The sequence below is a fragment of the Opisthocomus hoazin genome, chromosome 7 (genome assembly GCF_030867145.1).
Source record: "Opisthocomus hoazin isolate bOpiHoa1 chromosome 7, bOpiHoa1.hap1, whole genome shotgun sequence".
Lineage (NCBI taxonomy): Eukaryota > Metazoa > Chordata > Aves > Opisthocomiformes > Opisthocomidae > Opisthocomus > Opisthocomus hoazin.
The window spans coordinates 30,778,685-30,918,532 of NC_134420.1; the positions used below are offsets into that span (position 1 = coordinate 30,778,685).

Sequence of the window (139,848 nt, forward strand, 5' to 3'; positions counted from 1 at the left end):
TTCTTGGGCTGTGTTGGAGGAGTACATATGTCCAGTCTTGTCTTAGACCTATGTTGTATCTTTGTCTTTAGTCTCGTCTCTGCCTTTAGCTTCTGGATGTGATTCAATGCCTTGCTGCTCCCCCCTGGCCATTTGTCTTGGTTCTCTTTCAAGGCAAAGCAGGGAATGGGGCAGTGACCTATGTCATGAAGTCAAAGTGGAGCTAGTGCAGAGACAGAAGAGTAATTGGCTCTGGAGTATAAGCTTTCCAAAAGCTTTTAGGAGGACTCATCAATAAAGTAAATAGTAAGATTTAAAAATCTTTTAAGGAAAAAGGTGCAGGTAAATGGCTTGTTTTCCTCATGAGTCGTCAGAGAACCTCAGAAATTTATTGTGGCATCTGTATGTATAACCTAAAAGTATCTGGAGAAGGTGAATAGTGAAGTAATAAGCTGCAGCTGCTAAAACAAAGTTTTGAGGTGGTTCAGGCTAAAACTCATGCATCACTTCTCAGCACAGACTACAGGACAGACTATTCATGCGTGCAAGCATGTTCTGCAGGAAGCAATTACTGCTCGATACTGTGCAGATGGGGGTCAAAGGAGTAAAAAGGCTGTGAGTGGTGATGGGGAGTTCCTGACTGTTTCTGGAAACGTGTCCCACTTGCACAAATGGCAAACCACTAGAGAGCAGCATTAGATCAGGACTTCTGTTATGTGCCTGAACAACTTGCGAATAAAACAAAGCATTAAGGTGATGTTTGCAGTTGGACACTGGTTTCAGGTCAGATTTTATCAGAACCAGAAAAGCTATAGACCAGCCAGTCCCATCTGGCTCAGCCCTTGGGTACTTAGATACTCAAATACGGAAACCAACCTTTGTAGCTTGTCTCCAGGAACCCAGCTTTCCTCGTGCATCAAGTTCAAAAACTATACTGACGTTCTCCTCAGCCTACAGCTACTGCAAACCAGACAAAACCAAGTTAGCTGCTAAAGTTTCAGCTGGTTCTTGTCTCTAGCCATCATCTCAGATTAAGGCTCACTGGCACCTGCAGTTATCTCCAGTGCAGAGTCTTTGGACTTGCACCAATCCTTTCTAACATTATGGCATCATTCTGACACTGGAAAGGTAAAAGATAAATGGTGGTAAAACAGCAGAGATCACACTGCTGCAGGAGTGGTTTAGGAGGAACAGAGTCCAAACACTCACTGGTTTCAAACTAATTTCAATGCATTTCAGTATTTACAGTGGAGATTTTTTCTTTTAAAGAATAAATGTTTCATTTAAATACAAACGTACTTAAAATGTGGAAATATGTCAATACATGCTATGGCATAAGATACTCTAACCTACACAAAAATCGACTAATTATATTAAAAGTATCATTCAAGTGTTTCTGTATCAAGCATATAAGCTCGATAGTAATCTTTTCTACGAAAGGCTTGCTTTTGCTGTCTGCTAACTGGGACAAAGGACTAGACATCAAGGACCAGATTTCCAAAATCTTATTTTTGTCATTTTGACCTTTTCTGCAAAAGCCAAAACATTTTTATTGCACTTGATCAAGGTCAATGATTTAATTATTCTAAACTCATTAACTAACTGGCAAATGAAAAGTGGGAAAGCTCATTGTCTTCTCCCAGTCGGTAAATAATGAGGCATGAATGCATGCTTTCACTAATCCTAGCATCTTGAAGGACACAATATCTGTAAACAGCTGACTGTTTAATAACATCATTTTAAACACAAAGGAAGTTTTGTGCATGTTTTTATTATTTAACTGTTTTCATCTTGTTATAGTATAATGGTTTCATTTAATGAATGCAAAGTTATTTTAAAATGCTCTTCAGCAGAATCTGATTTCTGTCCAAGTGCAGCATCACAAAAAACAAGTTTAAAAAGAATTGTCAACTTTTAATGGCAATACTTTCTATGATTGTGACTTAAATAAAAAATTAGGACTCTTAATGTAGTACAGACAATTGATCTGTTTAAACATCTAGAGATGCCGTGAAGCCTCCTGAAAAGTAATAAGCTTCTTAAGGAGAACATGTAGCTTAGTTAAGCCAGCTTGTTCACCAGCAATTGTCGGCATAACCTTTGGTGTGAACAGCTGAGAAACAGAGCATTAGAGTGATATTTCACTGGGTCCTTAGACAACCACATGGCCTTTCGCTCTCCTGAATTTTGTTTCCCTTGAGGTTCATGCACTGTAGTGCTTTAGCCAGGGGAAGAGCCCTCTGTGCTTTCTCGTTATGGAAAGATCACTGGACTTACTGTTCCTGTTGCTTCTGATGATAACTGTTACTGATACAGAGCTAGGTAAAAACCTACACTTAAACACCAATAAGTGTTTGGTTTTTCTAACTTTGTCATTTAATATTATGCCAAGAGGGTCTTGTATTACATGGTGAAAGAAGTGCTCATTCCCTGCCATGGAATGAAGGTGAAACTAAGTAACCATCACTAAGAATGCAGTAAACATCATATTAAAATTACTAACAAACAGGAATGAGATAATATCTGGCAGATCAAGGACAGTGTGGCTAAGAATGAAAAATGTCAAAAGACAGCGTAAGAAAAGGCGTACAGGAGAAAGAATGAAGTTACAGCTGTGTAATCAAATTATTTGGATAGCTAATGAGACCAAGACCTGAACATTATTCTGCTAGGATATCAAAGCAGACAATGTAGAGAAGCAGCATCAAAAAGGAAATTTGCATCTACGAGACAACATCCGATAACGTGTTTATCAGGTGATATAAGACTTTGATCTATTAATTACCCTTGAAAAATACCCAATTCTTTCTGCCAGTCAGTAAAATGAATTAAACCATGGGATAAATCTCCTGACTCAAGGGTTACTCTGATCTGTGGTCTGCAACTGGAGTCAGTAAAGTATTACATCCTTCCACTGAATGGATATGCAAATCTGCATGGCAGAACTTCAAAGGGCTCTTGCATCCCTCCTTTTCTGCACACCTGGAGTGACCCAGCTCCAAGCTATGCACCGTGATCTTGTCTTGTTCTCTTGCTTTTATTGTCTAATAACTTCTGCTCTCCCCTGTCATTTTGTGATGTGTAGCAGCAAAAATGTGCTCCTGTGACTCCCTCTGTCTCTCTTTTGCATCTCATCTTGAACAGGCACGGAGGTTGCTCAGAACTGTATGGGAGGACCTCTGGTTATTGGTGTAACAAACTAATGAGGACTTCTGAACTTCATCCTCTTATCAGCCAAAGCGAACAGGGCCCTTTATGTCTGCACCTTGTTACTGCAGTATAATCTACATGGAAATTATGACTGTAGGCAAATTGTGGAAGTCACAGAAATGTAGAATATTTTAGAACATTTAAGAACAAAATATTAGTAGGGTAAAATATTAGTAGTAAAGCTTTACATAATATCAGCTAAAATTTTCCTAGCAAAGTACTCCTTAAAAACAAAAGAACAGCCCATACATCTATCTGGAAAGGCACCCTCTGCCATTTCGATCTGCTGTGAATAACACAGACTCCTCTGAATGTTGCTAAAGATTTTCTTGCTTGCTTCTTAAAGAGCTGATGCAGCAATTCCTTAGGATTTTCTAGAGCACCTAGGTATTTGTGCAGGCACTGAAGCTGGGAGGAGAAAGCAACATCTGCCTGCCTATGGTGGTGCTCATGTGGCTGCAACATGAATATTCCCATTACGTAGCTTACTCTTACAGTGTGGGTTTTCTAGGATTCAGCCTGCATTTCTAGGCTTATTTCTATTATTGCACATCAAAGGAAGGAGGGCTTCCCAGAAGGTGGGAAGCCAAGACTCTGGGAGGTGGTGGTTTTATTTATTTGCAGACTCCAGAAAGACACACAATCACTGCCAGTGATGGTTCTGTTGCAAGATATGGAATTGGAAGAACAATTTCAACCAATAATCAAATTTATCTCTGGCTCCAACAGATTTCCAGTGCTCCAGGCCAGCAATGCTGGCTGAGAGCTGTGCACAGAGCAGGCAGGCTGACAGATGGGCTCTGCAGAGCGGGGTTGCTCCTGGCAGCAAGGTAAGGGGTTTCTAGAACAGGTAGCCAGTGTGGAGGGATCAAAGGGTTCCTTGACATTGAGTTTTGCTGTAAACAGACTGCTACAGGATATCCTGTCCCTTGGTCAGCAGTGAGGGGACCTGCAGCAGCTGGTGGGTTCTTCTTAGAATTAAAGATGAGTCACTTTAAAGTTGCTGGATTTTCTTTCCTATTGCTCCACTTCCTCTGTTTTCTGAAGATAAATAAGAAATGAGAGCTTGGAAATTCTCTTGAGAGGTCCTGCAGCTTGTTTGTTTTGTGAAAATACTTCTTGTTATCTAATTTTGTTACACTTGTTAACAACAGCAGCAGCTTTCCCATAAAACTTGCCTCAAGTAAACTAACCACAACTTTGAGAACTGAGCTGCAGAGCAAAGAAGATCATCTCAGAAACTGAAGATGAAGTACTTCCTTCTGCCAACGCATTTAGCATTTCTCTATAGCTTTTCACTAACTAAACCTGTCCAGGTGTGTCCGTGCTCTCAGATACTGAGTATTGACATTGCTGCTGCTGAGTTGCTCTGATCATGTTAAAATTAGTTACAAACTTTTACTGTGGCGATTCTACATGACAGAAGTTTTCTGCTATGGAGATAAGCGTGTATTAAAAGATATGCTTTTTTTTTTTTTTCAGATAGCTACAAGAAGCAATGACTTAGGTGAGTTTGATTGTAATTATTATATAAATAACTGTAGGTTTTGGTGGGGCTGCTTCTCTATACCTCATTCTCATTATTCAGTATATGTTTCTCTTTGAAAATATTTTCCAGCATCAGTGGAATACAATTCACAGAATTCAGATGTGTTTTGAAGTTGCATTCAGTGTGATTATTTATGCTGTCGTGATAAAGAAATTAAGAAGATGTATTGAGCAATTGCTCTATGGAATGTTCTTTTCCATATGTAGTCTCAGCAAATCAGAATACTTTTCACTTTGATTTCTTTCATATGTAATATAAGGCACTTCCCTGTCTGCTGTACCCAAGGCTATTGTACATTTTTGGCATAATAACCAATAGCTCTTGTCAGTGAGAAATGTATTTCAAGTATTTTGGAGTCAGAACTGAGGAGCATGTCACAACGTCTTATGTCAAATTAACAGTTAACCTGGAAATTAACAGCTTGCATGCATTCAATATGCATGATAAAAATAGTAATTTCTTTTGTATGATTCATCCCATTTTTACAGAGGTCAGTTGTTATTTTTCTTTAATTCCACAAGTTCTAATGAAGAGAAAAATGGCTTATAATACTTAGCCTTCCAATCTGAAGGCTCTCAAACTTCATAAGCTAAAATATATTTACTCACAACTTTGATTATAGCTGCACTATGACATCTATATTAATATTAATCTTTTCTATCCAGGAAGCAAGGCAGACCTAAACAGTGTTAGCATATTGTGAGTGCTAGATTCACTCAGTCTTAATTTACTAATCCTTTTTCACATTACTGGGAAATGAACTTCAGTGAAACGAGTTTCCAAAGGTACAAAAACTTGGTTACTGTATACCTCTCATCTCCCTTTTGCACATCTATTTGCTTTCTCAGTGCCTTGTGTGCTCTTTATTTTCTTCATCTGCCAGGTAGTGAAATAGCTGTGTATGAAGGAGACATCCTCTTGAGAAGAGGACGACGCAGTGCAATTAACTGTGAGAGCTGTTTATGGCCCAAGTCACAAGATGGGCTAGTCAAGGTTCCAATTAACATCTCTTCTGATTTCTGTGAGTGCATGCAAATGGATGCTATAAAGTTAGCATTGATCTTCCAGTCCTAATACTCTCTATTATTTTCTGTTTCTGTGGTATGCAACAAAAGCAATCGTTGTCCAAATGATACTTTTTCCCTTACTATTTCCCTCTAGTCAGACAGTAGCTCTGTCCCATGCAAAAAGCTGCAGGACTGATGCCTTAATCTAGAAAATTTTGTTCCAGAAGACTTCATATGGGCTGTGCAGGTCATCCGTCTGTCCCCTGCTGAGGCTTCTCTGGTCTGAGGCTTCCATACAGACCCTTCCTAAAAGATCTTACCTTGAGAGAAAATGGCATGGAAGTGAAGTACAGCCTGTGCCTGATTCGTGTTCCTGTGGAAGAGGAATCTGCGTTATCATTTGAGCTGAGGAGAGCCCAGTCTTTGCGTTATCTAGGCTGCTCCTCTGCCCATGTGCTTCCAGAACTGCAGCACATACTTTTGTAGTTAGGTGAGGGTTATTCCATCTACCTCCTTCTCTCTAAACTTTAAAGATGAGGAAATTGAGATACAAATCAGTTGTAGAAGATTCATAACTGAGGAAGCCAAATTAGGCCAAAATGTTCAGAAGTAAACACTCCAACCTTTATTTGGTACCTGAATAGAAACACTATGATCTTCAAAGCCTCTGAATGCTGGCTGTCTAAAGTGCTTCCAAGAGGTGTGTGGCAGTCATTTGTTATCTCTGATAAACAAAATAGCTTTCTGGTTCTTAGCTACGGTCAAATGGCTCGTTTGGGATACTTTAATCCAATTATTTGTATCTGAAAAGGTTTCATTTTTTTCCATTCTATCTAACGGAAGAAACAATGCCAGTCTTGCTTTCCATCAGCTGTCTCCTATAGAAGATGCATAAGGGCCAGCTGTAATTCTTACATCTCCTCTGAAAAATCCAATCAACTTGAAGATCTCTGAAGGCTTTGTGCCCTTTTTTTATTATACTTGTACGATAAAAAGCTAATAAGTGCTGTGAAGTTTTAAAGGAATGCACCCCATCAGTGCACCTTGGTTTTTGTTAACCAAGGAAGATTTCTCCTGCCCCCTTTCTCTTTCTAGCAGTGACAGAGAGGTCTTGGATTGCTGATGCTCTGCAAGAGATCTCCACGCTGACCTGTGTGCAGTTTGTAAATCGCACTACAGAAACAGACTACGTGTATGTTGAACGTGGGCAGAGGTAAGCTCCCTGTCTCCTGGGAGTGGAAGAACCCAAAAAGTCTTTCAGCTTCTTTTCTGTTTTGATCTGGAGTTAAGTAATTGCCCTTTTTTATCCTAGGATTTAAGATTCAGAGAGCAGGTGCAATTTTTCATTTTTCTTTACATTTATTGGTAGTTACATCAGTTAGTAGGCTGCAGGAATAAATGTGTGTGTGGACTTAATGGGGTACAATTCAAAATGAGATATTTTCCTTAACTGTAAAAATTTAAAGAAGTAGAATTGTTTCAGGTTCTTTGCTTAACTACTTAAACTGCTTCATCTTCATTTGATATAGCCATTTTACTTCTTCAGATTTGCCATACTCATCACAAAGGCTTTATTTCTTTCCCTTGCACAGTCTGGCAGCTCTTGGAAGCCTAGATATCTCATGCCAGTGACTACTTGCATGTCCCCTACTGTGGCTCCACATCTGGAGGCCCTTGGTGGCATAATCAGTGCATATATTTCTTTGTATTTGCTGAATGTGATCATTTTGGTTATTGATTGCCTATTCTTAGCTGCTGGTCTTACTTTGGAAAAATTGGAGGACGTCAAGCAGTAGGCCTGGTGAAAAATGGTTGCATGGATAAAGGAGCAATTCAGCATGAAATGAACCATGCGCTGGGTTTCATCCATGAACAGGCCCGGAGTGATCGGGACAGGTTTGTCAAGATTATGTGGGAACACATTGTGGCAGGTATGTCCACTAAATCTTAAGAGAAAACATATATTTTCAGATAAAGGAGAATGTTTCTTCTGTGAACAGCAATGCAAATAAGAATCATGATTAATGCTGGCTGAATTGCAGCAGCAGCGCATTCAGTGCAATGGAATTTCTCATTCAGTGTTTGTACTAGGGGAATTTCTGTGGCTACACCTACATTAGTGTGGTCCTCCAACGCCTTTTAGGCAGATGCAGCCTAAAAGTAGCTCTACATTCTTATTTTGATTGCGGTCTTGAGCCCAGACTCACCTTATATCCAAACTACCTACATCATGAGGAACACAAAATGTTGTAGCACAGACTTGGCCAGGAGGCAAGACAATGGGACTTTTAGCTGAGGTGGGGAGAAACAGGATATTCAGAGATCATGGTGGGCAATCACACAGCAACTCTATTTTGGGGAAAGCCATGGAAATACGGAAGGCAACAGGTAGGCATCCTGTCACTGGCAGTGACTGAAATGCTCATAGCCTAAATTGTAGATGAACAAGGGAGTCAATGTGAAGAGAATGGAAGCACATGCAGCCACTAGCATGCACAAAATTCTGGGTCCTGGCATGACGTGAGAGGAAGGACTGCAATTATTTCCTCCCTGAGGAGACTATGATATACACTGCCATGAAAAGAAGGAGCAATGGGGAGCAATCAGGACTGGCAAATCTGTAGGGGGAAACCAAGTGAATGTTATTTAGGGAAAGGAATGCAGGATGAATAGTTCAGGCATGTGCCCTTGATCTGTGTGCTGGGAACATGGGAGCATATACAGAGCTCCAGACTCTGGGGAAAGGAGGGTACAGAGAATGGTAGGAGGTCCCAGGGAAAGCAAGAAAGTGGTGCATAGAAGCAAAGTAGGGGAAGAAAGGATGCACAGAATAATTTGTCTGACAGCTATGAGATAGCTAGACAAACTACAACAATTGTAAAAAGATAATAGTGTACTTAGTTCATGATAGAAAATAATAGTAAATGAGGTGGGACAATTGAATACCAAATTCTAGTAAGTCTCTTCAACAAATAAGATATTCAACTCTTCAGTGTCATGCACAGCTGAAAATATATCTGTCTTTTTCTCCAGATGGAGCTTGATTGTTTTTACTGCAAATTCCTAACACGCTGTTCTCCAGACTTTTTTTAGCTAATCCCATGAGTAAATTCCATTTGTTCTGTTCTTTATTGAGCTTTCAGCTCTAGTGCTAAGGTGTAATTTTGCTGTGAATTGTTTGCCACTGTACAACAAGGGTGTGCCACATTTGAAACGCTAGCAAAGGATGTGCTAGGAAAGGAGTTGAAAACATGTAGTTCTACCAAAGATACTAGACACACATAACATCTTAGGCTAGTTTTGCAGGGGGAAGTCCACAGTTTCAGATGTCATTGTTTCTAAAGTATACAGAGGTAACCAAGCTCTGATTCCGGCACAGTATCGTGAAAGGATAAAAGAGGGGGAAGAAGTGAAGAACACAAAACTATGCAAAAGGAGATGGGGTTCAACAAGGGCAAGTGCAGGGTCCTGCACCTGGGGAGGAACAACCCCATGCACCAGTACAGGCTTGGGGAAGACCTGCTGGAGAGCAGCTCTGCGGAGAGGGACCTGGGTGTCCTGGTGGACGACAGGTTAACCATGAACCAGCAGTGTGCCCTGGCTGCCAAGAAAGCCAATGGGATCCTGGGGTGCATCAAGAAGAGTGTGGCCAGCAGGACGAGGGAGGTTCTCCTTCCCCTCTACACTGCCCTGGTGAGGCCTCATCTGGAGTCCTGTGTCCAGTTCTGGGCTCCCCACTTCAAGAAAGATGAGGAGCTATTGGAGAGAGTCCAGCGGAGGGCTACGAGGATGGTGAGGGGACTGGAGCATCTCTCCTATGAGGAAAGGCTGAGGGAGCTGGGCTTGTTCAGCCTGAAGAAGAGAAGGCTGAGAGGGGACCTTATGAATGCTTATAAATATCTGAAGGGTGGGTGTCAGGAGGATGGGGCCAGACTCTTTTCAGTGGTGCCCAGCGACAGGACAAGGGGCAACGGGCACAAACTGAGGCACAGGAAGTTCTGTCTGAACATGAGGAAGAATTTCTTCCCTCTGAGGGTGACTGAGCACTGGAACAGGCTGCCCAGGGAGGTTGTGGATTCTCCTTCTCCGGAGATATTCAAAACCCGCCTGAATGCTGTCCTGTGCAGCCTGCTGTAGGTGACCCTGCTTCGGCGGGGGGGGTTGGACTAAATGACCCACAGAGGTCCCTTCCAACCCCTACCATTCTGTGATTCTGTGTATCTTCAATATTAACAGCATTCACCAGGAGTGGAAGCTGAGAAGATTGGCGTGACAAGGGAGTTTGAATGCAGAGTGTGTGCAGCACAAGCACTGTAGGGAAAAAATGCAAAGATACGCAGGGAAAAGGAAATTAAGAAACACAGCTATGTTCATGAGGACTGCTAGTACACATCTCCTCTAAAAACACACTGTTGTTAACAGTGCTGATGGCAGAGCTCCCCCTGACCTCAGTGGTGCAGAACTAGACCTCAAGACCTTTTGCAGCTTCCCAGCTCTCCGACACAAGCTGTTTTTCTCTTGCCCGGACTGCAGTGCTGTGGATGTTTGCTGGGTTTTAATTCACCTTGGAAGCCATCCTGCTTCTTTGTTTTGACAAAATGCAGCCTGACTGGTTGCTTTCCACTTAGCTACTTGAAACTCAGCTTGTTTTTCCCAAACTTTTGGGGAAAGAAACTGTATTCAGAGTCCTCAGCCAAAGCTTCCTTTTCGGCTCTTCTGAGTCATTACAGATAGATTCTGGGCAGAGGTGGATATTTATTAGAGTGGAAAAGATGGGTTAAGTCCCCACACATGTGCAGGTCTAGACAGCCAAATCTCTCTGGCACGTGATGAGGCAGATACTAGTTTTCTGGCTGTTCCTCTGTCCAGCCAGGCTGCTGTTACTTTTTCATTTTTAGCAAACCAATTCAGCAAAGCATTTATGTGCCAAACAGTAGCCATATGCTTAAATGTTTCACTGCATTTGAATTGTGTTCTCTGTTCATCACCTCAAAAGAAGCTATGTGCCTGCTGATAATTCTTTCTGAAGTCAGTACAGCAGATAAGAGGAAGTGAGATAAAACCATAACAGAGTCAGGAAAGCCAATGCTGTTGAGAACCAGTTCGAGCCTTAACTGAGTTTTCGAGCTATGAAAAGCTCCAGAGTCATGTTTATCCCCAAATTTTCTATAATTCAGGATTTTGAAGCTTCTCTTTACATTTCCTAGCCCTCATTGGGACCAGTGCTGAAGGACATTACTGGAAGAGACTGGCTCTGATTACAAGCCTGCCAGCCAAGTTGTGCACACTCCAGAGATTTTTCTGACAAGTGTCCAACGCTGAACTCTTGTCCAGATGGTTTGTGGTTTACAAACCACTAGTTACAATAATGAAGGTACAGATGTTGAACTGGAAAGGAGCGCTTAGTGGTTAGGGCATTAGCCTCAAGGCCGGACTGACTGCATTCAGTTCCTTACTCTGACATTTCTTGCTTGCCTGTTTTACTGTGGACAAGAGACGCAGGGTGCAGTTCGTATTCATGTTCTCCAGTCAATGCAGCGAAATAGGTGCCGTCACATGAAACTCCCTCCAACTGCGTGTCTCTTTCTCTCCCTTTCCTCTGACTATCCTGGGAGCCCTGATGAATAGCTTCAGTGCCTAACTGAGAGAAATAACGGTAGGTGACATGAATTGCAGTCTGTGTCTCTGGGCCCCAGTCCTATGTCTGTGTAACACTTTCTTACTTCATATGGGCTTTTTGAGCCTAAGCAGATGAAAAGTGATGAGATGCTCAGCAGCTATATTCAGACAGAATGTTTCTAGCTGATCTTACAGAGTGCCCTTGCTTCATGCATATCACTTGACTGTAGTCACCACTGATGAGTCTGACCACAGACAAGGCCAGAACATGGCTGATAACATGTCCTTTAGTGCAAGTAACAGGCAAACTGTATCCCTTTCTTTTGTAGTCTTATAACCCTTTGGTGGAGGGACTCAGCGAGATAGGTTGGTGGTCACTCACACATATCTCTGAATTTTCTGATCTAGGTGGTCAGCCTTATTTCCCTCTCAAGGTATGGATGCAGCTTTGGGGACACAGGCTGAATGCTTATAATGTTCAAGATAATGCACTGAAATATATTTGGAGACATCCTAATGAAGATGGACAGATGAATACCTGTACTTGAAGAGAGGAATGGATTCACTGATTGTATCAAAACTTTGACTTATTTGATTCAGTTTACACTCTGAAACCTACTAGACTGAGTGAAAATGGGTTCCCATGGGCTTCAGAAGGCTCTGGTGGTTTTGATAGATTGAAGATCTCACAAGAACATGTATTTGTATCCGAAGCTACTCTTAGGATTATGACAGTGGGGAGTGTACTATTAGAGCAGTCATAATTGTTCTGACTGAAATGTTGCCTTCCTACCTTACAGGGGAACAAGGGAACTTTGGAAAAGTGAATTCAAAAAATCTGGGCCTTCCCTATGACTACTCTTCAGTGATGCACTATGGCGCGTAAGTTGTTTTCTGAGATGCCTTTTCAAAGGAGCAAACAGCATTCAGATCTTCTGCTCAGATCCAGGAAGAAGGAATTGCTCTGTGCAGGGAATGACTTTCGCTGTTCACTTAAAATTGAATAAATGGACATAATTAAGGGTGAGCATACTTCCTTTGTCAGCAGGATTCCTGGAAAACAGAGTCGATATGGATAGAAATAAAAATCAGGACAATGTTTTCTTTCACTGTACTCCTGCCTCTTGCTAGAGGCCTTTGACATTGCTATGGTCCAAAGTCTAACTCTGCTGAGTCACTGATCAAAAACAGTTCTGAAGTCTAAATGATTTCATTAACGGAGTAACAGCTGACCATAGACAACGACATTTTGGTGCAGAGAGAAGAAAGATGGAAATTTTTGGATCCTTAAGATGTTGTGTGCTGTCGCATACTCAGCTGTGAACACTGTCTAAGGTTGCATTTTAGTCCACAATGTATAAGCTTGTATCGTATATCATTCTCCTTTATTTCCACTAGCAAGTAACAACTTCTGAACAAAACCACGGAATAGAAATTGTCTAGCAGGAGGCAGGAAATTGCAGATAGCAAATGAACAATTAGTAACTGAGACAGAACTACTCCTGCTCCTCTGCCTCTGGAACCATGAAGGTGGGATTCAGTTAATTTTGCCAGGACATGGGCAAAGGCCCTCCTCACTCAGGACAGTGCAGCATTTTCTTGTTTCTTGCTTTCCACTGCTGCACACAAAATGACTGCCATGCTGGTCCTTCCTCTTCGGGGAAGACTGACTGGTCTCTGAGAAGCTTCTTGCCCTTTTCTGTTGAAATGCTATGCATGTGGTACATGAATATGATTATGAAGTTAGAGAACTTCACTGTTTCAGAGAAGTAATCTAGAAATGTGATTTCCGTATTTCTACAGGTATGATTTCTCCAGCACTCCAGGGAAACCAACTATTGTACCAGTTCCTGACCCCTCGATACCCATTGGGCAGAGAGAAGGGCTGAGTAACTTGGATGTAGCTAAAATCAACAAGCTCTACAAGTGCAGTAAGTGCTATAGTTAGAAGGCATGCGAATCATTACACAGCTGATGTCTGTAGGCACTGTCAGACATCCTCCAAAGGAACTCAGCCCACAGTCCTTTCAATAAGTCTTTCCCTTGCCCTAAAAGAAGGCTGGTATGCATGTGGAAACATGTTCCTGTGCCAAGCTGCTGCCTTCTTGGGAAGGACAATTTACTCCTAATAATTCACTGTCATTCTGAATCATCCTCACCTAGCCCCTGCTCTTTGACATAAGCAAAACCATCAGACAAATCATGGTCTGTCAGCTTCTCATCTCAGGAATGCTCTGCAGGGTGCAAAGCATGTAAGCTATCCTCAGCCATGATGATAGCTCAGAGTCATGTGCATCAGTAGTGCCAGCAGGTTTGTGATTTCTTTCAGTTAGAAAATGACTGCAGGGCTGTAAGTACGGGTACCATTCAGGGTGATCAGAACATCTCTTTGAGGGGAATTCCCCAGGCTTTTTGTATAGTTATCTACTTCCTTGCCCCATGCATTTCTTAACTCATCACTGTGGTATCTTAAGGTCTAGAAATACCTGGCATTCCTCTGTAGCAGGAACTCTTCAGAGTTGTGCATCTCTTCATTCTTTGAGATGCGCAGAACACCAGACATGCTCCTGCAATGCACATTTTTTGCCTTGACTCCCAGTACATAGGCTAATTGATTTATATGGTATTTGACTTTTCTGAGATGTTATTCCAGTAGTTTCCACCAAAACAGCAAGAAATATTAATATGGCCTAAATATTAGCATACCAAATTCTGCTCTGAATTGTGTTAGAATTTAGTTAAGTAAACGTAAGTAATTAGTGCGAATCAGCATTCCTTCAGGTGGATAGTTTGGTAATCAGTGCTGAGAGTGGCTCTTCCCAAACTGTTAATTTCAGATAAGACAAGTTTACAACTTGAGTGTCTATCATGGTCTCAAAGATAGTGATAACAAGTATTTAATGATACTTATTCTTGATAGTGGGGCTGGGAATGAATCACACTTCAATACCATGATTAAGTAATTTCATAATTAGATCTGTATGTTTTGGAAGAAAAGGGCTAAATTTTAAAAAAAGGAGGAAAAACTCAGGAGCTAAAAAAAAGGACAAAAAGTCTGGTTGTCTCAGGGAAAGTAGGGAGCAAGAGAAAAATGTCACAAATTCATATGTTCAGATATATTCATATTTTGTAATTTGGGGAGTTATACAGTGCAATAAAAGAACACTACATGTGGAAAGACAAGACAGATGAGATTACACTTTGTATACCAACCACTAGGTCTGTAGCTTGACTTCAGTGTCTCTGTTATTGTTTTATCCCAGTGACCACCCCTCTTTGCTTTGATAAAATCTAGTTTTCAAGCTTGATTTTTGCACACAGTTATGAATACACACACATTTGCTGATGGGAATTGATGTACTAATGTCATTGAGACTACTACTGTGATTGAGGTTAAAGAAGTTCATGAAAGATCCAGGCCTTTTTTAGTAAACTAAAATATGAGTGAAGCCCTACTATCTTTAAAAAAACATTAGCAGCTGAAGCAGATAAGTACCTTAACTAGCTTTATTTCACTTGCAGGTTTTGTGTAACTTTTTTACACGAGGAACATCAACACAATTGTAAGCATTATAATTCATTTCTCTTTTACAAGCTTGACTGATGCAAATGGTTGGAGAAACTTTTCAGGCGTATCTGGAAGATTTTTGTGCAATTTCCATTCTGTTCAACACTGTTTGGTTTTTCCCTTCAGACTGCTGTAGCTCTGTGTTGCCTAAATCCAAAGGCTCGTTCTCCTCTGTCAATTACCCATCCCCATACCCGAACAATAGCAACTGCCTGTGGTTGATCCGCATCCGTCGAAGTAAGGTAATTTTAACTAGGAGAAAAAAGGTTTGAACCACAGTGTCAAGGCTACAAGCATTATTTCATTATTATGACTGCCCTCTGGGAGTCATTTCCATGGACGAAGACATTTACTTTGCTACACAGTGAATGAAAAGACAGTCTCAACAATTTTCGTAAGACTTATTAAGACTATCAGATGCATTATTTAACTTGATTTCTATCCAGTTAAGATTGGATGGCTTTTCAAAGACAAGCAATAGTCAAACATCAATCACTGGGCTCAGTAAGAGGGTAGCTAGGTGAAATTCTGTGCTCTTTTTATACAGAAAGTAAAATTTCAGTGATACACAGACAGTAAAATGAATACGAAGTCCTAGTTCACTTCATAACAGTTAGATGGTTTGAATCTTTCCCCATGTACAGCATTAAACCCAACATCTGTTTTCTTGTTTCTCAAGATTTTCCTGCAGTTTGAGGCTTTTGATCTCCAACCCTCCTCAGACTGTTCTTCTGACTATATAAAAATTTACAATGGAAACAGCAAGAATTCCCCTGTCTTGCTGGACAAATACTGTGGGAAGGGGCCACTGCCCTCCTTAGTGGCATCTGGATCGACAATGCTGATGGAGTTTGCAAGTGATGAGAGCATTACAGCCACAGGATTCAAAGCCTCCTACAACAGCGGTATGAACACTCCTTTACAGAGCTTGGAGAACAGCATTGATAGTATTTGTATGGAAGAACTGAAAATTTTGAACATGTACTCAAGAGTAGGTTTTTTCTGTGTTTTTCTTCACAATTCCGTAGCAATTGCTAATGCAGAAGGTTAGGCCATGATGGGGCCGAAGGTTAGCAGGAAACGGAAAATGGGGTGTTGCATGAGTCTCATGTTAGTAATCCTAAGAACCCACTCACATTCTTCTGAGACCCTCTTCTAGGCCTCTTCACATCTTTAGAACAATTTCCTTGAATAAAACTGATGCAATGACTGTAATGAATAGCAGCAGTGCAGCCAAAGAGCACAAAGATTGCAGAACTCGACAAGGAATTTCAACCAATGAGAAGTACAGCCAGTATCTGGGCAATACATTATTCGAGGTTTTGTGGCATTTTATGCAACAGGAGAGGTTCTAACCTTGGGTAACTTCCACTTTCTGAATTAAAGGCTTTTGTTATGTTACATGAAACACAGTGCTTACTGTAGTCATTTGAGGGGCATCTGTTTTATGAACATGCAAATGCTTTATGGACTGCTGGATAAAACTCTGTTGTGCTGCAACATGCTTTCAGTTAGAAGGCAGTAACCCAAGTAACTTGTTACTTCCTTATTTCAACTCAAAGCTCAAACTTTTTTAAAGCATAAATTGAAGAATTCTTAGAAATGTGTCATTTTTACTCTTTCTGCATTAGTCTTGATGGATTAATTTCTAGAGAGCATTAGATCTAGCTTGATAATGCAATCTTGAATACTTGAGCTAATTCTTTTCTGAAAGTGCAGTAAGTTAGTACCATTAGAATGCTATGCTAATATGGTAACACTCAATTTTAAAGACAGATATAGCTTTAGATGCAGCTGTTTCGTGTCCTCCAAAGGTTATTTAGCTGCCATGTTTTAGTTCCTTCAGTACAGCTGCTGATACAAATACTAAGCAAAGACATAAGATATTTCAGCAGTAGATTTTCATGGTAGCACATTTTTCTTGGCTTGAAGAATACAATATAGTACAAGGAAGCTCACTTCTACTGCCAAAATGCTCTTGTTAATGTGCCTTTCTCTGTTTTTCTTCTTTACTCCTCAGTGAATTGCGGAGATACTTTCACAGACTCAAATGGAGTCATCACCTCTCCAAACTACCCCAATAAATACCCCAAAAACCAAGCATGCTTCTGGGTCATCAGTTCTCCAGTAGGATACAAGGTAAGGCACAGATTAATTCATTTGTGGATTTCACCAGTGTTCTCTAATGGAGTCTCTTTTTGCCTTGGAGAGTAACAGCTGTAATGTCACGTTTTGAGCAGGCATTCTCAGAGTAAAAATCTAAACGGAAAAGTCCAGTTTAAGAACTTATGCTGGATCTTGGTATCTGAGGTGTTCAGCAAGCACACGCATGTGAACTCATTAATTTAGCTTGTACCAGCAAGCTTTGTTCAGCATAATCCCTAGGTAAGACTTCCCACTAGAAAACTGAAACATTGCACAGGTGCTGTTTTTATATTTCTCTACAGAAAAGAATTTAAAGTGTAGAAGATCAATCCTGTCCCTTCCAAATGCTGACGAACTAAGCAAATAATTTGCTACTAATTTGCATTACAATAATGGATGAGGATGCAGTGCAAATGCAGAATAAAAACCGCTGCCTGCACACAAGGAATTTAGACTATTTGTGCTCGCTGCATATAAAGGGTAAGAGAAAAGGATATAACCTGGAAGCAAAGTGCTTTGCTTGTATTTTCTCCAGATATCTCTCAAAATGTTATCCTTTGAGCTGGAAGATAGTGACAGATGCATCTATGACTACTTGCTCATACATGATGGAAGCCGACCTACATCACCTTCAGTTGGCCCTTACTGTGGGACAGAGAAGGTTGCAGACTTTACTTCCACTGGGAGCTTCGTGCTGGTTGAATTTCACAGTGACATAGTTTGGGAGTTACCTGGATTCGTGATGACTTATACATTTGGTAGGTAGTACGATACAGATTGGAGTTGAAAAACAAAGAATGAAAGTTAGAGACCAGCTAGCCATAGGTAAAAGTCAAGATGCTACAAATTTCAGCAAAATATATAGCTCCCTGATACCTTTAACAAGCTTGAAGCTTGATCTCTTAGTCTTATGTCTACAGTGGTTTAATTCTCATGGTGAATTACAGACAAAAATGTTCTTGCCCATGGGATGCTTCTGTCTGAGACTGTAAGCTTTTTGTTATAGTATTCCCACTGCTGGTGTTGCATGGCAAAATACAACAGCAGAACTAAATCTATGTAAGCAGATTTTCAAGAACTTTTAGTGTTACAAACTGCCCATAAAAATTTCAGAAATGGCTATGTAGCAACTTTAACCTGTGTTCTGACAAATGTTATTACCCAACCCAAATGTGCATTCCAGTATGCACACAGAAAAACTTTCAGACGCATGTTTGTTTATGTTTTGAAGCCAGGCTCACTTATACAGTCCATATAGGTACCTTAGCTTTGCCTGGAAATCACCACTTTACACTGAAGTTGCAAACTAGGATGTTTGTATGGCATCTCAACCCAAAGAATTGCACTACTCCTCTCGGAGATGAACCATGCCAGGGAACAGATTTAACTAAAGAAACAATTAAGAGTGGCAGGAACAAGCAGTGAGGGAGAGGGAACGGAGGAAAAAACTTATTGTTTGCTGTGGCCTGAGTCAGGTATTGAAATTGTCCATGGGGTATTACCAAAATATATTTAAAAATGAGACCTGAAAACGTAATGCAAAGTCCACAGAATGTAAACGGAGCCAATAACTTTGGAGAACACACTAAGTGTGAAGTACCTTGTCTATAAAGAGAAATCTTCCACCTCTGAGGAGATATCTGAAGAGGAGAAAGATATCACCACTGTAGGCAGCTAACACTTTGCTTTGACTTGATGTATTCAGAACTAAATGCCAATGCCAAACTGGAAGATGTCAAAATGTAATAAATAATAAAAGTTCGTGCTGCAATTATGCCTTTGTGAAGAAGAGCATGTAGAAAATGCCAGTTTGCTTTCCTGGTGCTAGGAAGGTAGCCAAGAAAACTTTGAATTATGCTGACTTTTGGTTTGGTTTTTTTTAAGGATCTGTAATGTTTTCCTTTTTAAGCATTGGTTAATTTTCACCCTCAAAAGAATGATAATTAAGTTGTGGACATCAGGGTCTAGAGCTTGCTTGCATCAATGGTGGGAAAGTACATGCATAGCACGCAACAAATACTTGCAGTTTTTACAAGCTCCTGCCTTCTGGCTATAAAGAGTATTCCTTCACTTAATTTGGTTCACTATTTAGATTTGCACCTTTTTGGAGACTCTAACAATTTCAGCAGGATGAGAGAAAATTAAACTCTATTTTCAACCTCATCTTCAGACTGTACAAATGCTAATTTTTCTCCCTGAGTCTGAGGACTTTCATGGAGGTGCAGAATAGCCTCATGACAACTATTATTGTATACGAAGCTGAATGGGTTCCTATTTCAAATATACAGTGCTGAGCAGCTTTGTAACTTGAGTATTACTTTAGATTCCCTTCCCATGGCCTGATGTGGGGCTCAGCATGGGTCCAGTGTTTTAGATGTTCACCCATATTTGGTAAAGGACCACAAACAACATGTTGAAACAGCCATGTACTACATATATACCACATATAGGAATATTAGTCTTGCAACTGGTCCCTAGAAATATGGTTTTAAGTAGGAGTCTGAGACGTGGTAATGTGACTTCATCAGTGTGCTTTATTTGTAAGCAAGCCCTTCCTGCAGGCAAGCTGTTAGCCCGAAGGGCACACAGGCTGGGTAAAGACTCCAATCCCATTTGTTTTGAAAACATGAATTCAACAGTAATGATGTAGAAATGCATTCCTGAATGTACAGACAGGCTGAAATATAATGTGAAGAATAGGTTCTCTCTTTCCTAGGAAAGGCTTTTCAGTCTGAGTTCTAAAGGTTCTGCTTTTCATGAGTTCTGTTAGGGGTCTTTGTTAACTGCTTTCCTTAAGGGGTATGCATGTTAGCTGGAGCTTCCACACGTGCTCCAAACCACCTCCTGACCCTCTGCAGATATCAAAACCTTCAGCTTTCCTCTAATTATTGCTAAAATCTCTGGGTTCCTGCCAGCAGTCTCCACATTAGTTATACATTACTCATCCATAAATCTGTGGCCCACCAAACAGGAAAATGAAAGATACAAAACACCCTGATCAATGGCATCCTTCTTATAACGACTGCTGTTCATTTTTACCCACAGTTAGTTGCAAATCTTAAATGGAGAAGCTGTAGAATTCACAAACCCTGCTAAAAGCTTAGGTGTATCCAACTCCACAGTGTAAGGGGACTTACCTCTAATAGAGAATAATCCTCCCACAACAGGCATTGCCCATGTATAAAAAATTATTTATAAGCTTGCTATTAACATTCATATTCTGAGATATATGAATTAAGAGTGACCAGACAGTAGACACGATGGACAGTATAGGTCAAAGTTTAGGATTGAAATACCACCTTAGGAGGATTTTGAGAGGTTCTAGTGAAAGTTCAGCATTCACTTAACACACGTTTGAAATTCAACATGTAAGGATTTAACCTTGAAAAACAGAGGTATCTAGCAGTGATGACTGTATAGATGTATTCTCACATATGTACATAACTCATGACACAAACAGGTATTTACCTTAACTGTGTACAAAACCAGATCTGTGCTAAGAGAGACCCAGTTCCAAAGGCCTGTGCATGTGGAAGAGACAAGTGTGTTTGTGTCCAAGTGTTCCAATCTTACCTGGTTTGGGACTGTCCAGATTCCTGTCTGGGAGACAAATCAGGGCCTTCAAGCGAAATGCTTTTGTAATCTGTAAGAACCAGAACAGAGACCTGTAAATTACTGCTGCAGGAGAAAAACAAACCGCCTGGAATAAAGCACCACAGAAACAGACAAAAAATCATAGACTCATAGGTTGGAAAAGACCTCTAAGATCATCAAGTCCAACCGTCAACCCAACACCACCATGCCTGCTAAACCAGATCCCGAACTCATAGGGCTTTTTTGTGTTTAATTAAAAAAAAAACATTTCACTTGCATGAGCAAATAACTGTGGTTGAGACGATGCTTGCTTGCACGGCTAGAACCCCAATGCCTGACAGAAACTAAGGGCAGGTTTTGGCATGCTGATAGTACAGTTGGTTACTCAACCAGAAGAAGAAACAGCAAGAGTAGTGAAACTCAAGTTTTCGATTTTACCGTGGTGATGATCCGTCCTGTTTATCACACTGAACTGCAAGGAGAAACATTACAGCTTGGGAGACGTTGTAGGCAGATGGCCACGTTTTTAATTAATTCGAGCTTTTTCAGATCAGAAGTTTTACTTCTAGATGCGTTCCATTACAGTAATCAAATCGCAAGATTATCAAGGCCAAGTCTAATACACTGGGGCAGAGTTTCACAGCAAGTCAGAGGAGAACACAGCATTTGCAGCTCTAACTATGTTGGACAGAGAATGTACAGCTTTGGCAAGGAGAAGACACAGGAACCAAAGCCCACTTCATCTCTCCTGCACTTCAAGCAGGAATCGATAACCTCACGGGCCGAGTCGTCGCGTAGGATTTCGGTAATCGGAAGTCCCCTTTATCACGGGAAACATCTGCAGGCAAGGGGAGAAATAACAGAACAGGTGGTGCTGGTGGCGGTGCTCGCACTGCTCGGCTGCCGCGCGGCCTCCGGGGCGGGAAGACCTGCGGGGGCCGGGCGCCCCCTGGCGGCGCCGCCCGGCCCCGGCTCTCCGGGCAGGAAGGTTCCGCGGGCCGCAGCGCGCGTTCCGTGTCCTGCTAATGTTCTTTACCATTAAAAAAAAACAAGCACGAAATCTTGGGAGGGGAAACGCCATTACTTTTCCTTTGAGTTCAGCTTTTTGTTCGGCTAGTGATGAGTCTCACTTCCTGAACAGATCCATCACTTTCCTCATCTGATTGCGTAGGTCGCCACAGCGTGGGCCTGCCTACGGGACTGGGAAGAACGCCAAACGTCACTGTGCCCGGGTGCCCCCCGCCCCCGGCGAGGAGGGGCGCTGGGTGGAGGCGCTGCCGGGCCCCCCGGCCCACCGCACGGGGCCAGCTACTCCCCGGCCACGGCCCGAAGCTGGCCGTCACCTCAGCCCCGCCGCCGCCGGGCTCCCCGCGCGGCCTGCCGGGAAATGGAGTCCTCCCGCGCGCCAGGGGGACAGAGGCGCCGGACTACAGGTACCACAATGCATCGCGCGGCAGAACAGGATGTGCCCTGGTCCCGAGCGGCGCCGAGTGGCTCCCGGCAGGCCCTGCGCCGGACCCCTGGGCAGTGTAGTTTATCCGCGGGGCGCCGCCCGGCGGCTGGAGGTGGGGAGGGCGGCTCCAGGGACTACAACTTCCATCGCGCCTTGCGCCGGGTGGGGCTGTGCGGCCCCGGCTCGGTGTGTGAGGAGCGGGAGGGCGATGCCTGGGTCTCCCCGTTACCTGTGGCCCCGGCTCGTTGCCGCGCTTTGTGGTTAACGAAAGATCCGGGGGCGAGAGTGGGGGGGGGAACCGTGGAGTTTGGCGTCGCGGGGGCGCAGCGCCATGGACAGCCGGTGCTGCGGGTGTGCCTCCAAGTTCTCTGTCTTCAAGAAGGAGGCGAGTGGGGCGGCGGGGAGCGGCTGCGGGGCGGGGGCCGGGGGGCCAGCGCTATTTTGGGTGGACCGTGGCATGGGCGTTGTTCCTGCGTGCGGCCAGCCGGAGCAGCGGGGGGTGGAGGGGAAGGTGTGGGAGGTGGTGCCCAGGTGATGGTGGAGCCCCGTCCTTCTCCTCTCTTCCATCTCCGCAGTGCGGGTGCAAGAACTGCGGGCGGTTGTTCTGCTCAGGCTGCCTTCGCTTCCGCGCTGCCGTTCCCCGCTGTGGAAACACTCAGCAGAAGGTGTGCAGGCAGTGCCACGGAAAGCTAACCGGGTAAGACGGGAGTATTTCATCCCCCAGAGGCAGTGTCCTGCTTTGGTTCTTCGCTGTGCATCCCAGTGTTGCCTGGCAGATTTCTGTGTGAGAGCTGTGCCTGGCGCTTGTGCGTGCACGCTGCCTCTGCCCTGGAGTTTCAAGCCAGGCCACTGTGGAACTGCTGTTATGTGAGCTGTGCTGTCCAAAGACAGGAATCAGGATTTATAAGGCTGTGCTTTATGGTGACAGAGTAGTCTGAAAGACCCAGGTTTAAATCTTCATGGATGGACACTGAATGCCTGTGGATATCTCAGCTAGACAAGACCAGGTTAAGGCCCACCGTGTTATTGCCCAGAAATCGACACCCCTGTGAAAGTGCTGGCAGTCTTTTCAGATGTGTAGTAGTTGAACGGCCTGACAATAAGGTGTTCAAAGTGCTGTTACTGCTGTGGGTACAAATCCTCATTGCTGAGGAGTCTCTCTATGTATGTATATATGTACATATGACGTAGCCTTGAAGACTTAAAATTTTGTAGCATAAGATTGATTTGCTTTTAAAAGAAAAAAAATATTTGCAAACATAACCTGTAGATTGCCTGTTCAAAAGAATAAAAATGTAAGTCAGTAGAAGTACGGATTATACACGTGAACGAGTAACTCGAACACAAGTGTACAGCAGAACCCCTCTCTCGACCAATTCTTCTGTGTCCTTTTTCTTCTCTTGCTTTTCTTTTACCCCTCTTCCTCACGTCTCTCCTATAGCAAGGAATTTGTACCAGCAAGTGGGAAATTTTCTGGCTCTGTGGGTATCTAAAGGAGGATAGCCTCTCATTAGCAGAGGTCGTTATTTCAGAAGCACTGGCTCATGAAAACCGGGCTATTGGTGGTGAAAATACAGTATTCATTCTTTCAGTTTTGAAATTTTCTGATTTCCCTTTACAACTCCAAAGCCATTAAGAAAACAGGGCAGCCTGTCTCCATGTTTCTTTTTCTTACCTGTTTAATACCGGTGTGATAGAGTTACAGCAGAAAAAAGTCCTCTCTGACCGGATAGCAGGTAGATAATACACATAGGCTGCAGCTCTGTAAGCTGCATGCATTATTGTTCTTTGCACAAATAGCCCTCAGAAGTGAAACTGTGGCGCTGGAAAGCTGTCTAACAATGTTGCATTCATTCGTTACTAAATAGGCCTTCGCACAGTGCAGATGTGTTTGTAGCTGTGACTTCTAAGAATGAATAAAATATGCTAGCTACCTTATGTAAGCGTGTACTTTAGCAGCTCAACCCAAATACGGCAAAGTAGAAGATAGTTACACAAGATGCGTTTGTGGTGTGCAGTGTTCAAGTGTGCTAGAAGATGTCGTTATGGTACTGGTGGTTATATAATAATCTTTGTAACACACTGTTTAGCATGTGCGTCATATAATGCTATGTTTGTTGCATGCCACCGCTCCTTTCAGTGTTCTGCTGCATGGATGGTAATTACACTGGGAGTCTTATCTAATTACTCTCTATCTTTTCTCTGAACTGGGAGATGCAGGCTGTGGGAGGCAAGGGTATTTCAACCCCTCCTCCTTTGAATCACTGGTGACCATATTAAATCACATTTTGTCTGGATGCAAAACAACTAGACTAAAGGACTAGAAATGAAGTTCCCTGCTGTCCCAGGCAGCTGTATTATCTTTATCTCTTCCATAAACTGATTATCTCCATATTAATAAGATCATGAAAGGGGCTGTACCAGGCGGTTGAGAAATGTAGACTGATTCCTTTTGAGTTGTGGAGACTCGATGACCGAAGCATTGCCAGTATCTTGAGTTCAGAGAAATTCTTGGTTTTGTCTTCCAGAGAGGGATCTCAAAGCAGTTCAGCAAAATGGTCACCACCAGAAAACTACAAAAAGTGAGTTGCGCTTGCCAACCAGACGGTTGTTTCTGCCGCAGAGTAGCCTTTCCAGCCTTTGCTCCTCTTCCCCTATAGAGATCAGCAAAAGTGGGGGCTGTGATGTTGGTATTTGATTGTTCAGAATTAGATTAAGGATGGGGCTTTTGTTTTGTTGTTTGGGTTTTTCGTTTGTTTATTTGGAGAGCTATGGTGTGTGCTCTTTTGAATAGACTCCAGAATAGCCACCTGCCTAGGTTTGTCTGTGAGTGATGGAGATTGGCTTGGAAGCGGGAACCTGGTGGTGAAATGTTCCTGTCTCCTTGGAAATGGTGGCAGGTGTGCTGCTTCTGTGAGCTAAGGTCATCCTTACTCTTGGGAATGCCTCATTGTGCCGATATGAGAGAGCCTGTCGGGTTCACAGAGGGTGTTTTCATATCTCAGGGTTTAAACCCCTGTTCTCAATTGTCATGTCTTTTTTCCGTCCTTGTCACAGGCGTGTAGCAGCTTTTGAGGCTAAGCAAAAGCAGCTGAAAGAACAACAGAAGGCAGCATCAAAACCCCCAGCTCAAGCAGGCTCCCGATACCAGGGGCTCTCAAAAGAAGATAGAGCTATTGCAGAGAGACTGGAGAGGCTCAGGGAGGAAAGGAAACCGAGTGAGTTTTGGAGGCTACCGGAGATACCTTGTGTGGGAACACTGCGACTTGGGAAACATGGAACCTGGAGGGAGAGGGAAGCGCTGGGCTTTTGGAGCTTGCCCTTTTAGGGAACTGAAGGGTTAAAATTGAACAGAGCATCCACGTCCTGCTGCCACAATGTCCAGATTATGCAATGATTTTAATATTCCAGTCTCTTTTAGCTTCTTGGGATTTCCCTTGAAAATGCTTCTCAGTTTTGAGACAGTATCTTACTTGTAAAATCACTTCCTCATTTGCCATCGTTTGGGGTAAAAGCCTGTGTCAAGTCCAATAGGAGCAGAATGAAATGAGGGTCTTTGGCCAAGCTATTTTGGAGGAGGTTTCCTGCGGGTCATTGTCCTGGGCAACAGCAGTGCCAGTCTCTGTGGGATTATGTTCTGGCCAGCCTTGCCTCACAGAGGAGAAAAAGGACTCTCATCCCAGTCCACAGCTGTCAGATTCTGGGACAGCCTTGTGGCGCTTGTGGGAGGATAAACTATTTTAAAAATGGTATGTGATCTCTAAAAGGGAAAGAACACACTGCAAAGTGGTTGCCTGATTATCGTAGAATCATTTAGGTTGGAAAAGGCCTTTCAGATCATCAAGTCCAACTGTAAATCTAATACTGCCAAGTCCACCACTAAACCATGTCCCTAAGTACAACATCTACACGTCTTAAATACCTCCAAGGGTGCTGACTCAGCATGCCCCTGGGCAGCCTGTTCCAGTGCTTGATAACCCTTTCAGTGAATAAATTTTTCCTAATATCTAATCTAAACCTCCCCTGGCACAACTTGAGGCCATTGCCTCTCATCCTGTTATGTGGCAGGGGAGGGTTTTGGTCTGATGTGCCTGGGATAACATTAAGAGATATGGGAGCAATGGACTGTGCTTTCTAAATGACATTTATTTCTCTGCCTGTCCCTAGTATCCAAAGTCAGCTGATTGCCAAATGACTTTACCCTAATACTCACCTTATAGCTAGGAGATAAACTGTGAAGGAGGCAAGGACTCGGAAGAAAAGTATAGCAGTTAGCATGAGGGTAGTCTCGAAGTCACTGCAGTACGACCCCTCATTCACATCAGGGGCTGAGGGAGGTTTTTCTTGGGTGTTCAGAGTCTGATTCCAGAAAGAAATACAATTTTAAGAAAAAAAATATTTGAAGCCTTTCGTTTTCAATAACAGAGTAATCTCCTCCCTTGGATTATTCCGAATTGCAGAGTCCATCCCTACTCAGGCTGAGATCGAAGCTAGGCTGGCTGCCCTGAAGGAGGACTGCCGGGGACCTGTTCCATCCACACAGGAAATGGAGGACCGGTTGGCTGTCCTGCAGGGGAGAGATCCTCCTTCCCAGGCTCCCAGACCTGTAAGCTCTCTCAGCTCTTCAGCCAGCAGCGTATTCTGAGCTGACACGTAACCGGTGTCCCAGCATGTTAGCCGGTCTTCCTGCTTCAGCTTTTTCGTGTCCAGGCGGCTCCCTTCTGAAATCTCCATTTCCTGTTTGTGTCATTGCTCCAGAAGCAAATGGCCAGGCCTTTACCAGTTCACTGCTTCAGTTCGAATGCAGTATGGTCCTTTATGTCAAATGTAGTTCATGGGTTTATTTTTAACAATAGATACCAAGTTTTTTCCTCTCAACCGATCTGTGTACCGAAGTGGTCTGATATTTTTTCAGAGCTGTTTGTCTGTGTTTGGGGCTTATCAGCCCTACTTTCTTATTGTATCTTGTAGTTGTTACTGCATCTCAGCTGGGCAAAATCCTGTTAATTATTCTAGAAATGGAAGCACAGAGTGGTTAGTCTGAGATCGCAGAGGAATTAATTGGATATGTGTCTTCAAAGCCTGTATGAATGATCTTGTCCCTGAGAAATCGTTTCCTCATACTCCTTTTTTAGCAGTGCTGCACACCCAGCTGTTACCACAGGCTTCAGCGGGGATGCTGGCTGGCACTGTTGAGAATGGCACTTTATGTGCATTGGAGGTAGTGGCAGAGTTGGTGTTGGGACCCAGCAGCATGTACTCCTGTACATTCAGCACTGCTTTGCCTTGTCTGGGTGACTGCTTTTAGAGTTGTGCACAGTCAGCACCTCTGAGAATGAAGCCCTGAAAGTCTTATACCAGATGACCGTGATCTGAGACTCTCAAGATCAGTGGATGCATCTCTTTATGCTGCTCCCACCTAGGGTGATCTTGGTTACTAAACTTTTCCTTTGATTATGCCACTTTCCTCTCATGTGCCTTTTTCCATGCCCTCCTTGTTTATTAGGTACACCGACCTCCTGATACCAGAAGTCTGGTCCAGCAGACAGATGACCTGTTAACTCAGCTGTCTGAGGAAGTTGCCATTGATGAGCGCTACAGACCAAGAGTCCAGCCTCAAGGTATCTATTTTGGCTTCCAAAGACCTGTTTCTGTCTAATAATGTATGTGGTATAGTGAGAAGGAAATAGGTGGCTCCCTATCTAGCTTATAGGTGAGCTCGGTGTCCAGTTTGTCGTTATCTCTCCCATATGACTCCCAAATTGACCAAGAGCAGCCGTCTGGCTCCATACTAGGTCTCATTGTCTTTGCTTGGAGATGATTCCTTCTTCTCGGGGTTGTATTGTTCAGATTGCTCCTCTCTGTTTCTCTAAGGTGACCCTTCCCTGGGGAGGAGCTGTTGCTACTACTAACACACCTGTGCTCTGTTAGAAAACATTGGAATCTGGAATACTATTGTCTTCCTAGCTGCAGTGCTTTCTCTGTAATCTCACTGTAGAACACAGATTAGCTCACTTTGTGGACTCCACTGTGGCATGCCTTCTCCCATTATTACCCAGATTAACAGAGAGCAGCAAACTGCTATCACACCGTTGCTTTAGTCGTGTTGTCTGTGCCCAAGGAACATTGCTGCTGAGTCACCAGCACATTCTGTGTGTCTGTCTGCAGCTGTTAGCAGCCAAAGTTTGAATGATCTCAGTCGGGAAAGTGAAGATTGTGTTTGCCCTGCACATCTGGACACGAAACAGCTAGAAGAAGAGAAGAATAAACTTCTGGCAGAAGCTGCTGCTGAGCTGCGGGAAGAGAACACTAGGCAGGAAAAGATCCTACAAGTTGCCAAGAGACTGGCAGCACTCAGAGGCGAGGACCCAGAGAAAGGTAGGTAGCAGATGAGAATACAGTGCCAAGAGAGCAATCAAGTGCCTGTGACAGAGTAGTTTCTTTTCTGAGAGGCGTTTATCCATTTAATTCCTCTGTTCTGCAAGAAACAGACTGAGATTTCATTCTGTCTGTAAAGCTGTACAGGTTGGTTCATCGTGAAATCAGTATGAAGGGTCTTAGTTGAGGGTAAAGGCTGGAGCTGTAAGGTCAGACTGCTTTGTCTTGCACCCTTCTTTGAGATAGTTCTAGCATGCCCTGTTGAGGTTAACAAAGCATTTAAAAGCAAAGCTCTGGTTTTGGTGGGGATTTTTTCCTTCCTTCTTCCAGTATTAAAAAAACAAACAGTAACGCCCTTTTTGAGGAGTCCCCATCTGAAGAGGATCTGTCTGTGCCAGAGCCAGAATACCAAAACCAGCTCACACCACAAAGGATTGTCTCTGGCACGTAAGTGGGCACCAGGTTTGAGGGAGATGTGGCTTACAGTCTCCTGTCTCTTACTCCTGCAGCTACACTGGAAGCCTATAAACTCCCTGACAGTGATGAGGAAGTGGCTGAGGAGGAAGCCATTTGCAGAGTGCTAAAACAGGTCAGAAGTGGCAGCTGTGGCCTTGTTTATCTTCCTGTCAATTATTCCCAGTGTGTGTGTTAACCTGGTGAGTGTGCAAAGGCTGCGTTTCTGTTCCTGGGCAGAGTTTCATTCCGTCCCCTCCTAGTGTTTCTCCGATACTAGCTCCCACAGGACATTCAGCTACAGGCGATTGTATATAGATAGTATATAGATAGAAGATACAGGCATTACTTCTAGCCTGTCACATTGTCTTTCTCATTCATGCATAACGTGTCTTGTGATTTGTCTCCTTTCCAACCCCACTCTGCTGGTGCTTCCTTCTTATTTCACCTTTTCCCCTGACCAGCTAGAACATGGATGATATGTGTGCTGTTTAGCACAGCTTATGCCTAGATTTCTCTCCAAAATGTCTATGAACTGTCTTGCAGGCAGACACGAGCTTTCTGTGCTTAAGCTTCTGCCTGATCACAGACCACACATGCATGATTAGCATGATACTGAGGTTCTGCTGATAGCTGCACTGCAAGCTGAAGGCCCCTGCTGCTACACTGAGTGTTCACAATGTACTCACAGTGTTCAGAGTGCAGACAGAGCAAGCTCACATCTGTGTGGATAACACCAGATGTATTCAGACTTGTCATCTCCGCTTATAGCATGAGAGCAAGGAGAAAGGCAGGAGGTTTAGAGCCTAGAATGAGGCTCCCAGCTGTGTTTGAAACAAGAGGCTTCTTGCTTTCTGTTGTTACCAGCTCACAGAGGAAGCAGCGCTAGATGAAGCAAGTGGATTCAACATTCCTCCAGATCAGACCACCCAACCAGGGCCCTCACAACAGAATCTGCATAAGAAAGCAAAGCAAAAGGTCAGTGAGCTGGTTGGGATCTCTTGAAATGACATGTTCCAGGATCTCAGGAGAGTACAGTTCTGCAACAAAAGTTTGCTGCATGCTAGGCTTGATGCAGGAAAAACAAACAAACAAACAAGGCAACCAGTTTCTCCAGAGCAGACAAGCTGAGTGGCTTCTGCAAGGCTGACTAGCACTGAGCAGAGATGTGAGTCGTCCTTGTACTTTTGAAAGGAATTGCTCTCTGGAATACAATTCCTTTCACGCTGGCTTTTTGCACTGAATGGGATGGTGTCCTCTAAACCCAGAGAAGTTAGCACAGACCTCTCAAGATGGATATTAGAGAAAAGATTTTTAATTCACCAGTATAATTAGGCCAAGGAGGCCACAGTCTAGTACCATGCAGCCTGAACCTGGGTAAGTGGGAGGTTTGCCAGTGCTTTCAGCATGTGCTGAATGGAACCTCTAGATAGTAATCAGCTGTCTGTGTTCTTATATAACGTCAGAGGAAGGAATTAGTAACAAGATATCCTATGCTCAGAATGGATTCCAGCCTATTATGGAAATACATACACCTTCTGTAATGTATATTACAAGAATTAAATGGACGTGTGACTCACAGACACCCGACAGGCCTGTTCCTGGTGGAAGAAATTATTTAATTGTAAGCATTTTTGAAAACATCCATTTCATAGGTATGCCACCTTGTGCTTCTGGGATTACTGATGTAAAAGATAGTACCATCTTATTGCTGTTGTGTTAGGAAGCTGCCTTTGCCAGTGTCCAGGCACTGTGTCCCAGTGTGTATATGGCTGTTCAGTTCCACAAGAGTTCTCTGTAAAGCAGAATGAGAGAATAGGTGGCCTTATGGATAGATTTTTAGATGATGATTTCAGAAGATCTTTGTGGCCCAGCCTCAGGTGCAAATCAGTAGTAGGGGCCTTTTGGCAAATCACTTCCTTTGTCCCCCAGTGCTCTTTCTATAAGAGAGAGAAAACAATCCCCGCACCCCCCCACTGCTTTCCCTTCCCACATAGCTGCTTTCAGCAAAGCTGCTTGATTGCTTGCTTTTGCAGCAGGGATTGTCTATCATTTGGTATTGCTGTGGTGCCTACCAGAAGATCTGGGCTTCATGCCCTTAGCACAGTATGGGCAATGTTGGTGTATACTGCTGTAGACACTAAATGAGGGTGAATATCTGTTTACCTTCCGAGCAACATAGATTCGTGAGCAAATGATAGGGAGTACCTTGTTTTTTTATTTAACAATCTAGATATATATGGAGCCTATCCTTGGGCTCTGGGCAAATTCATCTCACAGATTTAATCTATGTGATCCTCATACTAGGAGAGTGAACTGTGGACCACGTGACATGTCATTGTGGCCATCGTGCATCACAATGAAAGTCCTGTATTGTCTCTGCTGGGGTTTGAATTCTGTATCTCTGTTTTCTTTGTGAATTAGAGCCAGACTCCAGCCACCACAGCTCTTGCCAGGTCAGATGACAGTGATGAGGATGAGTTACCCTGGTGCTGTATCTGCAACGAAGATGCCACTTTACGCTGCCATGGCTGCGATGGAGACCTCTACTGCCAGCGCTGTTTTCGGTAAGTCTTGCAGTTCCTCTTGGTCTGAGAGGCAGGTCACAGGTGAATGTGGCCACTGTTGTTTGTTCTTCCCTTTGGGCAGAAAAGCAGGCAGTAGGAGGGAAGATTTGAGGAACCCAGATCTCAGCTGAATGCTAGTCGTTGTGGAAATACTTTGTGCAATCAGTAATTACCCCAGGCTTCAGGGACTAAGCTGGTCCTAGGCAGAAATGTTCAGTCTGTACTGCTCCAGTGCGTGTTTGGGCACATTGTCTGAGTGTTCTCTGGAGCAGCTGATGTGCTGCACTGCGTGGGATGGGATAAGCGAGACCATTGTTCAGGACTTCTATGGCTTGTTAATGACATTGATGGATAATCTGGGCTGGATTCCCATAAGAGGGGGTATCAGATAGCATAAACTGCTGAGGCTCGTCTTAGATTGAGACTCTGCAGTCTTAAACCATATAAATAAATCTTTGTTGAAATATGTATGGACAAACCTTTTTTCCTCAGTCAGGCCTTGCAGCAGGTATAGTCTTGGTTCTTAATCATCTGTAGCTTGATTTTTGACCAAAAAAAAGTTGCATGTCTCATATTTGGAGGGTTAATTCCTTTGAATACAAAGCTATTCCTTGCAGCTTGTGTGGCTTCTCTTTTTCATGCCTCAAAGTATTATGCAGTTGTCTGGGTTCTCAGATTAGCGCTGAAGGACATTTAGACAGCAGGATGCTAAGACTGGTTGGGATAGTAAGAGATACTTTTGTGTATATTCTCTCATTTCCTGCAAATGTTTTTGTAGAGAGGTGGAAATGGAGTGGGGGAGAACATACGAAAATGGTAAGAAAATATATGACTGGCAATGTTAGATGATTAAACACAAAACAAACAAACAGAAGTATCAGATAGCAAACATGAGTAAAAGCAGAATCAGCAGTCTAGCAGGTGAGCGAGTGTATCAGTTGCGTGCTGCAGATGCAAACTTGTGCTTCACTCAACACCGCCTGCTTCTGAGCATGGTTAAAACAGCTGCCAATACACTGCTTTTTAGCCACAACAGTTATTTTTCAGAGTTGCGTGGAGCAGATTATCATTTTGACTGTTGTCACAGGAGTTGCTAATGTGCCTGGGAATCACCGACGTGGTGCTGAAACTGAGCCACCGGTTACACAATTCTCTCTCAAAGAGGGGGAAAGAAACAGAGGGACCTATTGTCATTTCCCATTCCAGCAGGCAAGGATGAGCAGACTTTTCCACAAAGCACCTCGGAGGTTTCTGTTACAAGCAAATATCTTAAGTAGTCAATCCACATGGCTGCCAGTCAGGTCCTCACAGCTAACCCTTGGGATAGGTTTTTAGTTAAGGGCTGCTGGGAGATGTCTTGTGCAGTGGCTAAGGGTGAGTTCACTGCCTGGCTATTTACTTCTGACTGCACTTTGTGTTTGCTTCTCAGGGAAGGCCATGGTGAGTTTGACCTGAAGGACCACCACACCTCCCGCTATCATCTTCCTTGCAAGTAGAAGTGATCACACTCTTCATGGGCAGAAAAGCAGATAGAGAATGGGAGAAGAGAGGAGCTGGCCAGATGGGAAGAGTCCAGTTGGATTTGCAGCCAAAACGGGTGATGTTTTGGACAGTTAAAGCATGTGCTGTATTCTGAGAGAGGCTTGAAGGGCGTGTGACTTTGTCCTCACAAATACAACCAGAGAAGTGCAGGGTTTGCTGTGCATGCCTGGGGATAAATGAGGACTTGATATGAAGAGATGGATATAAGTCTGTAAATACAGACGGTAAGGCACTGTGAGTAGCAGTAAAGATGTGTGTTTAAGGTAGTACTGACTGGTTGATAAGTAACCTCCTGCTTTTGCTAACAGCAAAACACACTGGTTCAACAGGCAGCAAAGCACTTTGCACTAAGAAAACTGTCTACCGCGTGATCACGTGTGTGATGAGAACTTCCAAAGCATAATAAAAGCTATTTACGAAGGCCTGTGGTTAAAGTCTCTCCTGCAAAAGCCCGATAACCCTTTATGAAATATTGTCCTCTTGTAATGGTATCTTAGTCCTAGTGTCAAGTGGCATAGGGAAGGAAATGAAGGATCGTAAAGTCATCAAAAATGTTTCTGTATGGCTGGAAAAGGTGCAGGGACTGCTCTGCCTTGATGAGCAGTGTTGCTCACAGATGTGAAATAAAGGATGCTTTGTAAAGGTAATCTGCTGCTGATGCACAACGTTGTGATCTGCAGTGACTGTGCCGAGGTTCCATATGGACTGTAAGAGCAGTATGGTAGTCTGAATGTGGGGTATGGCTTTATTATTGGGTCCCCTGGTAGGATAAAGATGTTACCTGTGTGGTGATCTTTACCTGGCTATGAAAGAAGCTCAGTTTAGTATGCTCATATCCCTCCCTGGAGACAGTCCAGATGCAAGTGGCACTAACCAGTGACCAAAGCACCCAGAGTTGCTTCAAATACCTGGCTAAACTTGCCCTAAATTGCCTTTGATATCCTGTCAGGATGAGCTCTTCCCAGGACTATAATGTGAATTCTGAGACAGCTCTCTAAGGCTGACAGATTCCAAAGACAAAAAAATCAAGGATTTGCCTTTGACCAGGAATTTCCAATGAATCTGGCCTGTCTGGTTTGACACTGCCACTCCCAGCTGTCTGCCCTGCCCCTTTGCTAAGTCATCTCCTCTGCAGGGGAGCTGACAAAACAGTGTTTGCCTGCACCCCAGCCACCCCTCATCAGAGCACAGCAAATAAATTAAGCTACTGCTGAAGATGGGTTTGTGCTAATGTGCTGGACTGGATCAGGCCCTTCAACAGAAACCTCTATCAGACAATACAGAATAGTAATACTGCAGGTTAATACACTAAAAATTGCAAGTGTATCCGGCAGTGCCATGAAAAGGCTTTGTTAGGAAGGGGTGCCAAAGCCTGACTCTTGTGGAGGAACTTTTTTCTCCTGGCAGTCCTTGCTTCACCAGTGCCTGTCTCTTTGGGACAGGTAGATAGGAAAACTACTGGAGTTGTTCCGATGCAAGAGCTCACAATGAGCCCTGTGTTACACAGAATTTAAGTAAAGAGTTACTGCTCCAAGGAGCTTGCAGTCTTAAAAATTCAAACAAAATGCTTTTCTGGCTTTGTGTTATTGTAGGAATGACACTTATTCATTGCTATTTGACTGGATAATTAGTCTGATAGCAAGACAGCCTAATTCTGTCTTAGGTTAAATCCTTTGTGTTTTCCATGTACAGGAGAAGATGCAAATGCCTGTTCTTATATCTCTTCTTACACTGATCCCCAGCCTGTGTCCTTTCCAAGCCAAGCAGTTAGCAGACGTTTTATTTCTTGCTTTACAGACACTTTTTTTTTTAATATCTTAGTATGAGCTGGTGTGCTACTGGCAACATTTTGAAAGCTTCATTAGCCACAAACAAACTTTGAGCTCCTTGTGCAGTTTGGCAGCCTGTGTCTGGTCAGCCCTGCCCTATTCACATCAGTGGAAAAGGAGCAGGTTAGAGCCGGAAACAGTTTGTTGAGTTTCCCAGTTTGGCTTCCTACTAGGATCATCCCAAGCAATCCAGAAATGCACCAGCCCAGTACCTGAAATAGAACTTAGTCATGCATGGAAGAGTCTCTTCAGTCATGCACACACATGCTGATGCTTTCCCTGTACCACTAATGGGCATTTTTGTGGCTGCTGACCTTTCTGCATGTAATTGGTCATTTTAGTGGCAGCTCAGTCACTTTCCCCTGAAAAGCCATTCCCGCTGTAGCTGTTGCCTCAGTGATCTCCATGTAGGAGGGGTAGAAGGGGTATCTACATCAGCTGTCTGCAGGAAGCAAACCTAGCTGAATCTGTCATTGTGAAAGAGGAATGCTGCATGACCTTTAAGTGGGCAGTGCACTTCTACCTGTGTTGCTTACTCCCTGTCCTTGTCTTTGAAAAGGTGCTGGTAAATGAGTAATGATACTGGTAAACAACGAGCTCCTGACAGGCCAGATCAACTTCAGTCATAGCTATTCAAGGACTGAAGAGAGCTTGGTATCTTCAAGAAGGAGAATCAGCTTCTTTGCTTCTGTCTTTGTGGCATGCCACAAGGGCACAGGGAGATCTTCTTTCCCTCTCAAAATGTTTTGTATATGAACTGTCAAATGTAGGCTCCACCCCAACAAGAATTCAGAATAATGATAACACAAGATTGAACTCAGATGAGCTGACAGAGAGGTCTCATCTTAGTTAAACTGCATTAACTTGTATTTGCTGTGGTTCACATGCACGCATGTTGTGTGAAGTGAGGTAAAATGGCTATGTCTCCAAATGTAGCAGCCAGAATATTTTTCAAGGCAATATGAGTGTTGATCATAACTAAGGAAAATTTGTATTAAAGGTAATTTTATGCATCTTCATAAACCTTCAATTAAAAAAGCACATGAACTTTCATACATTCTGGGTTATCTTGGTATAATCAAGAGGGCAAAGTTCCTTTAAAGAAACATTCTTACACACTATCTGCATACCAAACATTACAGCCTTAGTGATGGCGCTGAGAAACAGCAAAGTTCAGTGGAAGCTGTTTGTGGGAAAAACAAAAAAAGTCTGTCTTCATGATGTATCACTTTTAAGAGATAAACAAAAAGTTGCTCCGATTGCCTTATGTTGCTTTTACTTTTGCACCAGTAAGCAGAGAAATCATCTAGCACTGGCCACATCTTGCTTTATTCCCCATAATCACACTGTACTTATTTGAAGCACTCTCAGGTGGTAGTGATGTCCTTGTGTATCAGAAGCAACTGATCATCATAGGGGCTGCAGCTTACTCTTTTTCTGCTATTCTTGCAGAATAAGCACAAAGACAACTTCTGTCAAGCAGAGCTTCAAGAACCTGCTTTCTCCGGGGTTCTAACAATGTCTGCCTTAAAGCACAGGCAAAAATGCTCTTTGTATCACTCCATATTGAGAACAATGCCTGGGGTGGAGGTAATTTGTCTCTTGGGCCAGATGAGAGGCATCTCAGGTCTTTGTGCTGTTGCAGCTCAGCAGAAAAAAACAAAGCCTCCTGGTATGGTACATGATTAGTCTCAACTCCTCTGCTGCAGCTAATTACAGCCCTAGTTTAGGACACTCAGCTCATGGCCTGTCCACCTAGATCTTCCACCTGAACGTCTGTTTGAACCTAGTCTGTGTTTTTAACAGCGCTTGGAGCTTTTTGTCAGTGTGCTGCTCTCCTTTCTCAAGGGGCGTGATACACAAGTCTTAGCAGGTGTCAATCTATGAGCAATGCCAGATCTACCACCAGTGCAGCTCTGGATTTAATTCTGTTACTATTTTACTTACAGAGTTGAGATTTCAGGAGGGTGGGCATGTCCTGTTAGCCCCTTACAAAGCCAAAAATGGCATGTCCCTAGGGCTACCATAGATATATATGGACCTGATAAAGAAAGACCATTTCTCCAACCTCGAGCAGCCTTAGGACAAGGTATGAGCTGCATGGCTTGCTAACTTCCAGGACGCTGCCACATGCAAGAACGGTATGTGAGGGGAAACAAGCCCTTACATCACAGTTGCTAGAGCAGCTTGTATTTTGTCCTCTTAAGAGGTGTGCACAGCCCACAGCTTGTTCACTGATACTTCTGCTGGAAAATAGGAGGGAAGCAAAAGGCAATAGTCATCATCCTGTTACTGATATAGATGAAAAGACTGATGTATTTAAGATATTACTGGTCCAGCCCAAGAGTTCTCATTGTCGTTCTTAGCTAACCTGCATGTCCCTTTTTTTCCAGAATTGGCCCCTTCTGTCCCTGTCTGACAAAACACGTACTGAAAAGCTAGCCTTGAGCATACTGGTGCATAAGAGTCCCTCTGGATGTGACTCAGCAACTCATCTCTCGTTTGAATGGTAGGCATGAGCGCGTAGGGGCAGGACATAATGTGAGAGTCTTGCTCTGCCTAAGCAACCAGCCTCCATTTGCTGTCTTATTTCCTAGCCTTATGTGTCAAGTTACTGATTTGCTGAGGGGCTGGATGTGGTTTCCTCTGTATTTTTCCAGCCGCACGTTAGTTGTAGCCAGAAGAGTTTGTGCGGCAAGACAACGTGTCCTACTTCACTTCTCATTTGTGAGGCTTACCTATTTGTGAAAGACGCACTCTCAGATGCTCTCTGTGGGGAAATTGGGAGCAGGTAGTTTTTTTGCTTCAGTTTAGTGTCTAAAAAGACAGCAAAAGCAAGCAGTGTATGGCTGGTTTTCTCTGTTTTAATATACAAAATAAGCATTTTTCCAACATCTTTTTAAATTATGAGAAAAATCATTCCCAGACCTTGCTCCTTCAGAAGACGCTTCTAAATCATGAAGTCCTAAATTCCACAAAAAGGAAAAACAATCTCTCTTCCATTAGCCTCAGCAGCTGTTTCACTAACTTCCCCTTAAGTAAACCAGGTGCACTCAAACATTTTGGTTTCGTCCTACTGTATATGTTCTGTCCAACCTTAATGAATAACAGAGGCTTAATAAGACTTACAAAGTACATGCAATGCTGTAGTCACGTACAGCAGTAACAGGCAGGGGATCACAGCTGGGTGCCAGCCAGACTGAAACAGGGTGCAGCTTAACAGTAACTGATTTTCCATGTTGATGAATGAGTGATAACCAATGCCTTGTTTTCCTTGCAGCGGACGGAAAGAAAGAAGTCTTGATGAGCTTCAGAGAATTGTATTCAGTGCTCCTCAGCCAGCATGGAAATTCCTAGAAGAAACTAAAGGGAGGACATCTTGTCCTGTTCCCCATGTTAACACGCCCTTTAAGAATCAGGAAAATGCACAACCTAGCTCCCTGCTGTGTGCGTAGATCTGGAAGCAGTGGAAACTTCAAACCACTGGTACAAAGTTCACAGACTTACTGAGAAACATCACCAACAGTAAGTCCTAAATATGCTCTGAAGTGATGTTGCTCATCCTGTTTTTTGTGGGGAAGATACAGGTTTCCTTGTGACCCACCCTGCGTGTTCCATGTGGTCAAGGTCATTTCTTCTGAGGATTGATGACTCTCCGGAGACCTTTCAATCGACTAAGCAATTCCGTAATGAAGTCCTACAATGAGAATTGGTTGAAGCAGGATGTCATGTTAATTCCAGTGCTCACCAGCCCAAAATGTACTATGGCGCTTGCACTATTCCCACATTTGCCTTCATTTTGAACAGAAACCAGAATTTTGACATGTATTGAGCAAACCTATCTTTCAGCTTAGGAAAGGAGACCTTTTGATGGATGAGAAAAGTCTAAAAGCCCTGCTACTTCCCTTCCCCTGTCTCCCTCTGAAGCAGCCATGTTTACTTTCTCCCCGAGAGCCAGCCTGCCCCTCTTCATCCCAGATACCTGCTTTTTCCAGAGCCAGCCTACCCCTCTTCATCCAAGATACCTGCTTTTTCCACCTTGAGATGACCTGAGGGTGCTGTTGTCCTCTGTTGGGTTCCGCTGCTTCCTGTCGCCAACATAACCTCCTGCCCGTTTCTGCTGCCCTCCCAATCTAGGGCAAAGCAAGCTGTCCCTCTTGTTGAGCCTGAAAAGCTCCAAGTTGTGGACTGCAAACCATCTCGGAGCTGTGCCAGTTCTACAAGGAAGTGGCTGGCAGAGAAGAGGTGGAGCAAAACACATGTAGGACTAATGATAACCTGGAGCAGGGGTTGAGGACAGGCAGAGCAACTAGATGAGCAGTTAATGGAGATAAACCTCCACCACTTTGCTGACACAGTCAAGGACTATGTACTAAACTGGACCATCTGGTTATTCCAGGCAGAAGTCAATGTGACTGGTGCAAACTTTACCCTCTGCATGACAAGTAACATCAACAAAAAGGAGCATGCAGCCTTTCTTCACCCAAGGAGATAGCTACATGTCCTTGTAATTAGGCAAGGTCACTGGAAGTATTGCAGCTTGTTACCGTTTGTGCTGTGTGGAAGCCCAGCTTCCTTACTTGGGTGATATGAGGTTGCCTGCCACAGCATGCTCTGGAAGTGATGCCTAGGATCATACATACCTTTTTGGTCAGTCCCTTCAGAGGAAACCAGTTTGTTTCCTCTGTCTTCTTTCTGCCAATAGGCTGCTGTGATCTTTCAAGGGAACTGTATTCAAGATCACCACGGTGAAAGTACGTGGTGTTGCCAATGGGGCAGCAGTATCTCTTTGTAGTTAGCAAGTACCATGCTGTCCACAAGACGCTTTCACAGCTCATGAATCAGTAGAGCAAACTATTTTCAGTTATCTCTCTGGGAATGTGGGGTTTTTGCCTAAAAGATCTGAAATTCAGACACTGAAAACTATTTCCCTATTGCCAGCCTTGTCTGCTGAACCCCTGCTAGGAGACTGTCTGTAATGATTGCTACAGCCGAGTTCAATTTCAGTGATAGTCATGCACCCACCTCAGTTTCTGTATGATCATCACTGTACAGCTACAATTATCAGCCCAGTCCAATCTGAGGGCCATCCTATATTCTTATCACTCATAACGCTAGAGTGGTTTAAGCTAAGTATGTATTTAGTTAACAGCGTGCAAGACGGTTATGTGGGCTGTATCACTGTCCATGGCTTTTCTACACTGAGGACCAAATAGCAACTCAGCCTAGTCAGCTTAGCATGTCCAAAACATGCAATGAACTTTGTTTGGTTATAAAGCATAATTCCATATTTGCTCCACTGCTCTGCCGTCAACTCACCTCTGTAGATTTACATGTATTTTTTCTAACACAGCAGAATAAAGTGGCAAACACCTTGCACTGGGAATTAAACAAATCTGCAGTGCCATGTTAGGCACAGTAATATCTTAGCTATTCAGCCAAGCAGTAACAAAGACACATTCTGACAGTACAGTATAGCATATATATGTTGCTGGTGCTTCACTCACCTCTGTCGGGCTGGAGCACTCATGGAGGATTTCCTAAAACCCAAGGAAGAGTCATTTTAGTATTTTATGAGTTGACCTATTCTCCCCTTCCTACAAAAAGGGTATATACTCTTACTACATTTGACAAGCTAAGACACAGGGAAGCATCATACAGCACTACATACACATATTCTGTACCCCACACACCACTACTTCTCTCTAGGAAGGAGGTCCCTAACTTAAAGTCACCAAGTTTCTCTATCATCTGACCTGTAGTTTTAACTTCTGTTCTTCATTAGGGACCTCCAGGAGATCTTCAAGATCAATTTGTGGTTCAGGAGCTGCTGCCTCTGTTTCCTCTCTTAGCTAAAAACAAAATAAACCAAAACACAGTTAAATTAACCGTCAAACTTCTAAGAACTCTAGAGGTCATCTTTGAAGAACTGAGCAGCTGAGAAGGAACTAGCTACAATAAAACTATGCTGCAAAGTTGAGGTCAAAATATGAATCGCCTCAAAATAAGGAGGTTCTTACGAAGAGGGCACAGTTTGCAGCCCCTCTGTGGTGTCTGCTACAGCCACACATCCTGATGTACACATTCATTTCCCACCTCAACACTGGATACCACTGCTCAGGGATCATCATCCATCATAGGAAGACCCTTTCAAGAATATCCAAATGCAATTGCCAAGTGCAATGCAATGCAAGCCAGCGTGGGATGACAACTATCTATGAAAAGTGTGAACAAGCATTCACTAAACAGAAATCCAGCGGGCTTAATCTTAGAGGCATAACTAATACAAGAAGATTTTAGGCTTTCAGGCTAAATACATTTACATAGTTGGTATTTATACAAAGGCTTGTTGCAGTAATGGAGAGAAAACGAATTATGCTTTTGAAAAGCCTAACAGTATTTTGCCAGCTTTCTCTAACAGACATGAGAAGGATATAACAGTTTCCTTTAATCTAAGAGCTGTGGTGATTGGAGTAATAATCTCATTATGCATGGGGGTGTTAGTTGGAAACATTTGTAAACTTGATCACAGATACATTTTAGCCCCACATGTCCCTATAAGACTGTAAGGAAAGCAGGCTGTGGTTTCCAATGTATTTGCAAAATGAATCTTTGACAGCACAGCACTAGTGATATTTTAACATAGTAATCAGCAGAGTAAGGATACTGAGTAAACAGTGCAGTACCTGATTGCTGGGTAGCCTTTATGGATGTATATGTAAAACATTAAACAGCAAAGGCAATACTTACGGGAAAAAAAAGACACTTTTTCTGAGAAGTCTCTGATACCAAGCCAGAGAGGAAGTAGAAAAAACTTTGTTCATCTTTGTTACACAGCTGACGACAATAAGTAATAAAGCACAGTGAAATACATTGTACTGTGACCCACACAACATTTCTTCTTGAAAGTAATAGTTTTCATTAGGTGTTGATCCAGCCTGACTTTGTCTCTGGCTAAGAAGCTAAATAGGTCAGGAGGGTGAGACAGGGTAGGAACTCCCTATGGCTTTCTGGACCTAGTATGGATGGTGTTCCAGCTTCCACATGCCGCAAATCATCTTGAAAATCAAAATTGTCTCCCGAGTGTTAGTTTAGTTGCAGAAAGCCTCATGACAGTAAATAACATAGCATTCAGATTATCTGTATCAAGAGGCAATGTTCCAGCTAACCTGGCTGGCATTTGAATCTGCAATGCTGTTTATTCTGACTCTGTCATACAGGTTTCTGGAAGACACTGAGGAACATTGCACTGCCAAGGGCAGGTGGAGCAAAGGAAGAAGGTGACAAAGAGACGATGTAATGGAAGCTGATGGATCCAAGGAAGGCCAGACTAGCGGGGCTAACTAAATAGTCTTGCCACAATGCACAGAGGAGAGCAGGAGGATCTGCTAGATACCTGGATGATTACAAGTAATTTACTGTGGCACATGTATTTATTTGAAAAGATCCTCTGTATCCCCCTGTTGTACCCTATTGACAGTCTCTGACCTGGCACAGCATAATGTTCTTAGTTCCTGGTAGCAAATCTCTTAAGTTGGCCCAAATACACCAGGAAGCTGGGAAACCTGTTGTGCTGGAGATCTGCTAGCAAAGGTAATCCACTGGCAATCTGTTCCTGTAAGGGCATGGCTGGATTTCTCACTTGTGCCTGCTGGGATATTGTAATAAGGCAAAAATATCCCCTTAGGGCAGCTACTGTGATGACAGTAAACAGCTCCTAATTCTCAGAAAACCAGAAGTGTTAACGTAACCTGACTTGTTTTTCTGACACCATTAAAAGTGTACATCTGTAGAGTTGGGAATGTAGGAGTAGCACATAGGGAGCATCATCTTGGGTCATGTTACTGGTTACAAAATGCTTCTCATCTATCTCGAGAAAAACCCAAACCTTCTCTTTACAACTACAATAATTCCTCAAACAGCAAGACGTTCTGTTACTCAAAGCAGCAGCCATTCTTCTTGCCTGTCTCTGGCAAATCTCAACAGTCAGGCTAAGGGCTCTCTGAACTGAGCTACCAACCCCAGGGACAGTCCCTTAAATGCCAGTGCAGGCGTGGTTGGTGAGTGGCACTGTCATTGTCACAGTTCTTTCGAACAGCCTTCACTCACCAGGACCACCATTTTAGCACTTGCAGACATGCTGAATTTTGCCTGTCTGACTAGGTCCAGCAATAACATCTGCTCCTATGTATGCTATGTAATGTTTCATAATACGTTATTAAGAGGCCTAAGATACAGCTGAGAATTTATTACTATCATTTTATACATTATAGAAAACCACTGGACATTCACAATTAAGTCTTGAAGAGATTATGAGCTTTTATCCTTTTTTATTTTTGCTAAACAAGCTATAAAATTGTTTGCGAAGCCTAAGAATGTTAATTAACAGAACAGGAGCAGTAATGTACTCATTTTCAGAGGAGCCATGCATTTGCGACAGAGGAAGGACCTTTTTCTCCATATTTGTTTTCTGCTGCATGTTCTTTGCATATGGCATAAATTAAATCAGAAATTAACTATTTTCTCTCTCCAATCATGCCATGAGAACCTGGTACGTTCACACAAACATCAGATAGGAAACAGTCACACAGAAAATGCTGATAATAACAATAATAAACAACAATAGTAAAGATAGCCTCAGAGACAGTTCCTGAAGTTTGGCTCTTCAGCTGTGGGCTGACATCGTTCTACAGCTCTCAGGCCCAGAAAATCAGCCTGGGCAGGCAAAAGCTTCTCTGTACCGTCATGGCATACAGCACAAAAACTGCCTTTCCTAGGCTGTTCTAACATGTCCACTTCCACTGTTCATTGCAATTTGAAACTGCTGACGCTCAGAGTGGAAGACTAAGCAATCAGCATCTCTTTTTTTCCTTGTATCTCAAGAATGTGCTTAGCACTGTGCTGGGGTGCAAATGCCAAAAACTGGGCAGAAAGGGCTTGGAAGTTCATTTAGTCTGTCCCCATCCAGAACACGAATAAGCTGTTTTACACAATTTGTTAAACCCATCTATGTCTTCTGTTGAAGAAGTACTCGGTTGTGAGTCAAGAAAGCTATGTTCTCTTACTACATCAGCCACTGGCCTACAGATAAAACCCTTAGTCAAACTATTTAAATGGGTTTAAGACCATGACATCAAATTTGGGCAAATTCTTTCAACTTTTCCTATACCACGCTTCAAAGGAATTCTGTCAAACATGGAAAAGCACTGTCGTCCCTTCTGAAAGCTCCCAGTGCAAGTGCCATCCATCTAAGCACAAAATATGGATAGAAGTGATACAAACAGATCAAAATTTCAGTGTACCCAGCCAGTGTTGGAACTTGACTTCAATGTCACACCACATTGAAGAAAAATGTCACGTACCCTGCAACAGCCCAGGTAAAGACTGATACCATTTAGGTTCTGGACCTAGGCACTCCTGGATCTTTCTCAGTGAGGCAGCTCTCAGACAGGCAGGAAGAATTTAGGAGAGACTGTTCCCGGCACAAAGGGAATCTGCGGCAAGGAAGACAGCTCTGGGGATTTGTGAAGATGAAGGCATTTTATGCAGAGTGTCTCGTTCAAACAGCAGCTATAGCTACACCGTTGTGACCAGAAGGAACAAGGATACGCTCATAACTAACCCAGCTGGATTAGATACTGCTTGCAGCAAAGCCACTTACCACATGGAGCTCAGCAAGAAGCATCCCGGATTTGTACATCTCACTAGGTTCTGCTACTCGTGCTAGGCCATAGCTACAGCCCCCTCAGCCAGTTTAAAGCTAGTTGGCTTATATCAGTGCAAGCTTCTCTGACTGCAGACACACCAGTCAGAGAGAGTGCTGTAGCAGGTGGCAATAAGTTACCTAATAAAGAGTGAAGATGAGAAGCTGTTTCCAGTAAGGCAGTGCAAGCAAACTTCTGTCCCAGCACTCGGGGCCTCTAGTCCCGTTCCCCTGACAAGCGAGGGGGTGATTGGCCCCAGCTACTCACCCGGCATTGGTACAGCTCCTGCAGCTGGGCGTTGATCCACTCCTCCAGGTCTAGCCAGCGCTGTAGGTCTTTGCGGTTGTACTTTATGGTTAACTTGCCCAGTTTCCTGTGTGATGATTCCTCCCCAGGTTTCTCTGGCGTCTGGAAAGTCACCCGGGGCAGCGCGCTGGAGTTGCTGGCCATGCTCACTGCTTCCTCCTCCTCCTACGACAGCAGAAATTCTCCTCCTGTGGGCTCCCTCGCTCCTTTTCTCGGTCTCCTTTCGCCAACACCTCTCTGCAACTAGTGGCTCACAGCACAAGCTACTGGCAGACACCAAAGGCGGGCAGCATTGGTAATCACAGGGAGAGAACCTGGGGAGACCACATAGCCGGGGCAGCAGCCAGGCTCTGCAGGCAGAGTTACAGCAGCAGGTTCTTGGGTTTCACCATTGGCCGCACTGACCGGAGCGGGGAGGCAGGCAGAGTTGCTGTTGTAATAACATCTGTTGTTAAAAGAAGCCAAGTGAACCAGGGAATTGATGAACCAAGTTTGTTAATATTTAACACAAGTCAGCTCCAAGAGGTGGGGAAGAAGGAGGTTTTAAATGGCTGATTTCCTACGTGCATGTGCAATTCCAGAGGGCTGATCCATAGATAATGCATTGAATCCTGCTCTGTTCAAGCTCCACTAGCCTCAGTAAACTACTTTGCCTGCAGCTACAGGGTTTAATTCCCATTGAAATGGTATATTTGGCATTTTCCAGCTAAAGCACTGGACCCAGTACAGATAAGGAGAAGAGATCTGGAGTCAAGTGGCTGCATCCACTATTTTACAAGGATGGGAACACTATGTCAGTTGATACTGCAAGCCAAACTTGAAATCACCATTCCCATTTTACATTGTTCTACAATCTGTAAATTTATTCCAGCTTTCTCAAAAATTTTCTGTAGAAATCCCAGCGGCCTGAATTTGAGATCATTTGAGCAAGACGCTTCTGAGAGAAAACAAAATATCTATGCTGTTATTGGAAAAAAAAAAAAAAGTACAGTATTTGACATGATGACACTGCAGGAAAAGGCCTGTCTATGGATATAGCACTAACTCCTTCCCACAGAAAAGTATTTATGGTAAAAGTCAAACTGCTATGATACTATATATTATCGTTGCTGGGTTTATAATCTCTTTCTTACTGGAAGACAGGTTAAAGGTCTGCAACATCATTGCCCTCTGCCATTTTAGAAGGATATGTGTGAGCAGCACTGTTCAGAGGAGGAGAAATCAGACTGGCTGTTGTTTATGGGGTGCCAAGGCACTGGGACACCTGCGTTCCCTCTAGACGCTGTATCACGCCTCTTTAGTCACCTGTTCCCAGAGCCTCCGGTGATCTGCCTAGGGAGCTGCGCTATCGAATGGACAAAACCCAGCTGAGACACTCCATCATGAAGCAGATCCAACAACCCCAGTCTCATGATTTATGTGGAAAAAGCAAGTAAGTCTGCTGCTCCTGGCAGCCAAGGTACTTCCAGTTTGGAGGCCAAGAACTTGATAAACCAAAGGAAAAGCGATCAGCCCTTCTCCCACTAGCAGCTGCGGCTGGGCAGTGTGGGGCAGTCTGCAGGGGGGCTGGTCACCTCTGGAAGTCGTGCTCAGTTCCCCTGCCAAAGCCACATTCCTGTGCCCAGGGGGATGGTGTACAGCCAGCCAGTAACCTCTTGTACACGGGGTGACAGAAAAATTGACCGGGCCATTCCAGCCCTTCTTTTCAGCCTAAATTTGAGCCAAAAATAAAAGCCTTTTCTGATGGAAAATTCCACAAAATGCTAATCCTGAAACTTGCTTCCATATCAGTGAAAGTGGAAGTATTAAAGTATACCTGAAACTGGTATAATCTCCTCTGCTTTTCAGACAGCCTAAAATTTCAATTCAGAAGACAGCTATCAGCTATTTAATTTAAGCAGCCTTATCCACTTTTCCTCACTGCTTGGATGTATCCCCACTCTAACCTCATTTTTAAAACTGTCTTATTCAGATCAAAATTTCCCAGAAAAAACCCATGTTGCGAGAGGCTCAAAGCATACTCAGGGAGTGCAGATTCTTCAGAGATTCTTAACTGTTAGAAACCTTGCAAAACCCATTGAACACCCTTATAATGTGTTTACAACTGTTGACTTTTCAAAGGTTAATATGCTCGCCCAATACAGGCAGGTTTTCACAAGGTAACTCTGGACCAAAGGACATACACTGCCAGGTGTGAAGTTCCTGTCTCCAAACAGAAGTGCTTTATTTTGCTGTTCAAGGACTGACATTTTTTAACAGGAGAAAACAACCAAATATTTGCCTTGGTCCTGAGGAACTCCAGACAGGCATTAGGATCAGAGAAAGAGGACCAGACTTATGAGAGAAGTTACCTGGCACTCCTGAGTCAGTCCAAAATTTTGCAGCAGCTGAATATACTAGCAGGGAAGTTGTCCCCTTCCTCCATGCCCTGTGCTGACTCTGGTGCTCTTCGTTGAGCCAGTTTGTAAGAGATGGGGTTTGCCTTGTTAATCTTCTGCCTCCATAGTTGAATTTATGAAGCACAGGATCCAGAGGTCACAGGATAGGTGTGAGGAAAAAAGAAAGGAGAATATAACCTGCTCTAATGGCTCTTCAAACAGCTTGAGCCACGGTTGACTTGTAACCTTGCCTGAGAGTGAACAGTGCTCTGAGATACCATATCTGAAAAGGTTCACAGGCAGACTCACCCCACCTTCCATACTCTTATCAACAAAGTAATAAGCAGTCCTCGGTGCCCTCATGCTGCTCTGTCAGCATCACCCTACAACAGAATAAGTCATTCAGAAGCAAATGTCAGAGGCTCTCTCAGGAAAGCCGTAAGCCAAAATGAGCTGTATTACAGGATGTTCATCATACTGCTTTAGATTATATCAGTTTAGTCATGAATTCTTTGCAATGCAAAGATGGCAGCATAGAAATAAACATTTACAGATAAAGTAGGCCTTCTCCAGTAATAAACTACTTTAAGCTATGATTAAATCAAGAGGAAGAAATAAAAAGACTGTGTGCAAGACCACTCCATGAGGGTGTGGCAGCAGTTCCTGCAGGCACAGGAATGGGTGCCTCATACAGGATAAGTGATATTGCCTCCTTTGAACAAGGCAACATCTCATACGGGTGCACCAGCCACCTGCCAGTCCTGGTAAGTGCCAGCTACCACCAAACAAGAAGTGGCCACGTGACTCTTCTCACAGTGCTGCACCCCATCCTGTCCTTTCCTCACATCGCAGCAGATTCAGTGGCCAAACAGACAGAAGGACATTCAACGTGTTCTTTGGACATGCACAGTGGGGGGGATCTCAGAGATCTCAGGCATGGCTGGGAGATGAGATCTTGTTTTCAACCTAGTTATCTCCTTATAGCCTTGGGCATACAACCTGTCCAAAATTTCAGAAGTGAACACACATACTTGGGCAACTACATCATCTAAGCAGACAACCTGATTTTTCACAAGAGCTGTGTGCGTGTGAGCTCTGATGGACCTCCTGCTGCAGTTGCTGGTCATCATGTGCTCTGCAAATCTCTGCTTATTATTTACATAGGTGAATAAAGGGGGTTTAAATGTGGTTAACACATTTGAGTGTTAGGCTGAAACTCTGTGCCTCAGTTTCCATGTGTGACCTGGGGTTGCTGCTCCTTCAGGTCTGCCCTAAAAGTGAGGTTTTGCCTCCAAAAGGGTGGGGTGGGGGGGTTCAATACTGTGGAGTTGGGCTTTTGTGACTGTCTATGGCCCCAGAGAGGGCCACCAAACCAAGCTGACGATCTGCGTCATACAGCCAAGAAGCTGTGGCACAGATCCAGGCAGCAGAGCAACCAAGTGCATGAGGCAGATCTGGTTACGCTCCTCTGTTCTTGAAGCTAATAATCTCCATCCCACACCTGTGACCTACGCTGGTGCTTCTCTTTCTCTCTGAGCTGATGACTGTGGTACATGCTCAATAATTCAGCAGGGCCCCAGCTCATCTTTCTAGAGAACGAGGCTGGCCTCTTTCTCTTGAGGCCCAGCCTAGAGAGGAATGTTTCCTTTCAAGACAGCCAGAAGCCACTCTCCACCTGCTTTAGAGAATAATCACTTTCCCTGTGGTTACAAACATGGTAGTTAACACAAATTAAACCAGGGCAGACAGCAGAGGTGACTGTATCAATACTAAGTGGACGCCACAAGCTAAAGAGGTACTGCATCCTCCTGTGAGCAGGAGCAGGCACAGAAGTTGTGCAGATCAGAAAATGTAGCCAGAGATGGAGATTTTAAAAGTCCAGAGCCCCGAGTAAGCAGCCTCAGCATCCTAACATTGCTCCTCCACTTCCCTTATCCTCCAGTGTCTCTGCAGGAGGATGGAAGCTGAGAAGGCTGCACCGTTGCTCCAGAGCTCTAGCAAGAAGAGGGAGAGCACATCATCTCCTCTCACCTTCAGCCTCTGGAGAGTTAAGGAAGCAGCCAGGGGTTTCCAGCTCACACTGTCCCCACCTCTTACCCAAGCAGTACTGCTGCCTTCCCACCAGCACACAGAGAGGAGCCTAATTAACTTCAGTCAGGCAATCAGTAATCACTCTGACTCCTCTCCCCTGACAGTCTTGCCTTTCATAAGTCAATGAAAGGGCAGTGAGAAGGAAGAATGCTGAGACACAGAGTAAGACATTTCTTAACTTAGTATTTGACTGATCAACCCAAAATTGAACTATTTGGTCCCGCCTCAGAAAATAGACAGGTCTCAGCAATAAAGATAAGAGGTCAGAGGAGCTAGCCTGCCTGCCCTCCCTCCTGCCTCTGTGAGTGGCAGCCAAGCAGAGCGTAAAGGCTCGTGGCTCAGCAGCAGCTGAGAAGTCTAAATGGGAAATAATTGTACCTACTGCTTTGGCACACCAGTGGAGTAGCAAAATCTGGACCCTCTCTTTATTTAGGCAATTAATTCTGCTTATCTGTGTCCACCCTCAGACATCCTGTACATAGTGGGATGAGTAAGCATCTCCACCCAGGAGCAAGCTCCCCCCGGCCTTCAATACTCAGGTGAAGATGACAACTTGAATTAGATGCCAAATGGATTATTTAGGGATCTTTGAAAACCTGTATATGTTGTTTTGTGCCCTCCCTCTTGTATTGCTTTGCTGTTTCCCAAAAGAAAGAGTCCTGTGGCACTGAAAGCATTATTGGTGTTTTCATGTGGCACAGAGGTTTCAGCAAGTCCTTGGATGCTAGAGTTTGAGACAAGAGAAGAACTGGCTCAATAGATGAAGGGGATCTTCCTTGTTTTCCAGCCTGCTTTCAACATTTCAGTCTTGCAGAGACCGTTTGTATAGTTCTTACGCCAAGAAGTCCCTTGAAAGGATGCAATCATATTTGCAGGGACTGTACTGCTCACACCTGCAGGGAAATGGCCACCTACAAACACAGGGGAGAGCAGCCTTCCACAGGAGGCACCGGCAGCTGGCCTGAAGGTGTTGAAAGCCAGAAGGTTCCTGGGGTTGCAGTCACAGTAGGAACTGATGGAGAAGGAGAGGCTGTGGGGAACCCCACGGCTGATCCTGTTCCACTCACAGGCACTATAAAGAAGAGCTCAGGTTCCCCACTTCAGTGGGAAATGTTAATTTATTCTAGTTCCTGCAAACTGAAGGTTCTTTCCGTCACAAGAGGAGTCATTTCCATACCTATCTCCTTGTAAAAGCCTAGCGTAGACAAGACAAAAATGCAGATACTTTCTCAGTGTAACTAGTCTCAACACTATTTCCCCTTCCTTCTTTGCCAGTGCTCCTGCCCTTAAGGATTTACCTTGACAAGCAACATTAAAATAAAAGCCAGTGTCATGCAGGACTGTAGACAAGAACTTCCCCAAAGAAACACTATACCCTCACTGTAACTCCCTTCCCCAACGCTGCCCCCGCTGCAAAGGGGATGGCTCTCGGGAGGACTCAGCAGCCTGTCATCCTTTCCCTTGCTTTGTTCCACAGGACCGGTGGTTAGTCACGGCCCGGTGAGGTCCCTCCCTGTCTCCTTCCCTTGCCACATCTTTGTGCCGTCACTTGCATCCGGGTCTCGCCCCTAAACCACACCAGGAGGTTTAACCTGGGGCAAATACAACAAAACAAGCAAGCAAGCAAACCTGTCTCCCAAGCGTTAATGACATGCAGAGCGGTTCCCAGGTAAAGCGCAGCAGAGTGGAATCGCCTGCAGCAGCCAGTGGGACAAGCTGCTGTCAGGAAGTCCTTGCAGGTGGTGATGCCATGGAGCTGGGCTGCACAGCACGGCAAAGGAGACCTGGACTGGGGCTTCCTGATTTTTCTGGCTGTTGGGGTGACTTCCTTCTGGAAGGAGGACATCTGCCTGCTGATGGGTGCCGGGGTCTCCGTAGCAATCACAAGAAGGCAGGCGACACAGGCTCCTGCACCGAGTTTGTTACAAGCTATGCGTGTCTAAGGGCTCTCATAATCTTAGTCAAATATTAAACTGCAGTGCGACTTACCCCTCCTGAGTCATCTCCTGAATTGTTATTGCAGGACTGAGAGCAGACACTTCTCAAAGACAGACGAATGTTAATGATGACTCACTGTTTCAGGACCCCTTACAAAACACTCCCAAGTCATAAAATCACACACGCTACTTTCCCTTCACGTTAATATGAATAACACACGGTTCAGCTGAAGTCATGGGAAATTGTTCATTTGGCAGCAGATGAGGGCTGCGATGGGATTTCTAGGTTAGGAGGGCAAGGAATAGGTTATTGAGTTGGAAGGAAAGATGCTGCAACAGGGAGAGGTTCCTAGTAGAAGTCCTTGATCTTGGAACTAATCTCAAAATTTTAATTACTGAACCTCTCTAGAAGAAACTGGGCATGTTTAGAAACTGTGCTACTGGCACACAGATGGGGTGCATCGCTCCTACGGTGGAAGACCAAAAATGTGATCTTTAAAGGTTAAATGAGCAAGCCAGACCCATATGCCAAGCAGAAAAAAATGGGTCAAATTTAAGAATACAGAGAATATAAAAAGTAAGCTCACATACTTAGGAAATTGTCATAAAAATTTTAGCTGGGGGCTGATCAGCTGAAAATGGTGGCAAGAACAAGACCAAGACCCAGCAAACATATACAGTTCATAAGATGGCTCTGCAGTGAGCCTATGAACGATAATAATATGATGTAATCAGCAACATATTTGCAGCAGAGAGACAGAAAATTAAGTACTTGGTAATGGTGATCCATTCTTTAGACTGTGGCACAGAATTCTGTACCGCCTATTTAATAATACAAACCCTGAAACTGGAAAATGGGCAGAAAAAAGGCCATTAGGGTAACAGAGGGGAAATGGAGACTCTACCATGAAAGTGATTGAAAGATCATGGCTTGCTTGCACTACCAAACTGAAGACTGAGTTAAGATACGATTTCACTAAAATAAATACAGCTGAAGATGACAAAAAGAGAGAAGCTTTTGAAATTAAAGGACAGTGCTGTACAAGAAAACTGAATATAAAGTAACTGTAAATACACTTAGTGTGAGCAGCAGAAAATCTTGCAGCAGGATGCTAGCACAGCCTTCTGCTGGGAGCAAAAGTGATTAAAACCTCCTACTCTTAAGGTTAGGACTGATCAGCTTATGAAGGGGTGAGCCCCTTCATGCACATTAAAAAAACCAAAAAAACCCATCAAAAAAACACCCACCAGTCAGCTAGAGATGCCAACCCAGGAGTCCTCCCAGCTCTACATTTCTAGGGGTTATGTTACCTGGCACAAGCAGAAGAGATGTCATGTCCTTCTGGTTCACAGGAAATGCTTGACAGAGATATTGTAACACAACACAACTGCTGAGGTAGATTGGATTATTGCCAGTTAGACAAAAATACCAAACCAGTCTGTTTAGGGGCAGTTCTGCTGTATGGAGATCCAAGCATGGTCACTGATTTGCAAAGGGGATGGGGCCAACTGCTCCCTGAGCAGCACACTGTTGTGTTGGGGAACTGCACTGAGTCTCACCTGGCTCCAGACTGAAGGCTTTAAATATTTATCCAGGAAAAAAAATCTCCTCCGGGTTAAATACGAGAGTGAGTCCCCAGCAGAGTGCCTCAGGCAGTGCAGAATAAAACGAGGAGACAACCTTGCTATCATTTTTCTTTCTCTTGCATGTATTTAGAAGGTGTGCGGGACAGCTGCATCCTTTACCGCTTGCACGGTCTGCAGGCAGGTCCTAAAGACCTGGTGTAGAGATGGGGTCTGAGAGTGGAGTGGGAGACACCCACACTTCTGACAAAGATTCGTGTAGTCAGTAAGAAAATATCTCTCTGCTCAGCAGACATGCATGTTTCCTACTGCCCTACCATCTACTTTCATGGTTTAGGCTTTGCCTAATTTTTTTTTTTTTTGTGCTACCATAGACAGTTCAAAGCAATTCCTTTTTCCAAACAGGAATCGGTACTATACACAAATGTCAGCATCAGGCCATAGAAAGTCATGAGAGGTGTTGAAAACTAATATTCCCACAACGTTACATTCCCATAGTGTTTCTCTGTGACAGGCAGGAGGGGGGAAATACGTGTCTAGGGACTCTTAATAAAGACCTTTTACCATGAAGGTACATGAGGCTGGATCAGAGGCACAGAAAGAAGCAGCAAGAATTGAAACACTGGGCACCAGAATGATTCCCAAACCCGCCAAGTCAGCTGCTCTTTGAGGCATAACTGGGGCTCACCGTCTCTTTTTGAAGATTTGCCACTCAACACCATCTCATGCAGGCTGCTGTTGTTTGAAGTGATGCAATATTTCATTACAACTACTGTCCAAGCAAATTACAAGTACTCCCTGCTCTCCTTAAGGACTACGACAGAGGGATAAGAAGAGTTTACCCAAGGGCTTTAGGACTGTTTACAGAGGGGGTGGATGACACCGGTGTATCTGTTGAACAGGGGAATTTGATTGTGGATCTGCAAGTATAGGCAGGGAGAAAATACACCCAAGTTAGGGCCAGCAGCCTTCCTATTCCCGTGGCCCCAAACAGCACCGTCCTGTGAGGCAAAGGCACTACAAACAGACCATGACTGATCTATGTGAGATCGAGGAGAGCAGTGGAATTGCTCATCGGTGGGGGGTGACCACTAGAACTTTTCACTGCTGCTGTGCCAGAGCTCCTGTCACAGCCTCTGGGCATCCTACCAAGTGCTTTCACTCAAGAGGAATACTGTGTCCTAAGAAGAGGGAATTCATGACTCTGAGCTGCCTGTGCTGAGCATGAAACCTCTCGCAGCAGCGACGGCAGTGGGTGCTGTAGATGCAGCTGTGAGGTTGGCTCGTTCAGGTTAGCAAGACCTGGGCGAATGGTGCTCCGTGCCACACAGCTGGCCGCACCAGGGCGCGAGGGCTGCCACCGCCGGACACAGACCACTGTGCTCCCCGGCTTTCAGCCTCTTCGAAGCACCCTGAGCAGGGGGATGCAGCAAGCACCTGGCTGGTGGGATGCTCATCTGGAATGGGTGCCCTTGCACCTGCGTGAGCGAGAGTACCGCCTTCGCTCCCTTCGCCAGAGGAGTGGAAGATAGTATCAGCCTGACTCTCCTCCCCTTCCTCTTACGCAATTCAGCATGCAGGGGAGTGACTTGATTTTTTTTTTTTTTTTTTTTACCTCTCTGAGGGAGTTGGTTTTCACTTCCTGAGCTCTGGGTGCCTTTGTCTCCGCTGGACGCAGCCGAAGGCACACCTGAGGGGTGACGGAGCGGGGGGACGAGGGGGACACCCCGCTCCCAGCATCGGTTTCGCCTGAGACCGCCCAGGTCAGGGGCTGAGAGCGTGTGCCTGGGGATGAGCTGCAGGGTGGGGGGAACGCATTGGCCGAGGCCGTGCTCCGGGTCCCGGCTCGCCCCAGTGTGGCATGCACCTGGACACCATCCCTCTTAGCTTCATCTATCTTCTCCCCTCCTCTAGGAAAGGATTCACGTCTCGAGGAAGTGACAATCAGGGCACCAAGATGGCCACAAGGAGTCTGGGTCTATGGCTCTGGGTCTGCTTGGTGCTGGCGGTGGACTTCGGCGAAGGGCAGAAGGAAAAATCCTTCGGTGAAACGTGCCTGGAGGACTTTAAGGCAGGGATGCCGGATTTGGTGCTGGATACAGACGCTTCCGTCCAGAACGGAGCCACCTTCTTGTCGTCCCCCATGGTTCATCGGAGCAGGGACTGCATGAGAGCCTGCTGTAAGGACCCCACTTGTAACCTGGCTCTCGTGGAGCAGGTCCCGGGCACAGAGGAAGACCACATCCAGGGCTGCTTTCTTCTCAACTGCCTCTACGAGCAGGCTTTTGTCTGCAGGTTTGCCAGGAAGATTGGCTTTCGCAACTTCTTGAAGAAGAACGTGTACGATTCCTACCTGGCAATGCAGGATCATGGATCTAGTGGTAAGGTGCCGGGGCTGGAATAGCACTAATGGCCACCAGTGCCAGCTCCTCCAGCCATCGTTTGTGCAGCTGTGCTGCCAAATGGTCGGGATGAAGCGGTGTTAAAGATGGGGTTTCTGTATGTCCCTCCGCTGCAAAGGTTTTCCCTAACTTTGATGAACTCATTTAAGATCTGTGCCTCAGTTTACCTATTAGTAAATGGAGAAGGAATCATTCTTTAACCTATTTGAAGTGGGTGGAGCGAGTGTTCACCAAACGCAGGCTGAGTTTTTGATACTTGACAATGTAGAGAAAAAGGTATTGTTTTTCTTCTCCCTCCCCCTAGGCCTTTGAGGTTGGAAAGTGAAATCCTCTAAAAATCTACACATCACCACGTTTTAAAGGGCTGCATTAATCTCATAATTGCTCAGGGGCTGGAGGCAGGACGCAATCCACATACTTACCTTTCATTTTGCCACAGCATGAGTCTTGTGAGTACCAGTCTGGATGGTGAGGTGTCTCCCTGTCGCCTTGCTTGTTGGGGCTGGTCCTTGCTGCTGTGGGAGGGGAGAGGGAGCAGCTGGGGGGGGGGGAAGGGCTGATTAGTAAAACCCCTCATTTGGAGGTGGGTGTCGCTTCTCCAGTCCCTGGTTCCCTGCTCTGAAAGATTGCACCTGGACCCAGAAAACCAGGTGGAAAACAAACTAATCTGGAGCTGGCTTCCTGCCATGTGCTTTGCCATATCCAAAGAAACACAGTCTGTTCAGAACTGCTGAAAACATGGCAGTTCCTCCTTTTACCTCCTTCTGTGTTTTGGAGGAAGCCTAACAAGGCTGGGCGGTCTCTAGCCTGGCTGGGCCTTCAGCAGTCATAACCAGTTTATTATATGTCAATGCCAAGGCAGGGCTGCTAGGGGGTATCTCCTCATGCCCCCTCCCAGCCCACCGTGACGGGGAAGGAAAGGATCTGTGATGATGACGAGGGGAGCGTCCAAGTGGTCACATGGGCTTGGGCTCGATCGCGTGAGCTGAAGAAGTCTTTGACCTTTTGCTGGGATGAGCAAGCCTGTGAGCCTTGTAGGTGCTGGAGGTGTGAAACGGCACCAAACCCCCCACCAACCACTTTTGTCCATCCTAAGCAGCAGTGCAGGGGGTTCAGGGCAGGGCACGGCTCCTCTGGAGCAGCCCTTGGGTGTCACTGGTTTAAGCAGCGATGTGGCAGAGGAGGTTCCCCTATCATCTATCCCTCCTAGTTGCTTCCCAACGCATTTTAGGGCCTTCTGGTAAATCTCTGTCTCACTGTTGCAGTAGTTGTCCTGTGTCTCCGTTCCAGGCTCAAAATCCTTTCTGTGTGAGCTGCAGTTAGTGAGGAATGGAAGTGCGCATCTCCAGGACTGGAGGTGGCATGCTGGTGGCTGTCTGAACTTCTGCATCCTTTGTTGTAGGAGGAAAAGAGAATGCATCATCTCCAGTACATCCTGATTTCACAAGATTAGATTAAAATACAATGTACTGTTGAGCAATTGAGTCTCTTCACCTCTGTGGACCAGCGCCCCATACAAGGAGGCTGCAAGCCCCTCTTCCCTGGGCTGGTTGCAGGGCCTGGCATCGCATGTATGTGGGTCTCTAGAAAGAGTCCCTGGGCCACTGAGCTCTCTGTGCCACCAGCAGCGCTGTGTTTGCCACACCATGGCTCCTAGCTAGAGCATCCCAGCCACCGATACACAGGTGCTGCCTCGCCAGCCATCCCTCACGCTGCTTTCAGAGGTGCTGGGATGGCTGCGGTGGAGCAGGAAGACCCAGGAGGGCTTATCAGCGAGAAGCTAAAAACATGCCAGAAATGCTGTTAGGGACAATCTGCCTGACGAGGCGGGCATGCCCCTCCTCGCTCACGTGGGGCTTGCGCCACGATACCACTGCGGGTGTAGGAAGGGCTCGGTCCCTTCTACACCCCATGTTTGCACCCTCAGAGGGTGCAGGGTGCCAGGCAGGTCTCCAGCTGTAGCAACAGACACTGGGAAGCTCGCTGCTTTGTGTTTGGGTCAGACTGCAATGTTCCTGCTGTGTTTCGATGGAAAGAGCATTTCCCTCCTCTCCTGAAATTTTTAGCCATTATCTTTGATATCAGAAGCTTTCTGAATCACCTCGAATGACATCAGAGGGCTGGCAGGAAAAGAGGCAAAGGACTCTTACTATTTATTAATGCAGAGCTGAAAAGGAGTTATTTTACTGGAGAAATAGCAAATAATAACAAGGGCTAAATGAGACCACACAAGATGGGCTCTCCTCCCCACAGCAGCTGTGGAGCCACTTAAGAATTCAGATCTTGATTTTGTTTCAGACCCAAACAAAAAAGTCCATACCAAACCCCCAAGCCACGATGCTGGAGTTGGGGCCACGCAGGAGGAAAGGGCCTGTCTGGGCAGGAAGGCAGGCTGCTGCTGAGGGGGAGCGGGGACTGGCACGAAGGTGTGGGTGCCCGAGGCCAAATGGAGGAGCCCCTGGGTGCTGAGCGTGTCCACCTGGCAGCATAAGGAAGCTCTGCAGCATTTTTGCTTCTAGACCTGTAGAGGATGCCTGAAGAGGCCAGGTGGAGCGAGTGTTACGGAAGCTGTTTTTGGCATGTCAGGTTTTCCTCCCAAATGTTTGTAGGCAAAAAATCTTGGTCCAGGTTTTGCACTGGAGACAAAACCGTCTAGTCTTCCCACTGTTGTGCTGTATCACTGTCAAAATGGGAAGCTCTGTGGCTGCTCTGGAGCCTGGGTTATTGTCAGCCCGCTTAGCCTGGGCGCTAAAGGTCTGCAGGAAGCTTATATGCTCCTTTCTCATCCCTCTCTTTGCTTTATGTGCTGCTGTCAGGTGTCCTAGGAGCCTTTAGGGTATGCCCGTGTGGCAGTCTCCAGATGTCCCCTGCAATAATGAGGATTAAAAGCATATTTTCTTCTAATGAGTAGTGAAATATATATTTAGTGGTCCCAGTGGGTGACATTAAACAAAAAAGCTACATATTGCAAGACCCACAGTACTACTACAGGGAGCAGACCTGTTGAATTAAGAGGCTTATATCTGTTTCAGGAGGAGACTAGTTAACACTTTAACGAGAGAGCACAGCTGGGGGCTGCTGAACAGACTAATTTAATCCTGGGGTGTTTCCTGAGCCTGATGGAAGTAGCTGAAAAGCTGGGAGAATATGACAGGGGGAAGCACTGCATATGCTTTCATGTTCTTGCTTGAGCATCCACAGCGAGACTTGGAAACTGAACACAGGGACAGAGACACCCTAGATCTAGCGCACTGCGGCCACTCTTACGGTGTTACGACTTCAGAAAAACCTGTGGGTGCAGGCAACAATGAATACAGCTGCGGTCTAACTTCTGCAGATCGTCTGAGTATATTTTCAGTATTTTGGAGAACAAGAGCTTATGAGTCACGTATAAACCGGTGACAATGGCGTGGCTCTGTCTCTTGCCTGTTCCAGCTAACGTACAGGCCAAAGTCTCTGATGTTGTTGTTAAAAGGCACTATCCTCTGCAATGATTGCCCAGCCTGAACTTTGGTGCGAGTTTTCTGCCTGGCTCACGCAGGAGGGGCAGGCTCACCATACACTTTGTTGGTAATAATGGAGCCCAGTGTTTAGGTAACTACCCCGAGCTTATTCTGGTCTAGGCAAACCAGTTCTGGGTGTGAAACTGGAAAATAACCTCCCTGAACCTTTGTCCGTTTCTTGAACTGAACCTTTTGTGGCGGTTGTGAAATGCTCAGTGACACTCTCCTCCTGTTGAATTCAGGGCTCATGAGTGGGAGACAGGGGAGCACTGGGGAACCCACCAGGATTCAGGGTGTGTCTGCTCCTGCCTCACCACAGAGAGAGATTTGCAGGTTAAAACTTCAGTAATGCGTTCAAAAAGGAGAGGTCCCCAAGTTTGAAGCTCATCCATCTTCAGACATTTGGTCCTGTGCTGCTTGCCATTCTGCGGGCACAGTGCAACTAAAACAAGCGGTGCTGGGATCCCATCTGGGGCTGAGACACTCGTCACTGGTGTCCCCTTGGCTGATGCTGCTCAGCCCTGAGCCAGCTGCTCATCCACCTGCACCCAGCTCAGCCCGGGAGAGGGGGAGTCACACGGTCCGTTCCCACATCACAGGTTCAGAGACTCTTGTGCACTGGAAGGGCCCTCGGAGACCAGCCGGTCCAGCTCCCTGCTCAGAGCAGGTGATGAGCAGGTTCCACTCAGTGTGAAACTACTCTTTGCTACGCAGAATTTACTGCCGTGCCATGTGTTGTGTCTACCTCATGTCCTCACGTTGTGGCTCTGGAGTAACCAACCAATCTTTCCTAAAATGACACGAAGACCCGTGGGAGACTCTTTCCCTCTGCCTGCTAAAGCAAATTGGACTGTTTTCCCACACCCTGAGGAAGGATGGAAGGAGCCTGAGGCAGCAGCAGGTTGCATTAATCTGAAAATATAATCCTTTCAGTCGTGCTGTATTGTTTTAGAGAGGTTAAGTTGACCTGCTGTGTGCACCTCTTACAAAGCACTACAGAAAACTCTAGAAATGAATGCTGAGAGCTGCCTGGCTCTGCGTGAGCTGTTGAAAGACTATATGGCTTTTTTGTGACCGTATTTGCTGCCCAGCCAGGATGAATCCCTACAGAAAGAACCTGTATTTCTCTTTTCTCCAGGCAACACGTTGCATTGCCTTGTTCCCTTCTCCCTCTCCCCCGCCTCAAGCAAATTAACACTGCGGCAGCAGCATCTTCCTGCCTTACCTTTGCCCGTTACTATGGAGAGTGTTCTAGTGTGGACGGGTGAGATTTGAATGAACCCTCCCTGAAAGCTGTTCACTTCTGAGTGACTTCCCTGGAAGCCAGGCCAGAGCAAAACTTTCGCGTTTGTGGGGAACGCCGTGCTGCTGCCCACCTCTGCCCGCCTGCCTTTGCAGCAGGCAGGCTCAGCTGGCTTCTGACGCTTGAAATCTCCAAGGTTACGTGTCTCACAGACACTGGAATTTGGGTGGCGGTATTTCTGCTCCTGTCTCTGTTACTGGCCTGCCCAGTGGCTTTGCGCAGTGGCTTTTGTCCCCAGTGAGGTCCTTCCCTTCGCAGGGCCTCAGTGTCCCCAGCGCAAGCCGCACTCGTCTTGCTGGTAAGCTGCTCCTGCCACTGCAGACAACAGCAGGCTGTCAGAGCCCCTCGGTGGCCAGGAGAAAGCTTTCCTGCACTTTCTAATGGCAACCTCAGATAATTTTGAGGTATTTTCAAGCATTGCTTTATAGTCTTACGTACTCAGGGTGTATCCACACGAGCGCTGGAATGGAGGAAATCTGGTTTTCCGTGAATTTGTATCTCAAGGGCGAGAGCTGATACATGAGCTCCAAAAGAGAAATCCCCAAACCGGGAGCTTTGCAAGTGCTTTCTGCTGCAGGATTTCACCGGTGCCTGCATGCTCATACAGCAAGGTCCCTAGTCAGGGTCTCTCCCCCCACCTAGATGCTTACTTTTGCAGCCCTTGTAGGCATGTAATATCTTTTAGATTCTTGGTCCCTCATCAACTTCGGTTCAGGTTTAGTCATAGTTAGAGGTGAAGTCAGACAAACCGCTGACTGCATAAGCCTTAAAACCAGATGAAATTTTTCAAAAGGCAAAAAACAGGGATTGAGGAATGAATACCGTGAGCCATATAACTTTGTATTTAAGCATTTTGGATTTAGTCTATCAGGCTTTTCTCTGGGATTATAAAGAAAAGATATTTCCCCTTCCTATGTGTTTTATAGATGGAAGCTGAAGTTGTCACTTAATGATGTGACTCCAGGAGCATGTGTTCCACAGTAAAGGGCACAACACAGAACAGCATCGTAAAGCTTTAATCTCCCTGTTAATTATAGTTTTACAGCAGGAACTTTCTGTAGTCAAAAGAGCATTATAGCAAAGGTAACTTTCATTTTTCAAGCAGACTTCCAAAGCAAAACAAACTGAATGGAGAATCTCCCTTCTGCGAGCAGTGTGTCAATGCTCCCCCTGGCTCAGTCAGCCCTCAGTTATGAAGCTCAGGAGGAGAACAGCCACGTTGCCGCTGAAGGCTTCACATAGGCGGTGTAGCAGAAATACTCCAAAGTCACGGAGCTTTCAGACGTCCTAAGAGGAAAAGGGAGAGACTTAATTTCTAGTGGGAGTTCCTCCTTGGCAGTCGCCGCACATAAGCAAAGCCGCTCACAGTTTTTCTGGAGGTGAGCAGGGTCGGGGAATTTCACAAATCAGAGACAGGATCTGGAGAGGTAGCTGACCCCTGGATCAGAAACAAGCTTTTACTTTGCCGTGTAAACCACAACCCAAAGTAACTAAATTGACCTGTGGAGAAATGTGTGGCTGGCATTTTTTTTTAAGCGTACATGCTTGAAAATGACAAGGAAAAAATGTGATTTGAAGTTGTTGTGAGTTAATGACCGGCCTCTGCGGTGCTGAAGAACTGGTCTTTCCCTTGTGCAGTTGCCCCCACCTCCTGGGCTTGCTCCCCGGAGGGTGGCAGGGAGCAGGCTGCACTTCTCCCTGGCAGGGTCATGGTGTTTGCCAGGGAGGAATGGCAGGAATGTGCCCCTTTCCAGAGCGTGTTGTGCTGTGTACAAGGCTGTTTTTTCCTGTTTGCTTTGGAAGGTGTTGCAGCTCCAGTCATTGCTTTCACCTATGAATATTCTCACAGCAAGACCACTTGAAAATAAAGTGAAATTCCATTTGTTTGTTCTACTGGCCCTGCTCAAAACCAAGAGGTGCCAGGCTTTCTTGGCCCTGCTCGGTGTCTTTCAGCAGTCTTTGTGCCTGATTGAGACAGGACCCATCACTCTGGACTGCAGCCCTGAGGAAGGAGCAGCAGGGAGGTATGCCTCACCCAAAGCTGAAAGGACAGCTTTGATGCAGGGTGGGCATCTCTGCTTGTGATGCAGGTGGTGTCCTCCTGGCCTTTTGAAGTCCAGCTGGGTATCCTCTGGCTGTTTTGGTGGCTGGATCAAGCTCATATTGTTGAGCTTGATCCTGTATTGTTCCCACCCCATACTCACATGAAAAGATGGGATAAAAGATAACACCGGCGACAGATTGCAGAGAGCACACAGACCGGTGCGATAAACGTGACCAGAAGCCCTGCAGCTGCACAAGCTAGAAGTGACTGACCTCTTCCCATACAGTAAAATCTCAGCCCCATCAGCCTGGCGATGAGGGAGGTAAGCTGCAGGGCTGCAGCTGGGGAGCAGGCTTGGGGGAGGGGGCCTTGGGGGGCTGGTACGCACATGCCCTCCCCAGTTCCGCAGCTGCACAGGCTGAGCACAATGCTCGAACATGTGAAGAAGGGAAGGTTTATTTCACCTGTGACTTTCTGGTGGCAGCAGCATTTGTAAGACTGGGATAGAATGAATATGTCTTCATTTGGTAAAAGTTACTAGAAAATAGAAGATTCTGGGTGGATTTGTGGTAAATGATCAGAAATATGTGTTGCAAAGCCCTCTATCCTACTGAATTTAGTGATGAAAACTAATAAGTAGCTTGCTTTGAATGTCACGTTTGTTTGTACATATGCCTTATATAAATATAGTAGGCTCTAGCAAGAGTCAACAGCTGGGACCTGAATCCCGAAACACTCGAACAGGAAACTGGGAGCAAGTCTACAACAGTGAAAGTAATTAGCTGATGGAGTAGTTTTCTTAGGGGTTTGGGCACTAATGTTCTTCTTTGGTCGCAGTACATATAACTGCATAATGGCAGAGTGATTTATGTCTAGCTTACAAATGACGATCGATGCCTTCACAAAACACTCAGGTTGAACATTGAGTTTTGGACTTGGTACAGGCGCTACCAGGTGGAGTTTTATAGGCTGGGCTACGCAGGAAGCCTGCGATCAGAGACATTCGGGCCGAAGGGGGTTATGAGTCAGGCTCAATGGTGTCATTGCATAGGCTGTTCTTGCTGGCACAGGCACAGATCAGTTTTCATCTTGTACACTTACAGTCTGGAAAAGTGTTTAATGGATTGTGGAGACTATGGTAAGCTAATCCATAGAATGGCACAAAAATACTCATCTCGTCAATGGCATTTGTGTGCTTTTTTAAGGCAAGCATGTCAGAGAGTGGGGTAGAAGATGAGGTGGAGAAGGGATGTTTCTCATCCAAATCCTGCGTTGCATTGCTCTGGTTAAGTGTGCTAACACAGTGCTTAGAGGTGGTGGTAGGATGATAGTTCCACATTCTTCAACACCCACATTGGGTCACCTCCCTAAGTGAAGGGTGGAGATTGCTCTGTGCTGTTTTGTGAGGATGTGGTCCGGCGGTCAGAAGCACAATGGCTGTAGCCACAGGGACATCCTCTCACAGTTGTTCCTGTGGGAAGAAGTGGCCAGGGAGCCAGCTGGCTCAAAGGCACTGCCAGAGTGGGTTGCGGAGTTCTGAAATTAGTGAGGGCAGTAATAACGGTATTGATTGCCTGTTGCTTGCTCAGGCTGCAAGAAGCACAGCAGTATAAAAGCATTTTCCTTTCAGTCGTTGAAGTCTGTATTGATTTAGTCTGGAAGAATCCCCCTCCCTTGTCTTCCTGTAGTGAATACAAGGACTGGACCCTTCAGCCTCTTACTCAAGCCTTGTTCTGCATTTCTTCTGCAGATGACCGTCCTCCAATAGCCCGCACTGGCATGGACATGAGGGTACAGCCAGGGGAGCCAGTGATGCTGAGAGGCACAGAGAGCACGGATGACCAAGGGATAGTCAGCTATGAATGGAAACAGATCCTCGGCGACCCCTCTGTGGAGATGAAGGTAGGCAGCTGCAGGAAGGAAGCAGCTTGCTCAGTGTCACCTGTGGTCTGCTTTAGGTTGGGCTCTCACAGCCGCTGAATTAGAGGTCACCTTGTCCTTCCCTCCCTGAGCCAGTCCACCCACGAGCCTGTGCCCAAAAGCTATGCACCACTCCTCGTGGTTGCCCCCACCCTCTCGCACGCTACTGGGATGCAGCATTTCTTGGCCTCATCAGGTCTCGGGCTCCCTGCACCAGGACTCCATCTCAAACCTTCCTGAGCAACGCCTGCTCTGCATGGGTGGGAGCACCCATGAGGGCAGCAGCTTTGGTGCAAGAGCTGCCTCTGTTCCCAGGCTCCTGTAGTTCAGCAAGGGGCCTGCCCTTAGTTTTGCTCCTCTCCACTTTGGTGCTTCTACTCTGGCTCTGAAAGACCCAGTCTCAGGCTCTGCTTCTGTTCTTCTGGGGCTTTTCCTGGACTTTTCCTCTCTTTAGAGCATAGGTTCCTCCTATTTTATCTGAGCTGAAGCAGAAGTCATGTCTCCTGACTGGTTCCAAGATCTCTGGGGTGTGCACATTGTCTCTCTTATAGGTGCTACATGTGAATTGTGGCTTTAGAAGAGCAAATGATTACTAATAAACTTCTGCAAAATGCTCTGGAAAGCCTTGGAGCTCACATGGAGCTCTTGTGGCACCTTCTGGAACAGTCAGCAAATGAGTGCATCAGGCCTACAGCTGATTTTGAAGACGAACAATGACTAGTTCTAGGGTGCTGAGGGGGCTGTGGAGATCTGGAAGTGCTCCTTTTCCCTTCCCCCTAGCCCAACCAAAGCAACTTTCAGGGGCGGGGAGGAGGGGGCAAAGAGTCCTCTAGTATTATGCTGTGTTAAATACATTAAGATGAAATATGGCAACACTGTGTTCTCTTGAAACCTAACCAAAAAGAGAGATGGCATGGAAATGGAGACCCAGTATTGTTAGAAAATATAGGGGAAAAGTTTGTGTCAATAATATCACAGCTTTCTCTTCTGACAAAATAATTCACTCTTTTTTTAGAAACCTCTCAGCAGGCAAAGAAATAGGCACTCATTTCCATCTCTAAAACTAAATATACTTGTCATATTAAAAAATGAAAGAGTACATATTTCTTAAATAAACCTAGCTTATTTCCTATGTACTAAGTAAATGATTCATACTGGGTTTTATTTTTTAAAAAATCAAATAAAAACTGCAGGTATTTAAGTCCCCTCTAAAGATTTTTATTTTCCCTCATGCCTTCACAATGTCCCAAAATATGAAATATCTAATTAGGCTTGTGGTTTTCTTTCTCTCTGCTATTCCAACTGGCTACCAGCCCATGGATTTGGGGGGACTGTATAGCACTGAGACCTTTTTCATGCCAGACATCTACTTGGGGGTTTCCAGCCAAGCTCCAGTCTTGCATGGCTTCACTCACTCCCTCATTAGAGGTACCTTCTTCTGCATAAGCCTTTCTTTTGCATTCTCAGAAGCACGAAGAAGATCAGGTAGAAATCTCCAACCTACAGGCGGGGACTTACGTCTTCCAGCTTACTGTCACAGACACTGCACAACAGCAAGACTTCACCAACATCACCATCATGGTGCTGAATTCTGAGCAGACTGAAGGTGAGCCTAAGCCCGCAGATGTCTGGCTGGAGTCCCCAAGCCTGGGTGCTGCTCTGGCACTACTGGTGCTTCTCTCAGAGGGGTGGATGGGAAAAGAGTACAACCAAGAGACCGGGCTTGGAAATCAACTTTTCCCACTAAAAGCCTGCATCTGACCAGTAGTGGAAAGTCTTTGCGTTCATGGTGGTCTATTTTAGGGTTTTCACATGCTCTCACAGAAGAGGTGGTCTGCAGTAACCCCATCCTATCTACATGCTATTGCCTTCTGCTGGGTGACACCAGAGTGGCTGAAGACTGGGATGCAGCTGAGGGTGTAAGACAGGAGAACCCGAAAGGTCTTGTTGTCTCCATGGTTTTGCTGTGAAGGCCCTAATTCCCTTCAGCCGCAGGATAGGTGGAGCCGTCTGCATGACATTCAAAGTGTCCTTGGCTTTATTTATATGTTTTACTTCAATGGCCTTGTTTAATGATCAAAATGTTCAGCATTACAAGTGCATTAGGAGCAAGGAGTTCTTGGAGAAATGGCTGACTTGTAGGGACTAAGCAGGGAATTTCTCCTCCTACCACAAAAATATAAGAACAGCCAGGTCAGGTGACGCTAACGGTCTGTCCAAAATCCAGTACACTGCATCCAACTGTGTCCAGCGATTGATACTTTGGAAAGAATACAAGAACATGACATGCTATCAGTAAATCCCTACTATGTTTGGCTGGTCCCCAAGGAATTTGCAGCTGGGAGATTTTTTTAACCAGTTGATAGTGTCTGTGTTTAAGAGCCATGGATGAATCCCTTTTTGACCTCATGTAATCTTTGCACAGCAAGCAACATCCTGAAGCAAGGAGTTTCACAGCTTAACTAGGTGGTGTGTGGAGAAGCAGCTCCTTTTGTTTCATGGATGTGGCACCTTCTAATTTGATTTTGTGACCCTGCCTATCATGTAAAAAAATATATATAGCGTGATTCTCTACTCACCTTCTCCATGCTGCTCAAGATTTTATAAATCTTTCAGACAAGCGTCCACGTTGTTGGTGAACTTTCCTTTGGAAGATTTTCTCCTGTGTATATGTGAAGGCAAGGCAAGCTAACCGGAACCTTTTATGTTAACTTTCTCGATAGAGCATTGTTTGGCTCCTAAGAAGGTGGGTTGGTGTCGGGGATCTTTTCCACGTTGGTTTTACAACCCGAGCCTTCAGCAGTGTGAAGAGTTCACTTTTGGTGGCTGCAAGCCCAACAAGAATAACTATTTATGGGAAGAGGAGTGTAAACTTGCCTGCAAGAATGTTAGAGGTGAGTCTGCTTTGAAAATTCACTCCTCCTTTCTCATAGGGTTGGGATGACCCCATGGTCAGGTACTGCAGCTTCTTGGCTGGCAGCTAGTTAGAGCCCAGAGAGCTGAGGAGACCGGGCTAATTATGCATGGGGAGTCCTAATCTTACACTGCTAACATATCTGACCCAGCTCCTGGAGCACTGCTCCCCTGGTCAGTGTCCCTGGTGTGTCTCTGGCTGCAGAAACCCTCACCAAATCTTTGTGGCATGCCTGAAACATAAATTCAGAGGGTAGCATTATGCTGCGGGGGAGCCAGAAGTGCTTCACCCCCAAAATGAAAGTAATCGTCTCCCTTGGCAGCCTCTTAGCTGAGTCTGAGGTGACATAGCACTGCTTCAGATAAACAGGCTGAGCCTCTGCCAGGCCCTTTGTGGTGCACAGCTTCAGGAGCAGGCAAAAGCCTTGGAAAAGAAAGACGGTTTGGGAATGGTCTAGCTAGTGGTGGGAAATTCCCCCGTGCTCTTTCAGGCCTGCCTAATGTGGGCACTACTCATCTGGGGGTCTCTGGGTGGTGGACACCCATATTTTCACTCCCTAACCCCTACAGGTCTTGCTTCCAGAAAATATGCACTTCCTAGGTGGGATATGAAGGCAATATAAAGCTGATCTTGAGCTGACAAAATTATGTGGTGGTAAATTTATTTTATTTTCCCCTTGTCTCTTCAGGTTCTGTTGGTGGGCGACAACAGCCAGGTGAGCCTCCTGTACCGCTGCGTAATCCTGCTGTGAGCTCAGGCTCAGTGTCTCACGTCCATTCCTGTGGCTTTTGATTAGTACTCAGTCAGTTTAGAAAGTCAGGCACTGGGGACTAATTTCTTTATTAAGCCTTTCACTTTCACATCATAGGATAATTCAGGTTGGGAATTAACTCTGGAGGTCGTCTGGTCCAATCCACTGCTCAAAGAAGGGCCAGCTTTGAGGCACGCTGGGTTGCTCAGGGCTGCATGCAGTCCAGTTTTGGGTATCTCTGACGAGGGAGATTTTTCACTTTTTCTGGACAACTCTGTGCCAGTGTTTGATGACCCTCATTATAGTTTTTTTTCCCCTTGTATCGGCTCACTTTCTCTTGTTTTAACTCGTGTCTGTTGCTGCTCATCCTATTACTGTGCACCTTCAAAATGAGTCTGTCTCTGTCTTTTCCATAAATCTCATGCTAGGTCTCGTGCTCCAGCCACTTGCTGAGTCTATGCTGGATTCATTCCAGTACACCAATATATTTTGTGCGCTGGGGAGCTCAGATGTGAGCATGATACTCAGCACTTGTGACCACCTCTGGAGCAGAGGGGAATAACTGCCCTGCTCCATTAGCTCTTGCAGCCTGGTGTGCAGGTTTCAGTTTGGCTTTCCTAATTTAATCCCCTGTGCTTGGGCAATGGCTCCGTATTCTTCCTGTGTATCTCATTCTTGCTTCCACCTTCTGTGTACTTTTTTGAGAAGAAGCATGGCTATTCCCAAAGCAATGTTTCATTTATAAACAAGAAATTATGTTTTTTCTTTCTTTTTTTTGAGTCTAGGGTGGCACTGAAGAGAGACCTTAACCAGTCTGCCTTGTTTCTTGTTTGCCAGCCCTACCAGCAGCTTTTAAGTCCTTCATAAAGCGTCTTTGTGGCAGGGAGAAAGAATGAATTTTAATGAGCTATCTGAACTGTTTCTGATGCAGTGTGCAATGGGAACTGTCAGTCCCCCTTCTTCAGGTGCAAGGATGGCTGCTGTATTGATGCCTATCTGGAGTGTGATGAAACTCTTGACTGTGCTGATGGATCCGATGAGAGGTATTGTGAACAATGTAAGTGCTTCAAATTCTGGCTTAGACAACTTAGCATCTGCCCAGGGATGAGTGCAATGTAAGTTACAGGTGTTGACTCAATACTTTTTGGTGCCTTCTGTTCTTATCTCTTGACCTTGCATTAACTCTTTCCATAGTATTGTATTTGCAGGTTGTGCCATCTCCCACATCTCTGCTGACCGCAGGAGCTGATCATGCTTCTGGGGTGTTTCCTGACTCTTAAACATTCTTTGACTCTCTTCTCTGCACCTGTCTGTAAGACTTCAGAGCCTGTCCTCCCCCCCCTCCAATATTTTTCTCACTGAATGGCCTTGTCTGCTCCCCTAGAGTTGGGAGGTGGGAAATGAAACCATGATTTCTCCCAGTCTGTCCAGTGTCAGAGTCCCCTTAACATCCTCATCTAAATGCACAGTGGCAAGCTGCCCAAGTCTGTAATCCCTCCTCCCTCCCTCTTTCCCTCTTCTGACAGAATTCCTATAATCTCTTCCCTATATGTGAGTGTTTTGTTGCCTTTTTAGGTTACAAGCATACGATTCATCTCTCTTGCCCTCTCATGTCCTACGCTAGTGGTCTTTCACACTTCTTAAAACCTGGAGTGATAGCAGTTTCCCCATACTTCTTGATGGGAAAAAAAACAAGAAAGCAGCCTTTGTTTTCCTTAGTTTTGTCTCTGTGTTTGTGGAATGGAAATTGGGAATAGTTTCTTGTTACTACATGTTGTTTTCCCCATGTTCCTCTCATAGCTTTGAGTTATTTAAGAACCTCAAATTATATTCCCCTTTCCCTGTCTTGTGATAGTAAAGCAATGTGCCAGAAAGCCCTGTCTGCCCATATTCTGTGTGAATGGAGGCATTCCTTTGGTATTCAGCTGGTGAGCGAAGTTTTAACATGAAATGTTTCTCTCACAGATGCTCGTGAGTTCAATAGACTGCAGAAAATCAATGTCACACACAAGCAAGGTACGTACTATCCAGAGCACCTAGGCTGACATCTGCCAGCATTTGCTTTTTTCTTCAGTCTGTTGTTTCATGGTGAAACTTGCTTGTGGAGGAGACAGGAACAGGCTGCCCAGGGAGGTTGTGGAGTCTCCCTCTCTGGAGATACTCAAGACCCGCCTGGACAAGGTCCTATGCAGCCTGCTGTAGGTGACCCTGCTTCGGCAGCGGGGTTGGACTAGATGACCCACAGAGGTCCCTTCCAACGCCTACCATTCTGTGATTCTGAGACCTGAGCCAGACTGTTGTTTCCGCTCTTCTGCCTCTCGAGGAGGACAGGTCGTTCCTGCAGGTGATCAAATCCAAGGTCTAGCATGACTGCACACTCTGATGTTCCTTATTCCTCCTTGCTAGTCGGGTTTATGGGTAGGTGGCAGCTCACCTGGGCAATGCCAATTTGAGCAGCTGGCAGCTGGACAGTGGGGACCCAAGAGCCACTGCTCTGGCCATGGATGCCCTCTGCCATGGTGCTTGCACTCTTCTGCTGTGAGCAGAAAATGTTGCTGCTCTGGGAACACGCTGCTCAGGCTAGAGCACCTCTCCCTTGCTTTGCCAGGTCACTGTGTGGACTTGCCTGATACTGGACAGTGCAGCGAGAGCATCCCCCGCTGGTACTATAACCCATTCTCTGAGAAATGTGACCACTTCACCTACGGGGGCTGTGGTGGCAACAACAACAACTTTGAAGAAGAGGGAGAGTGCATGAAATCATGTTCAGGAATCACAAGTAAGCAGACATAGTGAGGGATGGAGTTTTACTGATCAAACTATGAAAATAAATCACAAATAAATCAAATTCTGTGGTCCCAAAGAGGCAGTGACTGGGGAGCTTTCAGTCAAAGCAGCTCTGCTCTCAAACTCTGGCCATGCCTCACAGCGTTCTTCCAAGTGACCGATGGCTTATGGGGAACGGTTTTGTATCTACAGCATCTTTCTGCGATGCAGCCTGTCGTTTCTCAGAGCTGGAAGACATTTTGGATGCAGATGTTGAAAAAGGGACAGAGGAGCATGACAAAACTAACCAGAGATACAGTATGGCCTCTCTAAAGAGAATGTAACTTTCTAGCTTGGCTCCAGTTCTCCCCAAGTCAGAGGGGAGAAATTAAGGCGATCCTCAATGACACATGTTAAGCAGAAGTTTTGAACAAACAAGAGGGAAAGGCAGAGCTTTGTACGTGCTGCTATGGAGGCCAACAGCTGAAACAGGAGGAATTCTGCCAAACTGTACCTGTTAGGAGGTAAAACTGTTGAAGCTTTTCTGAAGTGCCACCCTCAGCTTCACTGTGCCTCACAGCCGGCCCGGAGAGCTCAGTACTGTGGCTGTCAGGAGGGATACTGTATGCATTCAGTTTTTGCAGAGCACTGGAAAGATGCTCCTCAGAAACCTGTCTTATCCCTTGTTCCCAACCTTCTTTGTAAAACTTTTTTTTCCCTCTCTGCTCCCAATTCAGAAGCAGATGTCATTGGCCGGAGATGGGAATCATTTGAGTCCCAAAGTGCTAGCTTAAGTGAGTAACATTTTTTCCCACAGATCTTGCTTGTTACTTTTACCTTGTCCTGAAAAATATTTTGTCTTTCCTTGCAAATAATAGCCGCCTCTCTCACCCCGCTTTTGAAACTGAGGGAGCAATGTGGGATTTGTGGGATGCTAGCAGTGGCAAGAGATGCTTCTGTGCCCTGTGCATCTGTGGTCCCGTTTCTCCTTTGTCTGTGACTCAGTAGCACGTATCAGAGGCTCCTGATTTTTCTTCTCTCAACTTGGATGAATGCTCTACTGTTCAACATCAAAAAATGGCAAGTGAAACTCTTTGTAAGGACCAGGTTCACATAAGGACCACCAACTTCTGCTACAGAGAAGGCCCAAATGGGCCTGCATGATAATGTTGGGTGCTAGACTGTGGGGAAATCTGATGACCCTGTACACCCTTTCTACAACTGTAAAGAACACCAAAGCTATTGAATTACAAGTTCTTAAGAGAACATCACATTAAGGTTGGTGTCCTTTCACCACAGAGCTGTAAGGCCTCTTTCTTCAGTAGAGAACTCCTGAAATTATACAATTCTGTTCTTCAGCCCTAGAGACTGATTTAATCTCCAGATTCACCCCAGCTCTCAAATGCATCATGTGTGACTGTCTCCACTGATGATGCAGGAGTTTGGCTGGCTGTGGAAGGCCAGGTGCTTACAGCACGGCTTCGAGCTCTTTCCCCCCAAACTCAGCCTCCCCACCATGGCTCACTCCGACAACGCTATCCCAACCGGGGGGTGCTTTCTGCAGCTAACCCTTGGTGGACTCGCTCTTGACATGCGAAGCCAGGCCAGCAGAAGGGGGTGATACCCGTCGGGGTGCCAAACGGTCGAATAGCCTTTAGAGGGCGTGGTGCATCTGGGAAACGACGGGAACCCTGATTCGGGAGAGACAGGCTGGCTAGACCCTGGCCGTACCCGCACGCCGTGCAGTTGCCTTCTTTCTTCTTTGCCCAGTCGTGCAGTGACCACCCTGCTGTCAGGTCAGCTATTGCCCACCTCTTTTCTTTGCCAGCACAGCTTCTCTGGCGGCTTTTGTGCTTGCTTCTTTCTGACTGCTCCCGCTGCAGCGGAGCAGCACTTCTGATGTTCTCATGTGTCCTCCGCAGGTGCCTTCGAGATCGTGATCGCTGTGCTCCTGGGGATCTGCATCATGGTGGTCCTGGCCATCATAGGCTACTTCTTCCTGAAGAACAGGAAGAAGAACAGCCGCCGCCGTCAGCCGACCACTGCTACAAACTCAACCCTCTCCACCACGGAGGACACTGAGCATCTGTTCTACAGCAGTGCCACCAAACCAGTCTGACCAACAGCCGCTCCCTCTCCAGCCCAGCACTGGGGCAGTCCCCAAAACTTTTGGAGCTCTGTTTCTAGACACAGGCCTGTGCCTGAAGGACTCTTTCTCTTCGAAGACATTTGTAACATCAGGCCAAGATCTAGCCATGATTTGGCAGTACTAGTGTTTGTGATTGTCTTGGCTGAATGGCTGCTCTGGAAAGTGAGGATCTGGGAGCATTTTGATGCTCTGTTGTCTGCCTCTTCCTAACCTCAAACAATCCAGCGAAACTCTGAATTACATGTTTCTTCCTGCTCAAACCTGAAGCACAACTCCACTCAACTTACTGAAGGACTCTGGGACTGGATCTGTGTAGCATTCACATTGGTGAATGGTGCAAGCTCACCAGAGCCACCAATTTTTTGTTTGCAGTGCCACTTTCTTCCACCCAACCTTGTATTTTCCTCCCTTTCCCCCAGTCCTCTGCAAGGTGGCCCTGCCTCCCAGCAGTTCTCCTGGTCTTGGTGAGCCTCTTGAGGGCTGTGACATTCACATAATTGTCCAGAACTGTTCCAAAGGCTCTGTGACACTCTCCAGTAGCTCCTGTTTTCGAGATGGAAGGAAACAGAAGTACCTGTTTTAATCACTAGGCTTCGCTTTTTAACAGAAAAGCACACCTAGATTTTTTTCTGCCTGGCTGCAATTTTACAGCCTCCTATGTACAGTACGTGTCCACCATTTTCTCTCTGTGAATTGCCCGAGTCACTTTTCCAGTGTTCAGTCTGAACCCAAACACACAGAGAAAATGGCTATTTATTCTCACATGAAAGGAAAGGAAATGTCCCTACTTTTCCTGCTGATGGTGAGCAGAGGGTGGAAGGACCTAGCTCCCTTGGAGTTGGACCTTTGCCGCAGCTTTGATTTGACTGCGTTCTCCTCCAAGCATGCAGCCTGACCTGGGTTCCTGGCATCTCCCAGAGCACAAGAGTGGGCTGGATACCACCAGCTAATGTCCTAGGGGTTCCTTGCTCCTGCTGGCCTGTCCCTCCTGGTGCAAGATGAGCCCAGCCCCAGGAGGTCCAGAGCTCACCCCTGGCCCCATGGCAGTGCATGACATCCCCACTTCGGCGAGGTCCTGTGTGTTCCCCCGTAGGCTGTTTGCAGTGAGGTGCTTCCCAGCTCTGTACTGCTGCTTCTGTGTTGTCCAGGTTTGTACCTCTGGGAGCTGAGGACTTCAGCTGGGGGCAGAAGCTGCTATTTCTGAAGTGCCTTGTACGCTTTGTTGGCTAGGGGGTTGGCACCAATCCCCAAACTTCCAGTGCCTGCTGCACTTGGAAAACTGCTGTGAAGAGAGAGGAAATTGGTGCATGTGTGTTTTCATGTGTGTCTGTGTGTCTGTGTGTAAGAAGCATAAATTTATATACAGATTTTAGTTCAAATGCTTGGACCCTTTCAGGGCCGAGGGCAGAGTGGCTCTGCAAGGCTCCGGTGCAGCCATGCCCGGCTCAGGGCACAGCTCAGGTCCTCCTAAGTGCAGCTCCAGGAGAGCTGCCTCATTGGGCCAATGACCGGGCTGGAAGGGGAGAAACCACTGCCCACAGCCTGCTGGCAATCTGACTGCACCCTTCTCCCCGTCACGGGCATCTGCCTCCGCGTCCCTGGGGCTGGTCAGATTCCTCCATGGCTTTTCATGATCTGTCTCGTATCATTTCTTCCATCTCTTTTTTTTTTTCCCACAGCCTATCATGGCCTATGCAATAAACCTAACATCTTGATTTATTTTTTTGTGCACTCACTCTGATAATACAAGTTGCAATAAAAAGGAATTGTTTGTCTTATCTGACTTGGGAGTGGTGTCTGAGCAGCAATGACCCGCGGAGGGGGCAGCTGCGGTTCCCATGCCTGGTATCTCGCACCCTTTCATCTGCCCGGACTGCGGCAGCTCAGGGCAGAGCATTCAGTGTTGCTGCAGCAGAAGCCGCCATCCCGCGGCTTGGGGAGGGGGGATGCAGCCCGTGTGTGTACCTGGAGAAACAGCTATTGCATGAGGTGTGCTGGGAGTGAGATCATTACCCACTAAGTCACCCAGAGAGCAAGGCAGGGTGTAACCTGAAACTGGGTTCCAGCTGGTCAGACTGGTTTGGGGTTTGGGTCTGAAACCAAAAGCAGATGTCGTTCTTCAAACACGAGTTGCTCTAGCTCTCTGGGCTGGTGACCGCTCAGGCACGGCAGTGTGAAGTTAGCCAAGTGTAAATTTGGCTTGTCGGCAATGGATGTGTCTGGGAACCAGGCAAACCTGCGCCTGTGTCACAGACCTGGCAGCGCTGGGCAGTCCTGCGCTCTGCTCTGGACTGTGGGCTTTGCTCTTCACTGTCACCTCTTCCTCCCTCCACTCTACACCAGGTCTCCCATCCCGCCATTTCCAGCTACTTATGCCTGTGTTAGCCCTCATGTCCCCCGAAGAGCTGCCCTGGGAGCAGCTCTCTGCGGAGCCGTGTGCTGCTCGGCTGACGGGGTCACCAGTCCCAGCATGGTGCAGGTAAATCCTGGTGTGAGAGAAACCAAGGCTGCTCCTCTCGATAGTCTCCAAAGAGAGAAGGCTACGTGTATTACAGCCTCTTTCACTTAAAGCACATCTTCATGTCTCCTGGTGTTAGATGTGGCCCCGGCGCAGTCTGACGGTGTGGGCAGAGCCCTCCCTTACGATGGCGAAGGGGCCAGACCCTGCTCCCGCCTGGCAGCCTCTGCTGCGAGGGGACCCACCTCTCCCGGGTGCAGGCGGACGACGGCCATGAGTGGAGCTGCCATTTCAGTGCGAAGGGAGGCCCGGCCGCGCAGCTGGCACCGGGGCCAAGACGGGCAGCAATACCGAGCTGCACGCCCACACCCAGAGCCGTGCAGCCGAGCCTCAGCGTTACCCGGGTTTTACCGAGTGGGGTCACTCGGGCTGCCCGAAGGGTGCCCGCTCTCCAGGAAACCCCAGCTCTTTAAAACGGGCTTGTTTTTCTGACGGGAACGGGAGCCCAGATCTTGAAACTTTCTGCAAAGTGAAAATCTTCCTCCCCTCAAGAAATGGAACCGCAGACTGCCGTGCTGCCAGCTGATAGAGACATGTTCTTCAGTGAAAACCAAGCTGCCTTGTTTCCCTGGCTGTGCCTGACAGCGAGCGAATCCTTGCTGTTCCCCCGTGTAGCTGGGACAGTTGATGGGAAGCTGTTGGTTCATGGAGCTCCCCAGCATGACCCCCTGAGCCCACGGCCCCAGTGCAGCTGCTCCGTGGGGCAGGAGGCTCTCGGGGGGCTGGAGCTGGCCACGCGTCCTTGTAGCGCATGGAGGCAATGCCTCCCCCGCCAAGGTCGGCGTTTTCGAGGGGGTGGTTTGCACGGCTCACGGAGCCAGGCTGCTGCCGAGCCCCGGGAGCTGCTGCCCGCTGCGCCATGCTGCGGAGGGGAACCCGCTGCCCCCCTCACAAGAGTCTGGGCTGACTTGTCGGTGGCCTCCACCTCTGCAGAAGGAAGGCTGTTGCGCCTCTCATCTTCTCTGAGCCAGCAAAGCCCCTTACCTGCCTTGCTCTGACACAGGGGCTTGCTGTGCTCTCAGCCGAGTTCATCCCGGCAGGCTGGAGGGGACCTCGCAGGCTTTGCATGGCTGCTGGGCTGGGTGGAGGACGCATTCGCTCACAGCCGTATCTCCGGCTTCCCAGTGCCACAAATAAATGCAGCAGCCGCCCCGGCACAACAAGAGTGGCTCCACAGTGGCAGGCCAGAATATTGTCCCCTGCACAAAAACCACGGTGATGTGATACTTTCTGATAAGTTACTTTAGCTCTCTGGCCTAATTTATCGCTTAAGGAAGAAATTATTTGGCTTTGAGGTCACAGAGTTCATTCCGTTTAAAAACAGAGCTCTAAAACTGGAGGGAAGGAGGAATGGGGTTGTCTGCAAGTTCTGCATAATGTAAATCTTAAATGTCATTTTTCCCTCCCTTACTGCAAGTGTTAGGAATGACCAGATTTGCTCCTACTGAAATGTGTTTCGAGCTCCTAAATGGAGCAGATGCAGATTTGAAGTGCCATGGCTAGACCAGAATACAGTAAGCAAACTTTGCTTGCTGATGTAGTGCCCGTGCGGGAAATAGCCTACGAAAACTTCCCAGACACTCTTTTTTTCCCCTTAAAGAAATGGAGAGAGAAATTGGAAATACTCTCCCTTGGTCATCAAGCACAGAACTGCGTGTTACTGCAAGAGCTTATAGTCACGGAGAAATACAGTCAGCTACAGAAATTAATAACAGATCCGATCTCTTCTGCAGCATGTAAAGGGGCACAGAGGGACCTTCCTGCAAGGAAGCCTGGCTGACCAGTGTCACGGGGAAGTGACTGTTTCCTGGGCAAGGTGCCCCCTGAGGCGTGACAGAGTCTCAGCAGCCCTTAGTCAATGGTTGCCTCTCAGGGATGTTCTCATCTTCAGCTGTGTCAGGAGTTTTGAAACTCACCATCGGTTCCTGTAACAGCTCTAGGAGAATTCGCAGAGGCCAGACCCGACATTTAATTACAGTCTTCGCTAAGTTGCCCAGAGCCAGCCTACATGAGAGGATATACAAAGCGACAGCGAGCAGCTGACGGGAGCTGCAGAGGCCAGGAGACCCGCTGGAGCCAGCCAGGCACTCCGGCAAGAAGAGGGGAAATTTTCCACCGGTCTCGGCGCAGACAAAGCGTCTGTGTCTTTGTTCTCTGCCCTGACACACCTGGCCCACATGCCGGCTGCTTCAGGATCGTTAAAAAATATTTGTGACCGGTTGAAGCGAAGCGTTGGCCCAGGAATTTGAGCTGCCGGGACTCCCCCAGCCAGAAACTCTTCTTTAAACGAAATGATAGTGTCCCTCTCACGTAGGCATCGTGGGAGCCCTTCCCTCCCGCAGCTGCAGCGCCGGGGAACCCCAGCTCTGCTGCCTGCCTCCTGCCTGTGCCTCCACCGCCGGCTGCGGGCTGCACTGCTGCCTATTTTTATTCGTTATGGGGTTATTGTTCAGCCAGAGCAGTTGCCCAGTGTGGCTTGCCAGTCCCCTTGAGGTGTCCACAAGAGGGGGCAGCAAGATCTTTGCATCCCACCCGGTGTTGCCTTGGCCACTGTACTGTGAAACCAGCAGGGACTTGGCGCACTGCAGGAGTTGGGTGCTGAGATGTGAGATGTCCTAAGCCCCTCTGAGCCCCATAAGATGTGAAGTTCTATTCCCTTCCTCCCCATCTATGGTGATGTTATGGTCCATGTTACCATATCTGAACTCCCCCTGGTCTCTTAATCCACCTGCAAGGCAGGGGAGAGCTGGTACGACCTTCAGCAGAACAGAGAATCGGCCTCAGGTCTCCCAAGCCTCTTGGGTCCTCTGTGCCCTGGGTCTGCTTCCCCTTGGTTTTGTACGGGTTATACAGGGCCAGCCCCAGCTCCTGGGGTCAGCAGTCCAGCAGCAAAAAGTCGGGAGTGAGACTTCAAAAAAAATGTATGTGGGTGCTTACCCCTCTTGTTTTTATCTATTTGGATCAGTTTTCCAGATTTTTTTGCTGACTTCTGCTCCTTCACCCAACACACACACGATGTTTTGACAGAAATCAGAGATTTTTTCATGTGTAATCAGAGGACTTCAGGCAGTAGCACCTTCATTAATACCAAAGCAAGCCAAAACAGTCCTTTTGCAGGGCGTCATCAAAGTCAGAAGCTGGTAGCCGTGCCTTACCCGCCTTGCCACACAACCCTTTTCTGTGCCTTGGAGGCAGCTCCAAATCTATATCAGAGGATGAAGGGGCATTTGTGACACACCTGGGGAGGCTTAACGACAGAGGCAGATGCTCCGGGGAGCTGCGGGGTCGTTGCATGGACTGCAGGGCTCCGCAGCCGAGCAGATGGGAGATGCTGCTGAGGATGCAACGCTCTTATTCTAATGTCCTTGCTAGAGGTTTTTGGTGCACGAAGTTTCTGTTAAACCAGTTTGAACTGGTTCTCTCTCATATTTAGAAACTATCCCTGCTTATGCTGTAGAATTACACCCTGTCAACAAATCTTCCTTTCCCTCTCATCCCAGTATTTTGGGAGAGGGGGATGTCTTTTTCCCTTTACCCCAAAGCCTGGGCTAATCTATTTTAAACAGAAAGCAGATTTGCCCAGGAACTGCCTCTTGCCTGCCATGTCTTCTGCTAACTGATCCTTCCACCACCCCTCCGCTGCTCAGCCGTGCAATTTCCACCCTCCTTCCGTGTATCTCCCTGCTGCTGAGGGACGGATCAGGGACAGGATCTGCTCAGAGCCCAACCCCATAGATAAAGGGAAGAGCTGGCACAATGTGTGTGCCCAATATCATTCTTCCCAGCACCTTGTATACTCACAGTCTCCGCCAGCAAGGCTTTATCTTCTTTTCTGTTGCATTCCCGTCACATTGCTGTGTTAAGCACACAAGGCTGTAAATGCAAATACCTGGCCATCATGAAAATGAGTAAGCATCTGGAGGACTCTGCTTGGAAATAGTCAATGTAACCAGACACTGCTATTTGAATACTAAAAGAGTTCTGTGCTGGGGAAACTTCCACTGTTGGCCAACTCGGGGCAATAGGTGAGGTCCAGGAGGAAGCCCAAGTACCAAGAAAATAGCTATTTGTTTTCAACAGTGTTTTTTCACCACTGTGGCTGTTCTTCCTCCAAAAGGCAGTGAATGCAAGGGACTGATCTCAGATCTCACGTGCTGTACCTCACAGCCGATGTTTCACAATCCACTGCAGCTTGTCTCAGACTGCCGAACGTGTTTGTCTCCATGCGCCGGAGGTGAGCTGGGCTCCCTCACGTGGGTGCTGGCCCTTGTATCACCAAGCACCAGCCCGGTCTGCTTGGTGGGACAGGCTGGAAGGCACGTTCCAGTTTTCTGCTGGGTGGGCTTTCAGCTGGTCTGTTGCTCTGTGTTGGTGGAAGCCTCCAGCCAAGGATGCGAGACAGGGCAGGACCCTTGTGTGAGCAGCACCCTGCAGAGATGATGGTGAGAACTGAGCCCAAGGGAGCAGCTTGGGGTTACGGCTCAGCCTGTCCTACCACTAGCCCCTGCTGAAGGGGTAGGCCCACGCTCTGGCTGCTTTCCTTACATGAGCATTTCCCCTCCCGAAACATTCTGGCAAAAAGCTATCCGCCTTTCAGGAATTTGTTTTCTGCTGGTGTAGCTCCTTGAACCAACTCCCCAGGGCATCAGCTGAGCATCAGCACTGGCAGGAGAAAACCTACGGGAGTGTGCCTTGGAGAACATCTCTGAGGGATGCTAACCCAGAAACGTCAAACTGTACCCGTCAGCCCTGACATCTCCCTTAGCCCCGTATGCCCGGCTCTACAGCACCAGACTGATGGTCTGGAAAACTGGGTCTTGCTGCTGCTTGTTGTCCTGCAAGTCACATCCCTGCCTGGTGTATCTCTTCACTGGCAGATCAGGAGTAACATTGCCATCGTGCCTCTGAGCCCTCCCTGTGGTTCGGAGAACTTCCCCCTGCGCCATCTGCAGCGGGGCTGGTGTCTGGGGCAGGTGGCTCACCGGCTGTCCTGCCGTGGCCCACAGCCATGGGGCTGTAGGCCCAGGAGTGCTGCCCCAAGCTGCCCTCATCCCCCCTTCCACATGGACCCACACAGCCTCATGAAAGGCTCCTTCTTCCCCATGCCTCCAGGCTTTCTGTAAATTGCCTCCTCCAGCTGCTGAAAAAAGTGGGCTTTCCCAGGTTTCATTTATTCCCCACTGGTTCAGGTTTATGTTAATCATGCGTGATTAACTGGCTGTGGGCTGGAAACTCCTCTGACAGCCAGTTCCAAGGAGGCCATGAGGAAAGAGCTGGGAAATGGTGGTGGTGAAACCTGTGTGTAAAACTGCGTCCGACTGTCCCTTGAGCCCAGATTTCGGCAGCTGCAGGAGCGGGCTGCGACAGCCCGGGAGTGCAGGCCCAAGCCAAACCCGCATTTGGGGCAAAAGCAGCCACTTATTTTGCATAAGTCACTGGAGACAGCAGACAGAGGACTGCCCGGCAGGGTTGTGCAGGCAACCATCAGTAACTTGGGAGAAAAGCCACTCCCAGAGCCAGGAAGAGATGCCCTGGTCCCAGCTCGCAGGCTCTGCATCCCTGCAACCACGTGCTCTGACATTTTGTCCACGCAGTCACTGCATTATAGGTAAAGCAGGTACAGAAGGTCACTTGGTCATCATTTCCCCCTGGGTGAAAAAAACAATGGTGGCAGCACTTTTGTCTTTGGTAGCTCTGAAGAGCTCGGCAGGTTTCTAGGCTAGAGGGTACCAAGCCCTGTGTCCCTGCTCCACTCCCTGCTCTCCAGTGAAGCTGCTCCAGAAGGCTTTTGTAGCTGGGGTGCTCTCAAATCTGGGACGATCTGCAGATCGGGTACTCGAGCCTCCCTCTGCTTGCTCTCTTCAGCAGAAACAAAGCAGAAATGCACACTCGTTGTCTCCAGACCTTGAGAAGCAACTGGGGAAATGAGGATGGCGGGGTGCTTGTCCTTCCCTGGGAGATCACTGTCTTACCTGACTCTGGCCAACTAATGACATTTCTTCTCCGTAGCTCCTAATGACTTTTCCTTCTGGTTTGGCCTAATTGCTACGTAACTAATGAAGTCCAGAACAGTTAATCCTTTCAGTTTGTAACTGGCTTTGGAGTCTGCTACTTCTGTTTCAGAATGCAGAAGGGCTCGTGTGCCCAGGTGTTTGCTGTTTTTGTTGAGTGCTGCCTCTTCTCACCAAGCTCAGAGCTTGTAGGGTAGGAGAAAGGCAGATGTTCTGGATAGGGGGGGTCCTTTCTCTTCTGTGAAGAGGGGAATGGATGCTAAGCTGTGATGACTTGTGAATATACCTGGTCCTGTCACCACGGCCTCCTCTGCAGCCCCTTTCAGCAACCAGATGCTCCCTGAGGTCAGCTGCAGAGATCACTGAATCCTCCTCTGTTGCAGTCCCACAGCTAGTTGCTTCCCAAGCCCTGTGACAGAGAAGTCACGCGTGAAGCAGTGTTGCCCTTCCCCTCTGGATCCACTTCTGGTGCCTACACAGGGGCCTTCGGCAAGGGCTGCCAGACGGCTGACGCGTTCATCGCAATGTGTCTTGGCCACCTCCCCTCTGCAGGAACACCAGCAGCAAACAAACCCCGCTCGCTCGGTGCTGCTCCATGCCACGGTTCCCACTGCAGTCACTGGGCCAACTGGGCTGTGGTCAGGCGGCAGGCAGGTGGAACTGGTACCCGAGGCATGACTGGGCTTGTTCAAAGCCTGACTTCCTATTGCTCTTGTTTGCCCCCCTCCCCTTCACTTTCCCATAAACTCTACCTTTGTTTGACTCTCAGCACACCCTTCTTTCCTATCTTCCCTCCCTCCCCCGAGACTTGTGATATGCATTGCAAGATGTCTGGAACCGCCACACCGTGTGGCACAATCCAAATATCACAGCGTCAGGCTGGCAGATAGCATCTTTCTCCAGTCACAGGAGCACCGTATCTCTCTGTGTGTTCCTGGGACCCTGCAGACTTTCTTCAGCAGATGTGATGGTGTCAGGAAAGGAAGCAGGAATAATTTTTTCCTGTTTGAACCACTGAGGAGATTTTTGGCACTATGCAAAGCACTCCAGTAGTAGTCTGGGTGGGACACTTGCAAACCTTGCAGAAAGCACCCTGGGAACCCTGATGACTCGAAATGAGCCTTGGCTGTGAAAAACAGCGCCTCTGATCCCAAGAAAGCTAATTTCAGTTGAGTGTCCTACAGCAGAATTCAAGATAAGGAAATGTTCACCCCAGTGTATCTACATGAGACCTACACGCCAGCTCCAAGCCGTGGGATATCTCCAGCAGCTGCTGAGGGTAAAAATGACCTGGCTGTCTTCTCACCCAGCTTAATGGTGCTTTTTAGTGAAGCTGAGCCAAACTGTCCTCTCCAGGGTGCCTTTCGTCTCCTCGGAGCAGAGGACAGAACAGCTCCTCCTCGATAGGTTCAGGGCTTGACTAGCCACTGCCTTGTGAGCAGACGGCCGCCTCCATGACGTGGGCTGGGGGCTGGCTGATGAGGTGCTGTGCTCCCATCCCCAGTGTTCTGGGTGGATTTTTGTGAGCCCAAACCTGTGGGTGGCTGATGGGGCCAGAGTCCTTGTCCCAGCCCAGGCAGCACAGAAATCAGCCTCTCTGCACAGTTTTTTTTCCAGGAAAAAAGCAATGGTCAGGAGGCCAAGCTCCCGACTAGGGACTCTGTTATGAGGGAAGAGCTGCTGCACGGGTGCTTCTTAAAACTGGCCACTGAAAATGGAGACAAAGCGTGTTCCGCTCCTAACCAAGTCTATGCTTGTCTGTGCTGCAATTAGAGTGGAGTAATTCATGTTGCACGTAGTATGGTCCGAACTTCTCATAGAGATGAGTCTTGTGGAGCTGGGCAAAGCTCGGGAGCCATCCCCAGCAGGATTGTAATTGTAAGGTACGGCAGTCCTTTGAAACTGCTTTTGAACGCAGGGCTGGAAAGGGCCTCCTGACTCATGTGCACTTACTTACCTTCTATTTTAGACAACTTTGTCATCTAGTAGTTTTCATAAACAAGATATGCTTGGTCTTCCAGGGGAGGGGTTTGTCCTCACAGTGTTCCAGCTGAAAACATCCCCAGAACCTTCAGGCTCATCTTCTACTTTCCAACCTGTCTTGTGTTTTGCCCAGTTTATACCCATTTAATTAGTGTCAAAAATTGTTTTGCTTAAAAAGTTCCTTTTCTACCTGTAGCATGAGCAGGCTGAGAACCTAGTGCAGAGGCTAGCCAGTGGCTATGTCTCAGCCTCTCCTTGCAGTCCGTCCCAAACTGCAATAATTCATGTATCTGATGGGTAGAGCACTGGATCTTCTAGATCCATAGGATTGGCAACCAATCTCACAAAATAAGAGAGATTTCAGAAATCCTTAGGGTGTCTAATGAGGCTGAGACTTGCTGATTCACCCTAGGACAAATCAGAGGGACTGCCCTGCTGCCCAAGCATCCCTGTTCCTCCCAGGTAAGGGTAGATGTCAAAGAGGACCCTGCCAGGGCCAGTGACTATTTCTAAGTCACTTGTTTGCCAGCAGTACTCAGCCAAAGTTCAAACAGAGGAGAGGAAAACAAACCTTTGAACCTTTGTGTTTTCATGACAAAATATATTTTAGTTTGTTTGTTAGTTTAAAAGCCCTTTTGTTTTCAGCCTCCTGAGAATGGCAGGAAGCACTCCTGCACCATTGCGATGCCTCTCCATTCCCGAAGCTTTAAAGCCTTATACGTTGTCATTGCTGAATCGAGGGAGCTATTTAAATCAGGCAGGGATGGGGAATCCACTGATGCTGTCTGCTTCACAGACACAAAAGAAGGAGATCATCCCAGCTCTGAGGAGTTTATTAGCTGACGCAAGCATGACCCCATGCCATCTACAGCTCCTAGAAGCAAGTCAGATTGATGCCTCGCTGATAAACATATCAGCAGCTGAGGAGCTGTGCACAGTGCAGCTCCCACAATTACTAACTTCGGTTCAAAGGCTTTTATGCAAAGGAACAATGGGCACCAAAACAGTGCTGCAGCCTGTTGTGAACCACAGTGTTTTGCTGTGATGGAAAGCCTTGCCCTGTCAGACAAGCCTGCTTTTCATGTCCCTGTCCTCTCCGCCACACAGAGGTAATTCTTACCAGTAAGGAGGCTATTGTCCGCCTTTTAAGAACAGGAGCCGGGGATGTACATCCCTATTATCAGATTTCCCTGTCACCAGCAGTGCCCAAGATGGAATTGACAGCTCATTTGTTTTGCCCTCACTGCCAACAGTTCAGCACATCTGTGCGTGTCGTGAAGGAGCGTCCAGAAGACATTGGCGTTTTTGCCCCGTGTCCATTTTCCCTCACTGAGTTGAGATTGGCGTCTTTTGAAAATAAGTCTGCATTCAGCCTGATCTGGAAATCTCTGTTGGAGGTGAACTGCCACCCAGCCAGCCCCTGCCATTTCAGGGTGCTCACCAAGCTGCTCTCACCGACTTCAGTCCAGCTGCTTCTTGTGCAACTTTGCAGTCAGCAAGGCATATTATGACCAGGCAGCTTCTTTAAAACCAGGGCGGTATTCATTTTGCAGGGAAATGCTTTGTGTAAAGCAATCGTACCCTGCTCAGTCAGCACTGATGAGGGAGGACTCTGCGGGCAGCACCCCACGTGTGGGGTGAGTCCCCCCATAAGCTTCCCAGCCTCTGCGAGAGGCAGACGATTTTCCAGCTCTGAGCTTTCAAGGGCTCCGGCCCTTCTGCACAAAAATATATTACCCTTTGGTGACTTTCATGTCTTTATGGAGACGTGGTTTACTTTCAGGCAGTTGCTTTCCTTCTTGCTCTTTTTCCCTTCCTGGCCCCAGAACACCAATCCAGTGTCTTTGCACAGCAGCACCCCAAAGCCAGATCTACAGACAAAATTATTGCAGAACAGTAGAAACCTCTCCTAGTTGGTGGGCTGCTTGGAGGGGAAGGGAAGAAACAGAGAAGGAGCGATCCTTGTGGAGTTGTCCCAGTGGGCACCCATCACCTGTACTTCTCCAACCTAATTTCTTAGTGTGGCAGGTGTGATGTGAAACGCTCTGCTCCCTGAGCAGCCGGAGAGGTGGTGCTGGAGGTCTTGCCCTTTTAAACCGCCTGATTCCTTTTGCTCTCCTGCAAGCCCTTGCTTGGGGCATTGGAGGTACATGCAGGACGGTGGGACCAGGCCACCCAAGTGCTTGTTTGCAGAGTTGAGATCTCTATGAGGCTGACACAGGCTTCAGTGGGGGATGATGCCTTCAGCCAACACTCACACAGAATCTGTGCTGGCAGGCTGAGCTTAATACCAAAACATTTATTAGTAAGTAATAATACTGTTAATGGTAACAAAGTATCTACTTCATATGTACATAATGTCAATAAGTTTCACTTTCTTTCCAAGTGCTACAGCTTGCTGAAACTCCATTTCTTTACTGGGGTATATATTTCTACTACTTTGGAATATTTTTGGCAAATATTCCAAAGTAGATTTTTGTTATGACCCACACTGAACCCTGGGATTTCTATAGGACAGAAAATTTCTCCCCGTAGGAATCCACGAATCCTTTCTCTCCTAACTGAAAGAAGCAGCATGCTCTGTTCACCTCTGAGGGATCTCCCTTCCCACAGAGCCAAGGGATCTCGAAAGGGATCTCCTTCCAGCAGAGAGCTCGAAAGGGATCTCCTTCCAGCCAGGGCTTTTAGGGCTTCAGAGATGCAAGGGCTGGACGTGTGACTCATTTCTTCTCACCAGGAAGGTGGGAATCCTGGAGATGTCCAAGTGAGGAGTGGTCAGCGTGATTGGGTTGCTCCAGGGTTCATCCAAGACCCACTGCCAAGAAGTGGCCTGTGGTCCATTGGCCCTGGCTGCATTGCAGTGAATGGTCACAAAACAGGACTGTTCCACCCCAAAATCCATTGGAAAAAGCCAGTCTATCAAAATGTGAAAATGTTGGTTAGACAGTTGCTGGCCAGAACCAGCCCGCAACCCTCTTATCGGTCCCACCAGGTGAGGTGAAAAGACAGGGATGTGGAGTACACATGGCTGGGTAGTAGCTGGGGCTTGCTCCTTGCCGAGAGAGTTTCCCAGGCGTGGAATGACCAAAGACGGTTGAGGTCTCCAGGCGAAGGAGACGTCTGGAGGAACCTCACAGGGGGAAGCGATCTTGCGATGAATCACTGTAGGCTCAGGTCTGATATCCCTGCCTAAAGAGGCAGAGGTAATTGCTTCTGATTAACGCTGGCAAACCGCTGTGAACTCCAGTGAGGATATGAAAGGACTGACATGCCTCTTTGAGATGGGGGTAAGATAGAGTACAGCCAAGTGTGGGAAGAAAATTAAGCTGAGATGTAGTTTTTAATTACCAATAAAGCCATGCTCTAGGATGGAGGGTTGAGAGCAGGACTCGGTCTCTCGCTATGCTTTTATGCTCCTTGACACATAGAAGAGGTCAGGGAAGAGCAACTAGTACTTGCTGTAGAGTCCCATTTGTAACATTTAAATGCTCGTGCTGCCCCCTCATCCTTGCTTGCTGGGAGCCTGTAATTATTTAGACCGCAGATGTGGCCAGAGATTTCCAGCGGGTGCCAATAAAACATGGAAGGGCATCATTAGGGAAGTCAGCACCGATATTTAGCAGAAGCAAAAGCGCCCCTTCACTGGCTGACTATTCATCTGGATGAGGCAGGAGGAAGGCTGGACTCAGGAGTATGCCATTCCCTCTCAGTGAACACCCCGGGTGCTCGGCAGCCCTGCTCTGGTCTCACCTCTGGAAGAGGGAGGGGGAAATGGGCCAACCTGTGCCTGACAGCAAGTGGCAGCAGGAGGGCTTGAGCCCTTCAGGTGCACCATTTTGCGCCTGAGAGTCTGCCTGCAGCTCAGTTAGGAAGCGTGATCAGAGCATGGTGGTGGTGAGCTAGCTTCATCCAGCCATGTCGGGTACCGTGACAGCCCAGCAGCACAGACTTCAGCATGGGCTCAGGCATGCCTGCCCAGGCCGTTGACTGCTTACCCAGAGAGGTGGCCTTTTCGGAAACATGTGCTGCTCTCGTCTCACTGATCTTCTCTCCTAAACTAGTCAGAACCTCTCTTTCTCCTCACCCTGTCCTTCAACATCACAGACTCAGGGTGGGATGCTGTTTCTCCACCCATAAGTAAAGCTAATGCTGAGTGTTGTTCAGGAATGGTTCCTGCTGCTACTGGGCTCTCAGACCTCCTGCTTGGTGGCCTCTCATCCACTCGGGCTGTATCTGTGCTCAGATAGGTCTGCCTGCTCCACAGGCACCAGGTGGAAGCAGCAGAGCCAGATGTGAATGCCCCACACTCTGCATTTTGGGTTTATCTCTTTATTTTAGTCTGGGGACCTGCTAGAACCAGTTGTATGAAGATACCATATTTCATTCTTCCTCCTCTCGTGTCACATCACCAAGGTGGCATATGTACCATTTAAGTGGCAATATGTATAGGGTTTCCTTTTAATCATCTCCTAATTTTCCAGGCCCTGGGGTTTCATGTTTCCTTCAACAACTCTAAAGGTTGGAGACATTTGCTCTAAACGAGTGCTGAATTTCTCCCTTAATTGTCTGAACCCCAGAGCTGGAACTATAATCACAGTGCTTGGTTTTCCAGATCTCTCCGGCAACTCACAGAAGACAATAACGGAGACTGGTGTCTGGGCTCATCTCAAGGCTTTTGTCCCATCTTGAGAACCATGCGGACAAGTGCTGTGATGTTCCTGGCAGTGACCCTTCCTCTGCTATGGCACCCTGTGAATACCAGTTAATGCATGTGTATCACACCCCATGGAGGGGAGGGACCTCCCTTCTGCAAATGGAAAAGGGAAGGTTGTTCACCCAGACCACACATGGAAATGATGTTAAAGCCTAGGTTAGCACTTACAGGTTTCTGGTGACCTAGACTATTTTCAGACTTGTCCTCTCTCCCAGCACCTAAAGCAGTGTCTTCATCATCTGAAAAGAGATGTTTGGAGATAGTGAATAAACGCACTGCACAGAAAGGCAGGATGCTGCTCGTACTGGTACTCGTAAGGCAGCCAGCCAGGTGCTGCAGGATGTCCGGTTCCTCCCAGGTTGTGTTTTATTGGTTAGCATAGAGTCCCTGTATTCCAGGCACAGCATCCTTTGACAGGCATCTTGTACATGTAAGACTTTACTGTTAGATGCCAACAACTCTTGTTACTCTACAAATATATTTGGCTTGCAAGAAATAAACCAAATCATCCTATAGAAGATATCACAACATTAGGTATCCTCTCCTGCCCTCCCTTCAGATTATATGCTCCTGCCTAAATAATATTCCAGGGTGGCTGACATCTTTCATCTGCTCCATGTTATTAAAACCCCTTAGCAAGAGGAGTGAATATTCATCTGTGCTATATATAGCACCACGCGTATTGCTATTCACAGCTGGGAGTACAGCTTGGGAACCCACACTCGGATCTTCACGGCTTGGTTTTTGCAAGCCTTTTTCTCTCTGCAGCCGCCGAGTCTCTGGCTGGCTGGTGGGGTTGGCGCTCCGTGAGCAGCCTGCCGCTCTTCTTCCCTGGCAGAGGTTTCACAGGGTTTCAAAGCCTCCCTCCAGTGCGGTTATTAAGGGCTTTTGTTTATCTTGTGAAATCTGCCCCGTGAATGCTGACACCGACTGAAGTGCTGGGAGAGTTTCCCTGACTCTTCCTCTCGCTGTCTCTCACGGGTCTATTCCCATGAAAATGATCTCAGGTGTGCCGTGCGTCACCAGCCTGCCCCGGGCACTCTCTGCCTTACTGGCAGGCAAGATGAATGTGCAGTTTCTGAAGCTCTGCCCGGAGCCGGGTGCTCCTCCTGCCTCCCGGCCTGCTGCGCTGCAGAGAGCCGTCCCAGCCGTCCCAGCGGCTCCGGCAGCAGTGGGCACCAGCCGTCCCCAGGCACACGCTGCTCCCCGGGCAGGCGGCCCAGCGACGGGCTGGCCGCAGGACAGCAGCCAGGGCTCTGCAATGCTGCCCAAAACCCATTTTCACGCAGCTCGGGCAGCATTTTCCCAGCCTCTCTCTGTCTACCCTGCAGGGATGCAGCCTCCGCCGGGAGAACTGCATCCTCCCATGATGGGCCCTGCTGCAGCACGCGATGCCAACTTTCCCCTTCGGATGAGCAGGCACCCCAGTCTGCAGGGTCCATGCTGGCCACCAGTGAGATGCCAGCTAGGACACCCCAGCTTCTCCCCGCATCCCTGTCGCCACCGAGCTACGTGACCAAGTGTTCCCCGGGAGAAGCAGAGGGTTAAGCTCAGTGGCAGGACGAGACACTTAGGGCCAGCTGGAGGAAGGGCAGGCCTGTGACCTGAGCGCCCTGAGCCCCCTGGGAGTTTAACAGCGGTGATGGCTTCACAAGCACGCATGTGCGTGGCTGCTTGGAAGTCACCAGCGCCGTCCCTGTGTCACCGTCCCACCAGCACAAGGACAGCAGTGCAGACGCCGTCGTGCCGTGGGAAGGGGGCTTTGCTGCCTGTGCTTGGCTTGCTGAGCCGCGCCCTCCCACCCATCCTCCTCCATGGGGCTGAGGAGGGGCCTCGCCGGAGGCCGAGCTCTCCCACCCTCACGGCCAGCGGAGCCAGGTCCCGCGGGTGGGCACCATCCCCCAGACAGAAAGCCAGGCCTGGCTCCGAGGCCGAGCGGCCGCTGTTGTTGCAGCACTGCCCGCTGCGCCGCGAGCCTGGGGAAGGGTTCAGCAGCACCTGGCTTGCTCTCTGAGAAAACAAGGAAAGAGAAATTCACCCTAAACCCTGGGAAGCCCGTGTATTTTCATTGTATTTTAATTTTAAGAGATTGTCTGCCCCGCCCAAGATTATCTCATGGGAAAGAAAAGCCTGGCTCAGTGACTTGTGGTGAAACTTGTCCCTGAGCCAGATTTCCCCGCACCTGATGTTCCTCCGTAGCAGCAGAAACCAGAGTATTTCAGTTCACAACACTGGCCCCGGGGCAGCGCTGGGGGTGAGGGGATGGAGGGGGAGGATGGGACCCACATCTCCTCCTGCTCTTCCAGAACAAGTCCAGCAAGTTTGGATGCCGAGCGGCTCAGTCCGGGAGCTGGAAAGGGCACGGTGTCACCCTGGGAACTGGGATCACGTGGGGCTGCAGTGGAGGGAACCTGTCTCAGGGATACGTTGAAACATACCCTGCTCTCTTGTGCAATAGGTCTTTGCAAGTACAATGCTGTATTTATATGGTGGGAACGGAGAGCCCAGGGCTGGACTCTGCAGAGCCATGAGTAAGCAGCTTCCAGGAGGCCCAGGTGCCAGCTGGGACAGCTCTTTGATTCCTTTTCTGGGAGCAGAGGCAGACTGGGAGCTGGGTCTTGACCAGCATCCTCCAGTACAGGGCGGGCAGTCTTGGAGCCACACTGTAAAATTTGAGTGTGTTTTTTTGTATAAACGCTTTATCTCCCAGTCGCACTACAGGGTGATTTAGATGGCTCCAAGAGAGCCAACGATGTACAGGACAGCCAAGAGGTTTAAGCAGACCAAGCGGGCCAAGGACAGCCTCCCGGCACAGAGTATCCTCGGCAGGGCTGGAAGAGCAGCAGCCTGACTGAAGCACAGGCTGCGAGAGGACAAACGATTCTTGTGGGGCCGGTGCCTGGTGGAGCTGTGCCTCTGCTCACTCCCGCTCCTCAGGTGGTCCCATGCCGCTCTTTGCCAGGCCACAGCGAGGACCACAGGAGGGGACCAATCTAGCCCAAACCAGAGGCTGGAAGGTGTCAGGAGCAAAGTTGAAGCGGGCTACTTAGCTGAAAATACAGCTGGGAAAAGTCAAACCCAGCTGGAAATGGTTGCCTAACTGACAAATAGTATTAAACTTCAAGAAATCTGAAGGAAAAAAACCAGTTAGCACCCGAGAATTACATTGGGGGGTGTTAAGAATGTGACGAGGCAATAAGGTTGTTAAGGCCATCATACTGTTCTCAGGAAAAGGGGGAGGGTGCCATTGCCTTTCAGCAGGGTTCAAGCACAGCCGGGCCCCTGCTGCTGGGCTCATGTCAGCTCCTGACCTGGTGATAATTCAGCCTGTCCCTGCAAAGTAAATAGGCCGTAACCCACAGAGCACAAAGATCTCTTGAAGGGACCTTTCCTTTCAGGCTTGCCCTTCTGGTGCTGGAAGGAGGCTGTGTTGAGTCAGACGAAACTTGGTATTCTTCTGCGGATTAATTCCCAGTCAGGGTTCAGTGGAAGCTCAGGGAAGTGTTGCCAGCTGGGAACCTTCTTGGCACAGCTAAGCCCATTTAGGGTGTGCTACCTGCAGAGAAAGGAAACAAAAGAGTCCTTCCCACACCATGCTCCTACTGTTGCCGACAACTGAGCTCAGCTCCTTTGGAGATGGCAGCTGAGAGCAGCAGCGAGCGTACCGGCTTCATGCAGAATCACACGACGTGGTGTATACCTGTACTGAAGTATTACAGTGTTGCTTATGCTGGTGGGAAAGCCCTGACGAGTTACTCTGCTGGATGCAGGACTGTGCAGGAGTCTGTTGACCGGGATCCAAGTCAAAGACCCAAGCAAGAAAGACAGCACTATAGGCACACTGGTTTTTTTTAGCATTTGATGCTGAGCTTTGCGCTATGGAACAAGTCAGGTCAACTAATCATAAGGATCCTTTCTGGCATTAAAGTAAGTGACACTCGGGTGGAATTGTGCTAGCCTGGTAATGGGCTTGGCCAGCTTCATCCAGCCTGGTGGGGCGGTTTGTGTTAGCAACAGTTTCCCAGGGACTCTCCTGTGCTCTCAGCATCACCTGAAAATACAGGTTGGTCAAGCAGCAGTGCAACGCAGAAACAAGCCCAAACTCTACCAGGGCCAGGGAATAGCACAGGTCCGGTACTGCGCCATGGGGAGGACTAGAGCAAAGCTTTCAAGACACCTCAGGTGACTTCGGTAGGACACTCCATTTAATGAGACAGCTTCACCCTCAACCCCAGGAGCTCAGCTTTGTTCCCTGGTTTCAGGGAGTTTTAGGGTGCTTATTGTGCACATGACAGGATATGGCTCAGTGGGATGACTCACCTCCTGTAAAGTCAATTCACACTTTCCTGCTATTTCCATTCACAGGTTCTTCTGTAAACTTTAATGCCAGGAAGCTGCAAAGCTGGGAGCCGGCTCCAAGTAATCCCACAGGTTGCTTTACATCTAGCAAACAGCAGACTGCGGGAGGACAGTGTGGTCTCAGACTTTGTAAAAAAAAAAAAAAGGCGAAACAAGTTCCCAAACCATGTTTTATCAGCAGCAATTTCCTATTCCCTTCTAATATCCGAATCATATTTGCTCATTACCTGTGCTACACCGCGGTTTTTGTCCATTTTCTCTCTTTGCTTTCGGCCGAGCTCCCCCAGCAGCCTCAATTCCCAGCCCTCTGCCTTTGGAGCAGCTGTGGGGCCCCAGATGTGGACAGACAGGAGCCCTGACCTCCCCATGATGCCGGCAGCAAGGCTGAAGGAGGGATCCTGTGAGCCATCTTGGATGGAGCCTTCATGTCCTATGTGGCACAGACAAATTTTTTCAGCACTTGAGTAGTGTTTAACTACCAAGTTAAGTTCAGTAAGGCTGGTGGCTAAATTACTCACCAGCCTAATGACAGAGCAGCACGCTGTTATCAAGGCTCCAAATGCAAGTCCTACCCAGGCTTGTCTCAAAGTGCCAGGAGGGCCTCTTGACTGGTCCCCGGATGGTGGATTCTGGGGAGAGGCACCAAAAGCCTTGGATGTTTGCTACTCTATCTCCCTTGGCAGCCTCCACCCTGAGCGGCTGCTGAGGGAAAGAAAATTAACTCAAGCAACAGCAGGATCCTGGAAAGTTTCAGCTATGAGGGGATTTTTACCATTGCTCATGGGGGTTAGGACATGGGGGAGAACTGGGGCAATTTCTCTCTTATGCTGCTGTCAGTAAGGTGGAATAACGCCTCCTCCATTTTTAAGCCCAGCTTACTTTGCACTGACAAAAGTACAAACACAAATTGCAGTCATTAAAAAAATTTATTTGAACAAATATTAGACACATTCACAGAGGAAGAAAACAGCTCTCAGTACAGTTTCTTTTCCAGAAAGAAATAATCTCTGCTTCATACCAAGCTACTACAGGACTACCTTTGCTCTCCCTAGCAGGAGGGGAGGCTTGTGTTCTTTCCACCTGTGGGTTTGCCCCACAGGGATATGGCGCGTTCCTTAACTCCACAGCCCTTGGTCTCACAGGCTACAGAAATGCATCAAGACCCAACAGATAAAGTGAGCTAGTGATACAGCAAAGGTGCCTGTACAGGTAGGAAACACATGCAGGGATGCCTAGCTGAGTGAGAGCTTTGTTCTAGAAGTGGTGTCCTGCCTAGAGGCGTGAAGGACAAGTCACTCCTGGCTACAGCCTTCGTACTCGCCACCTCTGAGGACTCCCCGCTGGACCCCGATGGCCCTTCAGCTGGGGGAGTCCTCTCCAAGTTCAGCTCACTTTGCCACGCCATCCTTTGCAGGTCTCTAAGCCTTACCCTGCAGGCAGCTCCGAGGCTGTGGGCCACTTCCCCTGGCAAGCAGAGCTGCCCACCTCTCCCACACCGTGCTACCGCCCAGGGAGACAGCAGGCTTGTCTCACATCCCAGGGACTACGTGAGCTGCGCCACAAAGAGAGATGGTTGTGAGAGATGTCTGCAGGCATTTGTTTGGATCCGGAGCCATACTGCGTTACTCGCATTTGTTTTTTTAGGGCCCCACTAGCTCAGGTGTGCTTGCTTTTGGTGCAGGGCAAACAACCCACAGCCACATCCCCTTCTGTCACATTACTCCAGAGCGTCCTCAAAGGGATGGGCCATGGCCAAAAGCAGAGAACCCCCTGAGTATTGAGAGCATTGCCTGACAGACCTGTCGTACTCTCTGCTACATAAACCAGAACGAAATGTCTCTGTGAAAGAAGTTTTAGAAATTGATGCAAATTCTGTACTAAAATGTGAGTAGACTCACTGGGAGATTAATCCCCTGAGAAACACATAAGAGGGCAATGAAGCAAACATAGTGAATGTTTTTCTCTGGCACGAACTTCATGGGTTTCCTTTGCTTTTGATTTCGGCAGATTAAGCAGTGACTTTTAAGAAAGGGAAGCACAACAGAAAGAAGCCCCGAGCCCTCCGTTCCTGTTCTGCAGCCTCAGGAAGAACAGTACAAGGTAAATTCTGTTCTCCCATGTAGATCTGAAACTGATGATTTTACTGACCAAGAGAAACTCACTCTCCCTACAACCCCCTCCTTTTGTTTCAGGTCTTAATGTATGGACAATATTACTTTGAAATTGAGATCACTAGCAAATTTTCCAGATCCCTGGAAGATTCCCTGAATATCAGTATCTCAACTAAGTAGAATCACAACTTTAACAATGTTCGTTCTTCTTTCTTTCTCCCTCTCCCTTTTTTCCTTCCTTCCATCTGTTTTTTTCTTTTTATTCCCTTCCTTCCCTTCCTTCTCTCTTCTCCTTTCATTACTTGCATGGTTCTCCATCTACATTTCACCCCTTGGTAGCATTACAAACCCTTTGCTGATGCAGTTTGGTCTCTTCTAGACAGACACAGCCATTCAACACTATTCCTCACCTGTTCTTTCTCTTGAAACATCACACACACAAAACGCCTTTCAAAACTGGTCCCCAAGTTCACGACTACCTCTTAAGATAGGGCTATAGCACTGGCACCCACCGGAGTGCGGAGTCCTCTTCAGAGAACATTTTGCTTAAAGAGTAGCTCCCAGTGCCTTTTCTCTTCAGCCTGCTAATGGCCCTTATTTCGGAAAAACCTGCTCAAGGGTACTCACAATACAGGGCCCTTAAGAAAAAGCGCTGCTTTTTCACAGTCAAGTGATTTCTACCTATTTCAGCAAGCAGAATCAGAGAGGGAACCCAAGCCTCATGTTGCAAACTCAGCAGCCCATGTCTGACCACACTGCAGTCGCCTGTAACTGCCCCTGCCCTACTCTCTGCCAAGCCTGTAAATCAGCCAAAACATAGGCAGACTTCAAAAGTCCCTCACTTTTATTATGGTGCGTCAGGACTCCAGAAGTGTGCTAGCTTCAGACAGAAAACTGGTCATTTTGAACAATGCAAGGAACCTGCCTGTTCTGGGGTACTGAGTCTTGGTGTACCAAAGGCTCTCACTAGTCTGGGACACCACGGACGTGTCCGGCAGGTACTTATAGCCGCCTGGACCATTCCACACCCTGGCACAATGGAAATCCAGTTCATGTCTCCTAGGCATCTGATACTGTAACCCAGCAAGAGCCAGGTTTCCAAGCCCAGCAGCTTATCATGCCCTCCTCACTGGGGCCATAGGAGCAGTCACTCCAAGAAGGTGCAGAGCCAATATTGGCATCGGGTATTTCTTTTTCCGCCCTCTCAAAGCAGCTTCAGACAAAGCAGAAGAACTTCTTCCAGCGGCACTTGGAGAGAGTTTTGATGCCTTTGGCAGTCATCTTCTTTTCCTGACGTGCTTTGTGCTCAACACCGCTGACAATGGCCATGTCGAAAACTTCTTTGAGGTTCTTCTGGGTCAGTGCTGAGCATTCCAGGTAGGCTTCAGCCCGGATTTTGTCAGCTAGACCTTCTGCCTGAGGCCGGGGCACAGGCTTCACATGGTAGCGATCCAGGCTGATGAGGACGTTGACATCGTCCCGCAAGTCTGCCTGCGTCCCCACCAGCAGCACCGGCGCCCGGGGATTGTGAGTTCGTATCTCAGGAATCCATTTCTCCGTAATGTTTTGGAAGGAGCTTGGGTTTACCACGCTGAAGCAGACAAGGAAGACGTCGGTGTCAGGGTAACAAAGTGAGCGCAAACAGTCAAAGTCCTCCTGTAGAAAATGGAGGGGGGAGAAGAAAAAAAAAAAGTCTTCACTGGACTGATCTCCTAACAGCATGACACTGCAGTGGATTTTTCACACAGTAACTAGGACAGCATCACCCTCAGAGGCAGGGCATGGTGCTGACTCTGTGGCCGTGCCACAGTTCAGGCACAGGTTCTGGAGCTGAAGGAGTCTGTCATTCACCCGTCTATGACTGCCACACCAGCAAACGGCTAATGCTGGACTAGTGCCTTTCGCCCCTTCCCAGTTAAACACCGCCTTCCTCAAAAGCCTGCAAACAGTTCCTGTTCCACAGCACCAGAGCTGACAGCCGCTTTGATAGAGCTTACCTGCCCAGCAGTGTCCCACAGCTGGATCCGGACTGGGGCTCCATCCACCAGGACCTGCACTGTAGCAGAAAGAGAATAACGATAAGTCTAAGGGAGTTGCCCAGCATACACATCCACACTCATACAGGTTTTTCCCCAGAGCACTCTGTTTTGTGTCCCACTGAACAGACTTGCTGAAGCCACTCGAATCTGTTCTCCTTGCTGAGCATGCTCCCAGACCTCACTAAAACAGCTGAAGCTGCACTGGGAACATTAAGAGACCTGCAATAGGCTTTCCGATTTGGTTATTCCTCGGGTGTTTTGGGCTCTTCTCTAGTATTTTGAAAGAATCGTTCTGTATTACCATCCAACTGCTTCCCTAGAGAAGAAGCGCCCTTAGCCAAACAGTGCCCCGAGAACACCTTGTTGTCCTTCTTCCACAACCCAAGAAAGCAGATAAGGATAAACACAAACCAAGAACTTCAGCAACTTCTGCCTAGCTTTCTGGCCCAGAGTGGAAGGTCAAATCAGTCTCCATTAAACAAGCTAATGGAAATTGCTCTTTTCCAGGCCAGAAATTTGGCCTTAAAAAAAACCCCACAGACCACCAAAAAACCAAAAAAAGTGCTTCTGTGAGTGTCCTAGTTAAGGAAAAGCAATGACCTAAACCCAGCTTTGAAATGAGGAAGCTATTAAGGAAACAGGGATGAGCGAAATCCCCTTCAGAGACACACTGAAAAACTGCTGAGTTACACATGTAAGGTCTGCTCCCATTTCACTCCCTAATCACAGTAAGCCTTCATGTGGTATCTGCTGACTCAGACAGATGGCTGGCAGGACCTCTGATGGAAATCTGGAATGAAACTGTTAGATGTTTCAGTGCACAGACACCACAAAGACTGGCTAGGAACCGAGGAAAAGGAGAAAGCGGTTGAGGGAGCTGGAAATCACTTGAAAGTCCTGACAAGGTGGATGGGGCTGTGGTCTGGTGAACAGAGGCAGACATCCTGGCTAAGGTGACAATGGCCGGCCCTTGACACAAGCTAGCTAAATGCCCTTACTGTGCCCAGGAGGAGGCTTTATTGTCCTTTTTGTTAGAAAAAAAAAAAAACCCAAACCAGAAGCAGGATCAATCTTTTGTGATTCTTGAACTAATTTGACAGGCCAGAAAAGTGATAGAAACAACTGAGGGTTTAACACCAGCTCTTGGAGGAGAGCACTCCTCCCTGAAAGCAGTCTGGGGAGAAGCAGGGAGACACAGACAAAAGATGAACTGAAGTTTGGTGGGAGACAACTGGAGGAAAAAGGAAGGGGTGAGTGCATCCACCAAGGTGCCACTCCTCGCGGCGTAGCTGAAAGTCACTGCTTCCTTGTGACTTCGAAGCGGGTGGGTTGTTACCATATCTTTGCCCCAGAGGAGGAAGAGAAACCTGTTCCTGATCAAAGAACCTGCTAGATCCTGACTTGATCTTCAAGGCACTGGGCATTTGCCTTTCTAGTATCTGGTTTCTTCTGTCTCACAAATGTGTTGAGAGAAGGAATTAGCATCTCCGAAACAGTTTTACAATCTTCAGAAGAAAGGCACCATGTATATTACCTGCTGCTCCAGTGCTTGCACAAGGTTTTTTCCATACCTGCCGCTAGCCTAAGCTACGCTATCAACTCAGCAACAGTTGATAAAATACCGCCCTCACAAGGTCCACACCCCCAGGACCGGGCTGGATTTCTGTACAACAGCGAAGGACCCGGCAGAACAGGATAGCCTGGTGCAGCAAGGGCAGCGGGTGCACGTTTTACTCACAGCTGCTCTGCCTGGCAGTGACACCCCACGGGAGGCAGCACGCAGACAGATGTGGCTGGGTCACAGTCCCAGAGCCGGTGCCCTGATAATGCAATATTTTCTCCTGTTGTGTTATCTTCTTTAACTGGGTGCTGCCATTGCAGTCCCCTGACCAGAACTAGGGTTGGGATGCAAACCGTGAAGCTCAGTTCTGCTGACAGTTTAAATTGCAAGTATTCCCCCAAGAGCGGAGGGAATTGGGCTGAAATTTCTGAAATGGATCCTGAACTGTGCTTCGTGAATCCACGGAGGACTTCTCTCAAGTTTATCCAGTTTAAGAGTAGGAGTGGGAAGGGAAACTTCTCTGTTCTCCCCTTTCCGCCCAATAAGCAGAAAGTGAACTTCAGAAGACGCATTTTTAATGTTTTTTATTTCTATTAGTTGCAAATGCTATGCATCTCTGGAAGTCAGACTCAGTACCTGGACATTCAAAGTGGGGCTAAACCCATGTGCAGCAGTTTTCTAATTACTTGCTGCTAATCGAGGAGTCTCTGAACTCACACTACCTCTACGTTTCTGGATTGTTTTACTATGGATTTGCCCTTCCCAACACCGGGGAGGCTAATAACTGTAGTAAAGTCAAGCCTCTCTCAGCCCAACCCTGCGCACATCAGTGTAAAGGGAGCAGAGAGAGCAGCAACCTTTCCCTTGGAGGACTCAAGGGCTCCTTACATCTGTTCCCAAAGGACCACTGGACCCTGAACAGCAGCGTGTTCCCAGTTCATTTCCTTCAAGTGACAGTGGAAGAGCTTGGAGAGGGTCAAGGCAAGAGTGAGCAACAGAGGGGACATTCAGATAAACGAAATGCTCCCTTTAAGAACCCCTGAGACTATGGCACATTAGAAGTCTCGTTCCTGGTCTGCCCTGAGCCCATCTCTAATCTACCGATCTATACTGTGATGTCCTGTTACGTTTCTTCATACCAGATGAAGATCAGAAATCTTTCACAGGGCTTTGTATTTTCCTGGGGTTTATATTAGAAATTGCAGCCTGAAAGAAGAGGATTGGAGGAACAAGAACAAAGATGGCATTTACAAAAGTGGAAACTACTGAGAGCTCATGAGCTGACGGGGACGGCAGTTCTCGTCAGATGTACAAAGCTCTTCAACGCTTTAGCAACCTCTGCTCAACGCTAACTTTAGCAGACACTAAAGAAGCTAAAAACCAACAACAACAAAATTGAGCCCCCTTCCATTCAGCCGCAGGAACACCACAAAACCAGGCAGGCGCCCGGCTGCCCAGCACCCGCACGCCAACTCGCCACCCGCAGGGCTCGGACCCGCGATGGGGCCTCGGGCCGACCGCAGAGACCGCCCCGGGGCCCGGCGCCCCCCGCGCCCGCACAGCCCCGCCGAGCCGGCTCCCCCCGCGGCCCCGGCGCCTACCGGAGAAGGTGTCGAGGGCGGTGGGCTGGTACTCGTCGGGGTACCCGTTGGTGGTGTAGCTGACCACCAAGCTGGTCTTGCCGACGGCGCCGTCGCCCACCAGCACGCACTTGATGCCCAGCTCCGGGCCGCTGCCCCGGGGGCGGCTGTGTCTGCGCAGGGCGGGCGGGTAGTCCAGCAGCTCCTGGGGGGGCATGGCGGCGGGGGCTCGGCGCGGAGGGGCCGCTGCCACCCCCGGGCGGCCGGGCGGGCTGCTGGCGGGGCTGCGCGCTGCCGGGCGGGGCCTCCCTCTGCGGTCCGCCCGGCGCCGCTCCTCATCGCCGCACCTGCCGCCCGGCGCCCAAAACCGGCACCCATTTCCCTAGGCCCGCCCCGGCCCGCCCCGGCAGCCTGCTCCCGCCCCGCCGCGGGCCGCCTTCCCCCCCCCGCTTGCCCTCGGGGTTTCGGGGCGCGCAGCGGGGGAAGCCGCCATCCCCCCGCAGCCCCTCTGGTTTTCAGAAGTAGCCGCGCCGATGCGCTGGTTCCCGCCGACCAGCACAGCGCCGCCCGGGGCCTCTCCGATTGCTGGCGGGACGGGGGCAGCATCGACCGCGCCGGTCGGCGCCGGGAGGGAAAGCAGACGGCAAGCGACAGGCACACGGCGCGTCTGCTGGCGGTGTGATTGCCACCGCTGAGGTCCCCTGACCCAGCCGAGCTGTCGCTACACGCTGGCAAAAGCCACAGAGCGCATTTTCCCAGCTGCAGGGAGATGCGCGGGGCCTCCCAGTCCCCCACCTCTACTCGTGTTGACCCCCGGCCGCTCACACCCCACGCTGGGCCCTGGGCCGCTGAGCAGCCGGCTCCGTCCCTGCCCTGGGGAGCTCACCGCCGAGAGAAGTGCCACTGAACAAGAGAAGGGTGGGAGCAGACCACTTCAAAGGAGAGATGTGGCCACGCGATCGCAGCAGCCATTGCACCCCCCGTGTGACACCACCGAGTGACTGGAAACACCGGAGGGAAAGTATTAATGCACGCAATACCTGGCATTGCAGCGTCAGCTTTGAAAGTGGAGGCGTTTCCTGACGGAGGAGCTAAACCCCGGCTGTCGACAAATGCCACCGATTCAGTTACACAATGAATGCCACTGATTCAGTTACATGGTGTCCGTCATCGTGCTCCCAGCAAGGGAGACCTGTCGGCACGAGGCAGGTTCGTGCTGTGGGGAGCCGCTGATGAGCGGTTCCTGAGCCTGTGTCTCACCGCAGTTTGCATCCACACTGCGAAGCTACCCAGGCGCTTCACCTACGCTAATGCTAAACTTGAGGTGACATCTTTTAGTCAGGCACAGTCTAAAATGCTTTTCCCCACAGTTGACAGAATGTCACAAGCACTCCAGCCCCTCAGGTTCAAGCGTCTCGGCTGATTGCACTTCCAAAGCATGTCCACTTTCTGGAGATAGCCCACAAGCTTCCAGAGCTTTTTCTCTGCCATTTTCTCTAGCAGTTTGCCTTAATCTCCCTCTTCTGCATTTTTACCAGAGCAGCCTTAAATTTGTAGAGCTATGAAAAAATGGAGGTGGTGTTATAAACTAGGCTGCTGCCGAAACGTGTGCCAGACAGTCTTGCCACCGTGAGTGGCAGATAACTCAAGTGACTGGCTGGCAGTAGATCGGCTTTTTCCAGTGCCACGCTCTTCAACGTTAGTTCAGAGCCAGGCGACCGTGCTCCAGAACAGCAGAAAGTGCTGGGACAGGCGATACTCCGAAACGTGTCCGGTGTGGCTGTACCTCCCATGGGACCGGCAAGGACCCGCTGCACCGCAGCCGGGGCAGGCAGCATGGCAAGTGAAGACCTTGGGGAGACTTTTCAGTGCGTTTCAGGCACGGGCTGACATTCTGTGAACTGTGACATTTCCATTTAATCAGAAGAAATGAATGTAAATGAGGGATTATTCACCAAACTATTCACTGTTAGCAAGTGTCAGCAGTAGCAGGGAGAAGAGATGAAAAGATGTTGGCAGCTTACACTTCCTGTGTGCTGCTTACTTAGGAATGGATGTCCCTTAGGAAGACAGACTGTTGGCCCACTCGAAGGGCTGCAGCCCTTTTTATCTTGTTCCCTTCCCAAGCCTCTTCCTTCTGTGACTATGTGCTTTTTTCCTTGCAGTTTCTCACAGCTGTTGGTTGACGCACACTTAACTTGTGAATGATCTTAAGTGATTTTTAATCTATATTTAAACTAAGTGATTAAGCAAACAAACAGGGCAGCTCCCACGGGTTCGTTTCTGAGGTCTTGCCTTGCTCCTGACAGCTAACAGAAGAGGCAGGTTTAGTTTCACAGTGCACCGAGGGGGTCACACATTTCGGTTTTGCAAGACTTTTGTACGGTTTTGTTTTTTGCAGTGAAAGTCTGTCCCATTCCTAGAGCTGCTGAACTGGCAGCCGCGGGGACAGGCTCTGCACGCGTGGCAGGTACGGCAGGCGAGCCCCATTGCACGCTGCCTCTGTGACGCGCTCCTCTGCCACGACCAGCTCCCTGGCTGGGTGGGAAACACGCAGTCTGCAAGGCGCTGTTTGGCCTCTCTCCCAGGAATTATAATTAGTACCAATTATGACAGTATTCCTCATGATGTGAATTCCCATCCACTGGGAATTAAGGGCAGCAGATCAAACTCTTTTCAGGCAGACCAAATACAGATTTCAGGTACTGTTAGCACTCGGCCGTTATCCAGCTGGGCTGCACTGTCACCCATAGCTTCTAAAATTATGCAGAAAAGCTACTCCATTAAAGTACACCATAATTTACAGTGGAAATTCAATTTATATATTTAGGTAGTGTGTGTCACCACTGAACAAACTTTATACATCTGTACAAAGTCCTACCGTTAAAAAAGCACAGTTATTTAGAGGAAGACAACTCCTCTTCTGCCCATTTCTATTAATTATAGCCACCTTTCTCACCGGAGCTGTAGCAGCAGAAGTCCGTCTATGGACTAAGTTAAAAACAATAACTAAGCCAGTTTGGATGAGGATGAAACCAGGGCTTGTCTCTTGCAGTGGGGGCAAAGCAATGGACCAGCTCAAACTGTTCCATATAATCTCCCCTTTGAAGTGCAGTGTTACAATATTGAGAAATTGTGATGCCGGGATTTTTTGCAGCTGGTGGCCCTGACTTTCACTGCCTCCCGAGCACTACTGCGCCTCCAACAACCTCATATTCTGCCTCTAGGGTGGATCTCATTTTTAACTTCGTAATTATGTGTGGTCACAGACCAATGTGCCTGAAAGTCACACAGTGGGAGCCACTATCACAGTCTTCTGCGAAGCCTACCAAACTACTCACATTGCTTCAGAAAAAGCATTGCATGTTGTGGGAGCTGGCAGACCTCAGTTTTAAAAATAGCAGGGCTCCCTGCTCACCGAGAGAGAAAAAATTGTCAGCCACTTTTAACACGGTAAGGAGCAAACCTGGCCTTCAGCTTTACCTGCGTTCATACAAGTGGGCTGCGTATGCCCATACACTCCCTTTGCAAACGATGCCCTTGGATCACATTTCTGAATCCTTTCACAGTGAGGGAACGTGAAACAACAAGAAACGGCGGGATGATGAGAACAGGCGACAAAGTCACCACGCACCGGGGCAGGCGGGTGGGGATCTAGACTGAGAGAGGGGCTAAACTGGAGTGCAGGTGCCAGAGCAAAGCGGATCCCGTGATGCCAAGAGATACGCTGAAGAAGTCAAGATACCGCCTGGCCATTCGCCTTCATAATCGCAAGCAAGGAGACACCCAGTGCTGAGTCACCGGCGTTTTGTCATGCACCTGAGTGTGCATCCTCCCTGGGAAAAATCAAGCCTAATTACCATTTAAAAGAAGTGGCAGACAAAAGGGTGAAGACAAGAGCCTGAGTCTGGTTTTCCCTTGTGGTGTACCTCGTCTAGTCACTGCAACCTGCAGGAAGTGATGTCACATGCTTCTTCGTATCATTTTCTATCAGCATTGCAGAGGCAGAAATAGCCACAATGCACAATTCAGTGGAAAATCAGGCCTCGACTATCCGCAGAAAAATTACTACAGGTGAAATCAAAGGAAGAAAGATCCTAGTATTTGCTTTCCCATAGAGAGCTCTGGATTGATAGGAGCTCCATAGTTTCTGAGACCATAGCGATAAAAACACGATTCTATAGCAGCTAATGGGTATTTCTGGTGTGCACGGGAGATTTGTGGTTTCGAAATGCCTTTTAGGAAAATAAAAAGAGGAGAGAAACAACACGAGAATACAGCTCCCACTGTCCTGGCCTCTGAACTATTCTATTGCTCCTTGGAAATAAAAGTAATGCTATGGGGGATGCACAGAGATGTCCTGGTTCATCTGGTCACTGCCACTCTAGTTAAATGCACAGAATCATAGAATCACAGAATCACAGAATGGTAGGGGTTGGAAGGGACCTCTGTGGGTCATCTAGTCCAACCCCCCTGCTGAAGCAGGGTCACCTACAGCAGGCTGCACAGGACCTTGTCCAGGCTATGCAGAGGCAAAGAGCTACAACAACAACATTATACTACACATTAAGATTACAGAATAATAAATTTACATAAAATGTCCATGCCACTAGCTTCAGAAATATTTTCTTAAATGTTCCAAGGAAAGATAAGGACCTATATTGTAGTCAGCTCCTTTCTCAAAGACAAATTCATCTCCTATCTCCCTTGCATAGGAACAAGTCCTAACTCTCAGATGTTCTATAAATGATTTAGAAGTATGTTGCCATCTGCTGGAGAAAGTACATCTTTTAATAAATCAACTGATAATCGTGAAAAAGTGGGCAAGGTTTAAAGCACTCAAAGGCCATTCTTTAAATCTGAAACAGAAACAGCAAACTTCAGACTAAGGATAGGTTGGGAGACAATGGTCTGAGCTTAATTTAATTATGTCAATCCATTAGACACTTTACGTGAAAAGAGGAGTGAACGCTTTACGGGAAGAGGTGAGGAAATTAGCAAGAGGAAGGTGATAAGGTTCCTATCCCCCATGTGAAACAGGGAAAGGCAGGCAGTTAACACCAGTGAGGGGCTGGGTTGAAGAGGGCTTGCTAGGAAAACCCTAAAATGCTGTAAGACCGCTGTCTCTGCCAAGTTATCAGTTTCAGATCTTAAGCTTATCGATTATAGATCTTCCTTGAGGATCGAACTGAGGGATTAGCCACAGGGGGCTGGTGATGGGAAAAAGGTTTTCTCACTGTAAAAGCATGTTTCTGTCCTTTCTCTCTGGTGCTTGTATGTTCATTCTAGGACTGACAAGTTACACCTGTAGAGTTTCCATGAGGGCACTCGGTGTGCGCACTGCAGGGCAGCATGCTCTGGAGCGCACGTGTAGCATCAACAGATCTTGATAGTTCACTTGTGGGAAAACTTCCTCAGGTGTCAGAGGAGCTGTGGTAAGCAGGTCCACGATTGCTGCTGTGGCATGGTACGCTTCCACTCCGAGTTTGCTGGTCTGCAGGAAGTCTGCTTCTGACAATGAGTCTGGAGAGCTTGGGAGGCTGGTTAGTGGTTAGGAGGTGGGCTCTGGCAAACTCCTTTCGAGCTTTGATCTCTGCCAGTGTAAATAATAATTGTTGTATGGCTTCACATGTAGGTTCCAGTTCAGGTTCTCACGGGTACACAGCCACAGCACTTTCTTTTACTGTAGTCAATGTGTACATAGAATTCAAGGGGTCACTTAAAGACACTGTCGGTGTCACTGAGGAAGTGTCACTCTTGGGAGGTCTCTTGATTGGGTGGGGGACATCGGTATCTACAGCACTCTTCTCAAAGCAGGTACAGGGGTGTCTGAGAGCCTGGCTGTATACTACACCTTTGTTGGTACCTCACAGAGGCTCTCATGTTTGGGAAATACACCTGTTTGCCTATGGCTTTTATGAATGCAGTGTATTTTTTATGTTGATCACAGTGAATGAATATTCTATATACAGTGAGGTGGACTGATGATCAGTACCACATCTGTAGTGGAAATCTGTGAGGAAGTCCAGGGTTTAATTCAAATTATAATTGTGTTACTAGGCTATCTCAGGGGCAGTTAAAGTCATTTAAATCTAAGCCTTCTTTGTTCTGCCCTTACCTCTTCCCACAGCCATGTCTTCCTGCCCTCTCTTCTGCACAGCACTTGTGTTTAGATCATGGATCACACAGTCATCCGCTGCAGGGCAATGACCTGGCTCACTCTGCAATCACATGTACGCTAATACTGGCACAAAGCACAGGATGGACAAGGCAGCCAGGAATGACAGGGACAGTGGTGTGGAAGCCCAGATTTAGAGAGGCTTAATCTGCTGGGAATCTGGGACTTGGGCACAATACATGTTTGTTAATGGCATTACCTAGAATCTGTTCCTCAAGGCAGCTGAGGAGATCAGCATTCAGATGTTGACAGCTGTGTCCACAGCTTGGAGAAAATGTTCAGCGTTTAAGCCAAAATTACTGCAAGTGTGACCGCAGCCATAGAAAAACACAACCAGAATTTAGGTTTCCAGTCCAAACATCTCACCAAAATCACTCACTGAATTCTCTCCCACAAGTCCCTCTTATAGACTTACACCACTACTATACACAAAAAGTAAACACCTGATTCTCCACGCGTTGCTGGTGAATGAAAGAGCTGATAAATCTTTTGCCTGCAACCTTTGCTCTCCCCTTCTTTTCAGAATATCAAATCTGTGAATGCAGCACTGGGGTATAATTATTGCACGTTTGTAAATTAAATAATCACAGCAGATGACAGTGCAGATGGACAGAGCAGGCTTGTGGGCCTGGATTAGCTTTAGGCTGATGTTTCATTTCCAAATAAAGCGAGAATCTGACTTCCAATTTAACCACACTAAAATCAGATAGGTGTTTCTCATAAGGTATCAGCCCTAACTGGCAATAATATCTGCCAGAATGAGAAAGAAAATCTCTTCCATTTCTGGATCTGATCAAGAAAAAAAAGCTTATAAAGATATGTCCTGATCCAGGCTTCGGATGGCAACACTCCGTAGAGCTGGACAGTGACAAATCTGTGCACAAATTTCTATTTAGCCTTATTTCCAGATATATTTCAAGAGAGTTTATCTCCCTCTTACCAAATAATGCTTCAGTCTTCTACTGCTAAAAATGAGACTGAGAAAAAGTATCAGCATCATTGTTGAAGGCAACAGGGGGAGACCTCGTCTGAAATGGGGGGTCAAACTATGCTCACCCTTGTTACACAGACATGAGCTGAAACTGCAGCCAACGCAGAGAACTACTCGGATGCTCCAGGAAGCTAATTGCCTCCTCTTTTTAAGAGGAGAAAGGCAAGAACTTCTTGGTTTGGTAAATCCTGGATTTGGTACATCTGAATGAAGGCTATGATTGGTGATGATATTTGCAAAGGCAATTAACAGTCTAAAATGTCCTGTACACTAAAGGGCAGCATTTGAGCAAGAACAACAGGATTCAGACTAGCCACAGCTTACGTTAGACTGGAAATCGGAGCTTGAAATCATGAGAGCAATCAGCATCTGGAACAGGTACGAGCTGGAGCAGTCAGGGGAAAAAATAGCCATGCTTTCAGACAGAGCTTGATAGGAACAGAGAAAGGACTATATGATGTGGTATCTACAAGAGTGGGAAAATCGATCTGATAGTCCAAGAAGTCCCTGCTTACCTCATTACCCTAAACCTAACGTAACTTGTGTGTACCTTTTGAGAAGCTGAAAGAAAACAGTTGCTGTTTATGATGATCAGGATGATTGGAGAGCAAAGGAATGTGGTTTTGTTGTTTTGGCTCAGAGCTGCCACATGAAGAGGGCAAACAGCCGAGGCTGGGGCTGAGTCTCGGTTCCTGCCAGCGCTTGCAGGCAGGCTGAGTCAGGAAGAGTCGCTGTATGTTTTTAGCAAAGCAGGCAGCGGTGACCCTGCGGAGGCACGCCGTGGGAGCCTCCAGGAACCCAGCTAGCATGGGACCAGCATGTCTGCTTCAGTGCTGGGGAGACGGCCTGAGGCTGAGCAGTGCAGGCCGGAGCCCTAGTTTATGGGGGTGAGGTGTCCAGTACAAGGGCAGAGAAAAAGGAGATGTAACTTTGTTTGTGCAAAGCCAACCGCATGCCACTGCTACTGGTGGTGCGTCACTGCTACCTGAGGTGCAAGCCAAGTTTGGGAAGACCTCCTCTAACTTGTAATGGATCCCTCTGTGTTGCAAACTGTCCTGTACCCTGTGCGACAACATTTCTCTGTTCCTTCCAGAAAGTGAAGATTATATATAATATAGCATACGGTATATAGTATACATATAGTATACACACCTGTATTCATTTAACATATGATGAAACCCAAAGGTGGTGTTGATGCCATGAAAAGCCAGAGTTAAAGACTTTCAAGACATCATTGTATAACAGGTTAGCCTTTTTGTTAATGCCATTGTTATAAATTCAAGGGTAAAGCTGTAAATAACAGTTGTTGGCATATCAGAACAAAACAAACCCCAGTTTTTAAGTACTATTTAGTGATACAGAAGCTGGGTCCAATACACTTAGTCTGGAAAGGTGGGATAAGCCTGCAGGGCAAACCTAGCACAGTTCGAGGACAGCCTTATGCTGGACCCCTGTATGCTGTACCACGATGATTATTTTAGCAATAAAGCCAAGATTTTACCACTCAGTGCTACACAAGAGTCACAACAGAGGAGGTTTTACAGGAGTGTTTAAAACCAGCCAATTCCTGGATGCAATCAGTAGAACTGCTAGAAAATACTGTGTTTGCAGCACCATCCCAACCCAGCGATCCCAGGGAAGCAGGCCGACACGCTCCACCAGGTAACTTATCACGCACATGGCTGCACCTGAGAGGATGGCAGCAAGCAGAAGCCGCGAGCGCTGCACGGCTGCACAAGGCCTGCAAGCCTTGCCATGTCCACACGCACCCCAAGACCTGGAAGCAAGGGTACAGGCCCACTACCCAACTTCAGGGTATTATTAGGGACACGAAGATCCAAGCTCCGACTACAAGCGCCACTCCCACCAGCAAGCCCCGCTGCCATCTTGAGGCGGGAGAACCCCTTCCCTCAGGGAAGCTCCCGCCCTGCGCGCCAGGGCAGAGGGGGCAGGGCCGCGGCGCAGGCGCAGTGCGCCGCCGGGGTCACGTGACGGGGGTCAGCTGAGCGTCGGCGGCAGCGAGTGGTGGGGGTCTGTGGTGCCGGTGACCGTCGGCGGCCATGGCCTCCATCCTGGACGAGTACGAAGACTCCCTGTACCGCTCCGCCTCCGTGCAGCAGAGCCGCGCCAGCGTGGGCATCCCGCACTCCGGTGGGTGCGCGGCGCTGCGGTTACCGCCAGGTCCCGGGCGCGTCGTGCCCCCCCCCCCCCCCTCCCGCCCCCCCCCCGGCCCGGCGGAGTGCTCGGCGCGGGCCTGCTCCCACCGCTGACCCCTCGAGGAGTCCCACTGCGGCGAGGGGGGGAGCAGGGCACGCTGGGCTGTGGGCCGTGCTCCCAGCAGACGGTGTGTGGCTGCGCGGGGGACGCTTGGTTCCTGGTGAAGCTCGGGGGTGGTGCAGGTCGTCGAGGCTGGTCACCCGTGGGAGGGCTCGGTCGGGCCGTAGCGGCCTGTGCCGTGGTGCGCGGTGGTGTGCCTTGGTGGTCTCAAGTAGTAACTGCGCCTCGGCACTGCTTGGTTCGGAGCTATGGCAGTTGTCTGGGATCATCTCATCAGCTTGCTTCCCTCTTGGTGTTTTTTTTATTCCCCTGCTCTCTGAGGAACCCAGCCGTTACAGCCAGAGTGTTCTGGCTGTGTGCACAGCTGTACCTGCGTGGGGTTGGTTTCTGAACCCAGGGACAGTTCACCAAAGGCTTCATTGTTCCGAGTGTTTCCCTTAGGCTGACTACATGATGGCAAGGTTACTGCTGAAGAAGATTACCAAGAAAGCAATCTGTATCGCTATTAAACTTTTCTGTCAAGGTCTGTGAAGCTTTGGTATGCTGTACTATTCAGGGAGGTGTACAATCAGTGTAAAGTAACAGTGTGACGAGCAGTCAGTTGTTTCTTAAATCTGAAAGAAGGCAAACAAATGGCAGGTATATTCCATGATAAATTGAAGCTTTGTTAGATTCAGTAGCTGTTCCCTATTACACACCACCTCACAACATTTTATTGTGTGTGGCAGGGAAATGTAGGTTATGAGAGGAACTAGTCTGACCTGATACTGTCGTGGTAGTACCAGCCGCTATGCAGAGCTGGCATTTTTGAGTTACAAGTTTGGAAATGCATGGACACATTCTTTCAAGTTTTTTTTCTCATATAGTGTTGCCCACTGTTAACCTGTGGGGAAATCAGGTTGTGAGGTTTCTATATGTGGTAAGAATTGATTAATTATGTCATACTACATATATTTTTTAGTATAAGTACACAAACAGAATTACTCTGAGTCTAGGTACTGAAGTAAATATGCTCCTCGTATTTGTTTTGACATGCATAGTTATTTTGTTGTGTAATGTTAGATAAAGAAGTGTCCTGAATAGGTGTTGTGCAAAACAGTGTTGGGACAAGCCGTGTTGCCGAAAATAAATTTTTGAGGACTCAGCTTTTTTGATTGACTGCTGCAACATTATCTTACAGTTGAGATATCTGACTGTTTGCTGACAATTGATGTTGGCAAAGGAGCTTTTGGAAGCTACTTAATTGCAAAGGGGATTTTAATTAGTCTTAAATCAGACTGCACTGGTGATTTTGAATGAAACTTGGGCTGGTAGAAGTTGTGGGCAATTGGAACTTTAAGCAAATTGATTCTGGAAAAAGATGCAAGTGAACAGTTAACTTCCTGAAAGCAGTCCTAAAGGTTAGGTTGGAAATTTTGGAAGATGTTCAAACTTACTCCTCTGTTTCAGTTAGTTGTTCCCTGTGCTTGTTAAACTTCAGGTGCTGTTTCTCGAAGACGTAGGTAACCAAGCAGTGACTCTGTTGCCAACCTAAAGTAGTGCTGCAGTGTAAACTTAAAGTACTGCAGTTCCAGCATGACAAGACCTACTTTGACCTGCTGTACATTACTGACATTGGTGAGCTTAGATCTTTGAACAGGTTAAAAGCTTTAAGGATTTGCCCAGAAATCAGGGTGGGAAATGCTGCAGTAGAATCTCGCCTGAGCAGAGGAGGAACTTTGGGGTCGAGATGGAGCGCACTGTTTGAAGGGAATGCATGTTATAGAATAGAAGTCTCCTTTTTATAGAGAACTGTAAGCTAAAGAAGTGCATCCATCTCCTGTTATGGATGCTAACTAAAGCCCTCATGTCAGTGATGATCATCCTGCAGTTGTTATAACTGTTGTGAATACAGTCCTAAAGAGTCCAGAATGCTGGAATCCAGTCCACTGGCTTGAACTATGACTGAACAAAAAAACCCCAGACTCCCCCCAGCGCAAAACCCCTACCTGCATATAGGCGCTAGTTGTTCCCTTTCCTTCCTGTGTTTGGGTTTCCTTGCTGTCTCAGTCTGCCTTGTTTTGCCTGGTGGCAATCTGAAAAAAATTCAGCATTGTCTGAATGAATGTGACTTGGTGATTTCATTGTGCTATGTAGGTTTTTCCCGTCAGAGTAATCCTTTTCTTATATGTCTACAAATAGGTATTTGTATTTATTGGTTAGCTGTGACAGCATGTGAATCTGCAGCTTGGGACTTTTGTCTGCATGTTTTGAACTGCAGTTCATACCAGCAAATGTAAGCCGTGGCATTGTAGCTCCTTAGTGTGAAATGAAGAACATCTGTTTTGCTTAACTGGAAAGAATTGGAAGGAGTGCACATTTGCATAAGTGGGTAATGTTGAAGATGTGGATCAATGTGTAGGAAAAAAAACGTATGTGCTGAGCAAAAGGCTGCCTTCTCAGATTGTGGTTGCTTTGTCTGTTCCTGTATGTGAGTCTTTCCTCTAAAACAAGAATGCTTTAAAGATCCCTCAGCTGCCTAGTGTTGAGGCAGAGGCAAGGAGAAGGCATTGGCAGAAGAGGCAGTTAAAGGGTTTGTAGCAGGCTGCTTTCTGCTATGACACTGGCCTTTTCAACAGCAACATGGCTGAAATTGGAGTTTTTCAGCGTAACTTGGGGGAGGTTATAGGTACCGAGTGTGCTTTGTAGTGGTGCTGTTAGTCCCAGTCTAGAGGGTGTCATGTCTGTGCTCTTTAGGATGGAAGCAGCCTGGTTTCTCTGAGATACGATCCCAGGTTTCTTTTTTGTTTAAGTTTATATCTTCCTAGTTAGCTACTTTGGCTGTGAATAGCCTTAACTTGCTATAGCTCTTTTCATTTTTAACCTTCCTGTCCAGGCTGCTGCATCGATCTGCTTGCTTTAAACATCCTTCACTCGCATGTGGAGCGAAGCAGATGGCTTAACCTAGCAAAGTATCAATCTGTCTTGCTTTCTAGCTTGAGGCAGTGTGGTCAGACTGAGATTCTCTGCTGTTTTCTTTCTCGGAGGGTTATGTAAGGCTTTGTGCGTATGGGAAATTTAGTCCCTGGGAAAACTTGTCTCGTGGGACAGATATGGATGAAATTTTGTGATAAGATCTGCTTGTGGATGGACATATGTACCAGGACTTTGCTACTGAGCATCATCACTTGCTTCTGCTTTGATATGAATGCCTACTTATTTTGCAGTTCACTGGCATATCTGAGCTCTTTTGTGGGTTTTGGTTTTTTTTTTTTTTGCTTCCTCATAGGAAGACCATAAAGAGTGCTGTCCTCATTTAGGAATAGAATGGCATGGTCTCTGCAAGTCCTGTGGTTTTGAGTGCAGAGGTCTACCTGTCTTCAATGAACACTAAATCTGTTGTGCTGCTTCTCTGTGCTGCCACATGGTATTACAGGCTCACCTATCTTAAAAGTTTCAGTTTGCTGACCCTTTGCCTATGTCTGGGCTTTTGCCTTTGTTGTAGCCAAAAAAATGTGTTTTAGAGTTTGAACTGCATCCTGTGCAGATGGGCAAAGCACTGGAGATCATAAAATGCTTTTAAAGCAATAGGTTTCCAAGTTTTATTAATTTATTTATTGCCATATTTCTGCAGAAGTATGTCACTTCCCTCAAATCAGACCATACTTCTCCATTCTCTGCCTCTCCCACCTAGATCTCCTTCATAAGTAATCCCTCAACATGCCTTCCTGTGGATGCCGCATTTCCCAGGCTGGTTGGGCCTTAACTGACTGGCTGCATACGTCATTAGTCACATGAGCTAACTTGCTCTGGTTGTACACGCTCCTGTTTTCAGTTCATTGATTTGTCGGGTTTGCTTGGTTGGGCTTAAAAGGCAACATGTGTCCCATAAGGTGGCCATGTCTTGTGAAACTTCAACCTTTAACTTAATCAGGCATTTCTTAGAATTCAGGCATGGTTTTTGAAAGGATCTGAGGATTAGGTTAGTCTGGCTCCATCTCGGGATTTGCCATGAAGCAGTAAACCAGTCTGAATGGGTTTTGGCTCGGGAAGCAATTTATGCCAAGATTGGAGCATTGATTCAGCAATCACCAGGTCTTGCTTATTGTTTTGGCCCTAATATGTGGTTTGCATGCCTTCCAGCAACAACTGGAAAGTTGCAGTTAGGATACTGTTATGGTTGGTAAAACAGGGTTATGGTAAAAGCATCATTGTGACCTCCAGCTGTGTTCCCTGCAGCAAACAATCCAACAGACTTCTCTCTATGATGATGTTTGCTGTGTGGATACAAAGTAACACAACATGGATTTAAAAATAGCTTTAATTTGTGAATGATGGATGTCAAGTATGGTAGCTCATTCAATTCCAACATGGAATAAGAGAGAAATACATTTCAATTAATGCCATGGTGGTCTGTTGGGTAGCTTGTATGGGAGTGTCAAACCAGAGCCCTCTTGGAGTCCTGTGTAATACCATCCGTTCTTTCCTGTCTTGAACAAAGAAACTGTCTACCAAGGAAAACAAATTATGTTGTGATTCTACTCTGGTTTTCAGCTTTTTATCAGTTTATGTTACAGTTTTGTGGTTTCCTCTGTAATTCTGTGTGCTTCCAAACTAATGCTTGTGAAAAGTTTGCAGTTCTGTGACACAACAGTACTGCTTTTTGTTCCTGTTACACATATGTATGTGAGTGCTGTTCTCTGTGTTCGTGCTCCATGGAGCACACTCTCTTTTCAGTAAAACTCAGAGCAGGCAATGATCCTTCTAGTCTTCTAGGTTAGATTTTGATGTAGTGTGGGGCTGTTGTGGGTTTTTGTCTTGTTTTGGTTTTAAGTGTTCACATTTTTTCTCTAGGATATGTGAATGCACGACTGGAGAAGGAAACGCCAATATTTAACAAGCAAAGGATTGATTTTGCTCCTCCAGAGAAAATTAACAGCTTAGTGGTCTCCTCTAACCAGCTCTGTATGAGCCTTGGCAAAGACACCCTTCTCAGGTAATGTTGCCAGAGACTTGAAGTTATTGCTTGTTTTCCCTGTCTTTTTTTTTTTTTTCCTCTTAAGTTGCCAGAGAACTTACAATTACAAACAGGATAAGAAGCCATGAACCCAATATGGAAAACAGTAAGCAATTACACCTACGCGAACTTTTGTTGGAAGCATGCTTTCATGGTTTCTCTTTTCAGGATTGATCTTGGGAAGCCAGATGAACCTAATCAGGTAGAGCTGGGACGCAAAGATGAAGCCAAAGTCTACAAGATGTTTTTGGACCACACAGGTGAGGCAGTGGACTATATCTATTTACAGGCAGTGGTTGGCAGCAGATGCAATGGAATGTGCATAACAAGCACTGGTGATGGAGTTCTCTTTCTGTTCTGTATATAAGGAGAACAGGTGGTTCCTCTGTGGGCAGGGCTCCATTCCTAGGGGCCCTGCCTACTGATTTGCCCTTGTGCTGTTAGAAAAACACTGGTTTGTTGTGTGTATGTTGTTGCTTTTGAATTGTCTGAAATGAACACATGCAATTAGGCTGTTCTGAGGAAGGCTGCTAAAATCAATATAATGAAGTCTTTGCAGTCACCCAGTGCTGTATGTGTTTATGTAAGAATTTTTTAAAAGGACTGTAAACCATCTGCAGGTCACTGTAGCCTTGACTAATTTAAAAAAAACAAAAAAACAAACAAAAGCTTGGAAAGAGATGCTCATATCTGTCACCAACTGCCAGGGATAAGAGAGAACTCTGCGAACTGTTTGTGCTTGGAACACTTATTGAAACTGAAGAATACCTTCTCGCTGAAGCATCTGGGACTAGTCATTTAAGTTTGCAACACATGGGCTACTGTTCTGATCCAGCATGGAAATCCCCCACATTCCTATAAATGCCTGGGAAAGTCTTGGATTAAGTATGTTGGTATCAGAGTTTATCAAATGTGAGGATTAGAAGCCTCAGGAATTTGGCTTGCTTAGGCACAGTCTTAATTTGTTCTCTCCTTCTCCTTCCCGTATCCCTCTCCTGTTGGCAGGCTCTCATCTCCTGATTGCTCTGAACACTAGTGAATGCCTTTACCTGAACAGAAGTGTTCAGAAAGTGCGAGCACTCTCCCGCTGGAAAGGCCACTTGATTGAAAGTGTGGGCTGGAACAAATTTCTCGGTTCAGAGACCAACACTGGGCCTATCCTGGTTGGGACAGCCCAGGGGCAGATCTATGAGGCTGAAATCTCCGTCAGCGAGGGAAGCCTCTTCAGCACTAATCCCGACCAGTACTTCCGACAGGTCTACACTCTGGAGGAGGAATCAGGACCTGCCCCAGTCTGCTGCTTGGAGACTGAACGAGGGATGGAAGGGAAATTTTTTATTATAGCCACCACTCGAAAGAGACTCTTCCAGTTTGTTGGCAAAGTGCCTGAAGGGACAGAGCAGCAAGGCTTCAGCTCCATATTTGCTATGCATGCTGACCATTTGCCCAGCTTCCGGGAGTTTCCAGCCAGCTTTGGTTTCAGCGAGATAGCCTTTTACACCCCAAAACTGCGCTCCAACTCACGCTCCTTTGCCTGGATGATGGGAAATGGTGTTTTATATGGTACATTGGATTATAGCCGTCCTGATTCAATTCTGAGTGATGAACGGGTCTGGGTTTATCCTTCTGATATTGACATAACAGTGAACAAACCAATATCCATTGTACTTACCCAGTTCCACTTCCTGTTGCTGCTGCATGATCGGGTGAAGGCTGTATGCACTCTGAATGGGCAGGTTGTTTTTCAAGATCTGTTCCTGGAGAAGTTTGGCTTGCTGACACGCATGATCAAAGATCCCACAGTCCAGCAGATATGGATCCACACTGAGAAAGTAGTGTTCCGCTACCACGTCCAGCGGGAATCTAGAGATGTGTGGAAGATGTATATGAATATGAACAAGTTTGATTTAGCCAAAGAGTATTGTAAAGACCGTCCAGAGTGCCTAGATATTGTGCTGGCAAAAGAGGCAGAGCACTGCTTCCAAAACAAGAGGTATCTAGACAGTGCCAAATGCTATGCGCTGACCCAGAACTACTTTGAGGAAATTGCCCTTAAGTTCATTGAAGCCAAGCAAGAAGAGGCTCTGATGGAGTTTCTCATTAAGAAGCTAAGTAACCTAAAGCCTTCTGAGAAGACACAGACCACTCTGCTGACCACGTGGTTAACGGAGCTGTACCTGAACTGGCTAGGCATATTGGAAGGAGATCCCTCACAGCGAAATCTCTATTTGGATACACGGGAGAAGTTTCGTACTTTCCTGAGCAGTCCTAAAAACAAAGACTGTCTGTTTAATAACCGGGCATCTATTTATGAGCTGTTGGCAAGCCACGGGGACACAGAGCACATGGTCTACTTTGCAGTCATCATGCAGGACTACGAGCGTGTAGTAGCTCACCACTGCCAGCATGATGAGTACGATGAAGCTCTAAATGTGCTGTCCAGGCACAGAGACGAGAAGCTGTTCTACAAGTTCTCTCCAGTCCTCATCCAGCATATTCCCAAGAAGGTAGTAGATGCTTGGATTTCTATGGGCTCTAGGCTGGATGCCAGGAACCTCATTCCAGCTCTTGTTAACTATAGCCAGAGTGCCAGCACCCAGCAGATCAATGAAGCCATTAGATATATGGAGTTCTGTGTCTATCAGCTGGAGGAAACCCAGCAAGCCATTCACAACTACCTATTGTCTCTTTATGCTTTGTGTCGGCCGGACTCGCTGCTATCATACCTGGAGCAAGCAGGAACCAACCCAAACAGGATCCATTATGACCTGAAGTATGCATTGCGCCTGTGTGCAGAGCATGGGCACCACCATGCATGTGTCCATATTTACAAAGTGATGGAATTATATGAGGAGGCTGTGGATCTTGCCTTACAGGTATGTGTGTATCTGTGCCTGTGTGCTATGATATATAGGAATGTAGCTTGTTCAAGGTGTCTTGAACAACCAAGCATTCGGAGGACCTGGGCAGACTCATCAGTATAAGAGTTGTGTAGCTAAGTCTGGGAAGAAAGACCTGTCTGTGTTAATGTATTTCTGTGCTTTCATGGTTGTTTTAAGTATACAACTGACTGTGACAAGCCATAATTGAGAGTAGGGGCATGGAAGGTACAAGGGTGAGTACTGTCTGTCTGAAGCTCAGTCTCTAATGTAGAATACCTTTAACATATCTATTTATGCAAGGCTTGTATAGCTATTGTTCAGGATTCTAGTTACTTCCTATTCCTAGCTATAATAATTATCACAGAAGAATGCCTCTGTCAGCTTAGTCTGACCTTCAGGGACATGTTGGAATTTTTTCTATCGGCATTGCTATGTCTTTGCTGAAATATGTGGCCAGCAAAGGTACCGTAATGTGGTTTTGCCCTTATTGTAGTGATGGGCTTTGTCATTTTCTTCTGGGTAGCAAGCAGATCTTCAGGGAGGAATACTGGTGGAGAGAAGAGGTGTTTGACATATAAATAAGGAGCAGGCCAGTAGTGCAGCCCTAGGCAATGAGATAACAATAGAAGTTTTCTATTAATGCCTCCTGTAATGGACAGCAGACTTTGGAGCTGAATGGTGGATAAATGAAGATGGAAGCTTCACTCAATTTCCTTGTCTGTCCAACTTCTAGGTGGATGTTGATCTTGCCAAGTCCTGTGCAGATCTGCCTGAAGATGATGAGGAACTCCGGAAGAAACTCTGGTTGAAGATTGCTCGCCATGTTGTTCAGGAAGAGAAGGATGTCAAGAAGGCAATGGCCTGCCTCTCCAGCTGTGCCCTGCTGAAGATTGAAGATGTCCTGCCATTCTTTCCAGACTTTGTCACTATTGACCATTTCAAGGAGGCAATCTGTAACTCCCTGGAGGACTACAACAAGCACATTGAGGAGCTGAAAAGGGAGATGGAGGAGGCTACACAGAGTGCCAAGAGAATCCGAGAGGACATCCAGGAAATGAGAAATAAGTATGGCTCTGTGGAGCCTCAGGAAAAATGTGCTGCTTGTGACTTTCCACTTCTGAACCGCCCTTTTTACCTTTTCCTTTGTGGTCACATGTTTCACTATGACTGTCTCCTCCAAGCCGTTTTCCCAAACCTTCCTGCCTATAAGCAGGCAAAACTTGAAGATCTTCAGAAGAAGCTGGCAGCTACCAGTCAGCCTTCCAAGAGCCACCATCGTCCCAAGGACGCAGATACCATTAGCTTGGGGAAGGGGCAGCAGAGCCGGGAACAGATCAAAGCTGACATTGATGACATTGTGGCAGCCGAATGTGTGTACTGTGGTGAGCTGATGATCCGGTCCATTGACAAGCCTTTTATTGATCCCCAAAAATATGAAGAGGAGATGCAAAGCTGGCTGTAGTTTTCCAAATCTGCAACTGTCATGCACCAGAATGGTTTTGTTCACAACTTGAGAAGCTTCTGTGGTGGAAATATAACCTCCAGATGCAGGAACACAGTGACTTCTGCAGAACTCGAAGGAAAGAGTAGTGGGGTCTTGTTATCAGGATTACAGTGAACTAGTCTTGAAAAATGGGGAGATATAGCTATGGCTGTCTACGAACTTGAACAATAGTTAGAGCTAACCTACTGGAATATTTTTTAGCACATGCTTGCTGCGTGCACTTCTTCTGAGGTTCTCAGTATGAAGCTAATGGAGTGCCTTGTTGTCCAGAAGGAATTGGGAGCAGCCTATGATTTGTCTTCCCTGTTGTGTGGTATTTGTTTTGGTGACGGTAAACTTAAAGGGAAATGTAATGAAGAATATATGCTCTTGCATATATATATTTTGTAAACATCATACTACACAAATACATGTTTCTACACACTGTAATATAAGAATGTGTATAATTCTCAAGCAGGAGTGTCTCATAATACAGTTCAGTCATTTGCTTGCAATTACAGGCTTTATGGACAAGCCCATACAATTGAATTTTCTCTAGGTTCTCCTCACTTTGTTTCTGACATTACATCCCAGCCTGTTCACCCCTTCCTCCCTCTCTCCGTCCTGTTTCTGCTATGACTGTCTTTGTATAGTGGGTCTTGGTTTTGTCTTCACCTCAAACCAAAATTGATATATGCAGTACTGATGTTTCGACTGATGCTCTGCAAGCAGGAACACAGCCTATTTGTATTGTCCTGCTGTGGTCCTCTTCAAGCTGCACTAGACTAGAGGTCTAGTCATAGATTCTCTCAAGGGTAAAGTACAGAAAAGTTCTGTTGGTGTGAAATTTGCTTTGCCATTTGAAGCCAGTACCTTGTGACCAGGCAGTCCCTTGCCTTCCTGACAGTATTTTATACTTTCTGGAGATGGCTGCAGGTCAGTGCTGCTGTCTATTGCTCTGACGTGGAAAATTCTTCCCAGACGTGGCAATCACTGCATTGTGGATGAGGGAACAAAATTGCTTTAGTGATTTAGCAAGGGCTACTCATTTTATTTTTGAAGAAACTAAAATTTTAATGAAATGCTACTGTTTGGGGCTGAATCACAAAGGTAGTAATTGGCAGAATGATCTAAATGAAAAATGATGATTCTTGTAATTAAGGCAATAGAAAATACTATCTTCTGAAAAACCTCTTCAGTTCTTTCGCGTGAATGTATGTGCTTGTCTTGAGTACCTCTTGTAATTTGCTAGTCCCTTACCCTGTTGGTAGGGTTATAGAGATGCGCCTTCACATCATTGAAAAAGAATGTAAGTTGGTTTCCTCAAGGAGCTGGCCTAGGAATTTTGATAGCTGTTCAGAGCTCCAGAAGAACATCCATGCTTTTGTTGAGAGCTTCAGCCTGGAATGAATGGATTTTATCGGTGTAAAATAACGTGAGTAATAAAAAACAGAGCTGACAGTAGGAAGACCTGAGATTTTGAAATCCTCTTTTCATTGTTGGAGCCATGGGATAGGCAGTCTTATTACTGCCTGGTAGTGTTTGTTGCTGGTTTATCAGGAACTGCTGTTTCAGTGGTTCCATTAAGCAGTGGTTCAGAAACCCCACGTGCTGTAGTTTCCTCTGGCTCTGGACAGCCATTTGCTACGAGTAAGTCGATGGATCTGCCAGAAGAATTTGTAATGCAAACTAAATGTGATGTCTTTTGAAGTTCAGAATTAAACCTGTTATAACTAGTCACTCCTGAATCATTATCTTTTCATGTAAGCAGTGTGATATTTAAGGTTGTATATGTAATTATAAAAGAACAGTACAGCCCCCGTCCGCCCCCAACCTAGTTTCTGGTCAAAGGCAGTAACTATTTTTCTACCCTTTAGCAGGAACATGAGTAACACCTCATTCCGATGCAGGGGGTAATTTAAAGTTACTTATTCTCTTTGAGATGTTCTTAATACTTGTTCCATCTCTTTACTTTTGGGTTTTTTACAGGATGGTTTCCTAGTATGTTGGAATTACTAGAGTCCTCCATTCTTTTTCTATTAGTGCTACAGAACAGTTGCTATGTTCTACATAAAAGTTTCTGTCATGCTCTGGAGATTAGCAATATTATTTGCATATAGACTGTTCCAGGGAGATCTGCTTGTCCCTAATATTGGAAGAAGTGTGTGTTTGTGGGAACTGATGCATAGCAAGTAAATAAAACCCCTGAAGTCTTTGCCTGAGGTGGGATGCTAGGGAAAGGCATCTCAAGAACCTACTGATTTCAGTCTTAGGTGTTAATATGCCTCAGTTATAGAACTAGAACTAGGGTTTGGGTTTTTTTAAATGACTAGTATGCAACATTCTCTGAGGGCTGTAGGCTTTTGCATGAGATACATATACCAGAAATCTCATGCTTCCTCACCATTGTTAACTGAAGAATCTTTTAGATCATTCGCTCTCAGGGCTGTGGAGAGTGTTAATGCCTGCAGACTCCAGCAGTGATTAAGTGACTAGTGCCAGTAGTACAGGAAGCTACATAAAAATTTCTTCTGAACTTTCCTTACATTGTCACATGCTTTAAAAGTTTCAATGGCCACTCACCTTTGCTTGGCATTTTTGCAATATCACTCAGTGAACAAGGTAAGAGCGTTTTTTGGGGGGATAGAGGGAAGTCAACAGCTTACTGTTCTCCCATAAATCTAATCTGCAAGATCTCTTCCTCTTTGCTTTCAGAATAACTTTTTTATCTTTTCTCCTTGTAATTTCAGCACAGTTAGATTTTAGAAATCACAGTCCTTTTTATGGTGGGTTTTTTTTTTAGCTGTGAGTGAACTGTGTAGCTGTTACAAATGATGTGGCCTTGAGCCTTGTCCTTGTCTATGTGAAGCTGCTGTTTAATGCAGCTAGAGAACAGCATAACCAACAGGGTGGGTGGGAGCCCCAGCCCTATTTAACCGGAAGAAATACCTGTGGCTAGACTTACACTGAAGAAATGTAGTTGTGCAGGCAAGGCCTAAAGCAAACTTGTGCCTGCTGCCTCACCTCTTCTAGACTTCATGCAGGGCATTGGGGAACTGCTGCGAGCTGGGGGAGGCAACGGGGTGTGTGTGTTATGGAGGAGTTTGCAGAGAATTTTGGTCTGTGTATTTGGAAGCAGCTGACTGAACCACTGAGACCTGTGTGTGTTGGCTGCCTTCTAGAAATAAATGACGGCTGGAAACTGAGTAAGGCAACTTCTCAACAAGCCACTAGATGTCAATGATGTCCATGTAAATACCGAGAAGCTAACGGTGTTCTGCGGCAGGAGAAAGAACGGTACAAAACAGTGGGGAACTGCAGTGGGTTCCCAGTGCCTTTTGGGGAGGGAGGGTGGAGAAAGACCTATAAGGTGGTCATTGGAGGCAAAGGTGCTAAAAAAATTGTCTCTAACTAGAAGGCAATTTCAGTTCACAGATCACTGTTTTTCAGGTTTTGAATCTCAAAAGCTGGATTTACTCTTAACAAGTGAGTATCAGTCCTCTTTTGTTTAATTGCATTTCAGTGTAAGTTCCTACAGACTTAGCTGATTTAGTAAACTGTAGAGAGATCATCCCTGGGCTTGGAGTTGCAATATCTGGTGACCTTAGGTCTGGCCGATTTTGCTGCTTCCTCTTCACCCTGTCCTGGTAGCAGAGATCATAGAAGTTAATGTGAGCGAAGTCCTTAGTTGCCCGAGTTCATATCTAGTGTGCTTTGTTAAAAGCACCAGTAACGCTGGGTTTGTAATATGGTATTGGACACCAGCTTGCACGAACAGAGAAGTTAGTGTGTTTACTTTTGCCTCTGAGTTGTGGGGTCCTGATCCCAATAAAGGGGCAAGTGGGAGTAGGGACATCTTGTACTCCATCAGAATTAGATGTTGTAGTTTGACTCAAACTGTAGTCATGTATTACTGTGTGTTTCTTGGAATGGGTAGTTCCCATTCACTGTTGCTCTCTTGGTGTCAACATATAGGCTGTCTATGCTTCCAAGTGCAAATATTTAGCTTCTAATGGGAATTGATGGGAAACCTGTTGTTCCTTGCATCACTTCATCCAACAGCCTGTACTGAGCTGTGGGAAGACAGACTGAAAATGGGCCTCTTCCTTGCAACAAGTGTTCTAAGCTGAAATTTGAGCCTTGAAATATACAAGACTTAAGGGATTTTTAAATTATTATTTTTATTCGGATGAATTATATCTTTTTCTCTAGAATAGATGGAGTACTACGTGATTCACGGTGGTATGTGTAGAGTTTGAGAGAATCTTACGGCATCCTGAAAGCAGAGGGAGGCTGGCCAGGATCTTGTCCTTGTTGTACATGGGGGAAGGGGTACCCTAGAAAGGAGAGGCAGTGGTGGTTTCTATAAAATAATTTGGCTGAACTTTATATATCTGACTTCAGAGAAGCTTCCCCAGTGGAACTGTGATACTGATGGATCTGTACTTTTCAGACTGAGATGCTGAAGGAAAAAAAGCTAATTTTCTTTGGAATGGGAATTTTGGTAAAATTGAAGAGCTTAGAGCTTGGAAGTGGAACATTACAGAAGTGCCTTAAATTTGCAATGGGTTATGTATGAGTTCAACTCTTAAACTGTATGCTGTCTCTTATCATGACCAGTCCAGACTTTACACCTCGTGAGCCCTCTTGGATTTGAGCTTCATGCCCTTACTGGGATTTTTGAGACTTGTGATACTTCCTCCTTAACTCAGTCTTTGTTGTTTTTTTTTTTTGTTTTTTTTTTTTACTTCCGGATCTCATGGAAAGGCATCGGGATACTGATTTGGGTATGAGCTTTAAAGCAGCCTGGCCTGCAGCTGCTTTCAGGTGGAAGGAGGGGAAAAAGATTAAACAAACTTGTTAGATCTACCTGTTGAAACTGGTTGGGATGGAGAGAAAAAGGGGCTCAGGCGTTTCCAATGGCCAGAGGTATTGGAGGCAGCTTGTTTGAGCAAGACTGGTTGCTTGGGAACCAGGAAGCTACAGGAGCACTCTGAGGTTACAAGTACAGCTATAGCTGATCCTACAGACTCTCTTTGTCATTGTGTGGCAGCTCAGCAGAGGACAGTTTCCAACTTGCAGCAGACCAGTACTGGGTTCAGACTTGCCGGAGTGCTTCACAGCCCCTACGGTGATGGTTGTAGAGCTGTTTTAATTCAGCACCTGAGCTGCAGAGCTTGGTTGGTATGGGAATAAGCACAGCTGATGTCTGTACAACATGAGGCTGTTTCATCGCACAGAGGTTTCCATCATATGCTTCCAAATAAATATCCTTGTTTTATAAAGCAGCGTACAGGCTGTACCTGCTATGTGTCAGGTAGTAATTTTGGCATCTCCCTACTTTGCAGGGGTTCATGTATTCCTGCTATGCTGCCCTGTAGGCTAAGTTGTCTTCAGAAGAGGATTTGATCTAGGGTTTTGTTTAGCACACAGTTTGTTTGCTTCAGCTGTAACTGAGCATACTACTGGTAGAGGTTTTTGGAATGAAAGTGTTCAGGAGAAGCTGAACTGTAGACTACTCATTTCATGCTCCGTGTTGAATGGTTCCTTGTAGGTGGCAGCTTATATGAAAAGAATTGAACAACTGGGTTGATATCCAAAAGCAGGTATTCTCCACTTCGTGCAATTAAAATCCAAGTGCTGGTCACTTGGCATGGGACATGATCTTCAGAACACAGCCTGAACTTGGAGGCAGCTGGACTCTGCTTAAGCAGACATCTGTGTTTTCTAATTAGTTATTCAGCAGTCTTTTTTTGATCTCTTTGCGTGTATACACCAAACAGATTTTCTAATAAATAAATTATTACTGTGGAACTGGGTTCGTAAGAAAGTTGTTCCTATCTATAGATTCTCTTTTATTTTTCCACATTTATTAAAAAACAAGGTTCACAGTGTGGTCTTCTCTGAGAGTAGATCTGGCACGTTTTGATCTTTAATGTTTCAACTCTGTTCCTCTTTTCACACACAAGAGTGTGTATATTGGGCGAATGACTTTGAATGAATTAGGAATGACACAGACAAAGAGGAACACGAAGGCTGCTGTATTAGTTTTTTAGGAATTTTCTCTACGGACTCTACATGACAGTTATTAGCAGCTGCCGTGGCTGGGTTTGATGGCTGCTGCATGTTTTTCACCATGTGAACAAGATACTTATTCTCTGGTAAGAACTTGTGGAGGTACGGGTAGTCAAAAATTGTTGGTGTTTGACTAGTTAACATGGTTCTAGCAAAACAGCTGTTGTCCAATTTTTCTCATAATAGCTATCAAGGTAACCTTAATATGTATAGCTGGTCTAAATAAAATAATATTCCATGTGTAGCTGAACCACATGTTACCATCCTTGAAAACAGGGTCATAAACTTAGATCAGCTTATGCTGTTTGAAAGGACTGAGCATAATGTTGCTGGGTGAGGAGGAAACTGAGAGTTGAGGCTCACTCTCCTAGATGTCCTAATTCTTTGTTTAATACTTGCCTGCGTGACACAGCATGACTGTCTCAGAGCGACATCTGCATTTGTGTTACCGTGGTACATTCTGCTGAGCAGCCTTTTTGGGAGAAAAGCACTTCCTTATGTTCTGCAGTCTGTTTCAAACACTTGCCTGCTTGCCCAGTTAATGAGATTGGAATAACTAGGACCATGTCATCTTTCTGCTATGTTGCTCTGAAAGGTTGCTTATGGTAATCCTCGGTATGTGCTTCAACGACTTGCAGTGGCAGGGTTTCCAAGGCACAAAATATTTTAGTACAGGAAACATCTAATGAAAGCAGAACATGCTGAAACCCGTTCCATAATAAGGCAGAGTTTGTCTTCATTCTGTTGAAAATTCTTAGTGAGAAACTAAGTAAAGTAACATATTTTTATTTCTTTCAGCTCAGACTTCTCAAGGAACACGTGAAGGACAGAACTGTCCTCTACTGTGAGCTTGAGTGGGTGCAAATCAGTTAATGTGGACTTTTCTATTTATAAGTAGCATCTTCTTAAATTTGTTGTTGGCTGAGAAATGTTTTGTGATCCTTGATCTACCTAATAGGTGTACACACAGCGAGTTTTAGGAGACTGTGAAGCGGAACAATGTATAGCAGTATTCAGTAGTAAGCAAGCCTAGACTCTGGCAATAGTTTCTTTGCTGGTGTAGCATCAGAGTTTGCTCCCAGAAAGCTTTTTTTCTCTGCAGCATGGTTACAGAAGCAGTAGGGATTTTTCAGAAGAATCTGGACTGACCCTTGTGTCCTTTTGTAGAGGTACCTGGGAAATGGCGACTTCATGGAATCGAGTGATTCAGTACTGAGTTACAGCGAGTTGTTCACTTGATGCTGTGGCACCTGAGCCAAGAGTAAAGGTGTGGATTATTTGCCTGCCAGGCATCTTGTCGTGCCCGGAGTTATGCTTTGAAGAAAATCCACAACTTGGGAAGTTCAGGCTGAACTTAGGTTGAAATGAGGAAGTAGGAAGAACTTCTGCATACAACATAGGTATTGCTGTCAGCCCTTCAGCACAACTGCATAATGCTAGGCCAGAGCAAGCTTGTTGGATGCTCTCTGTGTTTCAGCCAAAACTTGTATATAGGGCCTTGTGCAGAAGTTCAAAGTGTTCTCTTCTGATTCTGTTCTTCACAAGTCGGAACACTTCTGGAGTTGACTACCTCCTTCTGAGACCCTGAATCAACAGTGATGGTGGAGCCATTTCTTTGTGATGCCTGACGTACCTTTTTTCACTCATTCTTCTGTCGCTGGGACAGGCATGGCTCAGCAGCCACCTCTGTCTCCCACTCACTTCTTTCACCTTCTCTGCTCACTGCTCTATCAAAAAACTATTTGATTCTGACATTAATACTAAGTATAGGAAGGGTTAATAGCATGTGAACAGTGAACCTCGCTGCCGCTAGGCTTGAGAACTAATGAAGAAAGGAAGAGAATTATGTGGAGAGGGTAACAAGAGGCCCCCTGGCTTCCACATTTCAGAATGATGAAGCATGGGAGACAGACCAAAGCTTGTGCCAGTGTAGTGTGATGAGTGTAGCTTGCAGTCTTTATTCCAATACAGCAGAATTATACAGGCTGTGATAATACTTGCTTCTGGCCAGCCTGTCTTTCCTGAGTCACAGACAGAAGCATCAAGAGAAGTGAGAGAAAGGGTGTCTCAGATTTTATCATTTGCAACAGACACAGAGGATGATCTAAAAACTTCCTGTATTGGTGGAATGAGGAGTTAGGGAGTAGGACAGAGCATACTTTGGATTCAAGAGGGTTACTGATGTTTAAACAGCTCTCTGAGATGCTGCTGAGTGTCGTACCTGGGATTTAGGTGTGTTTATTTCCTAAACTACCTTGTCTGTATGTTGAAATACTTGGGATCCTTAAAATGCTCTTAGATGGTTACACAGCTAAGTCACTACTAAGGTGTCAGCAGGACAATTGTCATGTCTGAATTAATGCCACCTCTCACTTGCCCAGTGTAGCTGTTCAGAGCTGTCTAAGCAGTGAGGCAATAGGATAGCTGTAAAGAGATTGCCCACAGTAGCATGGTCATGCTGAAGAACCGAGTCTGGATTTTTTGTGTTTTCTCACTGCTTTTCCGATGCCACAAATGACATCTGAAGAGGATTTGGCTTTTCACTGTGCCCACTTTCTGACTAATGCCATTAATGAGTATGGGAGGCTCAAGATGGCTGGAGAAAGTATTCCTTACATTGACAAACAGCTATCCAGTCTTGCACAGAAGAGACTGAGTTGTTCTTCCCCCTTTCAAGATGGGGTCACACAATATCCCCATTTCAAAACAAAAACAAAACCAAAAAAAGCAGTGTGGGAAAACTCTCTACCAGCTCTATTTCTGTTCCCTCTGTGTAGGTTTTAAGTTATCTAATTTGGGTTACAAACTATATGGAACCTTTATTTTTTGGTAGCAGTCCAAGTTTGTAGCCTACAAAAAGTTATTGTGTCCAGATGCCTGCTGTCTGTGGGGATGTAAATGCAACTGAACCATCATGTTGCAGGCTGCAGCTGTTAGATGGAGATTGCAGTAATGACCCTGAATGCTGAATTTAAAAAGAGGTAAAAAAAAAAAAGTTGTTGGATTTGAATAAATGGGGGTGTTGCTCTCTGCCCTGATGTAATCCAATACGTATCAAAGTCACCCCTTTCCTTTAATAGCAGGAAGGAAATAAGATCTGTATCTCTTGGGAACATGCTTCTAAAATCAACTTTCAGTTGCATTCCTCTGCTCCTTTTAATCCTTTTGAATAATAAAGATTTACGTTCTCATTTTTCAGTCACAGCAGCCTGAATATTAGATAACTCGAGGATGGTTTTTTCTCTGTCACAGTCTCATTAACATCTTAGCTTGGGTGTTAGCGCTCCTCTCCCATGTTCAGGTGCCAGTTAAGGATTCTTATCGCCCCAAAACAGTTACTTTGGATCCCAGCCCAGAATGCGTGGGCATTGGCAGCATTTGGATATTTATAGGGATTTCTACTTCCTTCTTTTCTTTGGGCCACTTACTACGAGAATTCCTTGCTCCTTCCATTCTCCAGTGAATGCAACGCTCCCAGGGTGGTGTCTGGGCGGTAGATGTTCTGCATGTACCTTCCCAGCTGCTGGGGCCAGTGCAAGCAGGCGTAACGCTGCAGTGGCCTGCAAGGCAGAGTTTAAAGCAAATAACAAAAAACCCACTGCCTTTTTCACCCCCTTCCCATCTAGTTTTGGGAGATTACTTAGCCTTGTTCATTTATTGTGTCATTGTTAAACTGTGGTATCTTGCCATCTTGAGTGCCGTTACAATGTGATTAGAGAGGGTCAAATGCTCTGAACTTTTTTCGGGTTGAAATTGTCCTCTGGGTCTATACAGAGTGGCAAAAGGGCAGACAGCATGGCTTTGATCTTTCAAACAGTACAGTACTGTTTTTATTTTGATTTGTTCTTTGAAAGGTGAATCAATAAAGTCTGATTCTTACAGAGGTCTTTATGATTACCACTTAAACTTTCACCTCTTACTGTCTTGGTACTCATGGTAGAGAAGGACGGCAGCAGTGGTCATCACTTGACAGCTCCATGTGTGCAGAGTAGCTCAAAGCATTTGGTGGCCGACCAGCAAGCTGACGGCGGGAACGCAGAGCAGTAAACTCCCCTTTGCTTTTCCTTAGTGGAGGTGCTGTCTGGGTTTCTCTATTCCACCCAGCTGCTGTTTTTCTCAAAACTTGTAGGAACGTGGTAACTTGGAGACTCTGCCTCATTCTGAAATTCAGCTGAAAGCTGTCAGTATGTCTCTGTTGGGAGCTCGGCACCAGTAAGTGTGATGTAAAAAGGATTGTTTCTTTTGGAAGCGAGAAGAATAATGCTAATATAATATCTGAGTTGCTGTAATCAAGACTTGGAAGGACTATGTGGAACGGAGCAGGACCCTGAATGCATGGCTGGAGAACAAAAACCTGCAGGTGACATATTTTGAGCACTTCTTATTGGAAGGCACGAAGAGACCAGATTAGGACCCATTACTTGAAAAGAGCTCATAGCATCCTCTACGTCTCCTTAAACAGATGGTTCTAAGAGGCAATCGTGGAAATGCAAACTCATGTGTGTTTGTGCTTGTTTTGCTCTGTGCCTCTCCTGGCACCACTCGCTGGCATAATCTGTTGGAAATTAACCTTTTGCTTGAGGTATCATTACAGAGGCTGGTATAATTCATCCCATTGCCTGTGACAAATCTGTGTGTTCCCCCCTCTTGACGCTCTTCCAGCAAGAAGGAATTGTGTCAGAATAGTAGAGAAACGCTGAGTGTAGGATCTCGCACTTGTGAGAGGCAAACTTTCTTCTCCTGCTGTAAGTTTTTCTGTGCTTTCATTGCCAGGATTGTCCACACAATCCTCTACCCCAATTACTCATTGATTAGGGTCCTCTGGTAATCTGCCAGATGCAGGTTTGTTACCAACAGATGGCAGAAAGCATCTGAGGTAATGAGAGAAAGGATAACGATTGCTGATCTGCATAATAATCAGCTTGTGAACAGGTTTCATGTTTTTTTTCTGTGTTTCCACTGCCTCAAAGATTGCACGGTCAGACAAGCAGGCACATTCTCTTGAGTTAAAGAAATAGTAATGCAGCAACCCATTTCTTCCAGCCACTGTTAAGATTTCTGAGGATACATGTACTCTCCACCCCTGAGAGATTAAGATTTCATCTGGACAGTTGGAGATTGTGCCCAGAGTGCTAGGAATGAACATTCAATCCTCTTGCAATCAAGACCTCTAACCAACCAATGTGGTCAGAAATACTTTCCTTCTCTCTTTTCTGAGACAATTTTCCCCAGCTCTACCACAAGGCAGGAAGGTCCTTGACCCCCTTGGACCAGCATCACCTTTATGCTGTCCAATGCCTAGTCTGAAAAAATTACTTTCCACTTCCATGTGTTTTGGAGTTCTTGAACGCAATTCTGCTGCTTTGCATGTTGAGACAGCCACACCATTGTCATATACAAATCTACATCTAATCTATTCTGGAGTCCTTGCAGGAAGAAGTCTTCTCTGACATACTCTAGACTGGTGTTACTGGAGTTATATACCTCATAACTCACTGTTTTCCTATGCTGTGCAAGACCTGTAGTATGGATTTTTACTATTTGAAATCTATATGCATTTAGACTGTTTCCATTAGTAACTGTCCCTATGTGAAACAAGCCATGTAACACTCGCCCCAAAATTGTCTTGGTGCCATTCACTGTGAATTTAGGCAAATGAATTGGGTTGAAGAACTTTCTCAAAAAGTAGCCTTACACATAGGCAGTAGGTGCTAATGCTGGACTGTTCTACGTTTATTCCCCTGGTGGGCTGGTAGACATGGTGGACAAGTTTCCATCAAACCCCTTTACTTTGTGAAATCCCTTTCTTTGCTCAAGATCTAGATGGAGTTTTATGAAATTTGGACTTGATTCCACAGAATAGTAAATGCAGATGATTTCCGTGAGAATCCTTTCTTTTTAGCCTGGGTGCTGATAATACAGCAGCCCCCTGCCAATTCTCTGGAAGGATGATGTTTATCACAATCTCATCTGTATCATGCGCAGCCATGCACTTGTTGCTAGTAATTTTAGCGTCTGAACCTTACAAGGCAATCACTGTCTACTCCTGTCAGTGGGATGCAGCTGTATAATCTGGAGGAAAGGAAGGATTTTTATTTTTGAGCTTATACTCTAAAGCACAAGGCTTTACTATTAAATCTTGATGCTCTGCGACAGACATTGCTGTTAGTTACAGCATTTTCCTGTCCTTAGCCTGGTTTCTAAGGAAACAATGCCTGGGCATCTGACCTCATGCACATTTGTTACATCCTTTTTTTTTTTCTGTGTCTGTGTTTTGGCTCTACAATTTCTGAATCTATTTGCCAAGTGCAATTTTGACAGATACATTGTAAAGATACTAACTTCCTGTAAGTTCCCTGAGAATAGGTGATAGGGAGTGTCTCTTATTTGTGGCTTCATAGACAGCACCCATGGTGTCTGCTCAAAGTTTGAGATACTAGAGAATCCATGTGAGAGAAAAATTGGGGAGGCTGTGGCCAGTGGAAAAACTTCATTTGGTGCTAGGTCTTGTTAGACACATGCAAGTCCAAATGCTAATTCATAGAACAGCCATCTTCTCATATTGGACTGCTGCAACTGTTTGTGAAAAGTAGTCACAGTAGTTACTGTGAGAGGAAAAAACCAAATTCTTTGTATTTTTCAGGGACTACCTATGACTAATTTAGCACCAACGCAACATTACGGGCTATCCTTGTAGGTACCTGCGAAACATTTATTAACATGTTCTGTTTATTTTCTGGGAAGAGAATGGCTGAACCATTTCCTGTGTTAGGTCGATGTTTCTAAAGAGAGATGGGAGCTTTTAGGCATTCAGTTGAACAGGTGACCCCTGATTAAGTTGGGTCTTGCCCAGGAGCCTTGCAGGGAGGGAGAAAAGTCTGAGGCAGAGATTTTATGTGTGTCTGAGCTGGCATTCCTTTCTTCTGGCTTGTGGGTGACACCAGTGGGCAATAAGACCTGACAAGGATTGTGTAGGGAGGGAATAGGTGGGAAAAGGGAGAAGGACTTTCATCCCCTGGTGATGGTGAGCTATTTAGTTTACTGTATCTCAGGCTGAGAGTTTGGATATGTAAAGATAACATGTATTCCTAAGGCAGGGTCTCTCTTGGTGGAAACAATAACCATGACAAATGGGAGTCAACTGCGAGACTGTGTGTATCCTGACAGCAGCATGCTGGTTGGAAAACAGACTTCTTGGAACTGATCAGAGTGTAAGTAAAAACAAGTGTGTGTGTGTGTGGGTGTTTTTTGTTTTTACATTTCTCTCAAAGAGCACTGTCTGTTAAGACTTCTTTCCACAGTAATCAGCAGACTTCAAGGTGCAGTATTGCTGCACAGTTAATGATTCTCTGCCATGGGAAATCAGGGGACGCCGCGGCAGGACTGCTTCTTTGAGCCTGCATGGGTCACTTAGGAGATGGTAACAGCACAGGCTGCTGCGAAAGGGCAGAGCTCTTTGTTAGGCAGCAGAGGCTGGGGAGCGGTGCCCCTCGTTCTCAAAGGGAACTTACTTTAGGTGGGCTGGGGGTACGTGTGTGGGGAAGGGAGAAGAGCTGGAGTCTGGACTCTGTCCATCTCCCCTGACCCCATTAATGTTTCCAAAAGACAGTTACATGTGTTAGCTAGTAGAGCTGAGTTACCTGACTGCTGGCACACGGTAATGCTGCTGTGCCGGGTTCCTTCTGAGGGAGGTTGAGCTGGACTGCTCCTGCCACTGAGTTCCCAGGGACCACATGTAGATTGAGGCTGTCACACTGGTTACAGTGCTTCGCAAGATGTACTGGAGCTTCTACATCAAGCTTTTAAGTCAAGGAATGGAGAATGAGGGTTTGTTTAGGGGACAAATAGAAGTGCCTCTAGAGTACAGAAACAAAAGCAGGGGGGGCTTTAATGTTTTTAAGAGCATCCCTCTCTATAAGTTTCCTTGAAAGTGTTCTCAAGGCTGCTGTGCAGTGCAATGTCACTTCAAGCCCATACAAGACCAAAAATGCTGCTCTTTAGCAGGTGAAATAGATGCTCAAATGAATGAGGGTGCATTGCTTAAGGCAGTGTGTTCAATGAAGCACTATCCAGAACCTTTCCTGCTGGCAGAAGTGAGGCTAAGCTTAGAAGCCACTAAGCTGCTGTTAATAGCTTATCACAATTATTTTCCCTCTGCTGTTATCCTGGCTTTGGTCCACCTCGTAATACTGTGCACCTCCTGTGAGAGATGTCCTGTGCAGTCTTTTTTCAGACTGCAGAGAGGTGCAGGGTTTTATGTTCAAAAAGCAGTTGATTTGTTATCAATTACAGTATACCTAAATGCTTTCTCTGGCCTCAGTCTCTTGCAAGTGAACATAACCAAAATGAGTAAGAGGGATTAGAGAACTAGTTAACTCGCATTTCTATTTGTCTCTGATCCTTATTTGCACGTGCTTATCAGAGATGCTCAGCACTCTTCAGAAATAAATGGCAGGGTTTTTGTCCTTTATCCAGTACACCTGCTTCCACTTTCTTCCTTCCCCCCTTCTATGGAAACCCTCAACAATGCCACTTTTAAGGCTACAGAGAGTCAAACTACAGCAAAAGCATTGCCAGTGACTTCACAGAAAATAGTGGCTGGCACATGGCATCTCTAATTCCTTGTAGGGCTTAACTAGTCTGAGAATGCTGAGCTATTCATTAGCACACATAACAACACTACTGTGTGGTACTTCAAAGAGCGAATTTAAACTCCAGCAGTCCTACTGAGATGTTTTATTGCCTTCGGCTTGAGGCCCTTTCTTCCTAGTGAAGATGTCTGGCTTCATAGGTGCAGGTTGCTTTATTTATGGATGGCACACTTTTAATTTATCTTTGAAGGGACTCTTTCATAGCAGCCCCAGCTCTAGTGTGAATCTGAGTGTGTTTTGTGTGTGATGTGGTGGGTAATTCTGAGAGGACTAGATACTTGTAAAGGCTTATCTTTCTCTTTAATAAGAGCTAGGAAGTATTGCAACTACCAATGGTGTAGTTCTTGGGTCCCCACAATGCATTCCACTCTGCTGTGCATCCTGAGTCCTGGACAGGCCGTGGTGAGGCAGGACACCTCGTAAGCCTCTTGGTGCTCAGAAGCTCTAGACAAGTGCCAAGAGCTGCAGAACAGGGATGATGCAGCAAGTGTCCAGGCAGCAGATTAAGCTGAGATGGCTACACTGATGAGAGTCCCCAGCTGTTCTGTCCCCCCCCAAAATTGTTCCCTTGCAGTGGTGTTAGCTGGGGAGGATCCGAGTAGATGAGAAAAATCAATGATCAAACTCTTGGAGAACAAGTTTTAATCTCTTCTTCAGCCAGCCTGACCAGCTCTGCTAAGTAGGAAAGAGTATCTGGTGGTGGGGAGCATCTTATCTTTTGATAGTTTATAGGAGATACCAAAGAAACCACTGTGAAGTTAACTTTGATACGTGATGGTGGCAGAAGAGCTGCTATGCCTCTTTACCAGTGGATTCTGCAATGGGGATGCTGTTTCCCACTCAAGGGAGACATGGTGCATGGTTGATGGAAGGGGAGGGGGTTTGCTTCACAACTATCACAGTTTAATCTGCCAGCACATATGAGAAATGCCACAATTCTAGTTTCTGTTCAGCAGGACTCTGTTTCCTGCTCTCAGCTACTGGGCTGACCAAAGAAAAGGTTGGGAGTCTATTTTTAACTGCATATTGATGATTTTTTCCCCTTCTTCTCTTTTTTTAGTATGATACAGAGTGAAGGACTTTTCATGTAGTCAACACCTTTTTCTCAAAACTGATGCAAACCAGAACCAAATAAAAAAGCTCATGATAAGTTGCTGTTTGCTTAAAGCTTTTATGCTTTGAAGGTGTAAAAACTTAGTACATCTTCCTGGTTCTGATACTTGCCTACTCTGCGGCCTTTGAGTCACGTAATGCTATGATAAAATGGGAAGAATGATGCCTGGGGCAGATGGCTGTGTGGCTATTTCAGGCTCTCACAGGAAACAGAAACATCAGACAGGCTTACTTCTGAGTCACAAAAAGCTCCGTCACTGTGTATATGAAGGGGAAGGGGAGAGGAAGGCTCCCAAAGAAAGTGTGTTGGAGGTTTTCTGTCCTCTGCCTGGATTGCTGCCAGAGCTGGTGATGGAATGAGCGCTGTGACAGATTAAAGTTACACTAATCCAGATCATCCAGAAATGTGAGACCCCCAGTCATGCGTGAGGAGGCCAGAAAATTAGACTGTTGCCTTTCTAAAAAAGAAAATACTCTTTCCTAATGTTCCACTGCGACAATCATACTGCAATCCAGTGACCTCACTGTGAGCACCCAGTAAGTCCTTGGTGGTTTCTTGCTGCTCTTGCTTCATGTCTTTGTTCCTCAGGAACTGAGAAGTACTTTAAAGGCTGCAATCGGGGGGCAACTCACCTGTTCAGTGTTTAAGCGATTAATGCTACTGCTCACTTAGGTGTGTGACATGTTTGCACCTTGATCAAGATGTGCTTAATTCTTTAAAAATTGTTATTTATAAAAGCAGCACCTGCAATGTCTGTCTAACTGCCCTAAGCTACAAGCCTGGGAGTTCAGGGAGGAGATACGTTGCTTGAACATTATCAAGCAATTACTATCATACAGTCTCAGCAGAGCCTGGACCTACACGGTGCCTCTGAGGAAGGTGGTGCTTCCACAGACAGCTTTCTTTCATTGTTTAAAATGTGTTGTGATTGCAATAATGTCAGTCTGTACTGGAATGCCACACCAGCTGTGCTTCCTTTCCCTGCCCAAATTCCAAGCTTGTTGTCAGTTTTCCCTGCTTCTCTTTTCACTTGAGCCCATGCTTATCCTCTTCTTGGGTTTTTTTTCTGTATTACAGCAGGGCATCATTTTGCATATTCTGAGATGTCTCATGACTGCCTTTTTTTGTCTTTTTCAATCTGCACAGTAGAACTAGTCTCTCTGGCACAGACAACAGGTTGGGCTTCAATTTGGGTTGATGTTACAAGTGAAATGCAATTGTAGCGAGTCAAAATAGAGGAAGGAGGGATTCTGCTCTGAGGGTTGGTCATGCTGGGACCGAACAAGTTTGTGCAGACACACGAAATAGCACAGAGAGCTTCACTTGCAGTTGTGCGAGTGTCTTGGGCAGTCTGCTCCTGGTTTTCCTTGTTATAAAAAGTAGCTAATGCACTTCCACCAAATTCTTTGCAGAAGACTTTTGGCTGACTTTCATTTGGCTTTTGAGTATGAATGAGCAATATCACTGTGGGCATAGCTTATAGACTTTCCCCTGGGAAAAAGACAGCCTTCACAGAGAGGTAGACTATGTATGTCTCTTTCTAGCTTTCATAAAATAGGAGTAAGAGCAAAAGTTGTAGGAAAGCAATGAAAGAATATGGTGTTCCTGCAAGTGTGTTTGTTGCAGCTCAGGTATGACAGGCAAGCTCCTGAGGCAGAAGGACTCAAGGCCTCCAAGCAATCTTGCCATGCAGAGAGCAGGCCTCTAATACAATGAGACCAAGAAATCTTGACAGTTGAAAAATGAGGTTCTTTTGCTTCTGTTTTGGGCCTTCAGCATTTGTTATACTTTCTTATATAGCAGAGGAAGACAGAAGCCAACTGAAAATACAAGTGTTTCATCATGATCGGCTTTCGGAATCTGGGCTTTTAAAAACGAGGGGGGGGGGGGGGGCGGGGAAAGGCCAAGGTGAAAAGAAAGATGCGAGAGATGGTGACAGGGACCATTCCATCTGGCTTTATCAAGCTCTTCTGTACAATAATCATGCGAGAAGACACAGCTCTGATCCAGAAGCGGAGTCGTACTTCTCAGCTGCGACTTCATTGCATGTCACGACAGCACATGCAGTACCCAGGGATGCTGCACAGCTCTCGATGTCCCTTGGGCTCGCACGTGGGGGCCCCTGCCCTGCAAACTACATGCCTATTTCTCCGTAATGGATACGCTCTGCCTTTTGCAAGAAGAAAAGCTAATGCCATTCCTTGACTAAAGTGGTGCCATTTTTTCCCTCTAACGAGCCCCTGCCAAATGCTGTATCTGAAAAGAATCTTTATTGTGTGCAAATTTTCCTCTGCAGCTTACAAGCTGATTGATCCCCTGTGGGTCAAGGGGAGAGTGCCAGGAAAGGGAAGAATTCGCTTCTGCCTTTTCAAGACTAATCGTGAAACGCAAGTGATCGCATGCTGGAAAGTGTTTCAGTACATTTCTGAGAATTATGAATATAATCCAATACAGCTGTTGTGCTAGCATGTCCCTTCCTATCCTCCAGCACCAGATCGGGCCCCTGGATTTTGAAGACCTGTATAGGAAACCTCCACACCTGGTTGTACAAAATGTTTCTGCTTGCAGTGAAACTCAGCAGGGCCCAGTACTCTGCATTAGTAGTATTGCCTCTTGTGCTACGGAGGGTCCTGTTAAAACTTTGGCCGAGTGTGGGGCACGCAGTTTGGCTTCCCTTGAACTGCAGCAAGGAAGGAGGTGCTTAGAAAAAGGAGCTTCACCTTTGTTTTGTTAGGGGCACTGTAGCTCCTCAGTCTTCATCTGGTGTTGGGACAGTGCTAGAATTGAATGTTGCTCTGTCTGCTGTAGACTTTGTCCTCACTGAGATTGATTTGCAAAAAGCAATAAGGGTGGGGGAAGAGAGGGGAAAAAATAATCTGGTGCGTACCAAATAGTTGGTGTGTACTATTGTGCCAGGCTTTATTTGTCACAGTTCTGTGGGAATTTTTTCTTCCTTTCCTAAAAGAGACAAAAGGGGGGTAATAGCCGCAGTTTTCCTTTAATTTAGCTGTGTTTTTTAAACTAAAAGGGAGATTTTGAAAGTCTAACTGCTTTTGCAACCCCCACTGTAACAATTCAAACTGCTCACAAAGCTTACAGGCTCCTCTACCTCTCCAGTGCTGTTTTTCCAGCAATGGAGCAATCTATAGTTCTGCCCCTGTGGCATTTTTTACAGGCGGTAGGGATGTTAATGCCAGAATCCTGGCGACTTTCCAACCAGAGTAATTACATTCTGCTGACCTGAAATTCTTCCTGCTTCTACACAAGGTCACTTTAGGCACTGACAGAGCTGGGGCTACAACCCGGTGCCCTGCTTTGCCCTCTCCTCCATCCCTTTGGTCTGTCCTCCAGTCACCTTCTCCTCAAAGCAACAGAGGGCTCCTTGCTCGCTCGAAGGTACCCAGTGCCCCATAAAAACTGAGCTAAGGAAACGCATCTGAGCAAATCCCCTGAACTGCTGTCATTAGGTTTTGAAGTGGGACTCGATCTCCTGCTTCCTTTGATGAGCCAGGGGCTGGTATTTTTAATAGACAGTGGCTCTTGTTCTCCCTTCAACCCCTTTTGGAGCCAGTGTGGCACAGCTAATTCATGGAGGAAATTACATTTATTACTTTTCCTAGCAAATGCGCCCTCTCTGCAGTGCCGTTTCGTGCAGCGTAGGGCAGATGCAAGTCAGCCGGCCCATTTTCCTAATTTCATTTGGAAGGATCAAGAGACACCATGCTGGTCTTGCAGGCTGGGGGCTCAGTCTAGAAAGAAAAGGCGCAGCAGGCTCCCGCATTGATGGAATCTGTGGCATCGCCCCAAATGTTGGCTGTCCAAAAAAGAAAAAAAAAATCTCAAGGACAAAGTGTATCCTTCCAAAACCAAAACAAACTGCCCCGACAAAACCAAACCAGCCTTTGTGACAGCCCTGACTTGGGAGGAAGGGATCTGGCGTTGGGGCAGTAACTCACCCGCTGTATCAGCGTAGATCTGCTTGTGCTGCCCTTGCCTTCCCGTTCTGCAAGGCAGAGGTGCCAAAGCCCTTGACCAGGAAACTGATACTCAAGGCAAATCTTTTTGCATGCCGTGTCTGCACAGTCTCCTCCGTGACTGTGCACAGACCTGAAACTCCAGCCACTAAGCCCACAGGTCTTTGTGTATTAATTCTTTACATTGCCTCTGTGCTTGTGTTCCTCTTGCACCTAGCCTGTCTTTGATGTCCCAGCTTGCAGGTTTTTAAAATGACACAACCTAGGAAGAATTGATGGGATGGGGGTGGGGGGAGGCGGGATGAGACATGTGGGAGAGACATGCTAGCTTTTACCCTTCTTTGCTTCTTGTTTTTGTCTCATGGTTTTTCTTAGGGAGGAGGTGCTAGAAAGAGGCATGGTAATCCTACCTGATGTAATTTACACAAAGGTGGTTCGGACAGACATCAGGATGGTCTGTCAAGCTTTCTGAATTCAGCAGTGTTATCAAAACAAGTGTTACAGGACTTGGACTCAAATTTGTCTTTCTTGTTTGAGTGGTAAAAGTGAACAATCATTCAGAGCAAACATCCGCACCACCTCCACCCCAGACTGAATTTAACACTTGTATGGGTTTAAAGAACTTAGATGAAGAGTCAGGAAAAGAAAGTGTAATTGCGTTGTTACTTTAATCAGACCTAATTCGGTCCTGTCTGAAGGTTTAATCTTTGCAGTGGATGAGGCTAGATTTGATGCTGTCTCTTGAAACACAGAAGTGCTGGGACAAAGTCAGGTCTGCAAAAAACTGTGAAATCACATGGATAGCATACAGCTCAGTGGCATAGCTAAAGGTTAAACAGACTGATCTAACAGGGAAAGCAGATGACCACCTAATACTAAAGCTGTTTTAAAAAACGTTTTAACCCAATTTTTAACCTTGTAGTCAGCTACCTCAAAATACTACTGCCTTTGGCTTAGAGCCAAAGCATCGCTGTACTACATGGAATTACAATAACCTATAAATAGACAAATTTAGACAACAAAAGAAAAATAGAAATGAGCATATTTGACACCCCTGTTTGCGATCTCTTGCTATTGTGTTTGTATCGTCGGTATGCAATGCAGCCCGCCGTAAGCCAAGGCAGAGACAAGTGGTATGTCGTGTGCTCGGGGTGTGTGGTTCTGGGGCTCTCAGGTGTGCCCAGCTGTACTGCTGGTCAGAGGTGGACATGGACGGGCTTTGGCACATCATGCTGTCCAGTCACTGCAGCGTTTGGTCCTCCCAGCCCTTCCCCTGATGGCACCAGGTTTCAGCAGAGATTTTGCTTGATTAAAAAGCGCCAGTTTAGGAAGCGGCGGGGAGGCTGCAAGACTGAGTAGGTAAAGAGAGGGCATGTTTGCTGGCAGGCAAGAAAGCAAGGCAAGGAAAAGGGTGAAGTCTGCAGATGGGAGAATTAGTGCCTGCTGTTTGTGGGGCAAGGGCAGAAGGAGCTGCCTGCCAGAAATCTGGTGCTGGCAGAGGGATACATATGCACACGCACGCACACGGAAGGAAGCATGTGTGTATTCGTGGGTGCATATGGCTGAGTCCATGTGCTTAGACATGTGGCATGTTTGTGCAGATTCTCTACATGCATAAACATACCAGGAGGAGGTCTGCCTCTTCAGAAGAGATTCACAGTTTGGGACGAGCTAACATGTTGCTTCCATGCAGCTTGCTTTGTCGG

The 139,848-nt window shown here is 46.4% G+C and overlaps 6 protein-coding genes across 9 annotated transcripts; 4 read left to right on the top strand and 2 right to left on the bottom strand.

Moving 5' to 3' along the window:
* Positions 1–4,430: 4,430 nt before the first annotated feature.
* Positions 4,431–17,942, top strand: LOC104328157 (embryonic protein UVS.2). Its single transcript, XM_009933144.2, has 11 exons — positions 4,431–4,505; positions 4,672–4,696; positions 5,622–5,759; positions 6,841–6,958; positions 7,498–7,676; positions 12,165–12,246; positions 13,168–13,295; positions 15,059–15,174; positions 15,612–15,837; positions 16,953–17,071; positions 17,613–17,942. Exons 1-11 carry the CDS (start codon positions 4,437–4,439, stop codon positions 17,841–17,843), a joined length of 1,431 nt encoding a protein of 476 aa, XP_009931446.2. The 5' UTR covers positions 4,431–4,436; the 3' UTR covers positions 17,844–17,942.
* A 4,376-nt stretch (positions 17,943–22,318) lies between these two features.
* ZFYVE19 (zinc finger FYVE-type containing 19) lies at positions 22,319–33,687 on the top strand. The gene is made up of 11 exons (XM_075425758.1): positions 22,319–22,509; positions 22,700–22,821; positions 24,653–24,706; positions 25,182–25,342; positions 26,585–26,730; positions 27,631–27,745; positions 28,293–28,502; positions 29,012–29,091; positions 29,823–29,933; positions 31,380–31,522; positions 32,952–33,687. The coding sequence occupies exons 1-11, from the start codon at positions 22,456–22,458 to the stop codon at positions 33,016–33,018; spliced, it is 1,263 nt and encodes a 420-aa protein (XP_075281873.1). The 5' UTR covers positions 22,319–22,455; the 3' UTR covers positions 33,019–33,687.
* Positions 33,688–37,756: 4,069 nt separating this feature from the next.
* On the bottom strand, positions 37,757–45,339 carry PPP1R14D (protein phosphatase 1 regulatory inhibitor subunit 14D). 2 transcript variants are annotated; one of them, XM_009933075.2, is made up of 4 exons: positions 44,865–45,339; positions 40,650–40,745; positions 40,401–40,433; positions 37,757–38,590 (listed from the first exon to the last, which is right to left on the bottom strand). In XM_009933075.2, exons 1-4 carry the CDS (start codon positions 45,045–45,047, stop codon positions 38,522–38,524), a joined length of 381 nt encoding a protein of 126 aa, XP_009931377.2. In that variant the 5' UTR covers positions 45,048–45,339; the 3' UTR covers positions 37,757–38,521. The 2 variants fall into 2 exon arrangements, with proteins under 2 accessions (XP_009931377.2, XP_075281874.1); XM_075425759.1 differs by having other exon boundaries at positions 38,498–40,433.
* A 9,180-nt stretch (positions 45,340–54,519) lies between these two features.
* Positions 54,520–74,393, top strand: SPINT1 (serine peptidase inhibitor, Kunitz type 1). Of its 3 annotated transcripts, XM_075426589.1 has the most exons (11): positions 54,520–54,656; positions 54,808–55,274; positions 63,896–64,047; positions 65,533–65,671; positions 66,789–66,959; positions 67,668–67,694; positions 68,662–68,787; positions 69,696–69,746; positions 70,339–70,509; positions 71,234–71,290; positions 72,419–74,393. In XM_075426589.1, the coding sequence occupies exons 2-11, from the start codon at positions 54,851–54,853 to the stop codon at positions 72,613–72,615; spliced, it is 1,515 nt and encodes a 504-aa protein (XP_075282704.1). In that variant the 5' UTR covers positions 54,520–54,656; positions 54,808–54,850; the 3' UTR covers positions 72,616–74,393. The 3 variants fall into 3 exon arrangements, with proteins under 3 accessions (XP_075282704.1, XP_075282705.1, XP_009931378.2); XM_075426590.1 differs by lacking the exon at positions 71,234–71,290; XM_009933076.2 differs by lacking the exon at positions 54,520–54,656 and having other exon boundaries at positions 54,755–55,274.
* Positions 74,394–93,190: 18,797 nt separating this feature from the next.
* On the bottom strand, positions 93,191–99,776 carry RHOV (ras homolog family member V). The gene is made up of 3 exons (XM_075425591.1): positions 99,543–99,776; positions 96,339–96,397; positions 93,191–95,997 (listed from the first exon to the last, which is right to left on the bottom strand). Exons 1-3 carry the CDS (start codon positions 99,736–99,738, stop codon positions 95,557–95,559), a joined length of 696 nt encoding a protein of 231 aa, XP_075281706.1. The 5' UTR covers positions 99,739–99,776; the 3' UTR covers positions 93,191–95,556.
* Positions 99,777–108,691: 8,915 nt separating this feature from the next.
* Positions 108,692–120,068, top strand: VPS18 (VPS18 core subunit of CORVET and HOPS complexes). The gene is made up of 5 exons (XM_075426661.1): positions 108,692–108,841; positions 113,801–113,942; positions 114,132–114,223; positions 114,969–116,839; positions 117,579–120,068. The coding sequence occupies exons 1-5, from the start codon at positions 108,751–108,753 to the stop codon at positions 118,305–118,307; spliced, it is 2,925 nt and encodes a 974-aa protein (XP_075282776.1). The 5' UTR covers positions 108,692–108,750; the 3' UTR covers positions 118,308–120,068.
* The last annotated feature ends 19,780 nt before the right edge of the window (positions 120,069–139,848 follow it).

Excerpts from the sequence above, each read along its gene's own strand:
- VPS18 (XM_075426661.1), top strand. The coding sequence starts at position 108,751 with ATGGCCTCCATCCTGGACGAGTACGAAGACTCCCTGTACCGCTCCGCC. Across the intron at positions 113,943-114,131 it reads GGCAAAGACACCCTTCTCAG|GATTGATCTTGGGAAGCCAG; the intron begins GTAATGTTGCCA and ends TTCTCTTTTCAG. Across the intron at positions 116,840-117,578 it reads CTGTGGATCTTGCCTTACAG|GTGGATGTTGATCTTGCCAA; the intron begins GTATGTGTGTAT and ends TCCAACTTCTAG.
- ZFYVE19 (XM_075425758.1), top strand. The coding sequence starts at position 22,456 with ATGGACAGCCGGTGCTGCGGGTGTGCCTCCAAGTTCTCTGTCTTCAAG. Across the intron at positions 22,822-24,652 it reads TGCCACGGAAAGCTAACCGG|AGAGGGATCTCAAAGCAGTT; the intron begins GTAAGACGGGAG and ends TTTGTCTTCCAG. Across the intron at positions 24,707-25,181 it reads CCACCAGAAAACTACAAAAA|GCGTGTAGCAGCTTTTGAGG; the intron begins GTGAGTTGCGCT and ends TCCTTGTCACAG.
- RHOV (XM_075425591.1), bottom strand. The coding sequence starts at position 99,738 with ATGCCCCCCCAGGAGCTGCTGGACTACCCGCCCGCCCTGCGCAGACAC. Across the intron at positions 96,398-99,542 it reads CGCCCTCGACACCTTCTCCG|TGCAGGTCCTGGTGGATGGA; the intron begins GTAGGCGCCGGG and ends TTTCTGCTACAG. Across the intron at positions 95,998-96,338 it reads TGTGGGACACTGCTGGGCAG|GAGGACTTTGACTGTTTGCG; the intron begins GTAAGCTCTATC and ends CATTTTCTACAG.
- LOC104328157 (XM_009933144.2), top strand. The coding sequence starts at position 4,437 with ATGAAGTACTTCCTTCTGCCAACGCATTTAGCATTTCTCTATAGCTTT. Across the intron at positions 4,697-5,621 it reads TACAAGAAGCAATGACTTAG|GTAGTGAAATAGCTGTGTAT; the intron begins GTGAGTTTGATT and ends TTCATCTGCCAG. Across the intron at positions 13,296-15,058 it reads CAACAAGCTCTACAAGTGCA|ACTGCTGTAGCTCTGTGTTG; the intron begins GTAAGTGCTATA and ends TTTTCCCTTCAG.
- SPINT1 (XM_009933076.2), top strand. The coding sequence starts at position 54,755 with ATGCACCTGGACACCATCCCTCTTAGCTTCATCTATCTTCTCCCCTCC. Across the intron at positions 55,275-63,895 it reads GCAGGATCATGGATCTAGTG|ATGACCGTCCTCCAATAGCC; the intron begins GTAAGGTGCCGG and ends TTTCTTCTGCAG. Across the intron at positions 66,960-67,667 it reads TGCCTGCAAGAATGTTAGAG|GTTCTGTTGGTGGGCGACAA; the intron begins GTGAGTCTGCTT and ends TTGTCTCTTCAG.
- PPP1R14D (XM_075425759.1), bottom strand. The coding sequence starts at position 45,047 with ATGGCCAGCAACTCCAGCGCGCTGCCCCGGGTGACTTTCCAGACGCCA. Across the intron at positions 40,746-44,864 it reads AGGAGCTGTACCAATGCCGG|CTAAGAGAGGAAACAGAGGC; the intron begins GTGAGTAGCTGG and ends TTTTGTTTTTAG. Across the intron at positions 40,434-40,649 it reads AACAGAAGTTAAAACTACAG|GAAATCCTCCATGAGTGCTC; the intron begins GTCAGATGATAG and ends CTTGGGTTTTAG.